This window comes from Oncorhynchus keta, chromosome 25 (genome assembly GCF_023373465.1).
Source record: "Oncorhynchus keta strain PuntledgeMale-10-30-2019 chromosome 25, Oket_V2, whole genome shotgun sequence".
NCBI lineage: Eukaryota > Metazoa > Chordata > Actinopteri > Salmoniformes > Salmonidae > Oncorhynchus > Oncorhynchus keta.
The window spans coordinates 16494110-16622143 of record NC_068445.1 but is presented as its reverse complement, the minus strand read 5'-3'; the positions used below and the strand labels follow the sequence as shown (position 1 = coordinate 16622143).

The window sequence follows — 128034 nt, the reverse complement described above, 5'->3', positions numbered from 1 at the left end:
ATACTCAGCCTTGTCTCAGGCTAGTAACTTGGTGGTCTGTTGATATCCCTCTAGTTGTGTGGGGGCTGTGCTTTGACAAAGTGTGTGGGGTTGTATCCTGCCTGGTTGGCTCTGTCCGGGGGTATCGCCAGACTGGTCCACACTGTCCCCCAACCCACCCATCTCAGTCTCCAGTATCTATGCTGCCGGGGGGCTAGGGTCAGTCTATTATATCTGGTGTAATTCTCCTGTCTTATCTGGTGTCCTGTGTGAATTTAAGTATGCTCCCTCTAATTCTCTCTCCCTCCCCTCCCGGAGGACCTGAGCCCTAGGATCATGCCTCCGGACTATCTGACCTGATGAGTCCTGGCTGTCCCCAGTCCACCTGGTCGTGCTGCTGCTCCAGTTTCAACTGGTCTGCCTGCAGCTAGGGAACCCTGACTTCTTCACCGGACGTGCTACCTTGTCCCAGACCTGCTGTTTTCTACTCTCTCTCTCTCTACTGCACCAGCTGTCTCGCACTGAATATTATATGACCCTGCTGGTCATCTATGAACTTTTCAACATCTTGAAGAACAATCTGGCCTTAAATGGCCATGTACTCTTATAATCTCCACCCGGCACAGCCAGAAGAGAACTGGCCACCCCTCAGAGCCTGGTTCCTCTTTAAGTGTCTTCCTAGGTTCCTGCCTTTCTAGCCACCGTGCTTCTACATCTGCATTGCTTGATGTTTGAGGTTTTAGGCTGGGTTTCTAATATATATATATTTTTTATGGGCAGCAGCGTAGTCTAGTGGTTAGAGCGTTGGACTAGTAACCGGAAGGTTGAGAGTTCAAACCCCCAACCTGACAAGGTACAAATCTGTCGTTCTACCCCTGAACAGGCAGTTAACCCACTGTTCCCAGGCCGTCATTGAAAATAAGAATATGTTCTTAACTGACTTGCCTGGTTAAATAAAGGTAAAATTAAAATATATGTTTTTTTAAATCTTCTGCACATCTACCATTCCAGTGTCTAATTGCTATACTGTAATTTCTTCGCCACCATGGCCTATTTATTGCCTTACCTCCCTTATCTTACCTCATTTGCACGCACTGTATATAGATTTTTCTTTTTTCTACTGTATTATTGACTGTATGTTTGTTTATTCCACGTGTAACTCTGTGTTGTTGCATGTGTCGAACTGCTGTGCTTTATCTTGGCCAGGTCACAGTTGTAAATGAGAACTTGTTCTCAACTAGCCTACCTGGTTAAATAAAGGTGAAATAAAAAAACATTTAAAAAATATTGCACTTTGTGACATCTGCTGGTGTAAAAATGGCTTCATAAGTACATTTGATTTATTGCTGTATAACTTACTATAGTGTTTTTGTTTTATTATCTTTGACATAGAATACTTTCTCCTTGAGGAAACCTACTGGAGAAATACTAAAAGAGCAAATTTTCCATAACCTGTAGGTAGGTTGGTAGGTAGGACTGGGGTCTAAATGGATAGATCAGAGCTTCTGCTCTTTTCCATAACCTGTAGGTATGTTGGTAGGTAGGACTGGGGTCTAAATGGATAGATCAGAGCTTCTGCTCTTTTCCATAACCTGTAGGTAGGTTGGTAGGTAGGACTGGGGTCTAAATGGATAGATCAGAGCTTCTGCTCTTTTCCATAACCTGTAGGTAGGTTGGTAGGTAGGACTGGGGTCTAAATGGATAGATCAGAGCTTCTGCTCTTTTCCATAACCTGTAGGTAGGTTGGTAGGTAGGACTGGGGTCTAAATGGATAGATCAGAGCTTCTGCTCTTTTCCATAACCTGTAGGTAGGTTGGTAGGTAGGACTGGGGTCTAAATGGATAGATCAGAGCTTCTGCTCTTTTCCATAACCTGTAGGTAGGTTGGTAGGTAGGACTGGGGTCTCAATGGATAGATCAGAGCTTCTGCTCTTTTCCATAACCTGTATCGCCAATTTATTTTTAGTATGTCAGAATAATAGTAGAGAGATTGATTTATTTCAGCTTCTATTTCTTTCATCACATTCCCAGTGGGTCAGAAGTTTACATACACTCAATTAGTATTACCTTTACATTTTTTAACTTGGGTCAAACTTTTCGGGTAGCCTTCCACAAGCTTCCCACAATAAGTTGGGTGAATTTTGGCCCATTCCTCCTGACAGAGCTGGTGTAACTGAGTCAGGTTTTTAGGCCTCCTTGCTTACACACACTTTTTCAGTTCACAAATGTTCTATAGGATTGAGGTCAGGGCTTTGTGATGGCCACTCCAAAACCTTGACTTTTTCCACAGCTTTGGAAGTCTGCTTGGGGTCATTGTCCATTTGGAAGACCCATTTGCAACCAAGCTTCAACTTCCTGACTGATGTCTTGAGATGTTGCTTCAATATATGCACATCATTTTCCATCCAAAGGATGCCATGTATTTTGTGAAATGGACCTGTCCCCGAGGCAGCAATGCACCCCCACAGCATGATGCTGCCACCCCCATGCTTCACGGTTGAGATGGTGTTCTTTGGCTTGCAAGACTCCCCCTTTTTCCTTCAAACATAACGATGGTCATTACGGCCAAACAGTTCTATTTTTGCTTCATCAGACCAGAGGACATTTCTCCCAAAAGTACAATCTGTGTCCTCATGTGGGGCGGCAGGGTAGCCTTGTGGTTAGAGTGTTGGACTAGTAACCAAAAGGTTCCAAGTTCAAATCCCCCAGCTGACAAATCTGTCATTCTGCCCCTGAACAGGCAGTTAACCCACTGTTCCTAGGCCGTCATTGAAAATAAGAATTTGTTCTTAACTGACATGCCTAGTTAAAAAAAAAAAAATGTGCAGTTGCAAACCGTAGTCTGGCTTTTTAATGGTGGTTTTGGAGCCGTGGCTTCTTCCTTGCTGAGCGGTCTTTCAGGTTATGTCAATATAGGACTTGTTTTACTGTGGATATAGATACTTTTGTACCTGTTTCCTACAGCATCTTCACAACGTCCTTTGCTGTTGTTCTGGGATTGATTTGCACTTTTCACACCAAAGTACATTCATCTCTAGGAGACAGAACGTGTCTCCTTCCTGAGCGGTATGATGGCTGCGTGGTCCCATGCTGTTTATACTTGCGTACTATTGTTTGTACAGATGAACAGGGTACCTTCAGGCGTTTGGAAATTGCTCCCAATGATGAGCCAGATTTTCGGGGGTCAACAATTTTTTTTCAGAGGTCTTGGCTGATTTCTTTTGCTTTTCACATGATGTCAAGCAAAGAGGCACTGAATTTGAAGGTAGGCCTTGAAATACATCCACAAATACACCTCCAATTGACTCAAATCATGTCAATTATCCTATCAGAAGCTTCTAAAGCCATGACATAACCTTCTGGAATTTTCCAAGCTGTTTAAAGGCACAGTCAACTTAGACTTTTGACCCACTGGAATTGTGATACATTGAATTATAAGTGAAATAGTCTGTCTGTAAACAATTGTTGGAGAAATTACTTGTGTCATGCACAAAGTAGATGTCCTAACCAACTTGCCAAAACTATAGTTTGTTTACAAGAAATTTGTGGAGTGGTTGAAAAAACGAGATTTAATGACTCCAAGTGTATGTAAACTTCCGACTTCAACTGTAGTGGCTGAATTTATTGTACAATCATAGTCCATTTAAAAAATATTTGTGTATATACAGTATGAATTTTTTTTAGCTGACAAATAAAATCAATCCAAACTATGCAGCGGCCAATTGTTGAATGGAAAGAGACATCTGTTACAAAACACCAAAGAGTTTAATGGCATTTGGAGCTTGTCAAGCCAAGCCTTCAAAACTGAGTACAAGGTAGGGAGGGATGTATTTTCTGTTTGTCGAGCTTGACATAGTCTATTTATTGTTGTGTTGGAAACGCAAACAGTACAAGGGGAGGGTCTTGTGAGAATATTTTTAACGTTGGGGCACCTTGAGTTGGACCAGCCCCTCCCCCCAGTACATTTCCATCTGTCCCTACGTGATGTAATGTTGCATGGCTTTCAGAGACTGGCCTGCAACAGCCTCCACTCCTCACCAATCTCACAAATTGCACTTGGATGTTTAAAAAATTGCAAAAAAGACTCTCATGTGGCTGTCTTCGCTGTTTAAAGATGGATTGATGTGATTTGTGGCTCTGATGATGTTGGGTACAGGGTTGATTGATTACCATGCTGGTTGATGATGGGTGAATTAGGTAGAGAGAGGGGGATATAAGCCAATGGACTAAATTGGTCAGGGCTGAGGATAATGTAAAATTATGCAGCATCGATCTACAGGGAATGCATTTACTTGATCACACTTTGGCTTCAGAACAGGATATTTGCCATTAGGAATTCTCAAAGTACTTGCTAGAGCAATGCCGTCATTTCTGTTCATATTAATTAGAATGAATAACAACAAAAATGTAGTAACTTATCAGATGCTGCATCAAACATGACTAGAATTTAGATTGGATTGAACACATCCCCGTAAACTCTCTCTGGTTCTTTTTCTCTATATGTACTACATGTGTCTCTCTCTGGTTCTTTTTCTCTATATGTACTACATGTGTCTCTCTCTGGTTCTTTTTCTCTATATGTACTACATGTGTCTCTCTCTGGTTCTTTTTCTCTATATGTACTACATGTGTCTCTCTCTGGTTCTTTTTCTCTATATGTACTACATGTGTCTCTCTCTGGTTCTTTTTCTCTATATGTACTACATGTGTCTCTCTCTGGTTCTTTTTCTCTATATGTACTACATGTGTCTCTCTCTGGTTCTTTTTCTCTATATGTACTACATGTGTCTCTCTCTGGTTCTTTTTCTCTATATGTACTACATGTGTCTCTCTCTGGTTCTTTTTCTCTATATGTACTACATGTGTCTCTCTCTGGTTCTTTTTCTCTATATGTACTACATGTGTCTCTCTCTGGTTCTTTTTCTCTATATGTACTACATGTGTCTCTCTCTGGTTCTTTTTCTCTATATGTACTACATGTGTCTCTCTCTGGTTCTTTTTCTCTATATGTACTACATGTGTCTCTCTCTGGTTCTTTTTCTCTATATGTACTACATGTGTCTCTCTCTGGTTCTTTTTCTCTATATGTACTACATGTGTCTCTCTCTGGTTCTTTTTCTCTATATGTACTACATGTGTCTCTCTCTGGTTCTTTTTCTCTATATGTACTACATGTGTCTCTCTCTGGTTCTTTTTCTCTATATGTACTACATGTGTCTCTCTCTGGTTCTTTTTCTCTATATGTACTACATGTGTCTCTCTCTTTAAATCACATTCTCTCCCTCTCTCTCACAGACACACAGACACACACACGCACGCACACACACACACACACACACACACACACACACACACACACACACACACACACACACACACACACACACACACACACACACACACACACACACACACACACACACACACACACACACACACACACACACACACACACACACACACACACACACACACACACTCTCTCCTCTCAACTTAGTGGAATAAGAGTTCAGAGCGCAAATCCTTATCAAAGTTTGTCTATGTTAGTGTACGCTTGTGTGTGTGTGTGTGTGTGTGTGTGTGTGTGTGTGTGTGTGTGTGTGTGTGTGTGTGTGTGTGTGTGTGTGTGTGTGTGTGTGTGTGTGTGTGTGTGTGTGTGTGTGTGTGTGTGTGTGTGTGTGTGTGTGCATGTTAATGACTCTGACTCTCATGAGAGCAGGTGTTTAACTGCCCCAGTCTTTCCCCCTGGTGTAACATAGCTCTCGGACAACAGATTGTTGTGGGCTGAACAGCATGTGACAGGAAAGAATGAGCATAGAGGGAGGGCACAGCACTGGAACAGTTCAACACAGGACTTAAATTACTTATTATCAATACTTTTAAAACTGAATCACTATACAGCAAATGGGTGATAGTATTATAGTGCATGAGTGTGTGTGTGTTGCTGTGTTGTTGCCTGCACTGTGTTTCTATGGCATGGAGACTCCTGTTCACAGCATCTGCCTGAACATCCTATCCTTTGTTAATTGTCCTAACAGGCCTAACAGATGAAAAGCAGCCAAAGTGAATTTGTCCACCAGCCAAGCCTCTGATAACACCATCTATCTTAGTACATTTTACAGGGGGGGCCCTAATGAAACTGCATGGTAGCAAACAAGCCACCTTGACAGATGTCGAAATTACAAGTAAACAACCTAACAGGGGAAGCAAACAAATTACCAAACTGGAGAAGCCGGGGAGGCTGCAGAAACATGGGCCTTGCCAACAGCCATACCCAAATAGCATGGCAGAGTGAGTCACGGTGTATCAATGTCAGAGAGGCAGTTAAGCACATATATTTGTCTTTTTAAGGTGGGACGTCACTGCGACGAGGAGGGAGCTCCTTGCCAGGGGGCTGCAGTCAATCACTGCCTCAATGGCTTACGTGATTGGAATTCTGCACACTCAGGCTTGCTCATATCTGTGTATTCAAACCCTCTCAATTAAATGTAACCTCTGGCAGTGATGATTTGTTTTCGAGATATTCCTTTTCCTGTGAGTTGCAAATTGGCATTATCAAGGGACCACTTTAATGCCCTAATTATAAGCTAGTCCCAGGAGTCTTTTTTTACCTACAATTAGGCTCTAATATACACAGAAGCAGCATCATTGTCTTGTAGGCTGTCTATCATCATCACTCTCACCTCAACCTTCTCCCTGTGGAGCTAATTCTCCTGCATGATGACAGTTGTCTCCTTTCCAGCCATGGTGACTCATTTTGTGCCCCCACACTGTGTGGTATCCATGTGGCCACATTATAAAACCAATTATCAACAGCCAAGTACAAGCTCAGGGCTCCTTTCCCTCTCCGTGACTTCTTTATCTCAGAGGCACAGACAGCTGCAGCAAAGGGGAGCATTGCATATTAAACCCAGGACCAGCTGTACACAGCATAGTATGACAGGGACAGGAATGCTGAAGCAAACAACATGGAACAATAAGCCTCTATAGATGGTGGATTACTAGTCACTGCCCTAGACACACTAATCCTGATCATGTTGATATCCAGTTGGCTTTCACAATCACAAAGTATGTGTACTTCAGTATCAGTCATCATGTGTGCCTATTCAAGTCTTTTCATAAAGGTCATTGGATCTGATTTGAGGACTGATCATAAGCTTTAGAGTGGCATTCCCTGCCACAATGCAGGGGGGAAGTGGGAAATGAAGTCGTTCCTCCTCCACAGCCACTAAAATATCAGACCTGATATTGATGTCTTAACTCCTCCTAACACGTTCTCCCCTTCATTCTAAGGTGTTCTCTTTAAATGATTTAAGTCTATTGTTCCCTCTCCCTGATGCTCCTGATTGAGGATAAGGAAGAGTAGGGGATGAGTAGAGGAAAGAGGGTGAAGGCAGGGTATGTAGAGGAGAAGGAGAGTTTAGGCTTCTTCTGAACGATACAAACTATTTCGCAACATGTAATGCTTGTTGTTGATTGATGTATTTTGAAGTATAATCTCATTGCACCTATGTATTCAGCTATGCCAGGAGAATTTAACAAGATAGGAGAAGGTACAATGAATAAGGGGCTAAAATACAAATAGTGTTTATCTTTGCCAATAAATTGCTTCCTTTGTGTTTTAAGGACTGCATGGACATCGATTGAGTTGTTTTTATCTCATCAAATGAGATTACTCTGAGCTTTACCCAGAATATGTGCCAAGCCTTATCCTCCCCAGACAAGTCACGAAGGACAGAAATTGGAAAGTTGTGGTAATTTGGAATAAGTTAATGTCCCAAATCTTAAAAGACATACCATATGGACCACTCCATTCTCCTCTATGGATAGTTTTTCACTTCACTGGCCTGGTTCTGCATCTATTCAGGATGGTTATATCTTACAGACCTGTAGTCTATTTGCCCTCTAAAAGTGTTTACCTCACACAACTTCATCAATATTTATTTATTAAATCATCAAAGATGGCAGTGAACAAAATTGCAAGAACCTTACTATTGTTCATGCATTTTATGTTCCATCGCTTTTTGTGTAAGAACAGTATTTCAACGTTCAACCGCATGGTTGTAAAAATCAACACCCATCATAAGCATACAGTATGCAATATGTTCACAAGACATGATGACCTCTGACAAAAAAAAGCTCTGCCTTGAAATGAGTTGCCAATATTTAGCTTTCTCTTCTTCTATTTCTACACACATCAAAATAAACACAAAAACAACACAAACATGCATGCACACACACACACACACACACACACACACACACACACACACACACACACACACACACACACACACACACACACACACACACACACACACACACACACACACACACACACACACACACACTGCCTCCAGCTACAGTATTTCAGCTGAGATGGTGGACACCATAATCCAAGAGGGTATGCTTAGTCTGCCAAAGGCATTATAGTTTGGCAGAGAGGGAGGGTCCATGGAGATTGTAGTCTCCCAAGTCCTGCTAGGAGAAGAGAAGGGGAAGAATGTAAGGGCTGCCACTTTCTGATAAACAACTTCACATGACTTTCTCCAACTGTTTTAAACTCACATTTCCAAGATGCAAAATACCACAGATTTAAGGGAGTATGTTGAAAAGTGGACGGTTTATTAATCACGTAAAATGGTTGGCTCAGTAATAAGTACATTTCTCTACTTTTCATTTACAAAAGGCATTTTGTTTCCTATTTCTAGCTATAATGTTCTGGTTGTCATTGACCACTGACAACTAATGTGGGACATCTGGCAACAACTGAATATGAAAGTGTCTCTATGTTATTGAATGCAGCTCATGTTGCTTAATTTTTAACGTAGAACTGTTTATGCTCCAACACAAACTAAATAATTCATATGTATCCATAGTCTTCTTGTTATTGTAATTGAGAATGTAGAAATCTATTTTATTCCAAACTAAATATTAAATATTTGAAACAGTATAAAACTGTCACTTGCTTTTCAGGGTGTCTAAAGGATTCTAAAATGAGGATGTTTATTTTCTTTAATCTCTTTTGTGTATTCTCAATCTATTCTGTTGTGCTGTATAATTACTTTCAACAACATACAGTGACAATGTACGACAAGATGAATAAAGGCAATTTTCATCAAGAGTAATTGCAGTTTTGTAAATCAATTTATCATTTTGTTGAGTCTCCATGCTTGGTCTAGTCCTCCATGCTTGGTCTAGTCCTCCATGCTTGGTCTAGTCCTCCACTGGATGGATTTTAGATTTGTACCATTATGGCAATCCCAACAAAACAAAATAAAAGTAACTGAAATGTTACATAATTACAAATTAAGAATCATCTGAATAGAACAATGTTGAGTAAGGTGCCCTACTATTTTATAAAATGTTACATCCATGTAAATAAAGGATATTACAGTGTAAATTCTATATTATATAGAGCTTGCTTTAAACTTTGAGTACAGTGGCTTGCGAAAGTATTTACCCCCCTTGGCATTTTTCCTATTTTGTTGCCTTACAACCTGGAAATAAAATAAATTTGGGGGGGGATTTGTATCATTTCATTTACACAACCACCAGCCTACCACTTTGAAGATGCAAAATATTTTTTCTTGTGAAACAAACAAGGAATAAGACAAAAAAAATACAAAACTTGAGCGTGCATGACTATTCAACCCCCCCAAAGTCAACAGTTTGTAGAGCCACCTTTTGCAGCAATTACAGCTGCCAGTCGCTTGGGTATGTCTCTATTAGCTTGGCACATCTAGCCACTGGGATTTTTGCCCATTCTTCAAGGCAAAATTGCTCCAGCTCCTTCAAGTTGGATGGGTTCCACTGGTGTACAGCAATCTTTACAGCAATCTGGTGTACAGCAATCTACCACAGATTCTCAATTGGATTGAGGTCTAGCTCATTCCAACACATTTAAACCACTCGAGTGTTGCTTTAGCAGTATGTTTAGGGTCATTGTCCTGCTGGAAGGTGAACCTCCGTCCGAGTCTCAAATCTCTGGAAGACTGAAACAGGTTTCCCTCAAGAATATCCCTGTATTTTGCCCCATCCATCATTCCAACAAATTCTGAGCAGTTTCAAAGTCCCTGTCGATGAAAAACATCCCCACAGCATGTGGTATTTCACTGTGGGGATGGAGTTCTCGGGGTGATGAGAGGTGTCGGATTTGCACCAGACATAGCATTTTCCTTGATGCCAAAAATCTACATCTGACCAGAGTACCTTCTTTCATATGTTTGGGGAGTCTCCCACATGCCTTCTGGCAAACACCAAACGTGTTTGCTTATTTTGTTCTTTAAGTAATGGCTTTTTTCTGGCCACTATTCTGTAAATCCCAGCTCTGTGGAGTGTACGGCTTAAAGTGGTCCTGTGGACAGATACTCCAATCTCTGCTGTGGAGCTTTGCAGCTCCTTCAGGGTTATCTTTGGTCTCTTTGTTGCCTCTCTGAATAATGTCCTCCTTGCCTGGTCTGTGAGTTTTGGTGGGCAGTCATCTCTTGGCAGGTTTATTGAGGTGCCATATTCTTTCCATTTTTAATAATGGATTTAATGGTACTCCGTGGGATGTTCAAAGTTTCTGATATTTTTTTATAACCCAACCCTGATCTGTACTTCTCCACAACTTTGTCCCTAACCTGTTTGCAGAGCTCCTTGGTCTTCATGGTGCTGCTTGCTTGGTGGTGCCCCTTGCTTAGTGGTGTTGCAGACTCTGGGGCCTTTCAGAACAGGTGTTTATATACTGAGATCATGTGACAGATCATGTGACACTTACATTGTACACAGGTGTATTTTAATGAACTAATTATGTAATTGGTTTCACCAGATCTTATTTAGGGGCTTCATAGCAAAGGGGGTGATACACATGCATGCACCACTTGCATTTTAAATTTATTTGAATTTTTTGAAGCAAGTCATTTTTTTTCATTTCACTTCACCAATTTGGACTATTTTGTTTACTGTATGTCCATTACATGAAATAAAAATAAAAATGTAATTAAATTACAGGTTGTAATGCAATAAAAAAGGGAAAACAATGATGAATACTTTTGCAAGGCACTGTATAACTCTGCTAAAGCCATATACAGTGCCCTCAGAAAGTATTCACACCTCTTGACTTTTCCAGATTGTGTTGTGTTACAGCCTGAATAAAAAATGGATTCAAATTGATTCAATTACGATTTTTTTGGTCACTGGCCTACACACAAATCATGTAAAAGTGGAATTATGTTTTTAGAGATTTTTACAAATGAATAACAAATGAAAAGTTGATTTGTCTTGAGTCAATAAGTATTCAATCCCTTTGTTATGGCAAGCCTAAATAAGTTCAGGAGTAAAGATTTGCTTAACAAATCACATAATTAGTTGCATGGACTCACTCTGTGTGCATTAACAATGTTTATCATGATTTATGAATGACTACCTCATTTCTGTACCCCACTCATTCAATTATCTGTAAGGTCCCTCAGTCGAGCAGTGAATTTCAAACACAGATTTTACTACGAAGACCAGGGAGGTTTTCCAATGCCTCGCAAAGAAGGGCACCTATTGGAAGATGGGTAAAAAAAAGCAGACAATGAATATCCATTTGAGCATGTGGGAGTTATTAATTACACTTTGGATGATGTATCAAAACATCCAGTCACTACAAAGATACAGATCCTTCCTAACTCAGTTGCCGGAGAGGAAGGAAACCACTCAGTGATTTCACCATGAGACCAATGGTGACTTTAAAACAGCTGTGATAGGAGAAAACTGAGGATGGATCAACAACATTGTAGATACTACACAATACTAATACTAACCTAATTGACAGAGTCAAAAGAAGGAAGCCTGTACAGAATAAAACATATTTCAGAACATGCATCCTTTTTGCAAAAAGGCTCTAAAGTAATACTGCAAAAAAATTGGAAAAGCAAATAATTGTCCTGAATTTCAAAGTCTTATTTTGGGCTGTGATGGAGAAAACATATTTTTTTAGGATTAAAACATCACCTAAATTGAGCTAAGCACAGGCAAAAACCTAGTTCAGCCTGCTTTCCACCAGACAGTGGGAGATGATTTCACCTTTCAGCAGGACAATAACCTAAAACACAAAGCCAAATCTACGCTGGAGTTGCTTACCAAGAAGACAGAGAATGTTCCTGAGGGGCCGAGTTACAGTTTAGACTTAAATCTGCTTATAAATCTATGGCAAGACCTGAAAATGGTTGTTTAGTAATGATCAACAATCAATTTGACAGCGCTTGAAAAATGTTGAAAAGAATAATGGGCAAATGTTGCACATTCCAGTTGTGGAACGTTCTTAGAGACTTACCAGAAAACCTGACCCGTCATTGCTGCCAAAGGTGATTCTGACATGTATTGATTCAGGAGGTTGAAAACGTATCTAATCAAGATACTGTATATTGTATATTTTATTTCACAAATGTTGTAATTTTTCTTCCACTATGACATTACAGAGTATTTTGTGTAGATCGGGGACAAAAATGATAATTCAATCCATTTTAATTCCACTTGATCACACAACAAAATATGGAAAAGTTCAGGGGGTGTGAATACTTTCTGAAAACATTGTATCTCAGTGATTTGCTTTCAGGTACAGTCAGGTGAAAAATGTGATGCACCCTTTATAAAGATGAGCAAAAAATAATAAAATAATGCAAAATAAATCATTCAAAAACTTAGCTATGTGTATGCAATTTTTTTAAAATTATATTCTTCTATTCTTATACAGTTGCTCAGAGAAAGAGATTGCATCATGAATTTCAGTCCATTCACAAGGCATTTTCATTCAAAAGTATAACAAAAGAGAGCAAGCCTTGGTGCTGCCGTCTAAATACAACAATACTAATTCCATTAAATTGAGCTGGGTCTTTAGTACCATGGCTGGCTGGCAGATACTCCTCACTTTAAAATGGATTTTTAAAACCGGAAAATGTACTCAATCTTATTGGGAGGGTGGAATCAAACATTTCACTGCATACATGGTACATAAAGAATTGATATCGACGTGCCTCTTTGAAAACTTAAATCGCGGGGGGGCTCCTGATTGGTGCAGTGGTCTAAAGGCACTGCATCTCAGTGCTAGAGGTGTCACTACAGACCCTGGTTCGATTTCAAGCTGTATTACAACCGGCCGTGATTGGGAGTTTCGTAGGGCGGCGCACAATTGGCCCAGCGTTGTCCGGGTTAGTGTTTGGCCGGGGTAGGCCATCATTGTAAACAAAAATGTGTTCTTAATTGACTTGCCAAGTTAAATAAAGGTTAAATAAATAAATACAAATCAGCCACTTCTTTTCTCTGACATTTCATAAAATAAAGCATAATGAATGGCCCATCAGAATTATTCTTTAACCTAAGCATATAATTTGCTATGACAACTTTACTTTCTACATGACCACACACATGATCAAATCATTACAGTCAGTGAGCACATTAAAAATGGGAAAATACCAAGGAAATTGCACGGAGTTGTCATAGTCCAACAGTCAAGATGAACTTTCTATGAATGTAGCCATCTTGACAATCTTGTCAACAAATGGTGTATTTTTTTTTATAACACTTTAATCTTTTGCTATTTTGTCATACTGTGTCATAGACGATGACATTGTCATTGTCATTACAGTAAGTGTAGACTTGATGGAAATGAACAAATTGTGAAATCATAATATAAAATGCTATACAGGTATGAATAAATCAAAAACTGGAACTATAGTTTTAACTATGCATGCTTTAACTATGCTTTGTGGAAAGTTTTTTGGGGGGAGAACAAAGAGTTACTTTGGGGGGGATTATAACTATTTAAATACAGATCCCAAAAAATGACAACTTCTTAAAACTATTTGAATTACAGATCCCAAAACATGACTAATTTTCAAAATTATTTGAATACAGGTCTCAGAAATAAATACTTTTGAAAACCATTTGAATACAGATCTCAGAAAGTAACTCATTTTTTAAACAATTTGAATACAGATTTGAGAAAGAAACTACTTTAAAAAATATATTTGAATACAGATCTCAGGAAGTGACTACTTTTCAAAAACTATTCGATTGGCTTCCTTCAACTAATGTTAAATGAATAGAACACAATATCCTATACTAATGCGTGCCAATATATCTGACAGTCATACTTGATCTACACAATACGTTTACATCTGAACATTCTGTAAATGTCCATTCTTCTGAATGTCCATTGCCTCAGATGTACAGTGCATAATCAAGTCAAACCAATTACCAATGATATTTTGTACAGATAAGTATAAATAATTTGTGATGCTCAACTACTGTACTGTATTTCTCTTTCAACATGCCACTGAACACGTTGAAAGCTGCAAATAATTTTATAATACCTTAAAATACTGGACAAAGTCATTTCAAACATTGCAAACAGCAAGTTGGTTGCTGAGCAAAAATTACTTTGAACCTCTTTGTCCATCTGAGGAGAAGTGTTCATGTTTCAAACACACACTGTACCATCTTTAAAGGGAAAGTTTACTCAGAATACAAACTAACGTGATTTTCTACCTACCTTGGCTATTGTTGATTCAAGAAGGCAGTTGGATATTGAGTTTCCTTCTGACACTTAATAGCCATATTTTGTTGCTGTTAGCATTCTCAGGAACACTTAACATTAAACTCTTCTTGTGACTGTGTAGTAAAACTGTAATTACTTTAGGAGCAACATTTTATTAGCATGTTTTCACATAATACTTTGGTAATTGCATTTTAATTGCATAGCAATGAGCTGAGAATTTTTGTAACTTCTGTACACGAGGAATAGTGACTTCCTTATACCACTTATGTAATAACTCCCTTATTGTGGAATTATAAAGCAATTTCCAAAGTCCTATGTACTGACAATGTTGCTATTGTAATAATCACAAAGTTACTACACATGTATAAGAACTGGATGTAAAGCTTTACCTTATGTCTCACTAATTACTCAAATATATTTGTTAATTCATTTGAAGCTGCAAAAGTGGTCTACTCTAATGTTGAGGTGATTCCATGTCCCTTGTGGATTTCATTATAGGCTATTTTCAAATCTGAGAGCCCTCCAAACCATGTGCTAATGATAGTATATTTTGACTAATTCAACTAACTGTTGAAGTTTTTGGTTCTGGCAGCCATCAAATATATATATTTTTGTTTTCAAATATTATTCGATTTTCTGAGAGGTTTTCTAAATACTTGCAAATATTAGTTGTTTTTCTGAGACCTGTATTTGAATATGAAAGAAACCAGTTGCTTAGAAACTGTATATAAAAGAAAGAAACTCTATATAAACTATATTCGACTACCTCGGGTATATGAAAAGTTGGTATTTTCAAATAAACTACAAAATACAACTATTTTCTGCCCAGGTCTGACACAGACTATGCATTATATTTACTGAATGGTGGGTGTATATTGATTTCATAATTTCATAATGAAATCAAATTGATCAAACAATACCTTGTGCTTTACAAAAATGACAAATATGGGGCTAATTTCACAAGAGGGATGGTTAGCTTACACTGATTTTTCAAGATTTGTACGTGGTAATTTACTTCATCCTTGTAACCCTGATCATGGTTGTACTAACAACACCTGTGTCATCCAATTAGGAATTACTTAAATTATACACTTTCAGATCTGGTGATAGAAACCCTGTCTCCACCCCTGAACATAAAAAAAAGTCACTACAATTTTTATTTTATTTAACTAGGCAAGTCAGTTAAGAACAAATGCTTATTTTCAATGACACCTTAGGAACAGTGGGTTAACTGCCTTGTTCAGGGGCAGAACGACAGATTTTTACCTTGTCAGCTCGGGGATTCAATCTTGCAACCTTTCGGTTACTAGTCCAACTCTCTAACCACTAGGCTACCTGCCGTCCCGAACAATACACAGTTCATAATGAGATGGGAGAGAAGGCGAGGCTGTAGGACTGAATCATGATGTCTGTCTTCAAATCAGGGAGGTAGTCTCAATGAAATGTGAGTCACTATGTCGGAAAAGAAGAAAGTGGGCAATCAGGGTGTCCTGTTCACTTGATATCCCATTAACACGTAAAAAAAAGAACAACTGTAACCAAAAACAATGCTTGGCCCAACTCAAAAAGAAACATCAAACAGCAAAAGCTGTGCTGGAGATGAAGATCCACTGGACCAGAACCAGGGCCTCTGTGCTGCACATACAGTGCGTCAGTGGAGAATGTTAATTTCCAACCTCTGGAGTGGTGAATGCCACAGAGGTGACCAGGAGACATGATGTTGCTCCATGCATTATGAAACCCCCATCAAACAGAGGTTAATCAAATAAATTAAAACCATTCCAAACTCCAGAGATCCTAAGGTGGTCCGACATTAGTTCCTAATATGAAACATTGGACACGTTGACTGATTTTCTGCCAAATTATTTCATGAGGACATTGGAATCTATGTAGTACAGTCTAAAATGAAGGACACAGTAGGTTTGGGCCTGTAATGGTGTTGGCATTCAGAGTCCTCTGGAATGGATATAGTGTTTAGGCAATGTTATATTAATTACAAGCAGTACTATGAATGCTAATTGTCATGTCATCTGCAGCGAGTGTTAAGAATATTGCAGTATGGGTAGGTCTGGAAGTAAAGATATATCGGCCAGAGTATACCACAACGTGCAATGGAATGTTAATCTTACTCAGTTATTGAGAAATACAATTGTTTCCCCTTTCTAAAAATACAATTCTCTAATACTAATTGCCTATCAAAATGCATTTGCCCCAAGTGTAAATTCAAAGCTCTATCTATAACATTTTGGATTCACAAGTTGGAGGCTGTGAATGAATGTTTTTGACACTTAAGACAATATATTCTGCCTTTTAACCGGGTATTGTCTAGGGTAATTAATTTGACATGTTCAATACCATACACAATCACTAATACAAAGAAGAAGAAGGAACGATCTATATAGGCATATTGCAGTACAGCCTGGGTCATTTAAGCACATACTGTAGTTTACTAAAATTGGAAATCATAGCTAGCATAGGTTAACTGTGCAGCAATTATTGTTTCCCCATCTATAGTAAAACACCTAACTCATGAACCTTGGATTGTTCTCTTCACTGCCTCCTTTCCCAGATACAGCAGCCATACAGTGCTATAACCATCTGGAGTTTTCAAGACAATGTAAACCATGTTTCATCTATCAGAATTTGAAAAAGGCAGATTAACATGCACATAATTACAACATTGCTCTTTTCTACACATACAAAAGGCACATTTGTATTCCAAACAGGAATTCATCATAAATGCAGCAGCTGAAAGCATAATAAATGGGTATATAAATCTTGCTGCCAGCAGTAACTCCTCGTGATGACTCATACTGAGAAAGTGAAACAAGTGATGGGGCACATAAATCCATTTGAAATCAAATGGACATCAACCATTCTCAATGTTTGTTTGCATTCACTTTACATCACATGATGGCCATGGACACATCACCCTCCTGCCATATTTCACTGTATGATGTTTCTGTATAGACATGCTGTTTAGTGTGAGTAAGCTGTGGTTAGATTGTTATAATGTTCTCTATTGGCCTCAAGAGCAGTGATCATTATGAATATTACACTGTACACACACCAAGCTGTCAAGTAGCTGCTTATACCAGCCTATACACAACAACACACATGAGGAGTCTCCAAGTCTGAGAAATGACATGTTTCTAGTTTAGGACCAGTAGAAGGATGATAATACACTGTGGATTATTATCCTCAATTGTAGACTGTGACTAAATTCCACCCCTTTTTGATTAGGTGGGATAGCTCACTGATGTAAATAGCTTTTGAACGCTGGCACCAAATTCCCCTAATCCTGTCTGGCTTAACACATGCCTCCTTGCCCACTTTAATTTATTTTCCTTTCCGTTGAGGGAGTTGACCGTATGGAGTTGACTGGGGAGGGAGGAGGAGAGGGGAAGACAGGCGGAGGTGGGTGGCATTGTTCTAATAGCAAAAGTGTCCTGACCCTTGAGACCATGTTTTCTGAGTGGCTGTTGCCCCTGTTCTTTCCCTTCCCTGTTACACAGCAGGAACACACGGCCCTCCCACACAAACACAAACAGACACAGCATGGAGAGAGCTAACTTAGGCATTTGCCAGTAGAGGGAGAGAAAAGAGGACAATCACAGAATACAGTGAATGGTAATGGAGGGGCATGTTGCCAAGTTACTCAGTCATACAGTTTCTTTCTATAGTGCAGATGACAGTATCTGTGATATGAATGGTTCAGTCAAATTGGTGTACTGGCATACAATGCATACTCTGCGTAAACATAAGTTGACAACCAGTATGTCCATTCACACTTCGTTTTTACGATTGACAGTATCTGATATTGTCATTGTCCCAACTCATATAGCTACGCAACATACAGCACCAGTCAAAAGTTTGGACAGACCTACTCATTCAAGGGTTTTTCTTTATTTTTTACTATTTTCTACATTGTGGAATAACAGTGAAGACATCAAAACTATGAAATAACACATTTGTAATCATGCAGTAACCAAAAAAAAGTTAAACAAATGTATTTTAGATTCATCATTTACCTTGATGACAGCTTTGCTCACTCTTGTTATTCTCTCAACCAGCTTCATGAGGAATGCTTTCCAAACAGTCTTATAGGAGTTCCCACATATGCTGAGCACTCGTTGGCTGCTTTTCCTTCACTTTGCGGTCCAACTCATCCCAAACCATCTTAATTGGGTTGAGGTCAGGTGATTGTGGAGGCTAGATCATCTAATGCATCTAATTACTCTCCTTCTTGGTCAAATAGCCCTTACACAGCCTGGAGGTGTGTTTTGGGTCATTGTCCTGTTGAAAAACAAAGTATAGTCCCACTGTAAGGGTTGCGGAACTGGTGGCAGTGAAGTCAGACGCAGGAGAGCAGAAATAGGTAATAGCCAGAGCAGTTTAATTTCAAAACCAACGGCAATAAAAAAAAGAACCTACATGGGTACAAAACCCGACGCGCACCAGTAACATAGTGCACAAGCACTTACAAACAAACAATTCCACACAAGGACATGGGGAGAACTAAGTCACTAACCCACTAAGTCACTAACCCACTAAGTGCAAACCAGATGGGATGGCGTATCGCTGCAGAATGCTGTGGTAGCCATGCTGGTTAAGTGTGCCTCGAATTCTAAATAAATCACAGACAGTGTCACCAGCAAAGCACCCCCACACCATCACACCTCCTCCTCCATGTTTCATGGTGGGAACATCTGTCACGTTCTGACCATAGTTCTTTTGTGTTTTCCTTGTTTTGGTGTTGGTCAGGACGTGAGCTGGGTGGGCATTCTATGTTGTGTGTCTAGTTTGTCTATTTCTATGTTTGGCCTGATATGGTTCTCAATCAGAGGCAGGTGTTAGTCATTATCTCTGATTGGGAACCATATTTAGGTAGCCTGTTTTGTGTTGGGATTTGTGGGTGGTTGTTTCCTGTCTTTGTGTTTTCTGCACCAGATAGGGGTGTTTCGGTTTTGCCACGTTTATTGTTTTGTAGTTTGTTCATGTTAAGTGTCTCTTATTAAAGAACCATGAACTTCAACCACGCTACGTTTTGGTCCTCCTCTCCTTCCCAGGAAGAAAGCCGTTACAACATCACATGCAGAGATCATCTGTTCACCTACTCTGTGTATCACAAAGACACTGCGGTTGGAACCAAACATCTCAAATTTGACTCATAAGACCAATGGACAGATTTCTACTGGTCTAATGTCCATTGCTCATGTTTCTTGGCCCAAGCAAGTCTCTTTGTCTTATTGGTGTGCTTTAGTAGTGGTTTCTTTGCAGCAATTTGACCATGAAGGCCTGATTCACGCAGTCTCCTCTGAACAGTTGATATTGAGATGTGTCTGTTACTTGAACTCGGTGAAGCATTTATTTGGGCTGCAATCTTAGGCTGGTAACTCTAATGAACTTTAATGAACTAATCATCTGCAGCAGAGGTAACTCTGGGTCTTCCTTTTCTGTGACGGTCCTCATGAGAGCCAGTTTCATCATAGAGCTTGAGGGTTTTTCCAACTGTACTGTACTTTTCCAACTGTAAATTTTCCGCATGACTGACATTCATGTCTTAAAGTAATGATGGACTGTCATTTCTCCATGCTTATTTGAGTTGTTCTTGCCATAATATGGACTTGGTCTTTTACCAAAAAGGGCTATCTTCTGTATACCACCCCTACCTTGTCACAACACAACTGATTGGCTCAAACGCATTAAGATGGAAATAAATTCCCTTTTAAGAAGGCACACATGTTAATTGAAATGCATTCCGGGTGACTACCTCATGAAACTGATTGAGAGAATGCCAAGAGTGTGCAAATCTCAAATAATCTCAAATACAAAGAATCTCAAATATAAAATATATTTTGATTTGTTTAACACTTTTTTTGGTTACTACATGATTCCATATGTGTTATTTCATAGTTTTGAGGTTTTCACTATTATTTTACAACATAGAAAATAGTCAAAATAAAGAAAACCCCTTGACTGGTACTGTACCTATGTACATATACAAGCAATGATGAATAGTTATGGCAATTTTTACAGTGAACATTTTATAACTCCATCCTTAATCCATATCTAATATTCCACAAAAAGCACACCTGCTTCCCTATGAGTTCTTACGCAGCTGAATCAAGAACATGCAATTAATAAACATAGCCATTTCCTGTACAACAATTGTATGGGTCTAAAAATCATAATGGGCAAGACATTTAATTCTACTGCTTCCACAGCTAGGAGTGATTTGGCCCACACTACTTTAAAAGAGTGCGGCCCCATTTTTAGACAATATCAAGCAGCCTCAGAGGAAGTATGAGTGTTCTCCTCATAAGTAGTAGTTTGGCCAAACATCACCTATTTTGACTATTTGTATAATATATGATATTAACTATTTTAGATATATAGCATCTATCCTTGAGAACAGGTGTGATCTGGGGAAATAAATATTCCCTCTGTTGCCCTCTGTTAAAAGCATAATAGTGATCAATTGAATGCAATTCAGTGATTCTGCATCTTGAAGCAAACATTTCAATGTCATTGAGATCATAAACGAACACATGCTTTAAAAGCCTGAGAGAAGCAGATATTCAGACTAGAGGTCGACCGATTAATCGGAATGGCCGATTAATTAGGGCCGATTTCAAGTTTTCATATCAATCCGAAATCGGTATTTTCGGGCATCGATTTGCTGATTTTTAAAATATATATTTTTTTACACCTTTATTTAATCTTTATTTAACTAGGCAAGTCCATTAAGAACACATTCTTATTTTCAATGACGGCCTAGGAACGGTGGGTTAACTGCCTTGTTCGGGGGCAGAACGACAGATCTTCACCTTGTCAGCTCGGGGGATCCAATCTTGCAACCTTACAGTTAACTAGTCCAACGCAATAACGACCTGCCTCTCTCTCATTGCACTCCACAAGGAGACTGCCTGTTACGTGAATGTAGTAAGCCAAGGTAAGTTGCAAGCTAGCATTAAACTTATCTTGTAGGCAGAAGCAGGCGTGTAAACATTCATTCAAACAGCACTTTCTTTCCGTTTTGCCAGCAGCTCTTCGTTGTGCGTCAAGCATTGCGCTGTTTATGACTTCAAGCCTACCAACTCCCGAGATGAGGCTGATGTAACCGAAGTGAAATGGCTAGCTCGTTATCGCTCGCTAATAGCGTTTCAAACGTCACTCGCTCTGAGCCTTCTAGTAGTTGTTCCCCTTGCTTTGCATGGGTAACACTGCTTTGATGGTGGCTGTTGTCGTTGTGTTGCTGGTTCGAGCCCAGGGAGGAGCGAGGAGAGGGACAGAAGCTATACCGTTACACTGGCAATACTAAAGTGCCTATAAGAACATCCAATAGTCAAAGGTTAATGAAATACAAATGGTATAGAGGGAAATAGTCCTATAATTCCTATAATAACTACATCCTAAAACTTCTTACCTGGGAATATTGAAGACTCATGTTAAAAGGAACCACCAGCTTTCATATGTTCTCATGTTCTGAGCAAGGAACTGAAACGTTAGCTTTCTTACATAGCACATATTGCACTTTTACTTTCTTCTCCAACACTTTGTTTTTGCACTATTTAAACCAAATTGAACATGTTTCATTATTTACTTGAGGTTAAATTGATTTTATTGATGTATTCTATTAAGTTAAAATAAGTGTTCATTCAGTATTGTTGTAATTGTCATTATTACAAACAAATAAATAAATAAATAGGCCGATTAATCGGCATCGGCTTTTTTGGTCCTCCAATAATCGGTATCGGTATTGGCGTTGAAAAATCATAATCGGTCGACCTCTAATTCAGACAGCTTTCGTGCTCTGGAACAATTAGCAACTAAGGATAAGGACAAGAAAATCTGTAATGTGAAATGTAAATACAATCTAAATGGAAATATACACTTCCATAGAGCCTAGATAGAACTCTACACTGTGAATCCTACATGGCTGCATTTGTCATAACCTTAGTGGGCTGGTACACCACGCACATCCATAAAACACAGGATAAAAACTTTTATGCATTTTTCATAAGATTTGAAATTGTCTTGTTACACCATGTTTTATGTCATGGTGAAGTGCCTCAATAGAAAGCCTACTAATGCTGTTGGCTTTTATGGTATATTGCATGCCAGTAAGAAGACTAAAAACAGGACAAAATAATGTAATCATGTTTATGACACCCATTATTTAGCAACTACCATTCACAAGTTTAATGACATAATTCAATTTCACATACAGTTACCATAATTCCATAAAACAAACAAGAGCTAAATATTGGAAAAGACTACACATAAAGTATATCAGTTACTTGTATACAAGTATGAACACGAAGCTCTCAATATTACTCAAGGATAAGAAAAGTGAAAAGTGGGGTAATTTGTAATCAACAGCAGATACAGATGTGCCATCTCAATTTTATCCCTCTTTTGTTGCTGACAATTTTCCTGCACTGCAGGAAATGCACATTTCTAGTGTATTCAAGGCTTAAAAAGGCTTCTAACATTTATTATTACTAGCTTACAACTTGATTTGCCCTAAGGAAAAATGTATCAACCCCTACAAAAATGGCCATTAACTATAATCCACAAATTTCCTGTTGCTGCAGGATTATTTTCCTGCTGAAAGAAAGTAGGTTTAGGTTTATATTCACAAACAGGATTAATTCATCCAATCAATTTGTTCTTAATGTGATAACGTTAATTTAAAACAACAATAATAAGAGTCAAACAGGGGATGTAAGTAGTCAGTCACCATGCACACGGTGATCTGTACAGTGCATCCCTGTGGAAAACATTTAGCTCTGACTCCCAAGCAGCTGTAAAGTGCGTTTTTAGGATGGATAACTTTAATTTAAAACAACAGTAAGAACAGAGTCAGAGGATGGAAGTTTAACTCAGTCTCCATTCACTAAAGAGGTTTACAGTGCATCCCTGTGGAAAACATTTACCTCTGACCCCCAGGCAGAGTGCGTTTTTAGGATGGACTTGACAGATCATACCTCACATTCTCTGGATCCTGAGATCGTGCAGGGGCAGGACCTTGTCTCATTTACCAATGCATCCATGGTCTCAGAGTTTGAATGGTAAGTCAAATAATACTCTTGCAACTGAGAGTTAAGGTTAAGCTCCTGCTTCCGGGCTTTTTTTCTGCGCTTGTGGTTGACTGAGTGCTGCTGAAGCTGCCTCATGCTATTGGGGTAGCGCCTCCACGAGACATAAATTACCAGCAGGATCAATGACACAGACAGAAATAGGGCTACACTGCCTGCAATTATTTTATGGAAGGCCATATGCTCAAACTCTAGTTCTGGGAAAAATGAGGAGGATTCTGGAGAGATGGAGGTCATGAGTATGGACTCTGTTGTTTCTTTGTCTGTCACAATGGGAGAGACAGGTTGTGGAGCGAGTCTTTGTACAGTTGATGCAGGTAGACCTTGGGTTATTGTGGTCGTGGCAGAGAGAGGTGTGGTGGGCTTTTTGGTGTCCACAACTAAGGCTGTGGTTTGCCTCATGATCATAGCTGTGGTTTGGTCTACAACTGATATGTCCACACAGATTGTGTAGTTCCTCACTATGTCGATTACTCTGTCTCCTTGAACTGACTTGGGGCTGCTGCATATCATGTTGATGTCCTTTGAGCCTCTGAAGTTCTTCAGCCAGGTCACCAGGGGGCAAATAGTAGGGCTGCAGTCCCAGGCGTTACCCACCAGGCTGATGGTATTAATGGAGACCCAGGCTGAAACCGTGTCCTGAGACACATTGCTCAGCTTGTTGGATTCAAGATTGAGTATCTGTAAGTTTGGCATACACTGGAATACAGCTGGGTCCAAGATCTGGATGTCATTTCCTGAGAGGTCTAATTTTTGCAGCGTATGCCAGATCCAAGGCAGGCCCTGATTGATGGCTCGTATGCGGTTCCATTGCAAGTAGAGGACCTGTAGATTGTTAAGGCGTGGAAAAATAAAAAAATGTATCCTTGAAAACTGATTATGCTCCAGGTGAAGCTCTTTCAACTTGAACAGCCCCAAGAAGGTGGTGCGGGTAAGGGTGCGTAGGTAATTGTAACCCAGGTCCAGGAACTCCAGGTTGCGACACTCCAGGAAAGTGCGTACAGGTATCCTGTTGAGACCATTGGATCGTAGGTGAAGGTTTTGGAGCTTACGCAGACCATAGAAATGACCTGGCTGCAGAGAATGTAGCTGGTTGTAGGACAAATCAAGATTGCGCAGGTTTGGTACATCATTGAAAGTCTTATTTTGTAGAAGTGTAATTTTGTTAGAGCTGAGAATCAGATCTTTGAGCCTACGCACACCCTGAAAGGCTAAGCTATCTATAGCGGTGATGGAATTATGGTCCAGGTAAAGCCAGATGAGCTGGTTGAGATGAGCAAATTGGTAAGGCAGCAGAGTCAGTAGGCTGTTGTAGCGCAGGGACAGACCCTGGCATCCAGTAGAGATGTTTTCTGGGATGTCTTGAAAGATGCCAGACTCGCAATAAACAATCTTCCCTTCACAGCGACAACTTGCTGGGCACATCCTCTCCCCCTTGCTGAGCAGCAGAAGAAAAGATGACAGGAGAAGACATAAAAGACACCTATCCCAAACTAGGGAACCTGTAGATGAGAAGAGATTTGAGTGCATGTGGCTACCAAAGCACTCCTCCATTTCAGTATGTGTGCCCTGTCACTGTGCAATGTCCATGACAGATTGATTGATATTTCAGGCAGATTTGTATTTTTTGTGGCATTCTGTGAAGTGAAAATCCAGTCAACTATGGGTGATGGGTCTTTCTAAGACATAAATGCACAGCAGCAGAGAGCAGACACGGAATAACTTTCATATTTCATACCACTTATGAGCTCAATAATGTATAATGCATATTCATAAATATATAAAAGGGCAGGTATATTACTGTGACCAATCTTTTGTTGGGTTTTAGAGCAGCCAAACAACCCCTCATTATAAACCCTATATAATACAATAATGGTTGTACACTACATAGGAAAAGCAAGCATCGAGGAGTTGTATGTAACAAAGCTTCAAAGCACCATAAACTTTCATGAAATAGAAATATGTATCTTTATGGGTTTCATTGGTGGTCACTTACCCATGGCTGCTTAGTGAAATATGAGCAATCCTTTCAGCACCATGGAACTGTCCAAATAATTCATTTAACTCCTTTCATTCGACACACGCCTGCTCTACCGTTAGAAAACTGAAAATATTACATGAATTGCCTAGTGAGTTTCAAGAGATGGTCTTAAATGTATACATCACTGCCAATAATACTTTAAATCAGAATTAAAGACTAACTAGAACGTAAGCAGTTCCAACAGTTCAATATATCCGCGGAAGATCATAATGTACTCATCCCTAAATAGTCTACTGGACTGGTAGCGACTTCACCCGTACGCGGCAAAAAAAAAAATGGAAATACTGGCTATGCGCAATAAACAATTCCGTTCAGGCGTGTCGGATTGCACAACCAAGTGCAAATGCAACACCTTGCGCCTTCTCGCTCTCTACATACACATGCATGCTTGCATCCTCGCGAAGAGAGGGAGAGAGACATAGCCATAATGGCATTTGAAATGTCTCTATTCCTTTGAAACTTTTTTTAAGTGTAATGTTTACTGTTCCTTTTTTATTTAAATTGTGTGATCTATTTCACTTTCTTTGGCAAGGTAAACATCTTTCCCATGTCAAAGCCCTTCGAATTGAGAGAATTTCACTGTATAATAATCGGTCACATTCGAGTTACTAAAATATATATTTTTAACTTGTGCATTTATCGAAAGATAAAAGTTCAACATACTGATTTATGAACGATCTATAATTATTTACAAAAGCTACCTTACTCATGACAATTTTTCATAAGAAAAAAAAGTAGCCTCCATAATCTGGTATCCCTAATCTGTTTAAAACATACAAAAATGTAATGACTAATTTCGCTGTTGTAGCCTATAGCAGGCCGACTGCCCACAGTATCTATAAATAGCGTCACAACAAAATAGGAAAACGTGTTGTAACATTTGGGCTACATACAACTATAAGTAAAAACAAAAGATGTAGTACTTTACATTGGCAAACTATACAAGGGACCCTTCAAACACACATCATGTGCAATTCAGGTCAGCAATAACAGTGAGAACAATCTCTCCTAATACATCAAATGTGTTTGGGAAATCAGATCAGTGCTGTTTAAACTAATGGCAGGATAAAAGGAAAAAAAAATCAGTATTTTGGCCTTTTGTGATTTATTATTAATGAGAAATGAGATTGGATTTTTTGTTTTTAAGTCCCTACCCAGGTAGCACATAACGTTCTGAGAACCATATGTTTCTTAGAGCTTGGTGAGAGCGTGGTTGCCCTATGTTATTTGCATACAACCTTTCCTTAACTTTCTGCGATAGTTGCTTGGCTTTAGAATATTCTCAGCACATTTAAGGAACTAGACAAAAAAAAGTCAAACATTGATTACATTTCATTTTAATGTTGGGAATGTTCTAGGAACGTTCTCCAACTGGTTCGACATTGGGAATGTTCTCAAAAGTTCAGAATGTAAAAAAAAAACATTCTGTGGGAATGTCAGGACTTCAGCATAACATTTCATACCGGTTTCCTCATGGTTCTATTTAAAGTTGTGTTCTCAAATTGATCTAAGAACATTAACAAAACTTTCCATAAAAACCACAAGAAACTTGAGTAATATTCAGAGAATGTTCTAAGAATGTTACTTAAAAACATACAATCGAGTCTCAGCATCAACAAAACTGTCCTTAATCTCGTTAAGTGTGCTCAGCTGTATTGGCCACACCTGATCATAATGAGCGCTTGGTTTCTATGAAATGGGGTCTGTTTGAATAGACTAAAAAGAACATGGCATGCTAGCTCCTTCCTGGTGGCACAGTGGACTAATTCCATGGATAGAAAACAAAAGATCATACAAACCTCTCACTGATGCCTTGTCACAATAAAAAAGAAAGAAAATTGTCTGTGTGATTAATGCCCAAGGAAATTAATTTCCATGCATTTTAACTGTGCTTGTAGTTCAAAAAAGTTAACCCCAAATAAGCTAGCAGTGTTAAAGTCAAGACCACTTGCTTAACATTAAGTGAAAGTCATTAAAATAATGTAGAATTTATTTTTTCAGAGAATCAACAAAACCTCCCAGGAAAACTTTCAAGGAACAAAAGTAAAATGTTCTCAGAACCTCCATGTGACCTAAAAATAAACCTTTTTATAACATGGATATGTTTTACTTCTGTTCTCAGAACATTTAAAAAACATTTTTACCAGTCAGGAAGCGTAATTCTTTGTTCCCACAACCAACATGAAAACAAAAACATACGGTTCCACAACTTCCAAGGAAACAAATGTGCTGGGGATTGACATCATGGGCCTATCATTTTGTAACAGGTCATTGTTCAGTGGGCCATGTGAACTCTGCTAGCAATGCGCAGCAGTGTTTAACTTCGAGCCAATGGATTGTTTCATCAAAAACAAAGATTAATTGACATGTCCCATATTTATTTGAGAAAAACAAACATTTCATACAAAAGTCTGCACCTGGAACCAAATATTGTTTGCATGCTGACCACTGGTTTTGCCTGTCACAAGAGAAGGAACAATATTACACTATATTGACTCAAGTCACTGTGTTAGACGCGCTTCTTGGCCTTTTCACCCTGGGGGGAAAAAATAAAAAGATGTACTGTTAAAAGTAATGACAACTTGCAGCTATGATGACGATAATGCTAGAGCAACAGACAACAGTTGTCCTCATGCCATTTGTTTGCATTTCAGTGATGTGAGTCTACTACACTACCTTTATGGTATTCCCCAACTCCATTAGTGTCTGTTGATAGCAGGGTTCCATGCTCTTCAGATTCCCAGGCTTGACTATCTGTTTGTGGATCCCAGGGCTGCCTGCATCCTTCACCATCTGAATAAATTTATTCTCCTATAGAATAGCAACGACCAACATCAACCAGATTTAGCATACAATAACTGTAGATCTATAACTAAAGCAGCAATTTTATAGCTATTAAAACTTGTCTGGCAGTTTAATCACAACTAAACAAAACTCACATTTATTTAAATAGAAACTTGCATTTTTTTTATGCAGAATCAATGAAATTGACAGAATACTGCTTTTCTGCAATGCTATCATTCCAGCCTTGGCCACACATTGACATATTTTCATTGCTCTTTGTGTCTTATGTTTGAAAAATCTCACCTGTATCCCCAACAGAAATGTGAAGGCCAGTCCAGATTTTCCCGCTCTTGCAGTTCTTCCAACCCTGTGCCAACAAAAAGTTGTTGCACAGAAAGGCAAAAGAACATTGCATACATTGAAGGGTCCCTTGTAGTACTTTACATTGACAAACAATGCATCTTTTGTTTTTACTTATAGTTGTATGTAGCCCAAATGTTGTTACAACACATTTCCCTATTTTGCTGTATGAACATTGCATACAAAATCTACAACAAATACAATTCAACCTATTCAGTTACAAGTGTAACAGTCAAATAAAACAAGCTAGCTTACCGGTGAATGTAAGTCCTGATGAACTGTGGTGCATCGTAGTTCACAACACATTTCACCCCGTTGATGTCAATGCCTCTGGCAGCAGCATCAGTGCTGATCAAACTTGAACAGAGAAAATGTATATATATATATTTGGCAAAGAATAGCAAAGAAAATAGGATATTCAATTATCCGCTAACAGACACTCATACTTACAGTTGGATCTTTCCCTGTTCAAATTCCTTGAGGGTTCTCTTCCTCTCATTGGGGGAGAGTCGTGAGGAGAACTCAGCTGCCTGCACTCCACCAAAAAGATGCACTAGCAGGTACAGTCTGTCAGAGAGAACAGAAAGCAAAATCAAATTGCTGTGGACATGTAATCTTCATCCAATAATGCAGTAAGGATAAAACCAGTGAAGATTCACCAACCTGTGAGCGGCTTCTCTGGAATTGGTGAAGCACAGAATGGGACTAAACTTCAGGCGCAATATGAAATGGAGGATGAGGAGGGGCTTCTTACTCAGAGTGCAGGGCACATAGTATTCCTAGAAAAGAGACCACAATGCCACAATGCTCTGGAATATAGGATAAATTATATTTAAAAAAATGGGGATGTTTTGTAACTTACTGTCAGGCCCTGTGGGAAGTTAAACCTCTCTTGAGACTCGGGGTTGGTTGTTGACCGACTGTGGACAGAGCTGAAGAGTCTGGGCTGATGCAGGCCTAGCTGCTGCAACTTCTCTGGATTCTGAGTCAGTGTGGCTGAGAACAGGAGCTTCTGCAGAGGCATCTGCAGCGGTGACAAGCTGTCACAAAGTAAAAACAGATGTACGACATCACTGAAATGCATATACCCTAGAATAATGTATGAAAGCACACAACCCATAGGTGCAGAACAGTTTGTATTCTCACAAACAAACCACATAGTTGCCAGTCCTGCATTTTCCAGTACTGTCTGAAAGAATGCTGAGAAGTGAGGTCTTACCTCGCTGCTGTGATAGGTGCAGGCTCTGTCCTCTTGAAGATTGAGACTGCTTCAGAAACTCTCCTGGGTCTGTAAACTGCCTTGGTCACCTGACTGAGCCAAGACTGGTGCATGCTGTCAATCATCCGGTCTGCCTCATCAATGATCTACAGAGAAAATGTTAATATTGACCATCATGAAATATGAATACTTTATTGAAATATTGTTAGTCATAACACCCATAAAAATACAAATGACATTGTACTAATATTAGTGACTCACAAGGAAGCGGAGGTGTTCCAAACTGAAACCATCATTCTTATTGATGTGATCAACTAGTCTCCCAGGGGTTGCGACAACAATGTCTGCCAAACTGTGGCTTATTCCACCTCTGCAAAACAAGCAAAATGTGTATTTCGTTCAGATCGATTTTCCATTTAAAATCATGGTGTTATTTACGCAGATATTACTATTTTGAATGAAAGGAAACTAAGCTTAAACAAATAAAATAATTAATTATCCACCAAGGAAGAAAGACCTTGATGTATCTACCTGTTTTCTGAGAGCGATGCTTGCTCGGCGGCAAATGACTTTTGACCAGCAAGCATGACCACTTTCAAGCTGTTGCCCTCCGCATATGAACTGAATACTTTGCAAACCTGTTTGAGAAAACATTTTAAAAATGTTCAAGCTCAGCTAACCAAAATAAATCACAAGTTATCTCCATCATGGAGATTGAAGGTGTGACCCAAGTTACCTGCTGTGCAAGCTCTTTGGTGGGCAACACTGCCAAAACCCGGACTTCACATACAACTCTCTCCATCAGTGCCTAATGACATATAAAAATGAAAATTATGATTTATCTAGTGAAAAAAAACATTATATATATAGTTAATGGTTTAATTCATACCTGAATAACAGGTATGACAAATGCCAGAGTCTTGCCACTCCCCGTTGGAGCAGACACACAAATGTCTCTGGGTTTGTAGCCCCCTCTTCCAATCAATAGACCATGAGAGACACTCTCTAAAATGGCTGGGATGACCTCTGCTTGTACTGCAAAAGGGAAACAATAGAAGTTGTACTTTCCCCTCCCACATTGCGACAGCAAAACAGATTTCAACTTCCAATCCTTTATGCCTGCTAACCTGGAAAGAGGTGATGAATTCCATTGCTCTCAAGTTTCCGTTGTAGTTTAGTACAAATTCCTGGGACGTCACCGATGGGGACTAGGTTGCTTGTAATGTCTCTCTGGATTACATCTGGTTCAGCAAGCCACTTGGGCAGGACTCTTTGTACCTAACATATTACATATATAAAATGTATCATGAACATACTGTAAAGACATTTCCCACTACAAGTTATATCAACGCGCTAGTGCACTTCACCAAACGACGGTACCTTTTGAATAATCTTTTTCTCAAATCCTCCTAGTATGGTGAAACCAGTCTGAGAGGGACTTGTTTCTGTGTCTTGTATTGACTGGTCAGTCTGAATTTTCTCCACCATTTCATCATCATTTTTTAGCAGCTCTGTTTTGTCAGCAGCAGCAGCCTCTTGCAGGTTTCTATTCTTATTGTGGACAGATGTCTGCTTCATCCCATCTAAGGAGAGAAACAAAGACAATAAGGAATACTAATATAAAATAAATTCTTATGAATGTTATACCATTTCAACTGTAAATGTATGATATAAAATAATAGATACACACCTTTGTCCTCTTCTGTCAGTTGCATCTTTTCCATATCCTTCTTCTTTCGTGCATTATCACACTCGGAAAGTTCTTCAGGGTCTGGTGGGGACACATCCTGGTTTACTTGCTCTTTCCTCTTCTTTGGGTGTTTTGTGTCATCGAGGTTGCCTCCCTTGAATTTTCTTTTCTTCTTCACCGAGGTGTCCCCGTCATTCTCAACTGTTGTTTTTGACTGGTATTCTTCTTGACATGACAAGCTCTGTTGCTCCTTGACTTTGGCCTTCCTCTGAAGCTTAGCCAACAACGCTTTGGCTCGAGATTCGTTGCTCGAGCCATCATCTCCTTCATCCCCAAGGTATCTGTGAAAAGCATAGTCGTCAATGTACTTGGTTTCAGGTCCCCAATAAACACACTTCATAATATAACTACATAGCTAGCTGACTATGTCAATCAAGAACTAAGGAAGCTAGCTAACGTTAGCGTACAACAAACAGTGAACATACCTATTAATAAGGAACAGAGCCATTGTTCAAATGTTGAAAGGGGCCAAAAAATGAGATGTGGGCAATAACTTCAATAATGCAACGTTATCTAGCAGCCATTCCACAACAATATATATTATAACTTTAACTATTTTTGCTGTTTCACACGTGTGTGTTTTCCCAGAGCTTTTTAGCGAAATGAGGTGTCTTCCTGTTTAAAGTCGCTTTAAAATGACGTTAGTAGCTTCAGAAGAAGAGTTGACCAAAAAAAAAGGGTTGACCACTTTCAAAAATTAAAAGGTAATGTTTTCTTTATATCTTGTGAGTAAGTAACGTTAATCTTTTTTAAATGTTATTTGTTCATAGCTTAATATTTTAACTAGTGTTATCAATATTTGTATATATATTTTAATACAGTGAGCGCGTTATGAAAAGCCCGCTATCCTCGGAACCCACACCCCTGTAATATGCAGCCTTCCGAATTATGACGCCGTCCAATGAAAACAAAGGATAAGACAGTGCGCACATTTTCAAACTCAACTTTTGAATCTAGCCAGAAAGCTAACGTTATTCATCGAGTGAAAGGTATTTAGTTAGCCTCCGGGGAAAGGGACTTATTTTTTAATATATACAATGGCAGAGGAATCTGCTGTCAAAGTCTGTGTACGGGTTCGACCTCTGATCGAAAGGTGAGGCTATTTTCTGAACTTTTTAAATATAGCTAGCTGGCTTACTAGCTAACGTTAGTAAAGAATAAGCTAGCAATTGTGAGTAACGTTAGGTATCGTAACATTCGCTAGCTGGTTAGCTCTGGCAGATGGCTATTTCATCTAACGTTAGCTAGTAAGCTAACAAAGCCAACGTTGGAAAATGTTGTGGTTTATGTCGGCTACATTGTATAAAACTGATACATTTGAGAACTTAGCTTGCTAGTTAACGTTGGCTAGCTTTTTCTGCGGATATCTGTCCAACGTTCGTTACATTCGTCGTAGGGAGGAAACTGCTGCAGAAAGCGCTGAGCCAGTCAAGTTTTATTGGAAAACGGATAAGAAGACAATTCATCAGATCGACGATGGAAATCTTACCAAGAACTTCAGCTTTGGTGAGTTTTCAAAAAGGCGAGGATGAATGCTGTCTGTCATACTGTGTCTGAACGTGTAGGCAATCACTTATGTGTCTGATTTGTTTCCCTGACAGACCGTGTATTTAGTGCTGAAGAAACAACTCGGCAGCTGTACCAGGAACTTGCAAAGCCTCTCGTTGTCTCCGCTGTTGAAGGTTATAATGGTAAAGGAGGGATACATTATCTTCTCAGATTACAGTATTTTGACCTTAACTCTATTTATTTTCCCAGGTAAGTTGACTGGGAACACATTCTCATTTACAGCAACGACATGGGGAATAGTTACAGGGGAGAGGAGGAGGATGAATGAGCCAATTGTAAGCTGGGGGTGATTAGGTCACCGTGATGGTATATGAGGGACAGCTTGGGATATTAGCCAGGATACCGGGGTTAACACCCCTACTCTTACAATAAGTGCCATGGACTCTTTAGTGAACAGAGTCAGGACACCTGTTTAACACAGGGCAGTGTCCCCAATCACTGCCCTGGGGCATTAGGATATATTTATTTTGACTTGAGGAAAGAGTACCTCTACTGGCCCTCCAACACCACATCCAGCAGCGTCTAGTCTCCCATCTAGGGACCGACCCTGCTTAGCTTCAGAAGCAAGCCAGCAGTGGTATGCTGCTGGCTATATGAACACTATTTAGTAACACTATAGTTGTATTTGAAATCTCTATTGGGTTAACTTGTTTGTTGACATGTATAGTAAGTGGCATACATTATTTTCTCAGGAACAATATTTGCTTATGGACAAACTTCATCTGGAAAGACTTTCACTATGATGGGGAGTTCTCTTACTCCAGGAGTTATACCCCTTGCCATGGAGGATGTCTTCCAGACGATAAAAAATGTGAGTAGTAGTAGATTGTTTATTTTATATAATATGCACGTGTTTAGTGTTAAGTGGTTTGCTTTTATTTTTACTTTAGTGTCCAAAAAAGGAGTTCCTCCTGAGGGTGTCATACTTGGAGATCTACAATGAAACAGTGACAGATTTGCTCTGTGACAATTGGAAAAGGAAACCTCTAGAGATCCGAGAGGGAAACAATGTAAGTTTGATGGATATATTGTAAGACAATATAACTTTTAGACGATAATAAAGATATGACTGGGGTGTATTCATTACACTGATTCTTGTGAAAGATGTTTCTCAAAGTGAACGAAACGGGGATGGACCTACATATCCCATTCATAGACGCTAACTACCTTTTAGCGCCTATTGACGTCAGTATCTTCTGGACGAGGGAGTTTTGTTAAGAGTCCCAACGCTCTTTCTGAATGTCAAAATGCATCACTTGCGGTACAGTTTTGAAAACATGAGGAACATATCTTTCATATCAGCAAAAAAAGTTAAATTACTACACACCATTTTTTATGGTTAGTATTCCCACATGGCCATATCTCCATGTTACAGCACTTGTTTACAGAAGACTGACAGAAGGCATAGGAGGTCACCTGTGCTAATTGGCAATCTAGCGTGCCCTGAACACCTGTGTAAGTGTAACAGAGGAGGAAGTATACTTCGTCAACTGGAGGCACACAGCATATGGATCTGTGCAAAACTGATTCAGTAGGTGCATATTTTTACTTGAAAGATTGTTCCTTGCTGATATGAAAGATAAGGGGAATATCAGCATATGTTTCAAAACCGTTTCTAGCGACAATTATTGACGTTTCCAAACATTAAAACACAGCTTCATAATTGTAGTTAATCCCCAGATAAGAGTTTTTGAGACCTAGAACCAATCTTAATTTGTCCAATAGAAACTCTTGTTTTAGTTGCAAAACGGAACGTTTTGCAACTTTTGAACTAATGTTTACAACCCTGGTATTTTGAATTGTGGAATAAATGGTGAAATGCCTCGTGTCTTTGCAGAAAAATGTCTATGTAGCTGACCTAACTGAGGAACTGGTGACATCTCCCGAGCAAGCCCTTGCGTGGATTAGAAAAGGAGAAAGTAAAATACTCTTCCTTATTTCATCATGCTAGACTAAGTATAGTCTATGTATGTATTGCTTGAAGAACATACTGACACTATTCTATTTGATGTTAAATGTATCCGCTAGAGAATCGCCATTATGGAAAGACAAAAATGAACCAGCGAAGCAGTCGTTCGCACACAATTTTCCGCATGGTGAGACATTTTGTTATACATCACAATAAACAATGCATTTCTGGTATCTGCTGGCGATGATGCTGATGCTTTTTCTTAGATCTTGGAGAGTCGTGACAGTGGTGACTCTGCATCTGGTGAAAATTCAGACTGCGCCATTATTGTGTCCCATTTGGTAAGATGCCACAGTCAAGTGTGTTTTGTGAACTCCGATATGGGTCTTCCATTTTGTATTTTTTCTTACCAGTCTTCATTTTCATGTAGAATTTGGTTGACCTGGCTGGGACTGAGCGAGCAAGTCAAACAGGTGCTGAAGGTAAGTGGTTTGATACCTGTGCTAATGTAACAAGTGTGAAATATCGGAATCTGAACAGACTTCATTTGGTGGTCAATTTCAGTTGCTTTTGGTATTTTTTTACATCTGATATTGTAGGTACACGTTTCAAAGAAGGATGTAATATAAATCGCAGCCTGTTCACCCTCGGTCAGGTGATCAAGAAACTGTCTGATGAAACCCAGAAGTAGGTGTTAGTAATTTATACTTTTTTTTTTAGCTTAACTTATGCCATGTGTTTAATGTTCACTAATGTCATTTTATCCATACATTCAGGGGTTTCACAAACTACAGGGACAGTAAACTCACCCGCATTCTCCAAAATTCCTTGGGTGGAAATGCAAAAACTGTCATCATCTGCACCATCACCCCAGTTACTCTGGAAGAAACACTTAGCACACTCCAAGTGGGTGACTTTTTTTTGGTCAACTTCCATCATAAATCCTTATTTTTAAATGTTTTAATATAAGACAAATGTTACATTATCTAATCAACTGCCCATCTCTACAATATAGTTTGCTAGTGCAGCAAAGAACATGAAGAATGACCCGCATGTCACAGAGGTTTCTGATGACGGAGCCCTTCTGAGAAGATACAGAAATGAAATTGTAGAACTCAAGCGCAGACTTCTTGAGGCAAGTCTACCTGTACCGGCTATTGGGGTTCTTTAGAAATGTTGCCGGCTCTCCTTCAAGTATTTGTAAATTCAACTTTTTTATTTTTGTACACTGCCTTAAGGTCTCATCAGTCACTCAAACAACTGCGACAGAGAAGGAGACTCTGTCCCAGATTTTGCAAGAGAAGGATCAGCTCCAAAGAGAACAAGAGGACCGGTATAAGAATTTAGCCAAACTTCTAGTCACTTCGGAAAACTTTGTTACCATCAAAAAGGTAGACTTTTAGTGCCTTGCAGATAAGTATATTATGCTTTATTCCTTTATTTGAGTACTTTTTTTTAAATGTTTAATCATGTTTGTTTGTAAAGATGCCGAAACGCAGGGTTACGTGGGGTGGAAAACTGCCATCACCAGCCTTCCACCACGCTGGAGAGTCGGATCTGAGCTTTGCTGAGCCTTTTCTCAAAAAGAGAAAAGCTGATATGTCTGTCTTGACAGAGCAGAATGAAGGTAAGTACGCATAGGAAAAATATACTTAATACCAATCTCAGTGATCGCTTTTACTCTGCTATATACAGTATGCTATATTTTACCATACGCAGTGCTTGACTCAATGGAGCAGGGGCTCAATGGAGCGGAGTACCGGCACCTAAAATGTTCTACTGCTCCTCTTATAGAATTTTAGATCAAAAGTATTGTGTAGCCGTCCTCCCGAGTGGGGCAGCGTTCTAAGGAAATGTATCGCCAGGTTCCTTCACGGGCTGTGCTACCGGCCATAGCTGGGAGTTCCATAGAACGGTGCACAATTGGCCCAGTGTCGTCTGGGTTAGGGGTGGGTGGGTGGGTTTTTACTTGGCTCATCACGCCCTAGTGACTCCTTGTGGCGGGCCGGGTGCCTGCAAGCTGACCCAGCTCGCCAGTTGAATAGTGTTTCCTCCGACACATTGGTGTGGCTGGCGGGTGTTAAGGAGCGCGGGTGACGTTTCGGAGGACGCATGACTCCACCTTTGCCTCTCCCGAGCCTGTTGGGGACTTGCAGTGCTCAGACAAGATCAAAATTGGGGAGGAAGGGGAGGTAAAATACACAATAAATTGTATATTGTGGCGCTCCTGCACCTTTTTATTATTTGTTTTTCACCTTTATTTAACTAGGCAAGTCAGTTAAGAACACATTCTTATTTTCAATGACTGCCTAGGAACAGTGGGTTAACTGCCTGTTCAGGGGCAGAACGACAGATTTGTATCTTGTCAGCGCGGGGATTTGAACTTGCAACCTTTCGGTTACTAGTCCAACGCTCTAACCACTAGGCTACCCTGCCACTCCACATGAGTACACAGATTGTACTTTTGGGAGAAATGTCCTCTGGTCTGATGAAGCAAAAAGTAGTACCGGAACCTATTTCAGTCTAAGTCGAGCACTGGCCGTACTGGTACATGAATCCCGATCAATTGCTTGTTTTTTTGATTGTGTATTCACAGATGGCGAGGAATTCGATTCTACCTTTGACATGGAGATGAACCAGAGCAATCTGACCATGCGTGGTTTTGCAGAAAGGTGAACATGGAATATTGCCATTTTATCTTAACACATTCCTTACGGCTTATTGTCCTTCATACTCATGTTCCTACATTCTCTTCTTTTCTAGTGAATTTTTATCTCCAAACCAACTGAACAAATTGTCTGAGAAGGTGTCCTGTCTGGAGCTCCAGTTGGAAAATGAGACTCAGCAGAAGCAGGAGGCCATGGAGGAAGTGGAGACATTTCAGAGGCGGGTTGTGGAACTGGAGAAGCAGCTAGAAGAAAAGTCACTAATGCCTGCTGATGCACAGTTGGACAATGAGACTCAGCAGAACCAGGAAGCCATGGAGAAGGTGGCTACTTTCGAGATGAGGGTTGCTGAACTGGAGAAGCAGCTAGAAAATTCTCAAATGCCTGCTGATGCACAGGACCAGGTTGGTGATCACCAATTCCTTCTCACTGTTTTATTGTACAGAATGTTGAATCCTTTAATCTAAATGAAAAACATGTATAACTGTATATTTTCTTTACAGATGAAAAAGGGATTTGAAGAGACCATTCAACTCTGTGAGACGTTGGTGTCTGAGAAGGTATATAGCTATTTATATATATATATATATTCTCATTCCTGAATACTCTCACCTCACCATGCTGTCTGTTGACAGGAAATGGTTGCTACTGAGCGTGATTGTCTCAAGCAGGAGCTCAACATCCTAATGGAACAGACTGAAAAGTTGAAAAAAGAAAAGGCTGTACTTCTTCAGGAGATGGAGGAGAAGAAAGAGCTGGATGAATTCAAATCTTTGGAAGAAGAGAGCAAAAAAGAATATGAGGTTATAGACTGCTGCGTAGATTGCCTAGATATGTCAAAAGTTCTATAACCAACTTATTTCAATGTAGTAATTGGAATGTACTATGTATGGTATAAGCCAATTGCAAGCCCATAAATATCGTATCTTAGGGACTTATTAGAAGTCATTAAGATGACTAGCACTTCTGAAATGCTCCCTTGCTGGTTTGTAGCTTTGCACTCATTGGCTTTTATTAACCCTACAGAAAGAACTACTGAATGACATTTCCTCCTTAAAGAAGGCCATGGAGGCCTCGGGACGCAAATCTCAAGAGCTTGAGGTAAAACTATGAAATGTTTAGGCAGAAGCAAAAAGCTGCATCTAACGAGATGTCTTGTGGGTCTGTTTTTTCAATGAGTGCTGGGTTGCATGGCTGTTTGATTTGCCAAATCTGATCCATCCCTAGGCTAATCTGGTGTCAATGTCCGAGGAGCTGAAAAGGAAAGGCGACTGGGCAGAGGAACTACAAAGATCGGTACATTCATTTTTGCTAATTGATTTGTTCTTGACGTGTTCACAATGGTTGATGTTGCAGCACCACCCTGGTGTAACATAGCCATCATACTTTTCTCTTAAGAGTGACGTTGACTTGGTCCAACAAGTGAAGCAGCTGCGACGCTCTCTGGATGATGCTGAGGGGTTGAGTCGTGACACTAAGAAGGAGTGGGCCCACCTGCGCAGTGAAAATATATCACTCAAAGAGAGGGCTGTAAGTTTCCCCTACTTCTGTGCCAATATGTCAGTTTGCAGCTTGTATTTAAATGTAAACTGCACTCCATAGATGGACCATTATCATGTTGTATTACCCCTAACGTTTTGCTCTGGCCTTGCTTTCAGGTCACACTAACTGCTGGCTATGAGAGGATGGAAGCTCAGGTGAATGTCCTTCGACATCAGTTGGAGGCAGAAAAATCGAGCTTCAAAAAGATGCAGGTTGACCTTCAGAGGGAGTTACAGGGAGCCTTTGAGGAGAACACCAAGCTTACTACTCTTCTGGATGGGAAAGTTCCCAAAAGTTTGTACTCTTGGTTGTCTTTTATAGTATTTCCTCTTCTCCAGCCTTTCATTTATTTGCCATGTAGTTAATGAATGACCTACCTAACATGGTGTGTCCTCTTTTTGCTTAGATCTTATAGGCCGCATTGAACTTGAGAAAACAGTTGCTGACCTGAAGAAAGAGCTGGAGAAGTCTCATGAAGATGAACGAACCCTACAAGCTAAGATCAAGGATTTGAGTGCACTGCAGGATCTTCCAGATAAAGTCAACAGTTTTATGAAGCAGGTAAACCTGTTTGACACGATGTAGAACAGTTTCCCAAATGTTTATTTGGCCGCTCAAGTATTGTAATTTTATATATATGTGTATGTGTGTGTGTTGTACATAGAATATGGTAAAAACACCAGCAAATCATGTTCAACTGATTTTTAATTTTTGAATTCAGTTCCAATGTATTCCCACACATAGTAGAGAGATGTATGTAATCAATGCTTTAAATGATTGTTTTGGGCTTCTTGCGGTCAATTTGTAGTCTACAAATTATGTTCTCGCCCCCTAACCATCCGCCCAAGAGAGAAATTGTTTTATGATCCCTGACGTAGAACAGAGACTTGTTTTTTTTAAGAAGTGCTATCTTTTAATTAATGTCTTCTGGCTGTTCAGGTATGTGATCTCACGGAGGACCTCTGTGCAGTCCAAAAAGAGAGAGACATGCTGGTATCTGCTAAGGCCTGCAGTGAGGGGGAAGCTCATCAATTCAGAGAACATGTCCAGAGCTCCCAGGAGCAGCTAGTCAAACTTCAAGGTGATCTGAGCAAAGCAGAGTTGAGGGAAAACGACCTAACCCAGCAGTGCATCGACATCACTGAGCAACTGGAGACTCTCCGTAAGGACCTGGCCCGCTCCTCTCTGGAGAACAGTCAGCTTCTGACTACTGTGGAAGAGTCCAGCCTGAGAGTAAATTGGTCTTTGGTCCTTGTTAAATCACATGATCTTGAATGTGTTTGTTTAATCTTCTATAAGGCTGTCCTCCAACAATGTATTTTTTTATTTAGCTGAAGGAGAATGAACAGTATCGTGCATCAATTGAAGATCAATTGTGTGGAATGCAACAAGTCATGAAAGAGTTGGAGGAGAAGCTTGCTGGCAGTGAATCATCCAAGGAAAAATATGACAATTTATCCCAGGAACACCAAGATCAGGTGCAGTGCCTCTCAAAACAACACATTTCAGCTGTCTCCTTACAGTAGGTATTTACAATTTATTTGGTTCATTTGTACTTCAGATAAGGCAGCTGAGTGAGGAGGTGATACAGGTCCAGGCAGAACTAAAACTGCAACAGCATCTGAACTCAGAACAGCAGTCATGCGCCCAACAAGATGATCAACATCAGCTACAAGTCAGTGTCTTTTATACAAGTTATGGCCTGGGATCATTTTTAAATGGAAGATTTAAGTTATCTTTCTCATTTGCACAGATACAGGAACTACGAGCTGCATTGGAGACCATGACAGAGGAAAGGAGCCAGTTGAACAGTGATTTGCAGCAAAATATAGAAATGGTGAGGCCATGTCTGTGTTTTTGTTCATCCAACCACTGCACTTTGATGGTGTAGCTAACTGTAAAGAAAAACATGGAAGTGCCAGTTATATTAATGTGATATTACTCTTTCCTCTATAGGCTGCAGAGACTCAGGGACTTCTCCATTCCATCCAAGAGGAGCTCAGACAACAGAAACAAGTGAACTCTGACCTTGAGAGCCAAAGTTTACAGAAGGAGTCTCTTCTAGAACAGCAGGTTATTTTATTTGACTTTCATTTTAGTATTATGTTTCTTCAGTCATTTTGTAATAAAACAATTAGATCTTAACTTTTTTTTCTCAAAGATGAGGCAGCTGAGTGATGCTCTTGAGTCTGGGCAAGCTGATAGAGAGCGTCTCCTGTTTGAGAAGACAGACAGCTCTCAGAATCATGCAGAGGAGTTGGAGAAGCTGCGCTCTACTGTGACCTCATTGACTGAAGAGAGAGACCAGTTCCAGGAGATACTGGAGGGAATCCGGGAGGAGAGGAACCAGCTCAAGAGAGACCTGGAGGAGAATGTGGACATGGTGGGTGATTGATCGATTTAAATACACTATTTCGAAAATGCACACACTAATTGCAATTGGAAGCTTTTTGTATTACAAGTTTACGTTTTATATGTTTTTGCAAATTGAAAATCAGGAGGAACTACGGGTGCCACTTGAAAAGATATACCATCAAGAGAAAAATATGAAACCTACGGAGACTGCAAATCTAGAGGAGCTGCAAAGTCAGGTAAAAATGTGCTTTTACTTGCACAACAGAATTCATTGTCACATCAATCAAAGTGTAGATTGTAATATGAATGCTAACCTACTCTTCAGATGAAGCAGCTGAATGAGGAGCTTGAGTCTGTGCGAACTGAGAGAGAGAGTCTCCTGTTTGAGAAGACCAATAGCCTTCCGAATAATGCAGAGGAGTTGAAGAAGCTGCTCTCTACTGTGACCTCACTGACTGGAGAGAGAGACCAGCTCCAGGAGATACTGGAGGGAATCCGAGAGGAGAGGAACCAGCTCAAGAGAGACCTGGAGGACAATGTAGAGATGGTGAGTCTGAGTTACTTTTATATCTATTGAAATCCATATTTTCTGCTTTTATCCTATTTTGTGTATCCATGTGATTTGACAGAATACATGTATTTGTTTGACAGCAACATCTGAACTCTGCACACCAGCCCCATAGAGAACATCAGGAGACTGACCTACGTTTGCAGGTAAGTCATTGTTTATACACTGAGTGCACAAAACATTAAGAACACCTCTTTTTATGACATTGACTAACCAGGTGAAAGCTATGACCCCTTATTGATATCACTTGTTAAGTCCACTTCAATTTGTGTAGATAAAGGGGAGGAGACTGGTTAAAGAAGGATTTTTAAGCCTTGAGACAAAGATTGTGTATGTGTGCCATTGAGGGTGAATGGCATGACAAATTATTTAAGAACTACAACGCTGCAGGTTTTTTCAAGCACAGTTTTCCGTGTCAAGAATGGTCCACCACCTAAAGGACATCCAGCCAACTTGACACATCTGTGGGAAGCATTGGAGTCAACATGGGCTAGCATCCCTATGGAATGCTTTTGATACTTTGTAGAGTCCATGCCCCAACGAATTGAGGCTGCTCTGAGGGCCCAAAGCGCAGTGGGTGATTAACTCAATATTAGGAAGATGTTCTTAATGTTTTGTACACTGTATATTCAGGTGATGCCGAACACCATGGTTCACCTGTATTTGTTTATTAATTATTGCTTTACATTGTTGCCGATAGATGCAACTAGAGGCAGTGAAGGAGTTAGAGGAGCGACTGGAAGCTGTTAAAGAGGAGCGGAGCCAGCTGAAGACTGACCTTCAGGACAATGTAGACATGGTGAGGAAGTATTATACACTGCGTTATTCATAAGAGACGTGATGTTGAAATGTGCTTGTTGCACAAAGATTTTAATCAGTAATCTGCTCTTACTTTACTTTTTTTTAAATGTGTGCATGTAAATGCAATTCATTTTTTAACCATTGTTTTAGATGATTGAGAATCAAGAGGAACTAAGGGAGGCTCAAGAGAAGATCAAATCGCTACAGGGGAAAATCCAACTACTTCAGACTCAGAATGCAGATGTTGAGACAAGATTGAACAACATAAATGTTCCAGAGAATACGTCCTGTCTAGGAGAGCTGCAAAACCAGGTGAGGTTCTTAGTCAGTTGTCGCCACGATGTACTACCTAAATGCAACCAATGTGTAGGTTGAATATATTTTTTATCTCCAAAACCAATCACAAAGATAAGGCAGCTGAATGAGGAGCTAACGTCTGTGCGAGCTGAGAGCGAGCATCTCCTGTCTGAGACGACGGACGGCTCTCAGAATCATGCAGGGGAGTTGGAGCAGCTGCTCTCTACTGTGACCTCACTGACTGAAGAGAGAGACCAGCTCCAGGAGATACTGGAGGGAGTCAGAGAGGAGAGGAACCAGCTCAAGAGAGACCTGGAGGACAAAGTGGAGATGGTGAGTCGTAACTGTTTTACCCTTAGGAAAGCCATTTTTGGGGTGTAGATTGGCGCATCAAGCCGTGAGTGGGGATGTAAAACGAATATGCGTTCCCCCTAGATCATACAAGTACATACAGAACCTAAACATCAGCAACATCTGAACTCAGAGCAACAGACTGAGAGGGAACATCAAGTAGCTCAACTTCAGCAACAAGTTAGTCTGTCTATGATTTTATATGGTGATGTTAGAATATTGTTGAAACACTGGATAAGTTTCATTTGTATTTAAATGTTGAACTTTTGTACAGCTACAGCAGCTAGGAGAGGAACTGGAAACCATGACACAGGAGCGGTGTCAGTTGAAGGGTGACCTGCAGGAAAATCTGGAGATGGTGAGGCCATAGCCAAACGTTTTCCAGTTAACCAATCCTCTGACTTTGAAGTGTGCTCCAAGTCTAACACGTTAGCTTTATTCTAGGCTGCAGAGACTCGGGGACTTCTCCATTCCATCCAAGAGGAGCTCAGACAACAGAGACAAGTGAACTCTGACCTTGAGAGCCAAAGTTTACAGAAGGAGTCTCTTCTAGAACGGCAGGTTAATATCCTTTTTCCTTTTTGACATGTAGCCTCTTCAGATCGCATGCATATTGATGAAACATTTCACCTGTTTCCCCCACTGATAAAGGCTAAGCAGCTGAATGAGGAGCTTGAGTCTGTGCGAGCTGAGAGAGAGCTTCTCCTGTCTGAGAAGACAGACAGCTCTCAGAATCATGCAGAGGGGTTGGAGAAGCTGCGCTCTACTGTGACCTCACTGACTGGAGAGCGAGACCAGCTCCAGGAGATACTGGCGGGAATCCTGGAGGAGAGGAACCAGCTCAAGAGAGACCTGGAGGAGAATGTGAAGATGGTGAATGATGGATTACACAGAATGTTTAGACAATGCTCACACTAATTGCAATCGGAAGCTTTTTATATTACAAGTTCATGTTTTATATATATTTTTTTCAGATTGAAATCCAGGAGGAACTACGGGGGGCACTTGAAAATATGAAACCTACGGAGACTGCAAATCTAGAGGAGCTGCAAAGTCAGGTAAAATGTGCTTTTACTTGCACAATAGAATTAATTGTCACGTCAATCGAAGTGTAGATTCTAATATGAATGCTAACCTATTCTTCAGATGAAGCAGCTGAATGAGGAGCTTGAGTCTGTGCGAGCAGAGAGAGAGCATCTCCTGTCTGAGAAGACAGACAGCTCTCAGAATCATGCAGAGGAGTTGGAGAAGCTGCTCTCTACTGTGACCTCACTGACTGGAGAGAGAGACCAGCTCCAGGAGATACTGGAGGGAGTCAGAGAGGAGAGGAACCAGCTCAAGAGAGACCTGAAGGACAATGTGGAGATGGTAAGTCTTGACTTAAATTCTACAATCACAATTGTTGATTTTATTACTTATTTGACCCATGACTATGTTATATTCAAACCAGTCCATCAAAGTCCAGGAGGAGTTGAAACGGCAGCAACATCTGAACTCAGAGCAACAGACTGAGAGGGAACATCAAGAAGCTCAACTTAAGCAACAAGTTAGTCTCTGTCTGATTTTATATGGTGATGTTAGAATATTGTTGAAGCACTGGATAAGTTTCATTTGTGCTTAACTTTTGTACAGCTACAGCAGCTAGGAGAGGAACTGGAAACCATGACACAGGAGCGGTGTCAGTTGAAGGGTGACCTGCAGGAAAATCTGGAGATGGTGAGGCCATAGCCAAACGTTTTCCAGTTAACCAATCCTCTGACTTTGAAGTGTGCTCCAAGTCTAACACGTTAGCTTTATTCTAGGCTGCAGAGACTCGGGGACTTCTCCATTCCATCCAAGAGGAGCTCAGACAACAGAGACAAGTGAACTCTGACCTTGAGAGCCAAAGTTTACAGAAGGAGTCTCTTCTAGAACGGCAGGTTAATAGCCTTTTTCCTTTTTGACATGTAGCCTCTTCAGATCACATGCATATTGATGAAACATTTCACCTGTTTCCCCCCTGATAAAGGCTAAGCAGCTGAATGAGGAGCTTGAGTCTGTGCGAGCTGAGAGAGAGCGTCTCCTGTTTGAGAAGACAGACAGCTCTCAGAATCATGCAGAGGGGTTGGAGAAGCTGCGCTCTACTGTGACCTCACTGACTGGAGAGAGAGACCAGCTCCAGGAGATACTGGAGGGAATCCGAGAGGAGAGGAACCAGCTCAAGAGGGACCTGGAGGACAAAGTGGAGCTGGTGAGTAACTTAAATTCTCAAATTATTCTCAAGAAATAAACATGATTTATTTGACCCATGAATGTGATTTCTTTGAACCAGTCCTTCAAAGGAACAAAACAGCCCAAGTCAGTAAAAGCCTCTACTCATCCAGGTGATGGTGTCTCATAGTTGCTTGTTTACTGTTTTGTCACATTTTGTTCAGATGCAGCAGCTAGAGGAAGAAGGCACACACATGAGAGATGAGAGGGCCCAGATTCAGGGAGACCTGCAGGAAAATATGGAGATGGTGAGTCAGAATTATTTATAGGCCTGTATTAGGTTTAAAATGTGTATTTTTATAGGAATAATTTTAAAAAGCGTAATCTCGCCCCAGGTCATACAAGTCCAGAGGACATTAGAACAGCAGCAACGTCTGAACTCACAACAGCAGGCTGAGCGCCAACAACACGAGGACAAACTTAAACAACAAGTGAGTCGTAGTTAAACTAAATAAACTCGGCAAAAACAGAAACGACCCTGTCTTTCAAAGATGGCTCCTTCCATCTTTCATGAACTATCTGAAGAACAACCTTGAGTACAGTATAGACATGGTGAGAGTCTGTATGACTGTTCTGATCTCGGAAAGTAGATTCATAACGTGAGTGAGCCAGCAACCAAGCTTGAATGAGGGTTTGGTACATGTGGTTTTGGCTAAAATAGTTTTAAATGTTTACTTTGCATTTCCCTCAGATGAAGCAGCTGGAGGAGGAATGTAAAGGTTTCAAAGAAGGACAGTTTCACTTCAAAGTCGAAGCAGACACCTCACACAAGGTTTGTTTTTCATTGTATTGCATAACAAGTAATTCCTTCTGCTCTGTCTGAAATTGCTGTGGCATTTTTTTAAATTAATCCCCTCCACCCCCCCCCACATTCCAGATGCTGAGTGATGCGAACGCAACCATCTCCATATTGACAGAGCAGATCAATAACCTGGAGCAGAGCACCAGCTGTTGTACCACCAGGGCAGGAGAGGGACTGTGTTCCAGACTGGAAGGTTCAATGCAGAAGTTCCAGGTGGGCTAGAACCTGATTTTATAGTGAACAAAAAATATGAACGCAATAATTTCAAAGATTTCACTGAGTTGCAGTTCACATAAGGGAATCAGTCAGTTTAAATAAATTAAACTCTAATCTATGGATTTCACATGACTGGGAATACAGATATGCATCTGTTGGTCACAACTTTTAAAAATAAAAAGTAGGGGCGTGGATCAGAAAACCAGTCAGTGTCTGGTGTGACCACTATTTGCCTCAAGCAGCGCGACACATCTCCTTCACAAAGAGTTGATAAGGCTTTTGATTGTGGCCTGTGGAATGTTGTCCCACTCCTCTTCAATGGCTGTGTGACGTTGCTGGATATTGACTGGAACACACTGTTGTACACTTCGATCTAGAACATCCCAAACATGCTCAATGGATGACATGTCTGGTGATTATGCAGGCCATGAAAAAAAACTGGGACATTTTCAGGTTCCAGGAATTGTGTACAGATCCTTGCGACATGGGGCCATGCGTTATCATGCTGAAACATGAGGTGATGACGGCGGATGAATGGCACGACAATGGGCCTCAGGATCTCATCATGGTATCTCTGTGCATTCAAAATGCCATTGACATAATTCAATTGTGTTTGTTATCTGTAGCTTATGCTTGCCCATACCATCAACCCACCACCATGGGGCACTCTGTCTGTTCACAACTTTGACATCAACTGCTTTCCCACACGACACCATACACATGGTCTGCGGTTGTAAGGCCGGCTGGACATATTGGCAATTTCTCAGAAAAGACGGAGGCAGCTCATGGTAGAGAAATTAACATTCAAATTCTCTGGCAACTACTCTGGTGGACATTACTGTAGTCAGCATGCCAATTGCACACTCCCTCATCAAATCAAAATGTATTTCTATAGCCCTTTGTACATCAGCTGATATCTCAAAGTGCTGTACAGAAACTCAGCCTAAAACCCCAAACAGCAGGCAATGCAGGTGTAGAAGCACGGTGGCTAGGAAAAACTCCCTAGAAAGGCCAAAACCTAGGAAGAAACTTAGAGAGGAACCAGGCTATGTGGGGTGGCCAGTCCTCTTCTGGCTGTGCCGGGTGGAGATTATAACAGAACATGGCCAAGATGTTCAAATGTTCTTAAATGACCAGCATGGTCGTATAATAATATTATTATTATTAAGGCAGAACAGTTGAAACTGGAGTATCAGCACGGCCAGGTGGACTGGGGACAGCAAGGAGTCATCATGTCAGGTAGTCCTGGGGCATGGTCCTAGGGCTCAGGTCCTCCGAGAGAGAGGAGAGAATTAGAGAACGCACACTTAGATTCACACAGGACACCGAATAGGACAGGAGAAGTACTCCAGATATAACAAACTGACCCAAGCCCCCCGACACAAACTACTGCAGCATAAATACTGGAGGCTGAGACAGGAGGGGTCAGGAGACACTGTGGCCCCATCTGAGGACACCCCCGGACAGGGCCAAACAGGAAGGATATAACCCCACCCACTTTGCCAAAGCACAGCCCCCACACCACTAGAGGGACATCTTCAACCACCAACTTACCATCCTGAGACAAGGCCGAGTATAGCCCACAAAGATCTCCGCCATGGCACAACCCAAGGGGGGGCGCCAACCCAGACAGGATGACCACATCAGTGAATCAACCCACTCAGGGGACGCACCCCTTCCAGGGACGGCATGAGAGAGCCCCAGTAAGCCAGTGACTCAGCCCCTGTAATAGGGTTAGAGGCAGAGAATCCCAGTGGAAAGAGGGGAACCAGCCAGGCAGAGACAGCAAGGGCGGTTCGTTGCTCCAGAGCCTTTCCGTTCACCTTCCCACTCCTGGGCCAGACGACACTCAATCATATGACCCACTGAAGAGATGAATCTTCAGTAAAGACTTAAAGGTTGATACCGAGTTTGCGTCTCTGACATGGGTAGGCAGACCGTTCCATAAAAATGGAGCTCTATAGGAGAAATCCCTGCCTCCAGCTGTTTGCTTAGAAATTCTAGGGACAATTAGGAGGCCTGCGTCTTGTGACTGTAGCGTACGTGTAGCTATGTACGGCAGGACCAAATCAGAGAGATGGGTAGGAGCAAGCCCATGTAATGCTTTGTAGGTTAGCAGTAAAACCTTGAAATCAGCCCTTGCTTTGACAGGAAGCCAGTGTAGAGAGGCTAGCACTGGAGTAATATGATCAAATTGTTTGGTTCTTGTCAGGATTCTAGCAGCCGTATTTAGCACCAACTGAAGTTCATTTAGTGCTTTATCCGGGTAGCCGGAAAGTAGAGCATTGCAGTAGTCTAACCTAGAAGTGACAAAAGCATGGATTAATTTTTCTGCATCATTTTTGGACATAAAGTTTCTGATTTTTGCAATGTTACGTAGATGGAAAAACGCTGTCCTTGAAATGGTCTTGAAAAGAGAGATCAGGGTCCAGAGTAACGCCGAGGTCCTTCACAGTTTTATTTGAGACGACTGTACAACCATTAAGATTAATTGTCAGATTCAACAGATCTCTTTTGTTTCTTGGGACCTAGAACAAGCATCTCTGTTTTGTCAGAGTTTTTAAAAGTAGAAAGTTTGCAGCCATCCACTTCTTTATGTCTGAAACACATGCTTCTAGCAAGGGCAATTTTGGGGCTTCACCATGTTTCATTGAAATGTACAGATGTGTGTCATCCGCATAGCAGTGAAAGTTAACATTATGTTTTCAAATAACATCCCCAAGAGGTAAAATATATAGTGAAAACAATAGTGGTCCTAAAACGGAACCTTGAGGAACACCGAAATGTACAGTTGATTTGTCAGAGGACAATCCATTCACAGAGACAAACTGATATCTTTCCGACAGATAAGATCTAAACCAGGCCAGAACTTGTCCGTGTAGACCAATTCGAGTTTCCAATCTCTCCAAAAGAATGTGGTGATCGATGGTATCAAAAGCAGCAGTAAGGTCTCGGAGCATGAGGACAGATGCAGAACCTCGGTCCGATGCCATTAAAATGTCATTTACCACCTTCACAAGTGCCGTCTCAGTGCTATGATGGGGTCTAAAACCAGACTGAAGCATTTCGTATACATTGTTTGTCTTCAGGAAGGCAGTAAGTTGCTGCGCAACAACCTTTTCTAAAATTTTTGCGAGGAATGGAAGATTCGATATAGGCCAATAGATTTTTATATTTTCTGGGTCAAGGTTTGGCTTTTTCAAGCGGCTTTATTACTGCCACTTTTAGTGAGATTGGTACACATCTGGTGGATAGAGAGCCGTTTATTATGTTCAACATAGGAGGGCCAAGCACAGGAAGCAGCTCTTTCAGTAGTTTAGTTGGAATAGGGTCCAGTATGCAGCTTGAAGGTTTAGAGGCCATGATTTATTTTCATCATTGTGTCGAGATATAGTACTAAAACACTTGAGCGTCTCTCTTGATCCTAGGTCCTGGGAGAGTTGTGCAGACTCAGGACAACTGAGCTTTGAAGGAAAACTACAGATTTAAAGAGGAGTCCTTAATTTGCTTTCTAATAATCATAATCTTTTCCTCAAAGAAGTTCATGAATTTATCACTGCTAAAGTGAAAGTCATCCTCTCTTGGGGAATGCTGCTTTTTAGTTAGCTTTGCGACAGTATCAAAAAGGAATTTCGGATTGTTCTTATTTTCCTCAATTAAGTTAGAAAAATAGGATGATCGAGCAGCAGTAAGGGCTCTTCGGTACGGTACTGTCTTTCCAAGCTAGTCGGAAGACTTCCAGTTTGGTGTGGCGCCATTTCCGTTCCAATTTTCTGGAAGCTTGCTTCAGAGCTCGGGTATTTTCTGTGTACCAGGGAGCTAGTTTCTTATGAGAATTTTTTTATTTTTAACTTTTAGGGGTGCAACTGCATCTAGGGTATTGCGCAAGGTTAAATTGAGTTCCTCAGTTAGGTGGTTAACTTATTTTTGTCCTCTGGCGTCCTTGGGTAGACATGGAATCTGGAAGGACATCAAGGAATCTTTGTGTTGTCTGAATTTATAGCACGGCTTTTGATGTTCCTTGGTTGGGGTCTGAGCAGATTATTTTGTTGCAATTGCAAACGTAATAAAATAGTACCTTGCCTTTGAAGTAAGGGATCTAACATTAAGTAGCCCTATTTTGAGATGAGGTATCATGATCTCTTTCAATAATGACAGGAATGGAGGTGGTCTTTATCCTAGTGAGATTACTAAGGTGAACACCGCCATGTTTAGTTTTGCCCAACCTGGGTCGAGGTACAGACACGGTCTCAATGGTGACGGCTGAGCTGACTACACTGACTCTGCTAGTGGCAGACTCCACTATGCTGGCAGGCTGGCTAACAGCCTGCTGCCTGGCCTGCACCCTATTTCATTGTGGAGCTAGAGGAGTTAGAGCCCTGTCTGTTGGTAGATAAGATGAGAGCACCCCTCCAGCTAGGATGGAGTCCGTCACTCCTCAGCAGGTCAGGCTTGGTCCTGTTTGTGGGCGAGTCCCAGAAAGAGGGCCAATTATCTACAAATTCTATCTTTTGGGAGGGGCAGGAAACAGTTTTCAACCAGCGATTGAGTTGTGAGACTCTGCTGTAGAGCTCATCACTCCCCCTAACTGGGAGGGGGCCAGAGACAATTACCCGATGCCGACACATCTTTCTAGCTGATTTTCACGCAGAAGCTATGTTGCGCTTGGTGATCTCTGACTGTTTCATCCTAACATCGTGGTGCCGACGTGGATAACAATATCTCTATACTCTGTACACTCGCCAGTTTTAGCTTTAACCAGCACCATCTTCAGATTAGCCTTAACGTCGGTAGCCCTGCCCCCTGGTAAACAGTGTATGATCGCTGGATGATTCGTTTTAAGTCTAATACTGCGGGTAATGGAGTCGCCAATGACTAGAGTTTTCAATTTGTCAGAGCTAATGGTGGGAAGCTTAATCTGTGGCGTTGTGTGACAACTGCACATTTTAGTGGCCTTTTGTTGTCCCCAGCACTAGGTGCACCTGTGTATTGATCATGCTGTTTCATTAGCTTCTTGATATGCCACACCTATCAGATGGTTGGATTATCTTGGCAAAGGAGAAATGCTCATTAGCAGTGACGTAAACAAATTTGTGCATGAAATATTACGTTTTTTGTGCATCTAGAACATGGAACCAACCCTTTGGATTTTTATATTTTTGTTCAGTGAATATTTCAAATTCTTAATTTCATGGCAGCATAATAAAAGCAGTTATTCTATCCCATTGCAGGTGTCACTGGTGAGGCTCCAGCTTGTTATCAATGGTGCTTCTAAGCCTGGACATGGGCCCTTGGTTGATGTCACACAAGTTGAAGAAGTCATGATACTGAAACTGTTGCCCCTTCTTCCAAAGCCCACACAAAAGATCTATAGCAATATCAATAGATCTACTGTCCAGATCACTAACACAGTGTGGGATACAAAGGTACGAATAATCACATCTTTGTCATAGTTGCTATTTAAAGTGTAAATGCAATAGTTAACCATTTTTGCTAAATTGAGTGAAATCATTTTAGGTGCTGCTGAAGCTGTGTGCCAAGGATTACAAAACCCACATTGAAGCCCTGGTTCAGAATGACTTGGCTGTATTTGAGGAGAGGAGACTCCAGGACCTGCTCCTCTGTAGAGCCCAGGCACCCAGTCACTCAGTCAAGGTGGTTGAGAATGACCTCCTTGGCATCTGGGACGAGAGACTGTCAGAGCTGTTGGACAGGAGAGAAGGTTACCTCCAGGTGGGTGGGCCTCACATTACTGCATAGTTGGGTTTTGTCTGTAAAATGAAACAGAAAATATATCTTTATACTGTATGTTGTGAAACTAATCATCTTGTATCATGTTCTAAGAAAATGAACAGTGTTTTGAAGAAGCTTGAGGAGAGCCTGGCCGCTCACCCAGCAGCAGTGTCAGAGGAGCTGAGGGCGCGAGAGAGGAGCAACGAGGAGCTGAATGCTCTATGCATGGTCCACTCACCGGACTCGGCAGCAGTGGAGAATTTCCTGGAGCGAGAGCTGGCCCGGCGCTCTGCTTTGGCACAGGCCAACACACTGGCTCTCCGGGTAGTTAACCCCATCAATAATCTCCAGTCTTAGTTACCACATACAGAATGACAATTGTATCGCTGAGGTTGATCATGGTTTGTCTGAATGGTTTTTCCTCTTGCCTTGCAGGGATTGCGAGATGAGCGCTGTGGTTTACTCAAAGAGCTAGGTGTGATCCGAGCACAGGCTGACAGTCAGCTGAAAGAAGAGAGGAGTAAGACCTCTACTCTACTGCAAATACTGGAGCGTGCCTCCGTCAAGACTGAAGCTGACCTGCTGAGGGACAACCAGCAACTTACCCTGAAACGTCAGCAGTTGGATGGAGAAATCAAGGTACCATTTTAACTAGTTTTCAATCTCATGGAAGATTTCCATTTTTCTAAGTGAACCTATGATTAGTTTACAACAGGTATGTTTTGTGTTTGCAGGAACTGCAGATGAGAGTTGATCAGCTGGAAGAGGACCAGATCAAAGCTGCTAATAGTGTCTCAAACCACAAACAAGCCACCCAGCTACTACAAACTGAGCTTCAGGATGCTTGTGCACAAGTCAAGGACAGGGAGGGCTCCATTCAAGTCCTAAAAGAGAAACTCAGAGAGACGGAAGTAAGGTTTGGCGCAAGGTGGAATTTCAACCCTGAGCTTTTATTTGTATTTTATGTGGGATGTGTTCAATACTGTATAAAGATGTTTTAATTTTGGGGTATAGGTTCTGGCTAAGAGAAGAGCATCACCTAGTGCTCTTCCGCATGAAGAGCTGAAGGCTAAAGTTTTGAAAATGGAGTTGGAGATGACTGCATCATCCTCTAAACACCAAGAAGAGTAGGGTCTAATTTATTTAATCATACCCTCCTATGTCATAGAAATGTGTATTCTTTCTTTGTCTGATTTGTACCACTGCTGAATTTGAGTATCTCTCCCGGAGTCATTGGAAAAATTGCATGTTTGGGACGTTCTGCATTTGTTCCCCTCAGGTTACTGAGGATGACGACGGTCCTGAACCACAAGGAGGACGCTCTGAGGACGCTGAAGGAGACTCTGAGAAGATCACAACAGGAGGGAGAACAGTCATGTAAATCTATTCATAGAATTTGAGATGACTCCAAAACAGCAAGTTAATATTTAGTTGAGCCCTAATTTGAGATGTTTAATTCTATTGCAGTCAATGAGGGACAGGATCTGCATGCCAGACTGATAACCGCCAGAGGACGCATGGTCCAAAGCAACATTCTCCTTGAAAAGAACAAACTTGAGGAGGAACTGAAAAGGCTACAGAGCAAAATTTCAGAATTGGAGAGGTGAAGATGGATCTGTAAGATTACTGTAATGCTTTGATGTTTCTTGTGAGCTCATATCACTGACCTCTGCTGTTTTGTCTCTGTTTTAACAGCCTTGTGTTCACTCAGCAAGGAGAGATCACAAAGTGGAAGGCTCGAGCAATTAAGCTGAAGGAGAAGAGGGACGTAGTAGACAAGCCTCTGTCTCCATGTACTCCTACAAAACACCGCCTTCCCATGAATTCTGAGCAGTTCCTCAACTCTCCCAAGAGGTTCCTCAACTCTCCCAAGAAGTTAATTGACTCTCCCAAGAAGTTCCTCGACTCTCCTAAGAGCAAGTTCTTCGATGTCTGTTCAGGCTCTGAATCCATGTCGATCAACTGTCCCAAGCAGTTTTTTGATAACTCCAACCTTGGAACCATTCAAGGTAACTACAGTTAAATTTACTTGACTTTACCTTATAATTTCAGTTTGTATCCAGTCACCCAACAGCAGCTGGCCTTAATGAAATGACATGTTTTACCAGAGGTTGCAGGTATTCCCATATCAGAAAGTGAGTCTGCTGGAAGTGCAGAAAAGGGTAATTGGTGTAATCTGTGTGTTTGGGATAAGTGTTATTGCTAATTGGAGCACAAACACCTCATCTGGCTGTTAATGTCACTTGTCACATACTGGTGTAATGGAGTGCGGTATAAGGTTTGGAAACAAAATTGTGATAACACTTCATCACTGTTACTAACGTTAACGTTATCTTTGGTATTTTAACCTATACCAGGTTTGCTTTGGTTCTGCATTGTTTTTTATTTAGTATTGTTTTAGCTGATTTGGTCTTATCTTTTCAGATGCAAGCGCAAGCGTGGATAAAAAGGACGAATTTTGGCCTCTGTCACCAAAGCAATCTGATGTATGCAAACAACAGTAAATGTTTTACCTAATTGTACTAATCATTGTCTATTTTTCAACTTGGAAATATTTTCAATGTTTTCAATTGTATTTGTCAGTCAATTTTAGCTTTGATCCATTTGATTACATGTTTTATTGTTTAAAATAAAGAGCTGTTTCTTGAATAAGACTCCACTCAACCAGCTTTCTTTTTTGTAATGACTTGCAATTTCAAATGTTCTGACATAACAGCAGATGGCATGCTCGCACTATTTTGATTAAGATTGTCCATGTTTTGACAATGGAGGATTTGAAACGTTCTCTATGGAAGGTGGTCTTGATGTTCAGTTTCTCCTATTTTAATTATTTTCAGACTATTTTGAACTAAAGATTGTCCGTTCATGACTCATCATTGGAAGCGCTTTCTAAATCCACACAGTTTGAAAATTAAACTGATATCCCTTTTGACAATTCCAGAGATGGAGGATCACTAGGGCAATTACTGGAGTAGTTCAGGATTTTCCCACTGTTAGATGGTTCTTCACCCTGAAAGTAGTCTATATGGCCAGGGGAAACTAATCCATGGTTCGGTTTTCTTTAAACAGCCACGACAACTTCTGCTGACTTTAGCCACCACGAGAACAATCAACGGAAGTGATAGTTTTTAAATTGTATTTACATGCACTTAGGTTACAGCTAACCGAATATTGAGTTGATTTTAAGTGATTTGCTTAGTGTCTATAGAAAGTCTGCACATCTAACTTAAAAAATACAAAAATGTTCTGTTAAATCTATAAGGGGATTAATTTTTTTCCCCCCTACAGATCTACATAACCTACCTACATTTTCAAAGTGAAGGAAAGTTAGTGTTCCAAATTAGCAAAATAAATACTGAAATATCATAATTGGAATAGAGATTATTCTTGGTGAACGCACCTTCTGCAGCCATTTCAGCTGTGAGTCATTTGCATTAAGATTCTACCAACTTTGCACAACTCTTAGGGCAACAGCAATTGTTTTTCTCAGTTTCTCAGTTTCTCAGGCTTCAATATAGTTGGAGATTGTTGGACAGTAATATTTAAACCGTAGCCAAATTTGTGTTTTAGGGGTCAACTTTTACTTTACTACATTCCTGAAGAAAATATGTGTTTTTTTACTCTGACAACCAGAAGTACTTGTTACATTTTGAATGCTTTGCAGGACAGGAAAATAGCCCAAATCACGCACTTATCAAGAGAACCTCCCTAATGCCTCTGATCTGGCGGACTCAGTAAACATATGCTTCGTTTGTAAATGTCGACGTGCGCCCCTGGCTACCCATTTTAAAAACGAGAATGGTGGCATTTGCTTATTAAATGGAATTTTAACTGACATTTAAAAAAAAAAAAAAAATGTACCTTTTGAATAGGCAAGTCAATTAGGATCAAATTCTTATTTACAATGACTGCCTACCAAGAGACACTTAAGTACTATTTAAAACAATCCTTTTAGACTTTAAATCAAGTAATATTTTACTGGCTGAGTTTGTCATTTTCTATGAAGTTCTCTTTACATTTACTGAACTATGACAATTGGGTACTTTTTCCACCACTGGTTGGTGGCACTTTATTGAGGGGCTCGTGGTGAAGGCTGGAGTGGAATGACATGGTTTCCATCTGTTTGATGCCATTCCATTTGCTCAATTCCAGCCATTATGAGCCGTCCTCCCTTCAGCGGCCTTGTGTGCTAGGAACACTCAACACCTCTTGGACATCATTCTGTCTCATGCATTTTCTTTTTTGTAATTGTCCTGCAGAAAAATAAAGCCCTATCCCAGTGTTAGGTTTTCAGAAGTTAAGCTGTTCCATTTTTGTATTTTCAAGTATTGTGGACGCATGTTATGGGTATGCTTGTCATCGGCAGGGACAGGTTTGTCAGGATGAAAATAAATATGAAAGGAGCAAATCCAAGAAAGTTATAGGAAGACCCGAGTCACTGAAAATGTGGTAGATCTGTAGGGAACATCTAGATAATTTAATCCCGTTTTTAGATGTTTTAAGGCAGCAAAATGAAACGTTCAATGGGTGTAGATTTCTATAGACACTGCACATGCCCCTATCACTTCCATTGATGGTTAGTTTGGTTTTAAAGAATCTAATCCATGGTTGTTATTTTTGCACAGACTGTACTTTCAGGGCAAGGAACCATCTAATAAGTTCAAGCATCCTGAACTACTCCTTAAGCTACATGCCAGAATGAAACTCTGAATTAGACTAAACTATTTGTGCAGGTAAACAGGGGTCTGAATTGGTCTACTTAGACTTGGGTCTCAGCTGCCCCAAGGCCACATTCTTTTGGTCACTTCCTCTGCATAGCTTCACATTTAAATGAAGGTTAACTTGGAGAGATTGTTTTTCTCCAAGTGCTGCACACTGGTACACAAAGTCCGTAATAACATTCTTCCCGTTGCTCTCTTGGTTGTGAGGACCGAAGAGTATGACCCTTCAGAAAGAGGGCCAGTACCAAGGTAAATAACTTGTAGAGAGGGCTGTAACACATCAAAGGTAATTTGATCACACTGTCCCAGACGGAAGGGAAGTAAAGATGACAGATTTAGAGATACTGTAATGCATGGCTTAATTTGTACTCAGAGACAGGTTCCCGTGTCTGAGCCCCTTCATACTTATCATCTAGTACAGGTCTATAACCTAATGACTGACTGGCTTTGAATGAGCCATGAGACTGCGAGCCTGCTGACATTTGAGCAGAAGTGACAGTTTTCTACAGTTTGTTTCTCATGTTATGCAGTACAAGAAGAAGATGGAACACAATTAGTGAGAACAAGGACAGACCTTGGTATGAACATGGAAGAGAATAAGGGAGACCTTTAAGGTAATTACAAGCCTGAACCAGACATTCCCTGAGCACAAGTCCGAGTAGCCCTCATTGTAATTATAGTAAGCCAGTGTCAGTTTTATCCACTCTCCTGCAGCCCACCACTACTTTTTCCAATGTTTCTTTTTTTACCTAATTGTATTCTTATTTATATATTTACATAATGTGTTACAGTGGGATTCATTATCCAGGAAAGGTCTTTCCCTTGTTCAATTATTCAGGCTCAGTCACAGACAGTCATTAAAGTTTCATGGGAGACAATTTGGAGGCAGTGCTGGTCGCATAGTGAGGTGAGCATGCATGCACGGTCGCTTTGGTAAACAAAAATCCCTTGTTGTCTTTAGAAATGTTTGTTGTGAACTTGTGACTGAGGAGTAAGTTACATGTGGAATAAAAGTACATTCATCATTACATTTGGGGACTATTGACCCAGCAACTAGCAGGTGGTATTGTATGTTGATCAAAGTCGCTCTGGATAAGAGCGTCTGCTAAATGACTTAAATGTAAATGTAAATGTAAAATGTATTTGATTAGGCATGTCACTTTGGGAGTTATCTTATCTCAGTGGTCCTTTTGGGTACTTCAGATTATCACAGGTGTCTGTAACTATCTTGGGCTCTCTGTGTGGCCTTATCACATGTAAAATGTCTGAAATAATTAAATAAGGTGATTAAAAAAATAAACAGAATGGCTAAGTTGTAAAACATAATAAATATAAACCACCCATTTAGTGTGTACCATTGATGTTTGTGAGGGTTTCAGCATGAAATATCCTTTATATTATTTTTGGCACTCTTATTTAACTATGCCAATATGCATTTATTGTAAATATGTTGGCATAAAACTGGTGGCAGTTGTGAAAAAGTCATTAGTTGGAAGAGTTGCAGAGTTCATTGAAAATAATGCCAATGTGGATTTAGATGCATTTTTCATTAACAAGGCTATTTTCTGTTGAACCATGTGGGTTATCTACTATAAACCTGTGGATAATATTGACTCAGATACATACAAAAATTATACTATATATGAATACATTATATTTTTTAAAGTTATTCAGGTATAAATTACCAGTTACAATAGATTGCCATAGATTTTCTGTAAATTACAAAAATGACTGAAGATTACCAGTAGTTTTGCAACCCTACTCTTGAGACAATATGTAATAATGATGCACACAAATAGATAACCCAAAAATGTGTTTTCTTATAATTATTGTCATATATAGAAATGTACATTCCAGTGCCTAAAGAATAACACACAAGTTTCTCCTCCCCATACACACTTAGAAATAACACTTGTTTTGGGAAATACACAAATATAACTTTGATCATTCTGCATGCCTTGCATCCTCTTAACAGCCAAATCACATGCTCGCAGAAATAGCCTTGAGTGGAAAATGGGTCATGTAAGATTTTTTCTGCAACATAAATGGGAACGCGTAGGCTACACTAGGGAGGTAATTGAAACTTTGTGTGTATTTGGCTTTACATGGGATAATAAATACACAACAGCAGCTTATTGTAATACTTTGCTGAAAAAGATTAGAGCAGAAAATATCTGAATCTCTGAAATAAGAATCCCAGACAATTTATTTTCAGATAAATATATTTTTACAAAAGAAACCACTGCTCTAAATTGCTGAGTGAAATTGTTACAGGGATGTGAAAGGAAGAAAGAATGACTTGGCATTCTATCTCCTCATCACAGTGAAATGTTGTTGAATTACAACAACAATTTTCAGGCATGACAGGCAGGCCAGTTATCTCTCAGATTCATTGTTAAAGATTTTGAAAATATTTTGTGGGAGGAACATCATACTATACTGTTTCTACTCTCTAGTCTTCTGTCTATTCTGTCTGAATACTGTTGTTCATATTCACTCTTACAATATGTCTTGATAATGTTCCTTTAAGGCATGTTTTCATATCAGAGGAAAAATATTGTAAAGATTTTACATTTGCTCTATTCTTAGCGCCAACTCATACACTGGTAGCATGACTAATTGCAATGTTTTAATTTCTAATTGTCCGGGTATAAATCTTCCATTTGCTCTGGGCTCCAATCCCAGAATGAGATGTGATTACATGAGCTGAATTAGACTTTTTAAAACCCTGGCTTCCAAAAGAAACAAAATTAACTAAAATGTGTTGGTTATTTGTCTCCAATATGTATATTGTGTAAATAAGTATTATGATGTTCAAAATGTGGTTGAATACTACAAGTGTACAATTTGGATTTGGACATTATATTGTGATGGAACTCCATTCCTCTCCATCCCTCACCAATTCATGGTAATTCCTCCAATGTGTCATCTATCCTGGGTCATCAGTTCCCCTGTATATGGTTTTGATCCCCTGCATGCATCAACCAATGGTTGTGTGCCATGTCATCGACTGTGCCGTCGGGCACCAAACTGCTATAACATATTATGTGGTTAGCTGATAAGTGAAATACCCATCCAGGCGTTGTAAGATCTGGAATGCGTCAGCAACGTCTAAGCAGAGGAACACAACCTATATTTTCTGCATTCAAGTTTTGTCCTCCCGAGTGGCGCAGTGGTCTAAGGCACTGCATCACAGTGCTTGAGGCATCACTACAGACCCGGATTCGATCCCAGTCTGTGTCGCAGCCGGCCGCGACCAGGAGACCTATGAGGCTGCACACAATTGGCCCAGCTTCATCTGGGTTAGGGGAGGGTTTGGCCAGCCGGGATGTCCTTGTCCCATCGCACTCTAGCGACTCCTTGTGGCGGGCCGGGCGCATGCACACTGACTTCGGTCGCCAGTTGTACAGTGTTTCCGCCGACACATTAGTGCGGCTGGTTTCCGGGTTAAGCGAGCAGTTTGTCAAGAAGCAGTGCGTCTTGGCAGGGTCGTGTTTTGGAGGACGCATGGCTCTCAAGCTTTGCCTCTGCCGAGTCCGTAAGGGAGTTACAGCAATGGGACAAGACTGTAACTACCAATTGGATATCACGAAAAAGGGGTAAAAAGTAAGTACAGTACATCACAATCTTATGCACAACGGCACAGTCGATAATGTGGCATGCAACCATTGGTTGATGCATACAAAGTCTAAGTAGAGGAACAGGACCAATGTTATCCTTCGATTGGGCTGTGTTGCCTCATGGCTGAATTGGCTTGATTGGTGTCACATGTTTTTGTTGTTGTTGGGTTGACCAACTTTTCATTTCGTTTTGTCATTTTTCTTTTTCAGGGGGGTTACAGGTACAGAAACAATCAAATAAATGCATACAAAGATAACCCCTGACCTATTTTTTATAAAACATTTGGCTGACCTGAGCCCTTGGACCATGCCCCAGGACTACCTGACATGATGACTCCTTGCTGTCCCCAGTCCACCTGGCCATGCTGCTGCTCCAGTTTCAACTGTTCTGCCTTACTATTATTTGACCATGCTAGTCATTTATGAACATTTGAACATCTTGGCCATGTTCTGTTATAATCTCCACCCGGCAGAGCCAGAAGAGGACTGGCCACCCCACATATGCTCTCTCTAATTCTCTCTTTTTTTCTCTCTCTCGGAGGACCTGAGCCCAAGGACCGTGCCCCAGGACGACCTGACATGATGACTCCTTGCTGTCCCCAGTCCACCTGACTGTGCTGCTGCTCCAGTTTCAACTGTTCTGCCTTATTATTATTCGACCATGCTGGTCATTTATGAACATTTGAACATCTTGGCCATGTTCTGTTATAATCTCCACCCGGCACAGCCAGAAGAGGACTGGCCACCCCACATAGCCTGGTTCCTCTCTAGGTTTCTTCCTAGGTTTTGGCCTTTCTAGAGAGTTTTTCCTAGCCACCGTGCTTCTACACCTGCATTGCTTGCTGTTTGGGGGTTTAGGCTGGGTTTCTGTACAGCACTTTGAGATATCAGCTGATGTATGAAGGGCTATATAAATAAATTTGATTTGATTTTGATTTGGCATCTCATAGACTCCGGGGGGTTATCAACAGCATTGTAATTGGTCATTATGCATGTCCAAAATGGCATAGATATCTGTCCCAATAACCAGATGGAATTTAGTTAATTCTAACAATATTCTCTTCAGACAATCAAAAAACCTGGAATCATATGAATTTGGACCATACACATTAATGAAGGGATTAAGTGGATACACTTAAGGGAAGTGATTTGGCCTTCTTGGTCTTAGCCTTTACCCAACATTATTATGATTACGCCTTTAGTTTTGTTTGGGGTTGATGAAACAGCGCCCAGTTTGTACAAATGGTTCTCTGTTTTATGTGAGTTATTTTGGAGCAGGTGTGTTTCTTGGAGCATTGCTATATCAATATGGTTTCTTGCTGGGATATTAAGACAGCTGGAACTTTTAATAGGATAATTTAGGCCTTTAAAATTCCAAGAGAGAATAGCTACCATTGCCATTGTTTTTGAAAAAAAGAAGGTAGTATTAATAATGTAATTGTTATCTTTAGTGTTAATAAGCCCATGGATGTGAAATAAAAGCAAGAGTCACAGGGATACCCACCCATTGGTCGTTCCCCACCCAGAGCTGACTTGTGTGTGTAAATTATGTACAGTGGCTTCAGAACGTATTCACACCCCTTGACTTAATCCACATTTTGTGGTGTTACAGCCTGAATTCTAAATAGATTAAATGTTGATGTTTTTCTCACTGGCATACACACAATACCCAATAATGCTGAAAAGGAATTATGTTTTTCAAAATGTTTAAAAATTAATAAAAATGTCAAAGCTGAAATGTCTTGAGTCAATAAGTGTTCAACCCCTTTGTATGGCAAGCCTAATTAAGTTCAGGAGTAAAAATGTCCTGAACAAGTCACAAAGTAAGTTGCATGGACTCAATAATAGTGTTAAACATGATACTTCCTGTTTGAGTTTTTGCTTGTAAGCAGGAATCAGAAGGATAGAGTTATGGTCAGATTTGTCAAATTGAGGGCGAGGGCGAGGGGGAGCTTTGTATGTGTCTCTGTGTGTGGAGTAAAGTTGATCTAGAGTTTAATTATCTCTAGTTGCACTGGTGACATGCTGGTAAAAAAAATAGGTAAAACAGATTTTAGTTTTCCTGCATTATAGTCACCAGCCACTAGGGGAGTCAACTCTGGGTAAGCATTTTCTTGTTTGCTTATGGCCCTATACAGCTCGTTGAGTGCGGGCTTAGTGCCAGCATTGGTTTGTGGTGGTAAATAGACAGCTATGAAAAATATAGATGAAAACTCTCTAGGTAAATAGTATGATCTACAGTTTATCATGAGGACAATTTTGCTAGCACAGACTGGAATATGTTTTGGGGTTACTCCGATGGCATTGAGGAGTACACCACATCAGTCACTGGCTTCATTAATAAGTGCATCGATGATGTCGTCCCCATTGTGACCATATGTACATACTCCAAGCAGAAGCCATGGATTACAAGCAACATTCGCGCTGTGCTAAAGGGTAGAGCTGCAGCTTTCAAGGAGCGGGACTCTAACCTGGACGCTTATAAGAAATCCCGCTATGCCCTCAGACGAACCATCAAACAGGCAAAGCGTCAATACAGGACTAAGATTGAATCGTACTACACCGGCTCCGATGCTCATCGGAGATGGCAGGTCTTGCAAACTATTACGGACTACGAAGGGAAGCACAGCCACGAGCTGCTCATTGACACGAGCCTACCAGACGAACTAAATGACTTCTCTGCTCGCTTCAAGGCAAGCAGCACTGAAGCATGCACAAGAGCATCATGCCGATGTGAGTAAGACCTTTAAACAAGTCAACATTCACAAGGCCTCAGGGCCAGATGGATTACCAGGACGTGTATTCCGTGCATGTGTTAACCAACTGGCAAGTGTCTTCACTGACATTTTCAACCTGTCCCTGAGTCTGTAATACCAACATGTTTCAAGCAGACCACAATAGTCCCTGTGCCCAACAACACTAAGGTAACCTGCCTAAATGACTACCGACCCGTAGCACTCACGTCTGTAGCCATGAAGTGCTTTGAAAGGCTGGTCATGGCTCACGTCAACACCATTATCCCAGAAACCCTAGACCCACTCCAATTTGCATACCGCCCTAACAGATCCACAGATGACACAATCTCTATTGCACTCCCTCTGCAACTGGATCCTGGATTTCCTGACGGGCACCACCCAGGTGGTAAGGGTAGGTAACAACACATCTGCCACACTGATCCTCAACAAGGGGGCCCCTCAGGAGTGCATGCTCAGTCCCCTCCTGTACTCCCTGTTCACCCATGACTGCTTGGCCAAGCACGACTCCAACACCATCATTAAGTTTGCCATTGACACAACAGTGGTAGGCCTGATCGCCAACAACGATGAGACAGCCTATAGGGAGGAGGTCAGAGACCTGGCAGTGTGGGGCCAGGATAGCAACCTCTCCCTCAATGTGATCAAGACAAAGGAGATGTTTGCGGACTACAGGAAAAGGAGGACCGAGCACACTGACATTCTCATTGACGGGGCTGTAGTGGAGCAGGTTGAGAGCTTCAAGTTTCTTGGTGTCCACATCACCAACAAACTATCATGGTCCAAACACACCAAGACAGTCATGAAGAGGGCACAAAAATGACTATTCCCCCTCAAGAGACTGAAAAGATTTGGCATGGGTCCTCAGATCCTCAAAAAAGTTCTACATCTGCTCCATATAGAGCATCCAGACTGGTCGCATCACTGCCTGGTATGGCAACTGCTCTGCCTCTGACCGCAAGGCACTACAAAGGATAGTGCGTATGGCCCAGTACATCACTATGGCTAAGCTTCCTGTCATCCAGGACCTCTATACCAGGTGGTGTCAGAGGAAGGCCTAAAAAATCGCCAAATACTCCAGCCACCCTAGCCATAGACTGTTCTCTCTACTACCGCACGGCAAGCGGTAACAGGGAGGTCCAAAAGGCTTCTTAACAGCTTCTACCCCTAAGCCATAAGACTCCTGAACAGCTGATCAAATAATGGCTACACAGACTATTTGCATTGTCCCCTCCACCCCCATTTTTACGCTGCTGCTACTCTCTGTTTTTTATTCATGCATAGTCACTTTACCTCTACCTACATGTTCATACTACCTCAATTACCTCGATTAACCCCTACCCCCGCACACTGACTCTTATTTGTTTTTACACTTTTTTTCATCTTCTTAAAACGGCATTGTTGCTTAAGGGCTTGTAAGTAAGCATTTCACTGTAGGTCTACACCTATTATAATCGTTGATAGGATAGTCTTGAATGGCACTCATCCAGTTTATTCTCCAGTGATTGCCCGTTCACCAGAATGGAGGGTAGAGGCTGTTAATCCACTCTCCGATGTAGTCTCGACAGTTATCCCTCACGCTGGCCTCTATAGCGCCGTCTCCTTCTTTCTTCGAGTGTCAGGGATTTGGGCCTGGTCCGGGAAAATCAATATGTCTTTCACCTCTGACTCATTGAAGTAGAAGTCCTCCTCCAAATTGAGGTAGCTGTTCTGATGTGCAGAAGCTCTTTTGAGTTATGTACAAATAAAGTTACAATCAGTGCAAAAAAACAAAAACAAATTGCACAACTGGTAAAAATGGCAGCTTTTCCCTCCAGCGGCATTCTACTAAACTAATTTTCCCATGGGGTCGGAGAGATAAAATTGCAGTTTAATTCAATTCTAAAGATTTTCCCATTGGGTGTAGTTGAAATTCTACACACTTTGCCATAATTTATGTAATGTTAAAATTACATCTGCGTGAGAGTGGCTAACAAAATCAATGGGGGTCCCCTTGCGGTTGGGGCCTTGGGTTCAGATGTGCCAGTTTAGAAATAGGCCTACCTCTCATTTTCAGTGCTCGTTGGCACTGCGCGCAGTTTGACTTGGCTACAGATAGTGCCTGGGGTTGTTCGGAATACAAAATTACTTGTACATCAATGATTGTCAAGATAATGACATGCTTAGGTTTACACTGAAGGAGAGGAGGACCCAGTTGTCTCAAAATATGAGAGGTATTTTCGGAAGGTAAAAATAAAGGAATTTGAGCAACAAAGGAAATCGTGAACTGGCAATTCGTAACGTTTCAATCAATTTCTGACGATGCATGCTACATTTGGATTGGTTTGGTGTCCCCAACGCACTCTGCCGATGTTAAACATTTGAAACCCGGACGGATGCGCAAGCCTGTCGGTGAATCGTTAAGCCTACATCCCTAAGAAGTAGCGTATAGTTAATTGTGCAAAAACATACACAAATGTTAAATTAATTTCGTTTGTGTAGGCCTATCCATCCATTCGATGGCAACACTACTGAGGCACGCGATATGACCGGGAGAGGGCATCCTGAATATCATTGTCTTGCAGTCTGAGCGCACGAGCATTTGCCAGCACTCGAATAGTCATTTTCTCTCATCAGGACCAGTTGCGACTAGACGAGATAGCGAGAAAGGCGAAACACGGCAAAAACCAGTAATCCGCTTGGTTGAATCTCACGCATACACTGGCGCTTGCTGACTGGAATACAAGCTTACACTGGGAATATCCGCGTATTGTGTTGCTTGTTCTAGATTCAAACCGCAGATAAAAGATATAAACTTATTTTTAAAGTGTATTTTTTCATGTTAGACTATATGCGGTCAATGGGTTTTTCCGTCGTCATCTGTTGAATAGACTACAGTGCTTTTTCTTTGCTTATATACTTTGAGTCGTGGTATGCAACTGAAATAAGGAGATATAAGGCTACTCCATACTTACAAGACTTTGAAGCAAAGCAGTAGCTCTGCAGTGCAGTCCGTTTGGCCAAGGAGCAAAGTAGCTGCATTGGCTTCGTTGAGTGGGCTAGTTCAGCTGTGTTGGTTAGGCTATTTGTCCAACCAAGTGAGGACTGCGCGCGACATGCGGGCTTTGGAATCAAGCATCCGAGGGCTCTAACCTATGAAAAGGAGCCGACACCACGAAAACATGATGGGTATGTTGAACATCATACAAATGTGTTCCATTTGCCCAACTACATTGCTCTCATGGAAGGCAAGGCAACTGCTCAAAGACAAACGAATCACGACATTGATTACATTAGGCTATTGTAAAAACCCATGTGTTATGTATTTCCTATGCTATTGGAATATAATTCAAAGTCCTATAATTCCAGAACAAAATACAGAAAAATCCCTAGAGGCATAATATGCCATGCAGACCCTCATGAAGGGAACACTATTATCAATCTGCCGTATGCTAATGCGAATGTGCCGCCGTTGTAGGCTAGGATAGTGGCCTTTATGAAATTAGCCTACCAGGCAGACAGCATTTCTCCATCTGAAACGTCTTGCTATTAAGTTATAGCTTTCATAACTTTAAGGGTTTTCTCGAGTTTGTAACCGCAATTTCATTTTCTTAGGAGGGCAAGCTATGGTCAGTAGTCATAATACAGCTTTGATATAAATAAATAGTCTTCACTTTGATCAACAGGTTTCCTATGTTTTTGGTCTCATCAGTGTTCAATCTGCCTTCATGGGATGCCGTTTTGACACTGTTCTCATTAGCAAAATGCAATGCATTACATAGAGACCGAAATTAATAAAGAAGTCAAAGGAATCAGGGGCTGATTTGAATAGCTTTGATTCTGTTTAATTACTAACCAGAAACGTTGCCTCCTCTTTAGTCTTCTTCTGTCTCAGTTTGTTATTTGCATTTATACACAACTGAGCTGTCCTATTGTCCCATGATATAGTATTACATAAAACGTCCAATTACTTAAATGAAAGTATTATGGTATGTGAGACTGAAGGTCACCACTTTTACAACATGTTTTATGTCCCAATAAATGTGTGGCTTGAGGCTTGGCTAATAGATTCTTTGAAATTACAGATTCCCATCAATTATCTTTGAATTTACAGATATTCCTGCTTGGCCATTGTCTTAATCATAATAGTTTATTGAAAATAATTATAGAGCATGATTCCTTTATAGTTGCTATCCCTCTTGAACTACTCACCTTTCATTTTACCTCACATTACTCTCAATATCACCCACAGGAATTCAATGTTGATGGATGTCATTTCTAATTAATGTAAAAAAAGCACACTCGTAGCTGATCTCTTGCAGCATGCAGCTCTTGCATTTAGGTTAGATGTTTTTACCATACAATACCACAATCACTCTCCACTATTTCCCTAAACAACCCATAGGTATGGTACTTTAATTCAGATCAGTGTTTCTCAACCTCTGACCGTGGACAGGCACCTCAGTGTGTGTCAAAACATCTGGGATGACACTGATTTATCTTATGTGCTAGTTTGAATGTTAGTGATTCTCCAAGCAGGAAGGACCACAGCTTGCTGGTCCCCTAAAAAAGTTGAGAAGGCTGGTTTAAGCAAATATTGCTGAACATATATTGTAGATAATATTTCCCCTCCCAATTCATTCACAGTGTCAAAATGTTTATTCTCAGCATGCTCTCATTTTGAATTACATTATGCTTACTGACATAAATGTATGCACTTTTTGAGTGTCCCTATCTCCACCCCCCACCCACCCCCCACCCCCATTTCTGCAGGATCCCTGATGCGAGATAGATGGCTCATGATCCCATTGTTGATGCAGGGCTGGCTGCTAGCGTCTCCAATCAGTGTTCGTGAGCGCCCCTGTCCTCAAAGCTGTAGATGTGATGGGAAAATAGTATACTGTGAATCCAATGCCTTTCGGGACGTGCCAAACAATGTGTCTGTGGGATGCCAGGGCCTCTCTTTGCGCTACAACAGCTTAGTGAATCTCAGCGCCAGTCAGTTCTCAGGCCTCAGTCAGCTTGTTTGGCTTTATCTCGACCACAACTACATTAACTCAGTGGACAGCCAAGCCTTTCATGGGGTACGGAGGCTGAAAGAGTTGATCCTCAGCTCTAACAAGATCACACAGCTACAAAACAACACTTTCCATACTGTCCCTAACTTACGCAATCTTGACCTCTCTTACAACAAGCTGCAAGCCCTCCAGCCCAGTCAATTTCTGGGCTTGCGGAAGTTGCTTAGTCTCCACTTGCGGTCCAATTCTCTGAAAACTGTCCCAATGCGGGTTTTTCAGGATTTGCGGAATTTGGAGTTTCTCGATCTTGGCTATAATCGATTGCGAAGCCTCACTCGAAATGCCTTTGCTGGGCTTCTTAAGCTGATCGAACTTCATTTGGAACACAACCAGTTCTCCAAGATCAACTTCTCTCACTTTCCCCGCCTCACCAACCTGCGGGCACTCTATTTGCAATGGAACCGAATTAAGTCAATAAGTCAGGGTCTAACCTGGACATGGACGTCCTTACAAAAGCTGGACCTTTCTGGAAACGAACTGCAAATAGTGGATTCCAGTACGTATCAATGTCTCCCCAACCTACAGACCCTGAACTTGGACTCCAACAAGCTTAGCAACATGTCCCAGGAGACAGTGGATGCCTGGATCTCCCTGACCACCATCAGCCTAGCTGGTAATGTGTGGTACTGTAGCCCCAGCATCTGCCCCTTAGTGGCCTGGCTGAGAAACTTCAAGGGGAACAAGGAGACCACTATGATTTGTGCTGGGCCTAAGGAGGCCCAAGGAGAAAAAGTGATCGATGCAGTAGAAACATTTAGTATCTGTAAGGTCACTCCCACCACCCCTTTTGTCTCAACCACAGCCTCCCTCAACACCCCATCTCAGTCTGAGCTCCTGCCCCTTCCCACTTTGTCCAGGGTTGATGAGGAGTTGACCCGCAGTGGTACGGCCATCCCCTCCCCTTCTGGGGCTTCCGCTACCACCCCAGAGCAGAATTTTGAGTTTGTATCCTTCCATAAGATTATTGCTGGCTGTGTGGCACTTTTCCTGTCGGTGACTATAATTCTCCTGGTTATTTATGTGTCCTGGAAGCGCTATCCCAGCAGCATTAAGCAACTCCAGCAGCGCTCCATGGTCAAAATGCAGCAGAAAAAGGTGCAGGAAACAGAACGCACCCTCAGCTTGCCTCTGCAAGAGTATTATGTGGACTACAAACCTGCAAACTCTGAAACTATGGAGGTGCTCGTTAATGGGACTGGACCCTACACATACACAATCTCAGGATCCAGAGAATGTGAGGTATGATGCGTCACCCTCCTAAAATCCATTTCCACTGCGAGGCACGAGAGGTAAATTTCTCAGTGATTTTGGGGATAAAAAAATGTTCGATTTTTTTAATCCTCTTTCTGTGTCTGTTTGTTGGATAGGAAATATGAGTCAGTGCACGGTGACTTGAGTCTGCATGCCAGGGTGGTTCAGATAAACCCAGGTCATTTAAAGTACAGTTTACCTCTCTGTTAAAAAAATAAGCATCATGAATTGATTGAGAGTTAGAGAGTGAAGCTCAAGTTCAAGTTTTCTTGCACTCCCATTTGGATTCTTGTCTTACAGTGCACTATAGGCAAAATAAAATGACTTCATCAAAAAAGTGAGACGTGCCAGATCAAGTCACTATGCAGTGATTATTTTCCTATCATGTGTGTATTTGCTACCTTGACAACGGCTTTGTTTGTGGTAAATACTTGATTCACTTGATTGGTGACTCCATTGTTTGTTTTTATACATTGCATTCAAAGAATGTTGGTATTCTCCCACTGTGCTTTTCTAATTTGTATGTGATAGTGTGAACTGAATGTCACTATTGTCTTATTTGGACTCTCTCTCTCTTACTTTCTTGATAGTGATAAATCGATTAATGGACTTAAAATGTAATGATAAATAGACAGAGGCTATATCTTTAACACCTCTCGGGTGTAATGGCTGGGGCATTACATGAAAATAAAACTCCGTTTAAGGTATTGCATTATCAAGTACATAAGATCCTCAGTGCAAAACAGTCTGTTTCTTTTAAGATAAGTTCTATCTACATTGCCATCTCAAACCTGGCCCTGTCTCTCTCCCTTGGTCTCTCGCTATGCCTCTGTCACTAGATGTTTCTGGTTCTAGACAAAGAGGAGCAAAGCCAGGCCGTAAGCCATCACAGAGGCTCTTGATGTTGTAAGATGGCAGTCAGGCTGTTTTCTTACAGTAAGATGGACCTTGATTTTATTACAGTAAATTGGAAGTCTTCATTGGAGATCTGAGACTAAGCAAGAGGCCGTCAGTGTGCGTTGTATCCAATGTGTAGTGAGCTACACTGAGTGATTTAGAACTGAATCATAGAGGAATGTATACTGTAGAGGTAGAGGGGGAGGGGAGGGAAGGTTAGTGAGGAGATGTAAAGTGGAAAGAAGGTTCATGGACTTCAAATGTATTCCCAATACTACTTCTACCCTTCAACATATTACCACTATTGTAGCCAAACATCTGTATTTCCTATGATGTCTCTCAAAGCCTCATTTGATAAAAGAGTCATCAGATTTATTGTCATCAGTTCATTGATTTATTAAATTGCACCACCAGATTATTTTTTTTCTGACATAGGGAGCCCCAGCAAATCACTTACTGTGAAGCCTTACAAATTGAGCATAGCAATAATGTAAACTATGTGATATTATGTCCCTCTGGCCCCCTGAATTACAAGGCATCTAATCAGATTAACCCAGTCTATTTTCCTCATGTGCCTTTACAGCGACAGTATTACAGTATACCGTGCAATAATACTTATCAAAACTAAAGCCATGGCATACATATTTGGACTACTGAAGATGGAAATGCATGCTGCAAAGTTGCTTTTCTTTTTACATAACCATTTGTCGGGACCACAGCTACACTCTTAGAAAAAAAGGTGATATATCTAGAACCTAAAAGGGTTCTTCGGCTGACCCCATAGGATAACCTTTTGAAGAACCCAACTAGATCCATTTTGGGTTCCACGTAGAACCCTTTCCACAGAGGGTTCTACATGGAACCCAAAATGATTCTACCTGGAACCAAAAACGGTTCTCCTGTGGGGACAGCTGAAGAACCCCTTTTTCTAAGAGTGTAGACGCTAAGGGATTGAGAGAGGAAGTCGGACAGAAGACTAAATCATTTGCCCATTCTTAATTAGGCACTTTTACCATTGCCCTTTATTTCTCTGATGCCATGTATCAGTCTTTTCCTGTCCTGCTGCTTGTTGGCTTTTAACATACTGGTAGATTGTTATCAACAGGGCATGCGTTGCCCAGGGATTGCCACTTGAGTCTGCACCTTTCCCTCTGACTCCCTCTGATACTCAGGGCTATATATTGTTCCTACATCAGGTCCTCATGACCTGCTACTCATGGCTCTATTGTCCCTTAACCACTCTGACATCAATGCAAATACAATAAAAATCACATCAAACACTTATCATCTAAACAGTATTGTGATTTTAAAACGCACCTGACTGTGATGAAGTTCAACTGCATGTTGAAACTGAGTGTAAAACATGGTTGCTGTGGATGTTATTTCAAAGCCTAACACAACGAAATGGACAGCGCATTCTAAGGTGATGATTAATTCAAAACACTCATTGGCATATTAGATCTTATGCATAGGCTTATGAGACCATGCTTGAAAACCCCACTGAATAAAATAATTGTGCTGTTATACAATACATAGACTACCACATATTAAGCATAGCAAAAAAACATAAAATAAAACTAATTTCAGTTGTCTTTGGTACATAGAAAACCCCATAGCCTATACTCCAAAATGTAACACATTTGAGCAATCAGCTTTGAGTGTGGACTGTAATATTATTCATATTGGATTTAATATATATTTTTAAAATCTTTATTTAACTAGGCAAGTCAGTTAAGAACAAATTCTTATTTGCAATGACAGCCTACTGGGGAACAGTGGGTTAACTGCCTCGTTCAGGGGCAGAATGACAGATTTTTACCTTGTCAGCTCAGGGATTCGATCCAACAGCCTTTCAGTTACTGGCCCAACGCTCTAACCACTAGGCTATCTGCCGCTACCTCAATGGGCTGGTTAGCTTATGCTCCACTCCAAAATATACACTGCTCAAAAAAATAAAGGGAACACTAAAATAACACATCCTAGATCTGAATGAATGAAATATTCTTATTAAATACTTTTTGCTTTACATAGTTGAATGTGCTGACAACAAAATCACACAAAAATGATCAATGGAAATCAAATTTATCAACCCATGGAGGTCTGGATTTGGAGTCACACTGAAAATTAAAGTGGAAAACCACACTACAGTCTGATCCAACTTTGATGTAATGTCCTTAAAACAAGTCAAAATGAGGCTCAGTAGTGTGTGTTGCCTCCACCTGCCTGTATGACCTCCCTACAACGCCTGGGCATGCTCCTGATGAGGTGGCAGATGGTTTCCTGAGGGATCTCCTCCCAGACCTGGACTAAAGCATCTGCCAACTCCTGGACAGTCTGTGGTGCAACGTGGCGTTGGTGGATGGAGCGAGACATGATGTCCCAGATGTGCTCAATTGGATTCAGGTCTGGGGAACGGGCGGGCCAGTCCATAGCATCAATGCCTTCCTCTTGCAGGAACTGCTGACACACTCCAGCCACATGAGGTCTAGCATTGTCTTGCATTAGGAGGAACCCAGGGCCAACCGCACCAGCATATGGTCTCACAAGGGGTCTGAGGATCTCATCTCGGTACCTAATGGCAGTCAGGCTACCTCTGGCGAGCACATGGAGGGCTGTGCGGCCCCCCAAAGAAATGCCAACCCACACCATGACTGACCCACCGCCAAACCGGTCATGCTGGAGGATGTTGCAGGCAGCAGAACGTTCTCCACGGCGTCTCCAGACTCTGTCATGTCTGTCACATGTGCTCAGTGTGAACCTGCTTTCATCTGTGAAGAGCACAGGGCGCCAGTGGCGAATTTGCCAATCTTGGTGTTCTCTGGCAAATGCCAAGCGCCCTGCACGGTGTTGGGCTGTAAGCACAACCCCCACCTGTGGACATCGGGCCCTCATACCACCCTCATAGAGTCTGTTTCTGACCGTTTGAGCAGTCACATACACATTTGTGGCCTGCTGGAGGTCATCTTGCAGGGCTCTGGCAGTGCTCCTCCTGCTCCTCCTTGCACAAAGGCGGAGGTAGCGGTCCTGCTGCTGGGTTGTTGCCCTCCTACGGCCTCCTTCACGTCTCCTGATGTACTGGCCTGTCTCCTGGTAGCGCCTCCATGCTCTGGACACTACGCTGACAGACAGAATGTTTCTTGCCACAGCTCGCATTGATGTCTCATCCTGGATGAGCTGCACTACCTGAGCCACTTGTGTGAGTTGTAGACTCCGTCTCATGCTACCACTAGAGTGAAAGCACCGCCAGCATTCAAAAGTGACCAAAACATCAGTCAGGAAGCATAGGAACTGAGAAGTGGTCTGTGGTCACTACCTGCAGAACCACTCCTTTATTAGGGGTGTCTTGCTAATTGCCTATAATTTCCACCTGTTGTCTATTCCATTTGCACAACAGCATGTGAAATGTATTGTCAATCAGTGTTGCTTCCTAAGTTTGATTTCACAGAAGTGTGATTGGCTTGGAGTTACATTGTGTTGTTTATGTGTTCCCTTGATTTTTTTGAGCAGTGTATTTCCACGAGTCTGGGAGAGAACATATAGCCCTAGATGATGCTGTTGGTTCATGGATTGTGTTGGCCGGCTCACAGTTAGCCTACAATTATAGAAAATGTGTATTTGATTTTGATAGCCTAGTAATAGGGAATTTTTATATTTTCATAATTGATTAGCTACACAGAATATTTCACCATCCATCCCCTCTGTCTCCTTCCATCCTTACTCGAGCGCTCAGACGGGCTCTCTACAGTTATATGTTTCATTGCGAAAAACATGTTGCTATCGATGTTCCTGGAACAGATTTCACTTGGTTTCCCAAATTAAGCACTGGTTAGCTGCAAGCACAGGGTTGGAGAGCCCATGACATGCAGAGTTTGGGTTGAATATCATCTGATGCGCAGTGAGAGCATCCTCCTCAAACAGTGGTTGATGCATGGACTGAACTAAGTGTTCTTATATTTATTTTTCAGCTGCTCGTATTAAGCACAGCTCCACTTTAAAAACAAAGTAGCCTACAGGGCATCATTGAAAAACAGACCGGCGGGAAAGCTTGTAACCTCCATTCGCTATTCGAGTGCATACGGATGACATGTCTTTTTTACCCTGTCCCTGTTTGATAACGGGCCATTCTAAATTTAAACTCATTTGACATGTTAGTAAAGACAGATTAAATTGGGAAAATATGATCACGTAATGAGAGAACAGCTGTGCAGTCTGAGGCAATGATCAGAGCTCAAGTTTGTTTTGCGACATTCTCAAATCATCAATAGCCTATAGTCGCACCATGCAGCCCATATATGGTTTGATTTCTAAGACATTCTAAGGTTTGTATCATTCACAACTAAAGTTGCTAAAATAACTCTAAATCTAGCATATATAGGACCTGTTTCAAATGATCACTTTACGCTCAACATAGCCACTTCATATGCACACTCACTCCGGAATGGAAATGATTATTATTATTATTTTTTATTCAGCTAAGTTCAATTATATTATTTTCACTATAAAATCATATAATATAAAATACTGGCACCACTTTATAAGCATATCTTGTCTGATAAATGAACAAGCCTACAACCTATGGCATGGAGCATAGCCACATAACATACAGTAGGCCAATTCATCTTCTCTTCTGAATTATTTTCTTCTTCATATCACAATGTGTCTTTAGACCTGACTAAAATAAATTATAGATTTATTGTGATGTAAACTGATTTCTTAGACTTTTCTAAATGTAGATGTTCCAAAGGCACACATCAGCGGCTTGTAGGCTATGCAGCTTCTAGGCTATGCAGCTTCTAGGCTATGCAGCTTCTAGGCTATGCAGCTTCTAGGCTATGCAGCTTCTAGGCCTATGCATGGAGGTGTGGAGATGCTAAACTTGTTTATGTTCATTAGCGGTCATATACCTTGAGATCGGCAGTCTTTTGAATGACAATAACCGGCTGACAAAATGTCATGACTGCCACAGCCCTAGTCTAGAGTTTTACCTGGTTAGATTACCAGAGAATTCTATTTGCCCCACCACTCTGGGACCTCTGGTGCCACCTCTGGAATGTTAAAAGTAATGTCATCCATTATTAAGTGCACAGGTGCAGAATAGCTTCTAGTCTGGAGGACGTCCTCACTATCTAGCTTTCATATGAGAATGTGGTATGGGAACACTAAATGGAGGACTTAGTTAGGGGCTCTGCTGGCTAGAATAACGAATAGATGAAAAGAGCAGAGGGTTTTCCTCATCTCTGTTATCCCTTGTCCTCTCTCCTCAAGGGGCAGCCAGAGCGGCTGGAAATGTAATAGGATATCTTATATGCCAAACATTACTATGCAGAGTGAGTATAAACACAGGAGAAATGTCCTATTAATATGAGACAATTAAGATTTTAATGACATGTTGGGCACATTCCATTTCCAGGTGGAAACATTTCAAGTCCCAATAGCCCTACTTTCTTGTCTCCACATTCTACTTTTGCCCTCCCCCTGACTTTGTAATGTAAACGCTGGCAGTTCATGTTTTCAAGATGCTATCTCAAGGATTGGGGAGTCATTCAGTACGGAGGGAGATTTCATGACAGAGAAAACACCAGAATTTCTCTGTCCTCTTTGGCACCGCTGGTCTTTTTCTGTCTCAAGTATCACTTTGAAATCAAGGAAAGTGTTTCTGTATTGTAGACGTTGATTCGATTTAAAGAAATGTGGTTAGAGTATGGCTGAATCAGACACAGGTAGACAGCATCCTCCGAATATTCCTCAACAGTACTCAATTACTAGTGCATGATACCATTATTCAGATGAATATTTTAATCTGAATGGAGATGTCATGACCCAGTCCTAGATACTGATCACTTTTCTTGAAAGGAAATCTATTTGACTGATAATGATGGACCCATTGTTAATTTAACCAGGCAAGTCAGTTAAGAACAAATTCTAATTTACAATGACAGCCTACCTGGGAACAGTGGGGTTAACTGCCTTGTTCAGGGGCAGAATGACAGATTTGTACCTTGTCAACTCGAGGATTCAATCCAGCAACCTTTTGCAACCGCTCTAACCACTAGGCTACCTGCCGTTTACAGGTGCGTGTCGTTGTCTAGCATTTTTACCTCATTTAACCTCACAGTCACAGCTTCTTACAGCTTATAGTACATCAATATACATCAATTTTGGCAATGGAAAATGTTATATTCCCAACTCTTTTTGTAAGGAAGAATCAGAATCAGATCCAGAACTTTAATTATGGGTACCAGTAAACCTGTTGTCACTCATTTTCATTATAATTTACTTTGATAAGGTTTTGTACATCAGTGGTCCTGACATCTTCAGCTTTTTGTGGAGCTCAGGGACCTCATGTGACTTTATTGCTCTTCTGCGCTCCATCCATGTCGTTGTCATGTGCTCCATTTAGTTTTGTTGTGACATTACATTTTGTAATGACACAAGGGCTGACCAATTCTGATCGTTTTTTCCACTAATTGGTCTTTTGACCAGTCACATCAGATCTTTTCACATCAGATATTATTCAGAGCTGATTGGTCAGAAGACATATTAGTGAATAAAAGATCAGAACTGGACTGCCTGTCCTCCAGCCACTGTGAGAATGGATGGAGGTGGATAGGGAGGAAAGGGAGAGAGATCAATATTGCATCTTCTGTAAAACATTCTCCGCACAAATAAATCAGCGGGTGAGATTATCCTTGGAGCAGAGAACAGATGCATTTAATCAATTGGAGATCAGAATTTTGTATCGATCTCTCTCCGTATGCTTGTTGGACATTATTGAACTGGCCTGTTTCTGGCAATTCTTCTGGATCTCAGTCAATCCCTATCTCTTTCTGGGGGATTGAAGACCAGCATCCAGGAAGTATGGAGGGCATGGTTAGCAAGAGACTGGTAGACTATCCAGTGAGAGTTAACATAAGAGTTAAGGAAGAAGTTAAGTTGTTAAAATAAATACATTTGCACCCAAATAAACAGACATAATGAAATACAGTGCGACCATCTGTGTACTAATGATCAAGAATGAGATGAGTGAGAGACAAGCTGGTTTGTGTATGTGTGCGTGCATGTGTGCATTAGTGCGTGTGTGAAATTGAGTCATCTTGACATTAAGTCTGGTTTCATTCACAGTTGAAGGTCAATTCTTGAACATAAATTGTTTTGATATTCGTAAAAACTATTTGATTGAAATGTATTGTTGCAGATTGGCAGAGTGTGCCACCACAGAGACGTAATGGGGCCCTGTGAGAGCCAAGGCTAAAAGGCTAATTGGTCGTTCTCCAATGATTGATGTCAAGGTTGTCTGGACATGCCAAATTAGTAGTGCCCACGGCGAGAGGTTGGGTAATGGCTCATGAGACAGGGTGTAGCCTTGAAGCTTACACAGAATTGCTTTGGGAGAAGCGAGACACAAGATGTCACTCAAAATGTTGTCAGATACCATGAGGCTGATTCATGGAGGGACTTTTGACTTTTTGGGTATGCTGCCCCCGTAGGTTCAATTGATTTCATCACACTCAGACAGGTGCTCATGGCAACCTCATTCTCTGTTCTTTTGATCAAAAGAAACTGAAGTGGGAGAGGTGAGGTTGTCTACAGTTGAATTAAACCATCTAAACTTAAGTTGATAAAGCGCAAGTTCTCACAGAATGTTGTAGGCCTGTTCTGTTATTACATAATTATGAGTATGCATTACTGAATACACATCAGCTAGCACCCATTATATACCCAATACAGAATTCTGAGCTACTAAATCTGAAGCCTACAGTACATAGTATGAAGGAAAGATTGGGAGCTAAATATTGGAGTTAGTGTCATGATTTAATGGCTGGCCTAGACACTGGCACCTAATGAAACCAGCTGACTGAGTTGAGACTAGCCTTAAAATTGACCACCTGCCTGGGTACGACTGTAACTTCCTCAGGAGAGACTGAGTTATAGCTACCTCCCTCTCTCTCTCTCTCTCCCTCTCTCTCTCTCTCTCTCTCTCTCTCTCTCTCTCTCTCTCTCTCTCTCTCTCTCTCTCTCTCTCTCTCTCTCTCTCTCTCTCTCTCTCTCTTTTTAACCTTCCTCCCTCTCTCTTTAACCTTCCTCCTTCTCTTGCTCCTGCTCTCCTTGTGAATCAGCAGACAGGACCCAGAGTGCAGATCTACAAACGGGGGCTGGTAGCTGGCTCTGGGGAGATGTTAAGTTCATGGCTTACACCGTGGCTCATTAATACTATGTGTGAGACAAGCAGCGTGTTCAAATTGGCTGAAAGCTGAACAAACATTGTGCTTTTTGTTATTCGATTGTGTTTCAGAGAGCCTGACATAAAAGGGTAAGAAAGGTGTCCTGATGCTAAATTAGTTTTTTCTTGTTTTTGTACTTGCAGTTCAAAATGTGCACTTGCACTGATATTTGATACTTGGACCCCCATGTCACTGTTGCTCTCAAACAAGACTGCAAGGAATACAAACCAGCAATGTGTTGTTTAGGAATCTTTTAGTTGTTTGGGCTCAATTTCATTCGCTTGAATTTACTTGTATTGCATTGGCTAGTTATTTTGATGACATTGTACATTTGTCCTCAACGGGGTCTGATTCTTCACAGAGGTTGTCTCATCACTGTCTCAGCCACAATGAGGAAAAAGTTCACCAGGCTGGCAGAGATGTTCCGTGGGCAAGAAGTTCAATTACTTCATTTGTCATGCAGCAATAAATGACAAATTAAGTGTCTGGCACCGGCTACTGCTTGGGGATGGCTGCATCAGAATACTAATGTGTGTGTGTGTGGGGTGGGGGGGTGGGGGTTCGCTTGGGGTGGGGGGTCGCTTAGCTATGATGAAATGGATCTTCAGTCCTTATCACATGTTCAATTGTAGTGTTCTCTTCAATAGACCCATTCAAATCCTTTCTGCCTCGCTAGAGTATGTACACAACACTAACAACCAGTAACTATGCCAGTCAGGGATAGGTCTTCCTAACCTTTTTGAAATGTCAGTATAATGTTGTGATATTTCTCTGTCTATATAGACTAGGATAATGATGGGGGCTTCTGTGTGTGTGGGTGTGATAGAGAAAATGTTGATTTGAGGAGAGGAGATTAATGGTCAATCCCTAATCTGCTTGTGTTATTTATTTCTGAAAGCCCTGTTGGATAATCAAACTGTGGCAAAAATGGATCCATTCAACCTTGTAATCAATTACATTTAGTGCCCCCAATCCTGCATGGCTGAAAGAACAGCTGTAGAGCCGTGTTTCATCCAAACGCCAGTCAGCAGCCTGAGCCTCACAAGTACTGACACACCATAATACACAGGTCCTGAATCAGCATGTTCAAAGGGATCTCTTTGAAGATGATTTCCAGGTTCTAGCTATAAAGCTCGATCTGTTCCCTTCTCTTCTCTATTACTCTCCTCCCTTTGTCATCTGATTTACTGGTGGCTTTTACTTTTACTATGTTATGTCTATGAGACCAGGCTAAGGAGAAAGGCCCACATCTTCACATCAGATTTGTATAATGGCAGGCCTGTGGGGATAGATTCAGTTATATGAGAGATCAGCAGTGCACCAACACTGAGCTGTGTGATGATCTATCTACCTGTTGACAACCTGCTGGCTGTGCCTTCATCTAGCATAGTATTCATGCCAGAATACTGATTTGTCAGATGTTTGAAGCAACACTGAAACCACAGTTCTTCAAACAGACAAAAATGTCAAAACCTTGTTCTGTTTCTGAGAACAGTGTTATTACTGGTTTGTAGCAAGTTATCTGGGTGTTGTCCTTATACTGCTTAAAGTGAGCTTCCACAGTATCCTGGCTGGAAAAGTAATTTCAACAGCCGTCACTGCTGATGTAGCCTGTTGTCAGTGGGAGCCTCCTTATATCAGTGTCAGACCATTCTTCTATGGTAACATTTTATCAGGCCAACAGCTGGCTGCCTCATCTCCTGTCTGCTCACATTTTCAGCCACATCAATATTGAAAGAGTGTGCTCAAGTCCAGGGCCTGTCTCATAGCACTTACACAGTTGTTTGGCCTCCTGCTCTTGCTCCAAGAAACAAGCACAAATAAGTTGCCTCAGGATCAACCAAATCTGATCTGACTGAGAGGTTCATTTTCACACGTGGTCTCTGCTGGAAAATATATTCTATGTGAAATAACAGAGAAAGAGATGATGACAGAATGAATGAAACCCTACAATGTGAACCAGTAGCATGTTTTACATAGCAATTTATTGCAGTTTTCTCCTAAATAACTATCATCCTTTCTCAATCTTTTAGGTGAAGCTCAGTTCATCTGTGTCCAGAACCTGAGGATAATTTAAGAGAATGTTAGAAGCCCATCTAACCCTCATCCCCTGTCACACATACAATTTTCTACAGCCTCAGAGTAAGATTTATAGTCCTGTACTGTTATCACCATGGAAACTGAAGCGTGGTGAAAGGCCTGGTAGTGTGGAGGAGCTGACAATACATCACAACAAGATGAAAGAGGGATTTCTTCAACACACAAACTTTTCTCCCAACTCTCTGTTGAAATAAAATATTGTATTCTTCGTTCTTTACAGTTATGTTGCTTACAGTTTCTTGTTGTTCTTTTAATATATATACAGTTTTTAAATATAAATTTAAACAACAAAGCAAAATGAAAAAGCAAATAAACAGAAACAACACAACCACCCTACCTGATACATACCCCCCCATCAACACATAAAAGACATAGTCGCTTCGCATTTCAATACACATACACTGTGTACAAAACATTAAGTACAAATCTAAATTCTATTTGTCACATACACATGTTAAGCTGATGATATTGAGGGTGTTACGAATACAGGTGAAAGCTATGCTCCCTTATTGATGTCACTTGTTATATCCACTTCAATCAGTGTAGATGAAGGGGAGGAGACAGGTTAAAGAAGAAGCCTTGAGACTATTGAGACAGGAATTGTGTATTTGTGCCATTCAGGTTTTAAAAAACCATCATGGTTTTAAAACTCACCTCACTGTGATGATCAATTTGAAGAAAGAAGTTCAACAGCAGATTGAAACTGAGTGTAAAACATGGTCTTTGTTGATGTTGTTTAAAAGCCAAACACAACAAAATGGACAGCGCTTTCTAAGGTGATGGTTCATTCAAAACACCCAAACGCATTGTCACGACTCAGGATAAGACCCAGATGCAGACACAGGAGGCGGCTAGTACGATTCGCAGATCATTTATTAAAACATCGGAGGCAGGCAAATGGCAGATCGAGGGCGGGCAGAGGTTTGTAAACCAGTTCAGAGTCAGGCAGGCAGGATCAGGACAAGCAGAAAGGTCAGAACCAGGAAGACTAGAAAAACTTGAGAACAAGAAAAAACGGGAAACGCTGGTATGACCTGACAATACAAGAGGAACTGGTAACAGACAAACAGAAAATACAGATATACAGTGGGAATTTTTTACTGCCGATTTTGCAGGTTTTCCTACTTACAAAGCATGTAGAGGTCTGTAATTTCTATCATAGGTACACTTCAACTGTGAGAGACAGAATCTAAAACAAAAATCCATAAAATCACATTGTATGATTTTTAAGTAATTCATTTGCATTTTATTGCATGACATAAGTATTTGATCACCTACCAACCAGTAAGAATTCCAGCTCTCACAGACCTGTTAGTTTTTCTTTAAGAATCCCTCCTGTTCTCCACTCATTACCTGTATTAACTGCACCTGTTTGAACTCGTTACCTGTATAAAAGACACCTGTCCACACACTCAATAAAACAGACTCCAACCTCTACACAATGGCCAAGACCAGAGAGCTGTGTAAGGACATCAGGGATAAAATCGTAGACCTGCACAAGGCTGGGATGGGCAACAGGACAATAGGCAAGCAGCTTGGTGAGAAGGCAAAAACTGTTCGAAAATGGAAGAACTTCAAGATGACGGTCAATCACCCTCGGTCTGGGGCTCCATGCAAGATCTCACCTCGTGGGGCATCAATGATCATGAGGAAGGTGAGGGATCAGCTCAGAACTACACGGCAGGACCTGGTCAATGACCTGAAGAGAGCTGGGACCACAGTCTCAAAGAAAACGATTCGTAACACACTACACTGTCATGGATTAAAATCCTGCAGCGCACGCAAGGTCCGCCTGCTCAAGCCAGCCCATGTCCAGGCCATCTGAAGTTTGCCAATGACCATCTGGATGATCCAGAGGAGGAATGGGAGAAGGTCATGTGGTCTGGTGAGACAAAAATAGAGCTTTTTGGTCTAAACCCCATTCACCGTGTTTGGAGGAAGAAGATGGATGAGTACAACCCCAAGAACACCATCCCAACCGTGAAGCATGGAGGTGGAAACATAATTCTTTGGGGATGCTTTTCTGCAAAGGGGACAGGACGACTGCACCGTATTGAGGGGAGGATGGATGGGGCCATTTATCGCGAGATCTTGGCCAACAACCTCCTTCCCTCAGTAAGAGCATTGAAGATGGGTCATGGCTGGGTCTTCCAGCATGACAATGACCCGAAACACACAGACAGGGCAACTAAGGAGTGGCTCCGTAAGAAGCATCTCAAGGCCCTGGAGTGGCCTAGCCATTCTCCAGACCTGAACCCAATAGAAAATCTTTGGAGGGAGCTGAAAGTCCGTATTGCCCAGCGACAGCCCCAAAACCTGAAGGATCTGGAGAAGGTCTGTATGGAGGAGTGGGCCAAAATCCCTGCTGCAGTATGTGCAAACCTGGTCAAGAACTACAGGAAACGTATGATCTCTGTAATTGCAAACACAGGTTTCTGTACCAAATATTAAGTTCTGCTTTTCTGATGTGTCAAATACTGCAAATTAAATTACAAAATGCAAATTAATTACTTAAAAATCATACAATGTGGTTTTCTGAATTTTTGTTTTAGATTCTGTCTCTCACAATTGAAGTGTACCTATGATACCAAATTATAGACCTCTACATGCTTTGTAAGTAGGAAAACCTGCAAAATCGGCAGTGTATCAAATACTTGTTCTCCCCACTGTAAATACACAGGGGATAATGGGGGAAAATGGGAGACACCTGGTGGGGGTGGAGACAAGCACAAGACAGGTGAAACAGATTAGCGTATGAAAACGCATGTTTTGTTTGTTTGGTTTCCCAAATGAAGCACTGGGTAGCTGAAGGAACAGGGTTGGAGAGCCCATGACATGCAGAGTTTAGGATGAATATCACCTGTCGCGCAGCAGGAGCATACTTCTCAAACAGTGGTTGATGTGTGGAGTGAAATAACTATTCTTATCTTTATTTTCTCAGCCACTCATATTAAGTAAGCACAGCTTGGCTATAAAAATGAAGTAGCCTAGCCTAGGCATCATTGAAAATAGGACCTGTAGAAAAGCTTGCGGATTCCATTTGCTAATCGAGTGCATATGGACTGACATGTCTTTTTTATCTTTCCCCTGTTCCTGCACATTTAATAATGTGCCATTATAAATCTAAACAAATTATACATATTGGTGAAGACAAGATTAAATTGAGAATAGTCTGATGGGTAAAAATATGATCACTTAAGAGAACAGCTGTGCAACCTGAGGCAAGGAATAGAGTACAAGCTTTTTTCTCGACTTTCTCAAATCATCAATAGCCTATTAGTCGCATCATGCAGCCCATATACTGTATGTTTTGATTTCTAAGAAATTCTAAGGTGTAATGGGATCCTGTGTGTAGCTGGTGTAGAGAGTCAGGCACAGGACCGCAGAAATGAGCGGCGGGTGAACTCTGTGTAATGGTCCAACGCCGCGTTTCCCTCACTCCCTACGGCGTTGGCCCACTCCAGGGCTTTGCCTGAGAGGCGGGAGACGAGGGCGGACACGCTCTCACGTCCCGAAGGAGCCGGGTGGACGGTCGCCAGGTAGAGCTCCAGCTGTAGTAGGAACCCCTGGCATCCGGCAGCCGTCCCATCATACTCCCTCGGGAGCGCGAACCGAATCCCACTGGGACCGGGTGAAGGAGAGGTGGACAGTGGGGTCGGTGGTAGTGGGGCTGGTGGAGGCGCTGGAAATCCTCCTCTTCTCTCCCAACGATCCATTGTCTGCAGCACGCGATCCATGGTGGTGCCCAGACGTTGCAACATGGTCGCGTGCTGCTGGACGTGCTCCTCTACTGCCACAGGGAGGGTGTCTGCTCCTGCTGACTCCATTGGGTTGGTGAGTGATTCTGGAATGGGGTCCTGTGTGTAGCTGGAGAGTCAGGCGCAGGACAGCAGAAATGAGTAATCAACGTACTTTACTAAAAATACAAGGCAAATATACGAGCCCACAATAACAGACTGATCTACAAAGAACAATCACTCACAAACAAACATGGGGAACAGAGGGTTAAATAATAAACAGGTAATTAGGTGAGTGAAACCAGGTGTGTAAGACTAAGACAAAACAAATGGAAAATGAAAAGTGGATCGGCGGTGGCTAGAAGGCCGGTGATCAAAGGGTATGGATACTTTCTGAAGGCACTGTAACTGCTTTGGGAGATTCATTTTAGATTACAGAATATCCACTGATCCATGGAAATGGCCCAAACTGATCCATAAAAGTGATCCTTTGAAACAAGTCCTATGCACTAAATGTAGAGTTATTTGGCAACTTAAGTTGTGAATGATGCAAACCTTATGTCACGACTTCCGCCGAAGTCGGTCCCTCTCCTTGTTCGGACAGAACAAGGATCACTTTTATGTTTAGCATAGCCACTTGTAATGTGCATACAATGATATCACATGTTGTTCTCCACCAATTTCTATTCCCCGAATTGAGCCATGAGTTCTAATTATTTATGCTACAGGTTCCGTAGTTAGAGAAAATAAATAACTGGACAGAGGGCATCCCTGTCTTGTCCTTGTTGATAACTTCAATGCATCAGAGATTTGTCCATTTGTTCTTATATCGTGCCTTCAAAAAGTATTAACACCCCTTAACTTTTTCCACATTTTGTTGTGTTACAGCCTGCATTTAAAATGTATTTCATTGAGATTTTGTGTCCCTGGCCTACACATAATACCCCATAATGTCAAAGTGGAATTATGTTTTTGCAAATTAATTACAAAATGAAGTCAATAAGAGTCAATAAGTATTCAACCCCTTTGTAAAAGCAAGCCTAAATAAGTTCAGGAGTAAAAATGTGCTTAACAAGTCATATAAGTTGCATGGACAATAGTAGTGTTTAACATGATCTTTGAATGACTACCTCATCTCTGTATCCCACACATACAATTATCTGTAATGTCCCTCAGTCGAGGAGTGAATTTCAAACACAGATTCAACAACAGAGATCAGAGAGGTTTTCCAATGCTTAGTAAAGAAGGGCACCGATTGGTAGGTCGGTAAAAATAAAATAAAGCAGACAATGTGTATCCCTTTGATCATGGTGAAGTTATTAATTACAGTTTGGATGGTGTATCAATGCACCCAGTCACTACAAAGATGCAGGCGTCCTTCCTAACTAAGTTGCCAGAGAGGAAGGAAACCGCTCAGGGATTTCACCTTGAGGCCAATGGTGACAGAGTTTTAATGGCTGTGATAGGAGAAAACTATGGCTGGATCAACAACATTGTAGTGACCTAATTGTGAAAAGGAGGAATATAAATATTCCAAAACATGCATTCTGTTTGCAATAAGGCACTAAAGTAAAACTGCAAAAACGGTGGCAAAGAAATGAACTTTATGTCTTGAATACAAAGTTTTTGGGGCTTATCCAACACAACACATCACTGAGTACCACACTTCATATTTTCAAGTATGGTGGTGGCCTTATGTTATGGGTATAGTTCTCATCGGCAAGGGCTAGGGAATGTTTTGGGATAAAAATACATGGAATAGAGCTAAGCACAGGCAAAATCCTAAAGGAACACCTGGTTCAGTCTGCTTTCCAACAAACACTGGGAGACAAATTCACCTTTCAGCAGGAAAATAACCTAAAACACAAGGCCAAATATAGACTGGAGTTTCTTACCAATATTACATGGAATGTTCCTGAGTGGCCTTAGTTACAGTCTTGACTTAAATTGGCTTGATAATCTATGTCAAGACTTGAAAATGTCTGTCTAGCAATGATCAACAACCAACTTAACAGAGCCTGAAGAATTTGAAAAACAAATAGTGTGCAAAACTCTTAGAGACTTGCTCAGAAAGACTCACAGCTGTAATCACTGTCAAAGGTCATTCTAACATGTATTTACCCAGGGGTGTGATTACTTATGTAAATTCAATATTTCTGCATTTAATTTGGAACACATTTGCTAAGATTTCTAAAAACATGTTTACACTTTGTCATTATGGGGTATTGTATGTATAAAAATCTATTTGAATCCATTTTAAATTCATGCTTTAACACAACAAAATGTGGAATAAATCAAAGGGTATGGATACTTTCTGAAGGTACTGTAACTGCTTTGGGAGATTCATTTTAGATTACAGAATATCCACTGATCCATGGAAATGGCCCAAACTGATCCATGGAAATGTCCCAAACTGATCCATGGAAATGGCCCAAACTGATCCATGTAAATGGCCCAAACTGATCCATGGAAATGGCCCAAACCAGCCGTTCTTCTAAATGTATCTCTACTGCAGGGCAGGTGAATTTTTTTTTTAAAAATGCAGCAACAAATGATTTTATTTTTTATTTTTTCTATTCTCTCAACATAGTGGTAGGATGGCTAGAGAATGTACTCTACAAGAGAGTTATTGACTAGAGTCATTGTACCTTGAGCAGGCTTGAATCCACCGAAATTGAAAAAGCAATGTGTTTGTGCCCTCTTGAAAAAGCCAGTTTTATTTGATCTGTTAAACACGTTTGCAGTGATTATAAATACTTTGCAGATGTAGGATTCTAATTTTATTACCCTGTTGTTGCCCATATGTCTGCACATATGTGACATAGTACGCAATTGTTGGGGACCACTTTTGGCTCGTGAGTGCTACTTTTAGATCTACTGGCTAAAAAGTATACAAGAGTACCGGAGAATCTCTTTAAACTGTTCATTCCATTGTTTTGTTTGTGCATGCCTTATGCTAGATTCATCAGAGCATTGGAGTTTAGCTTTCTTACCCCTTTGCTCTGTAAATAATATGTGATGAGCCTGAGCCTGTCACACTGTGAGAGTACTGGTATTGTAGCTATATGTTTAGTGATGGTGACTCACCCAGAGAGTCATTCCTTATCCTCTGCAGCTGAAATGGCTTATTTTCTAAAGAAGGCATGTGTGGGCACCACTGTTTTCAAAATCATTTCTAGCTCTCAATGGCTTGTAGTTAATCTTATCTGTTCACCTTTCTCTCTTTTCAATCAACAGCCTTTCTTGTCTCAGAGGACAGTGATGTTCATGTGGATTTCCTCAAGATATTCTGACCCATGTGTTTAGACACTGACAAGTTCATGACCTTGCCTACTGACCAACCATAGAGCCTTTCTAAGGTTTATCCAAAGGGTGATTATTGACAGTGCATCTGACGAGCTGCAGATCCAGGTTATATCTGTATACCGTATTAGAGAAGCTTCTATCATAGGAGAGATATTCCCTCATTTATTTGAACAAGTAGAAATCATAGTCAACCACAACCAGTGCTCTTTCAGCCAGAACAGAGGGGATTGCATTAATATTATTCCTTAGAAGTTAATGTTTCTACTGGTTATTTACTTATCATTTTGCACTTACTAAAGTATCTCTGATTTGCAACATTAGCTTGATATCCCATCTAGAGACAGCCAGCCTGATAAACCATAGAAATACATTAGGAAATGAAATGGTCTGTTCCTGGCACACTAATGTGCATTCAGCTGGTTTTTCTCCATGCATACACTACAGACCTTCACCCCTTGTTTCCTCCGAAAGTATTGAAACCTACTCTCTTTCTTAGTGAGAGAGGGAGAAGGAGTACAATTTCTGGAGAATGGAAAACTAAGCTATTCCCTAACCATGTACTATTGTAACATTAGTTTCTCTGGATTTTTAAAATATTTTTTTAAAAATGCACAGCCCAAAAGAAGTACCTTTATTTGAGCATTTGAATGGTTATTTGTAAAAACCAAATAGTCGACCAAATTATATTTGAAAGTATGTATTTTCTTTCAAATACTTATTTCAAATACTATTTTCAGATACCTGGGTCAGTGTATTTGTGTATTTTCAAATCTTAAGTTGATTTCCAAGTACATTCCAACATTCAACTACTTGTTTTTTAAAAATAAAGGTTATCTGAATACTTGTTTTGAAATATATTGAAAAGTAATTGAAATACCTGAAATAGTATTTGAAATGAGGTCTGTATCAAATAATGTAAAACAGGTTATCTATTCAGGATATTCATAATATTGATAACATTAATATTCATGTCAAAGGATTTTACTTATGTCGTTCAACATTTTGTAATATCATATTAACACTTAACTCAGGAATGGTTGGCTCACGCTGTTACAGCAATAAGCCGAGAATAGATTAACAGCATGTTCTTGCATAATTTCTGAATGGCACACTGTGATTTCTCACACTGTTAGTGCTCAATTTCAGACAGTGAGAGGGTAGGGCAAGCACAGCATGCAGGGCTTTCTGCCCTATGTTTGGACATGAAAAATAATTAGAGGGGAAATATAATTATTTTTGTCATAGCTTGTTGGAATTGCAAATGGCTGGTAAATGTGTATGAACCCTTCTATGGGCATTCACTTTCCATTACTGAGTATATGTTTTGCTGTTATCATTGTCCACATGGTGCGTCATGTTTGTTCTGAAATATTACATTTACATAAGTATTCAGACCCCTTTCTCAGTACTATGTTGTAGCACATTTGGTAGCAATTACATGTACGGTCTCGAGACCTCTTGGGTATGACGCTACAAGCTTAGCACACATGTATTTGGAAGTTTTGGGCCACTCATGGACATTGAGAGACTTGTCCCCGAAGCCACTCCGGCGTTGTCTTGGCTGTGTTCTTAGGGTGGTTGTCCTGTTGGAAGGTGAACCTTTGCCCCAGTCTGAGGTCCTGAGCGCTCTGGAGCAGGTTTTTATCAAGGATCTCTCCGTTCATCTTTCCCTTGATCCTGACTAGTCTCCCAGTCCCTGCTGCTGAAAAACATCCTCACAGCATGATGCTGCCACCACCATGCTTCACCGTAGGGCTAGTGCCAGGTTTCCTCCAGACGTGACGATTGGCATTCAGGCCAAAGAGTTCAATCTTGTTTTCATCAGACCAGAGAATCTGGTTTCTCATGGTCTGAGAGTCTTTAGGTACCTTTTGTCAAACTCCAAGTGGGCTGTCATGTGCCTTTTACTGAGGAGTGGTTTCCGTCTGGACACTCTTTTTAAAAAATGTTTTATTTTTATTTATTTCACCTTTATTTAACCAGGTAGGCTAGTTGAGAACAAGTTCTCATTTGCAACTGCGACCTGGCCAAGATAAAGCATAGCAGTGTGAGCAGACAACACAGAGTTACACATGGAGTAAACAATTAACAAGTCAATAACACAATAGGAAGAAAAAAAGTGGAGTCTATATACATTGTGTGCAAAAGGCATGAGGTAGGCGAATAATTACAATTTTGCAGATTAACACTGGAGTGATAAATGATCAGATGGTCATGTACAGGTAGAGATATTGGTGTGCAAAAGAGCAGAAAAGTAAATAAATAAAAACAGTATGGGGATGAGGTAGGTAAAAATGGGTGGGCTATTTGCCGATAGACTATGTACAGCTGCAGCGATCGGTTAGCTGCTCAGATAGCAGATGTTTGAAGTTGGTGAGGGAGATAAAAGTCTCAAACTTCAGCGATTTTTGCAATTCGTTCCAGTCACAGGCAGCAGAGAACTGGAACGAAAGGCGGCCAAATGAGGTGTTGGCTTTAGGGATGATCAGTGAGATACACCTGCTGGAGCGCGTGCAACGGATGGGTATTGCCATCGTGACCAGTGAACTGAGATAAGGCGGAGCTTTACCTAGCATGGACTTGTAGATGACCTGGAGCCAGTGGGTCTGGCGACGAATATGTAGCGAGGGCCAGCCGACTAGAGCATACAAGTCGCAGTGGTGGGTGGTATAAGGTGCTTTAGTGACAAAACGGATGGCACTGTGATAAACTGCATCCAGTTTGCTGAGTAGAGTGTTGGAAGCAATTTTGTAGATGACATCGCCGAAGTCGAGGATCGGTAGGATAGTCAGTTTTACTAGGGTAAGCTTGGCGGCGTGAGTGAAGGAGGCTTTGTTGCGGAATAGAAAGCCGACTCTTGATTTGATTTTCGATTGGAGATGTTTGATATGAGTCTGGAAGGAGAGTTTACAGTCTAGCCAGACACCTAGGTACTTATAGATGTCCACATATTCAAGGTTGGAACCATCCAGGGTGGTGATGCTGGTCAGGCGTGCGGGTGCAGGCAGCGAACGGTTGAAAAGCATGCATTTGGTTTTACTAGCGTTTATGAGCAGTTGGAGGCCACGGAAGGAGTGTTGTATGGCATTGAAGCTCGTTTGGAGGTTAGATAGCACAGTGTCCAAGGACGGGCCGGAAGTATATAGAATGGTGTCGTCTGCGTAGAGGTAGATCAGGGAATAGCCCGCAGCAAGAGCAACATCATTGATATATACAGAAAAAAGAGTCGGCCCGAGGATTGAACCCTGTGGCACCCCTATAGAGACTTCCAGAGGACCGGAGAGCATGCCCTCCGATTTGACACACTGAACTCTGTCTGCAAAGTAATTGGTGAACCAGGCAAGGCAGTCATCCGAAAAACCGAGGCTACTGAGTCTGCCGATAAGAATATGGTGATTGACCGAGTCGAAAGCCTTGGCAAGGTCGTTGAAGACGGCTGCACAGTACTGTCTTTTATCGATGGCGGTTATGATATCGTTTAGTACCTTGAGCGTGGCTGAGGTGCACCCGTGACCGGCTCGGAAACCAGATTGCACAGCGGAGAAGGTACGGTGGGATTCGAGATGGTCAGTGACCTGTTTGTTGACTTGGCTTTCGAAGACCTTAGATAGGCAGGGCAGGATGGATATAGGTCTGTAACAGTTTGGGTCCAGGGTGTCTCCCCTTTTGAAGAGGGGATGACCGCGGCAGCTTTCCAGTCCTTGGGGATCTCAGACGATATGAAAGAGAGGTTGAGCAGGCTGGTAATAGGGGTTGCGGCAATGGCGGCGGATAGTTTCAGAAATAGAGGGTCCAGATTGTCAAGCCCAGCTGATTTGTACGGGTCCAGGTTTTGCAGCTCTTTCAGAACATATGCTATCTGGATTTGGGTAAAGGAGAACCTGGAGAGGCTTGGGCGAGTAGCTGCGGGGGGCGGAGCTGTTGGCCGAGGTTGGAGTAGCCAGGCGGAAGGCATGGCCAGCCGTTGAGAAATGCTTGTTGAAGTTTTCGATAATCATGGATTTATCGGTGGTGACTCTACCATAAAGGCCTGATTGGTGGAGTGCTGCAGAGATGGTTGTCCTTCTGGAAGGTTCTCCCATCTTCACAGAGGAACTCTGGAGCTCTGTCAGAGTGACCATTGGGTTCTTGGTCACCTCCCTGACCAAGGCCCTTCTCCCCCGATTTCTCAGTTTGGCCGGGCTACCAGCACAAGGAAGAGTCTTGATGGTTCCAAACTTCTTCAATTTAAGAATGATGGGGGCCACTGTGTTCTTGGGGACTTTAAATGCTGTCTCAGAGCTCTACAGACAATTCCTTCGACCTCATGGCTTGTTTTTTGCTCTGACATGCACTGTCAACTGTGGGACATTATAGATAGGTGTGTGCCTTTCCAAATCATGTCCAATCAAATGAATTTACCACAGGTGGACTCCAATGAAGTTGTAGAAACATCTCAAGGATGATCAATGGAAACAGGATGCACCTAAATTTCGAGTTTCACAGCAAAGGGTCTGTATACTTATGTAAATAAGGTATTTCTGTTTTACATTTTGTAATAAATTAGCAAACGTTTCTAAAAAGCTGTTTTCACGTTGCCATTATGGGGTATTGTGTGTAAATTGATGAGGGGGAAGAAAAAAAAACATACATTTTAGAACATGGCTGTAATTAAACAAAATGTGGAAAAAGTCAAGGGGTCTGAATACTTTCAGAATGCAATGCATATTGATGACAGACATCAGAAAAGCACACACAATGAAGCAAAGTCATCTGTTCTATAAGCATCGTTGGTCAGCTGGAAATACGGTGAACAGCATTAGAGAGAGTTCATTCGCACAGAACACCCTTTTGAATGATTTCACTGGGACCCTTTTAACTATAACAATGATAGCTGCCATGACCTGCTTAATGAAATATTTATCAGTGTTTTGAAGATTGAGACTATTTTCATGACTATTTGATACAAAGACACCAGATGTCTTGAGAGTGTGTCTTTGTGAGGGTGTTTGTGCATACGTCTGCTCAGTGACTTGCCTGGCTTCAGACATCAGAAAGTACCCATAATGAACCAGAGTAGCATCGACGGTCAGCTCCAGATCATCTGAGCAATGCGTTGACAACAGTGATGAGCTGAAAATAGGATGAGCAGCGTTAGGGGATGATAAATCCCTACATCTGAAGGATTATGTACGTAAAACACTTCTCAAATAAAAATGTAATTACATAGTGAATTTCAAAAAAAAAAAAAAAAAAGGATTTTTCTTGAATCTTTAGAGCTTGCAGTATTACGATGGAGAAGTTGCTGAACTGATGTGGCTTTGCTTCAAATTTTTTTATGGCAAGGCAGTTTAACAACTGGGTAGATGTCAGACAAAAGCAACTACAGTATTTAGTTATGCATGTTTATGTAAAATGGAATGTTTATTAGTAGTTTTGAAATACTAAATTGATTAACATTAAAGGCTAAATGCTTACTTACTTGTGTGTGTCTTAGACTTGAACATACATCATGCATTGATGTCAATGCATGCATGCCATTTGTGCAAATTGTTTTGTTTCTGTTCATAGGATTAAGCCCTAAATGATTATTATCAAACTATTATCTGAATTGTTAGCTGAAACAGGATATCCTGTGATAGTTAGTGAAGTTACAACTTCTGTGGTCTTCCCTGTCCGACGCTGAGTCAAACTTTATCATCTTCTTTCTAATTAGACTACCTTCACTTCATTATGCAGTCAATCTATGGAAGCACAGGCCCTTGGGACATTAATTAGCATGCCATTCAGGGCCCATGTAATGACCAGAGATGATGATAGCAGCCTGTCTATGCTCTATGTTTGGATCACATAGACCACTGAGTGAATTATCCAGCTGACGTGGAGAAGGCCCAGCCTGAGGATGTTGTTAATATGCCAACGTGGGCTCATGCTACCCACGGCAGTCTGAGATTGAGGCTGGGCCGTGCTGGCACACTGCAGCTGTCTGTATCCTAATGGGAAATCATTCTTTTTCAGCCTGACCCCAATTCAGAACAGTGCAAAGGGGGAAAAACTTGAGTGAATGCTTTGATAAGCAATCCAAACCTAATAGCTTGGAAAATTGATTTAATTGCGGTGCACATTGACCTAAGTGTTTATAGCCTGTTCTCTTTGGTATCCTCAGCACTCGTCTTCTTACTTACGTTTGTCCGTCTTTCCAAAAAGGGACTAAGGGAGAGAGTGACAGAGAAGGGGCCTTCTTCAGGTTTTTGTACAAGTCCATTGATGAAGCTACAGAACTAGGATTTTATATTATATAATGATGATTAACTCCTAATCTTCCTCTTTCAGCTTTTCTGCAAGATGTTTGAATGTTGGTGAACAAATCTTGCGATATCCTACCTACAGTATGTGATTTGCAGTGCTTGGATTTAGTTATTTGATATGGTTTGTTATGGTCATATAAATCAAATCAAATCAAATCCAATTTTATTTGTCACATACACATGGTTAGCAGATGTTAATGCGAGTGTAGCGAAATGCTTGTGCTTCTAGTTCCGACAACGCAGTAATAACCAACAAGTAATCTAACTAACAATTCCAAAACTACTGTCTTATACACAGTGTAAGGGGATAAAGAATATGTACATAAGGATATATGAATGAGTGATGGTACAGAGCAGCATAGGCAAGATACAGTAGATGGTGTCGAGTACAGTATATACATATGAGATGGGTATGTAAACAAAGTGGCATAGTTAAAGTGGCTAGTGATACATGTATTACATAAGGATGCAGTCGATGATATAGAGTACAGTATATACGTATGCATATGAGATTAATAATGTAGGGTAAGTAACATTATATAAGGTAGCATTGTTTAAAGTGGCTAGTGATATATTTACATAATTTCCCATAAATTTCCATTATTAAAGTGGCTGGAGTTGAGTCAGTGTCAGTGTGTTGGCAGCAGCCACTCAATGTTAGTGGTGGCTGTTTAACAGTCTGATGGCCTTGAGATAGAAGCTGTTTTTCAGTCTCTCGGTCCCAGCTTTGATGCACCTGTACTGACCTCGCCTTCTGGATGATAGCGGGGTGAACAGGCAGTGGCTCGGGTGATTGTTGTCCTTGATGATCTTTATGGCCTTCCTGTAACATCGGGTGGTGTAGGTGTCCTGGAGGGCAGGTAGTTTGCCCCCAGTGATGCGTTGTGCAGACCTCACTACCCTCTGGAGAGCCTTACGGTTGTGGGTGGAGCAGTTGCCGTACCAGGCGGTGGGTGATACAGCCCGCCAGGATGCTCTCGATTGTGCATCTGTAGAAGTTTGTGAGTGCTTTTGGTGACAAGCCAAATTTCTTCAGCCTCCTGAGGTTGAAGAGGCGCTGCTGCACCTTCTTCACGATGCTGTCTGTGTGAGTGGACCAATTCAGTTTGTCTGTGATGTGTATGCCGAGGAACTTAAAACTTGCTACCCTCTCCACTACTGTTCCATCGATGTGGATAGGGAGGTGTTCCCTCTGCTGTTTCCTGAAGTCCACAATCATCTCCTTAGTTTTGTTGACGTTGAGTGTGAGGTTATTTTCCTGACACCACACTCCGAGGGCCCTCACCTCCTCCCTGTAGGACGTCTCGTCGTTGTTGGTAATCAAGCCTACCACTGTTGTGTCGTCCGCAAACTTGATGATTGAGTTGGAGGCGTGCGTGGCCACGCAGTCGTGGGTGAACAGGGAGTACAGGAGAGGGCTCAGAACGCACCCTCGTGGGGCCCCAGTGTTGAGGATCAGCGGGGAGGAGATGTTGTTGCCTACCCTCACCACCTGGGGGTGGCCCGTCAGGAAGTCCAGTACCCAGTTGCACAGGGCGGGGTAGAGACCCAGGGTCTCGAGCTTGATGACGAGCTTGGAGGGTACTATGGTGTTGAATGCCGAGCTGTAGTCGATGAACAGCATTCTCACATAGGTATTCCTCTATAGGACATATCTTGACGAATGTACTAGTCAGTGTACTAGCGGACCAGAGTAGCCTAGTGGTCAGTGTAAGGAGATATATTTGGGGTACCCCACTCAAATAAAATTTAAAAATTATTTGAATTTAAATGCCTTAAATTGATATAGAGTAAAGGAGAGGCTCAGGCTTAGAAATAGCTATTAATAGAGAGAAGTGTTTTACAGGGTGTTCATCTATCTAGGGCTATTTATGTTTTTGCTGTGTTATAATGTGAATCAGAGAAGACTTCTTCAGCCACATTCTGTTGAGGGAAGACATCAAGGAGGCCTAAAGCAAACTCCTCTGTCTGCGCTGTTTAACCTTTAATGCATGGTGTTGGCTGCTGCCCAGGCTATGCTAGCCCTATGAGTCACGCCTTTAAAAGATCCCACCATAACAGCTAGCTCCTTCCCAATATACCTGATTAAACCTGGACGCACACGCTCACCGGCGAGCCAAAAAGCCTTTTATTTTTCAAATATTCATCACTCAGACCTGGATTTAATCCTATTTTCAGAAAGGGGTTCAGGGAAGGAGATCTTCAAACTGACTACCACAATGGAGGATGTTTTCATAAGACTACATCAAATCGCTCAATCCATTACGAAGTAAAAGAAAAAAGTCTGTCTGGTCAGTGTTGTCTTGATTGTTTCTCGAATAGATCCTAGAGCTGAGGTCCCAGTGTTTTTGTGTTTGAGGACAGGAGTCAAGTGGTACAACTTAAATCCCATTTAGCTAAATGTCATTGTCATTTTTTTCTGCATTAGTGCATAGTGCGAGCACATTATGGTTGTAAACAGAGTTTGACACAGAACACATCTAGGATTTCTGATCAGTTAGATTAATCGCAAAAAGTTTAAGGCCTTGTTGCCAAAGTATGTTGACTTGTGCCCCCCCACCTCCCACACACACACTTTGGTGCTCTTCCCTGATAGTTGCCTCTCAACTGTTACAGTGTGGAGTACAGTATCTATTATGCTCACAAAGCAACATGAACATTGACCAGATGCATTGAAATGTAGGTCTAATTAACACTTAAACGTTCACAGTACTATTGGGAAATCCAAGTTGCTGACCTGCCAGAATAGAATCGTGGCAAATTCACCTACTGGGATTTACACAATTTGAAAATGACTGGAGACCAGGCCTGTTTTAAAAGAGCTGTTTTAAGCTATGACCCCTTCCTGTCTTGTCCTGTTAACAGAGAAAGGGGGCAATTTGCTCAACACTATAGGGCCATAAGCTAATTTAAAGTCTTTCACACAGACATTTTGCTCTTCCCATTACACTAATTAGGAAACTTTTTCCTAAAACGAGTCATTCTGCTGACAATTTGTTGTGAATCCTTCATAGATACAGCCACTGAATATATTAACATTCTGGGCATGGTTGTGAATATTAAGTTCCCCAAAGATCAAGCTAGGTTCAGGAGCTTGAAGACTGAAAAAGCTTGCAAACTGATTCAGGCGGTTATCAAATGAGCAACAATGTCTCCACAACAACATTGTAAAGTGTATGTTCATATATTAGGTATTTTACTTCTCGTTCAAGAAGGTATGGCTTAATCCACAGAAACTAATTCTGGGAACAGAGATCTCAAGCCCTCACCATAGTGCATCAATTTAGAGAGGAAATCGTATTGCAATCAAGATTATATTCTATTTACATTCAATAAACATCCAGATGTGTAAAGAAATAGTTTCAAGAGCTTAGCTGGGGAAGTGATAATCAATGCTATACAAATGTAATTCATTCAGTTTTTGGGGCCATTGCGAGGTTGACCAGCTCAAGAAGTTAAGAAAAATCTCAAATATAAAGCAGTGCAGGCTACAAAAGTCTCTTCAAATGATTAGCACATTTAGTTTTGTTTCTGTTATGTTGTGTGTGTGTGTGTGTGTGTGTGTGTGTGTGTGTGTGTGTGTGTGTGTGTGTGTGTGTGTGTGTGTGTGTGTGTGTGTGTGTGTGTGTGTGTGTACTACTAACAGAATCAATTAAATATTGTGATATTAGTTTCAATATTTAATGCCACATTTATAGGGTTTGATCGGATTTAATTAAACATAATTCACAGAACTGTAGTACATAAAAGTGAGACAGGCCTTTGAATCAGCAAAGTGCTTGCAATTTAACAAGAGCCCCCTGCTTAATGGAGTCAAGACTCCATTTAAAAGAGTAAAAGCAAGTATGTATGCACTCTTGCTTAAGGCTTTAATCTTGCACACTGTATACTGCAGATTGGTTTAGCTGAGTGGGTGCCCTACTACTATTGATGGTCCTGCATGCTTCTGTTAGTGTATTTTGCACTGTGGTACATACAGTACATTTGTCATTTTAGTGTTTAGACTGAGATAAATCAGTTATGACCTTGCACAAATGAGCTCAGTGATATTCATGTGTTTTGTGCAGTAGAGCACAATTATTGCATGCAATAATCAGATTTTTTTTAGGTTTACCAGAAAATCTGATATTAATTTCAATTGTCAATGACTAACAGATCAAGGAAACACTGTGTTGGCGGTGTTAACTACATTAAAACTGACACAACCTGCACACTGTTCCTCTCACAGACAGTCTCATTGGATGTTGACATAAAACCACACCTGTCCCTCAAATACACCGTTAACATTGTTTCAGTGAATCTGCCTTGTGGTTTTCCCTTTATCTGTGACTGTTTGAATTGGGACCTTATACTACATTTTGGGACTGTTCTCATTATGAGATTTTTAATGCAATTTATCTGTACACAAGCCTATTGCACTTTGCACCCTAACATAAAAAGTTGAACATAAAAAAAGATAAAACGATTTTTTATACCTCTCTATCTTACTCTCTCTTTCCATCCCCCTATCCTTTCCCTTTGTTCTCTCAGGTACCACAGCAGTTGAGTGCCCTGACGTTGTACAGGTATGAACAGCCCATAGTGGACTAGTGCCAGGCCCGTGGGGCGCTGAACCTCAACATGGGCTTTGAGCCCCCCTCCCAGCCACAGGGCTGTCTGAGGCCACTGGGTTGCAGGACAGGTCATACTGCTGGTCTCTCCTCTGCGCCCACCGCTTCACTCACGCGCACGGACCCCCAGTCCCCCCAACAGTGACCTGTGCAGACGGGGAGACCAGACAAGCACTCCCCTCTCCATCTGGGCTACTGAGCATGGTGTTGCTACAGTACTGTATACTGCTGCAGATCGTGAGGGAGAACAGCTGCAAATCTGTACTGAGGGATAACATTCTGACTGAAGAACCTGTTATTCATAGAGAGAATTAATTTATACCTTCACTAATAAAAATGTAAATATTAATTAATGGAAATTAGAGAGCACTGTTACAAGATAGCAGAGCATATTTTACCCTTTGATATCCACAATTACTGAAAATAGTCCAATACACTATCACATTCCTTCTGCTACTGAAATGGTGTCCAGCATCATGAGGAGAAATGGAAATAATTACATGATTCATTACTCTCATTGAACTTATTGACTCAGTTGCTCACAGTTTTGGAATCTTCCCTGTGTTAAGTAAGTAATTAAATAGAAAAATGCAATAAATATAACTGGGGAAACAGTAGGGTGAGCAATGGAATAGCAGAACAAATTAAAAACTAACAGAGCTGAAAGGTTTTGTGCTGCTTTTTCAAATAACACTGCCAGTCAGAGATCTTATGCGTTTTCAAGTCCCCGTAGAGATTTCATCTCAATAAGTGAGCCACTCAAATTAAATTATTCACAAGGAGAAGAGAAAACTTGGTAAGTAATGGGCACACCGTTTTCATGTCAAGTGTACAGCTGACATTTCTTTGCCAGAAGTATGTATTTTAATGGAGATTTTTATTATGTTAGTGATTTTTATGTTCATTATAATACAATTTTGTTTTATTTATTTAGTACAAGATGAGAAGTAGAACATTGATGAGTAAAAGGTAAAAGGAACATTGTTTTCATGTCAAGTGTAGGCTACAGCTGACATATTTTTTCAGAAATGCATTGTTTGTACAGTATTGTGTTGATATTGTTTATATTCATCATGATCATCCATCGCATTTTCATGATTAATGACAATTTATTTTATTTTTATGTTTTTAAAACATGCCAATCCTCATTCTGATTGTAAGATCCTCTCTGTCTCTCACATATCATGTGTACTTACTGAAATGGAAAACTTTTAATATGACCTCAGATCATGGCATTCACCAAGAGATCAGCGGCGAACTCAGTCACACTCTTTGAAAACAAAAGTGCTATCTAGAACCTAAAAGGGTTCTTCGGCTGGCCCCATAGGAGAACCCTTTGAAGAACCCTTTCCACAGAGGGTTCTACATGGAACCACAAAGGGTTCTCCTGTGGGTACAGCCGAAGAACCCTTTTGGAACTATTTTTTTCTAAGAGTGCAGAGTGGAGATGGAGAACTTTGTACAGGATGGTTTTGACTGAGACTCAGTACTGTTTAACAGCTTGAGTCAGACTTTCCATAGCTGTGGCACAGTAGATCAACCTTCTTTGATGTCTACTTCCCCCACGTCTACTGTGACTGTTACAGTAACCATCTTTGATGTATCCCCTCTTCCCCCATGTCTACTGTGACTGTTACAGTAACCATCTTTGATGTATCCCCTCTTCTCCCATGTCTACTGTGACTGTTACAGTAACCATCTTTGATGTATTGCCTCTTCCCCCATGTCTACTGTGACTGTTACAGTAACCATCTTTGATGTATCCCCTCTTCTCCCATGTCTACTGTGACTGTTACAGTAACCATCTTTGATGTATTGCCTCTTCCCCCATGTCTACTGTGACTGTTACAGTAACCACCTTTGATGTATTGCCTCTTCCCCCATGTCTACTGTGACTGTTACAGTAACCATATTTGATGTATCGCCTCTTCCCCCATGTCTACTGTGACTGTTACAGTAACCATCTTTGATGTATTGCCTCTTCCCCCATGTCTACTGTGACTGTTACAGTAACCATCTTTGATGTATCCCCTCTTCTCCCATGTCTACTGTGACTGTTACAGTAACCATCTTTGATGTATTGCCTCTTCCCCCATGTCTACTGTGACTGTTACAGTAACCATCTTTGATGTATTGCCTCTTCTCCCATGTCTACTGTGACTGTTACAGTAACCACCTTTGATGTATTGCCTCTTCCCCCATGTCTACTGTGACTGTTACAGTAACCACCTTTGATGTATTGCCTCTTCCCCCATGTCTACTGTGACTGTTACAGTAACCATATTTGATGTATCGCCTCTTCCCCCATGTCTACTGTGACTGTTACAGTAACCATATTTGATGTATTGCCTCTTCCCCCATGTCTACTGTGACTGTTACAGTAACCATCTTTGATGTATTGCCTCTTCTCCCATGTCTACTGTGACTGTTACAGTAACCATATTTGATGTATTGCCTCTTCTCCCATGTCTACTGTGACTGTTACAGTAACCACCTTTGATGTATTGCCTCTTCCCCCATGTCTACTGTGACTGTTACAGTAACCATATTTGATGTATCGCCTCTTCCCCCATGTCTACTGTGACTGTTACAGTAACCATCTTTGATGTATTGCCTCTTCCCCCATGTCTACTGTGACTGTTACAGTAACCATCTTTGATGTATTGCCTCTTCCCCCATGTCTACTGTGACTGTTACAGTAACCATCTTTGATGTATTGCCTCTTCCCCCATGTCTACTGTGACTGTTACAGTAACCATATTTGATGTATTGCCTCTTCCCCCATGTCTACTGTGACTGTTACAGTAACCATCTTTGATGTATTGCCTCTTCCCCCATGTCTACTGTGACTGTTACAGTAACCATATTTGATGTATTGCCTCTTCCCCCATGTCTACTGTGACTGTTACAGTAACCATATTTGATGTATCGCCTCTTCCCCATGTCTACTGACTGTTACAGTAACCATATTTGATGTATCGCCCTTCCCCCATGTCTACTGTGACTGTTACAGTAACCATCTTTGATGTATCGCCTCTTCCCCCATGTCTACTGTGACTGTTACAGTAACCATCCTCTTCCCCCATGTCTACTGTGACTGTTACAGTAACCATCTTTGATGTATTGCCTCTTCCCCCATGTCTACTGTGACTGTTACAGTAACCATCTTTGATGTATTGCCTCTTCCCCCATGTCTACTGTGACTGTTACAGTAACCATATTTGATGTATTGCCTCTTCCCCCATGTCTACTGTGACTGTTACAGTAACCATCTTTGATGTATTGCCTCTTCCCCCATGTCTACTGTGACTGTTACAGTAACCATCTTTGATGTATCCCCTCTTCCCCCATGTCTACTGTGACTGTTACAGTAACCATCTTTGATGTATCCCCTCTTCTCCCATGTCTACTGTGACTGTTACAGTAACCATCTTTGATGTATTGCCTCTTCTCCCATGTCTACTGTGACTGTTACAGTATTCTTCAAGCAGCCTCTTTTGGATGTGGTTCATACTCATACACCACTTCAAGGACACATATGTAAATAACAATTCCCAATGAACTTGTTCAGTAGTATGAATAGGTGTCAAAAACAAAGTGTCTCTGCTTTTTCATGGACACAGTCATTTCCCTACGAAGAGGAGCAGCCTTATCTGAAGGTCAGATGAACTTGAACATGACCTGATCTGGGTGTAGAGACTGGCTATGAGAGTGTGTCTGACATTATGTGAAGTCGGGCTACTTGCAATATTGGCTTGCTGTTTGAACAAGGTGTTATCCAGATTTCCATGAATTAAACCATGTAAAATATCAGCTTTAACTGTCATCATAGGATAAAATTATATTTCAATTGATTTTCCGATCAATTGTTTTTTATGCTCATTAAAGAAGAGATGACTGTGAACATTAAAATTGCTTTTTCATTTGTTTACTGGGATATTGTTTGTCTTTTAATACCATGAAATTATACTGCTTATCATTTGTCTGGGAATGTGGTTTTCTGGGATAATGTAGACCACCTGTAATACGGTGCTGAATGAGAACTTTGTTGTTTTTCATTTTCTGCATCAAAGCACCACATATCTGACGAATTGATGATTGTAACAAAGTAAAGTCATTATTAGCTGATGTAACACCATAACATCGGTGCGGCAGGTAGACTAGTGGTTAGAGCGTTGGGTCAGTAACCGCAAGGCTGCTAGATTGAATCCCTGAGCTGACAAGGTAAAAATCTGTCGTTCTGCCCCTTATTAACAAGGCAGTTAACCCACTGTTCCTAGGCTGTCATTGTAAATCAGAATTTGTTCTTAACTGACTTGCCCAGTTAAATAAAGATTAAATCAAATAAAAAATCAATATATACTTAGAGTAATCATCACATATTTAAACAGTGTTGTTTGCTTTTGTAAATTGTGAGCTGCCTGCAGAGTGAAGAAGTGTGTACATGACACACCTTTCCAAATCCAATTCAAACTCAAAGACTGAAAAGCACAGTGTATTGCAAATGATTTATTGACTTTATGAAGCAATCAAATACAATGATTGAGCTCATACCGTTGGCATGCTCACAGTAGCCTACATAGAACCAGAAGCATTTATTTCACAATTATTCTTTACCCTCTGAGTTATTCCCATCCCAGGGACATATTCATTGACAGTGCAATAACAGCTATCATCAAGACAGAAGAATCTGATTCTCTCAGTCTTAAAGTCGACTGAAAGACTCTCTCCAAGGCTGCCAACATCCTGGCTTGTCTTTGTTCTCGGCAAGAATAACAGTCTTTGTCCTTCTGAGACTTGATCGTTTCCAATTTCCTCCCTTTTCTGACTGTGGACCTCATTTTTAGAAGTGCAAAGTTTGCTGCATTAGCAAGAAGAGTTGGTTGGCTTATTTTTCAACCTGCTTTTTTATTTATCTGAACAACATATTGACGCTTATGTCAATACATTGCATTCAATGGGAAAAGAAAAGTGTCACAGGGTTGACGCTTATGTCAATACATTTGCAGTCAATGGGAAAATATGAAAGCCAACTAATTGACGCTTATGACAATATATTTCAAGTCAATTGGAAATTATGGTGATAAAGTTCCAATGGGTAAATTGGTGAAATACTTACACAGACAAACAGACAGACAGGCATGCAGATAGACATGTCTCTCTCTCTCTGTTCTCTAATCCCCCCTCTCACTCTCTCCATCCCTCCCTTCTCTCTCCCACCTCGTATCTTTCTCTCTCTCTGTTGACCCCCCCTCTCCCTCTCCCACCTTCACCCCTCTCACTCTCTCACATCTCTACACCACCCTCACCATCCCCTACTCTCCCTCCTCGCCCGTCCATTGTCTCTCTATCCTTATTTCCCTCCCTCCAAACACAGAGATAGACGGGCAGGTGGACATACAGGCAGGCAGGCAGACAAACCGACAGACGGGCAGGCAGGCAGGCAGGCAGGCAGGCAGGCAGGCAGGCAGGCAGGCAGGCAGGCAGGCAGACAGACAGACAGACAGACAGACAGACAGACAGACAGACAGACAGACAGACAGACAGACAGACAGACAGGAAGGCTAGTTTTAGGTAATTTTTGTTTTATTTTTGAGACCTACCGTAGCTCTCTTTTTACAAATGCGCCCTGTATACACAACATAAATATACACTACACATTATACCCAAACTATATATATACAGTCACACATTAAAATACAAAAACATAGTCATGAGAAGCACAAATACAACATCACAAATCACCCAGAAAAAAAAAAAAATTCCTCCACAAATAAGTCCCCAATCATTACTCTAAATTGCCCAAACGGCATCAGAAAATCATGATGAAATGTATTTTGAATTGTGTTCCAGCAATACAGCATTAAAGCTCAAAGTAGATTTCAAGTCAATCAAAAATAATAATAATCCAATATCCTCTTCAAAATTCAGTATAACAATAATCTTATTATCTATACCTGCAAGACCATTGTGTCCAATAGAGGTCAAAAATGTTTTTGGGTTGATTGCCTTCAAATTTCATATGCCAGGTCATGACAGTCTCTTGGTCACAAATATGTAACATTTGGGAACATTCAACCTTTTGGAAACCGCACCTATGACCCCTACTAAAGTCACTTCCTGTAATCACAGGATCCTAGCTCCATGCATTGCGAAAGTATTCGGCCCCCTTGAACTTTGCGACCTTTTGCCACATTTCAGGCTTCAAACATAATGATATAAAACTGTATTTTTTTGTGAAGAATCAACAACAAGTGGGACACAATCATGAAGTGGAACGACATTTATTGGATATTTCAAACTTTTTTAACAAATCAAAAACTGAAAAATTGGGCGTGCAAAATTATTCAGCCCCTTTACTTTCAGTGCAGCAAACTCTCTCCAGAAGTTCAGTGAGGATCTCTGAATGATCCAATGTTGACCTAAATGACTAATGATGATAAATACAATCCACCTGTGTGTAATCAAGTCTCCGTATAAATGCACCTGCACTGTGATAGTCTCAGAGGTCCGTTAAAAGCGCAGAGAGCATCATGAAGAACAAGGAACGCACCAGGCAGGTCCGAGATACTGTTGTGAAGAAGTTTAAAGCCGGATTTGGATACAAAAAGATTTCCCAAGCTTTAAACATCCCAAGGAGCACTGTGCAAGCGATAATATTGAAATGGAAGGAGTATCAGACCACTGCAAATCTACCAAGACCTGGCCGTCCCTCTAAACTTTCAGCTCATACAAGGAGAAGACTGATCAGAGATGCAGCCAAGAGGCCCATGATCACTCTGGAGAGTGATCAGCTGAGGTGGGAGACTCTGTCCATAGGTCAACAATCAGTCGTATATTGCACAAATCTGGCCTTTATGGAAGAGTGGCAAGAAGAAAGCCATTTCTTAAAGATATCCATAAAAAGTGTTGTTTAAAGTTTGCCACAAGCCACCTGGGAGACACACCAAACATGTGGAAGAAGGTGCTCTGGTCAGATGAAACCAAAATCGAACTTTTTGGCAACAATGCAAAATGTTATGTTTGGCGTAAAAGCAACACCCTGAACACACCATCCCCACTGTCAAACATGGTGTGGTGGCAGCATCATGGTTTGGGCCTGCTTTTCTTCAGCAGGGACAGGGAAGATGGTTAAAATTGATGGGAAGATGGATGGAGCCAAATACAGGACCATTCTGGAAGAAAACCTGATGGAGTCTGCAAAAGACCTGAGACTGGGACGGAGATTTGTCTTCCAACAAGACAATGATCCAAAACATAAAGCAAAATCTACAATGGAATGGTTCAAAAATAAACATATCCAGGTGTTAGAATGGCCAAGTCAAAGTCCAGACCTGAATCCAATCGAGAATCTGTTGAAAGAACTGAAAACTGCTGTTCACAAATGCTCTCCATCTAACCTCACTGAGCTCGAGCTGTTTTGCAAGGAGGAATGGGAAAAAAAATTTGTCTCTCGATGTACAAAACTGATAGAGACATACCCCAAGCGACTTACAGCTGTAATCGCAGCAAAAGGTGGCGCTACAAAGTATTATCTTAAGGGGGCTGAATAATTTTGCACGCCCAATTCTTCAGTTTTTGATTTGTTAAAAAAGTTTGAAATATCCAATAAATGTCATTCCACTTCATGATTGTGTCCCACTTGTTGTTGATTCTTCACAAAAAAATACAGTTTTATATCTTTATGTTTGAAGCCTGAAATGTGGCAAAAGGTCAAAAAGTTCAAGGGGGCCGAATACTTTCGCAAGGCACTGTACGTTCTTAAAGACTTGAAACTCAGGGTGTTTTTGACAGTGTTTTTATGTAACTGCAGGGAGAATATAAAGGACCAGGTTGAGGATGAATTAAGCCACTTCCAGTTGCCATGATGGTCATTACGGTTTGTGTAGAAGAGTGGTTAGCTAGCTCAATCACAGTCCACGGAGGCATCATGGCTATATGCGGGCTGTAGGTAATGCTTTTCTATGGAAGAAAATCCTTGTTATCTGTGGGGTCAAGTTTTAACTATGAAGAGTTCATTTGTAGGCTTGTGTTCATCGGGAGTGTCTGTTGAATGATCCCATATTTTGAATTTAGTTTCTAGCCTCAACCGTTCTGCCGATGTCACTCAAAAGCACATTAACTCTTGGTCAGGCTACAAGTGAGGCCTACCTTTCCACCATGTTGTGGGGGAGGGGCGAATTAATACATTTTAATTGGATTAAGGTTAGGGTTACAGTGCATTCGGAAAGTATTCAGACCCCTTCACCTTTTACACATTTTGTTACGTTACTGCCTTATTCTAAAATTTATTAAATAGTTAGTTTCCCTCATCAATTTACACACAATACCCCATAATGACAAAGCTAAAACAGGTTTTTAGACATTTTCGAAACTGAAATATCACATTTACATAAATATTCAGACCATTTACTCTGTACTTTGTTGAAGCACCTTTGGCAGCGATTACAGCCTCAAGTCTTCTTGGGTATGACGCTACAAGTTTGGCACACCTGTATTTGGGGAGTTATTCCCATTGTTTACTGCAGATCCTCAACCTCTGTCAGGTTGGATGAGGAGCGTCGCTGCACAGCTAATTTCAGGTCCTTCCAGAGATGTTCGATCGGGTTCAAGTCCTGGCTCTGGCTGGGCCACTCAAGGACATTCAGAGACTTGTCCTGAAGCCACTCCTGCGTTGTCTTGGCTTTGTGCTTAGAGTCATTGTCCTGTTGGAAGGTGAACCTTCGCCCCAGTCTGAGGTCCTGCGCGCTCTGGAGCATGTTTTCATCAAGGATCTCTCTATACTTTGCTCTGTTCATCTCTCCCTCGATCTTGACTCTGTCCCTGCCACTGAAATACATCCCCACAGCAGGATGCTGCCACCACCATGCTGATGAGCGGTGCCTGGTTTCCTCCAGCCGTGACGCTTGGCATTCAGGCAAAGAGTTCCATCTTTGTTTCATCAGACCAGAGAATCTTGTTTCTCATTGTCTGAGAGTCGTTTAAGTGCCTTTTGGCAAACTCCAAGCACTGTTAACTGTGGGAACTTATATAGACAGGTGTGTGCCTTTCAAAATCATGTCCAATCAATTGAATTTACCACAGATGAACTCCAATCAAGTTGTAGAAACATCTCAAGGATGATCAATGGAAACAGTATTTACCTGAGCTCAATTATGAGTCTCATAGCAAATTGTATGGAATATTTATGTAAATAAGGTATTTCTGTTTTTTATTTCAAAGACATTTACATAAAATGCTAAAAACCTGTTTCACTTTGTCATTCTGGTAGTGTGTGTAAATTGATGAAAAAAATAAATATTGAACAAATTTGAGAATAAATCTGTAACATAACAAAACGTGGAAAAAGTGAAGGGGTATGAATACTTTCAGAATGCACTGTATTCCGAGGGTTGAGGCCCTAACCATAGCTTCTTGTCCACTCCCAGCTCAACCCTAACCCTAACTCTAGATTAATGTCCACATCCCAGCTCAACCCTAAACCTAGCCTCAAACCTAACCCAATCCCTTGGTGTGATTTTTCATTATTTGCTACATTATTTACTTATTCAATTATTTATCTATTCATTTTTTTATCCAGCTTGCATGCTTTATTATTATTTTTCCTCTTCTTCTTGTTTACCCTCAGCACTTAATCAACCCTGGTCTTCCTCTCATTGAACTGTCGCAGGTAACATTGAGCTCTCGGCCTCCATTGATCCCTCAGGCAAACAACCGCCCCCTGTTTCCCCACCCCCTCCAGGCCAGACTGACTTGACATATATATATGCAGACAGAGCAGGATGTCGTGTCTGGAACGGTTATGCTTTAAAGAGTGACAATTTGAGAAGGATCTCATCTGCTGAATTTGAAGTGTTGAAAGTTAGGATTCTAAACCGTAGTACCTCTTCTTTTCTATAATATCTATATAGATGTTCGTTTAGATTAGGGTCTGCATTTTGCCTGGATATTTCTAAATGGAATGACACTTTTACATTGCCCATTGCATGATTGCGTATGATGAATGATCTTTTACCCCATGACACAACGTCTGTTTGGCTTGCTATAGTGTTTTTCCTTGTAACTTGTTCTTAAATGGCATCTGAAAGCAAAAGTAGTCTATTCTTTATTACATTATTAGGTTGAACTATAGCCTAACATGGGGTTCAGTCCCATGTTGTGCTTGACTCTAATTTACATGGATTTGTTTGCTTCTTATGTTGTAGACTGCTGTCTACCTGATGTTGTGTGATTGATATTATTTTGTTTTCTGTTCAACTATTCTAAAGAACAAGGTGTAGCCTAGGCCTAATTATTTCTCCATGTTTCTGACTTGTCTGTTCGTTGCACATTGCCTTGCCAATATGTGCACTCAATGAGATGGCTGCCATTTTACAGGCTTCTAACCAATTATGCTATTGTGTGTGTTTTTTTGCGTTATTTGTAACTTATTTTGTACATAATGTTTCTGCGACCGTCTCTTATGACCGAAAAGAGCTTCTGGATATCAAGACAGCGATTACTGACCTACTGGACAAAGGTTTTTTCTTTAACGAGTCGGATGCAAAGGGTTTCCTTCAGACATCCAACAAGGCCCAAATCCCTGTCATTCACATGAAGAAGAGACAGAGATATTGGGGACGTAGGTTGGGGTGACAACGGCAAGTGAGTAATCCCCCTCTACCATCAGTCCTATTAGCCAACGTGCAATCATTGGATAACAAAATGGATGAGCTCCGATCAAGACTATCCTACCAATGGGACATTAGAAACTGCTGTACTCCCTGTTCACCCATGACTGCATAGCCAAGCATGACTCCAACAGCATCATTTAGTTTGCCGTTGACACAACAATGGTAGGCCTGATCACCGACAACGATCAGACAGCCTATAGGAAGGAGGTCAGAGACCTGGCAGTGTGGTGCCAAGATAACAACCTCTCCCTCGACGTGATGAAGACAAAGGAGATGGTTTGAGAGAAAAAGGAGGACCGAGCACTCCCCCATTCTAATTGACGGGGCTGTAGTGGAGCATGTTGAGAGCTTCAAGTTCCCTGGTGTCCACATCATCAACAAACTATCATGGTCCAAACACACCAAGACAGTCATGAAGAGGGCACGACAATGCCTATTCCCCCTCAGGAGACTGAAAATATTTGGCATGGGACCTCAGATTCTCAAAAAGTTCTACAGCTGCACCATCAAGAGCATCCTGACGGGTTGCTTCACCACCTGGTATGGAAACTGCTCGGCCTCCGACCCCAAAGCACTACAGAGGGTAATGCGTATGGCCCAGTACATCACTGGGGCCAAGCTTTCTGCCATTCAGTACCTCTATACCAGGTGGTGTCAGAAGAAGGCCCAAAGAATTGCAGAAGACTCCATCCACCTTAGTCATAGACTGTTCTCTGCTACCGCAAGGAAAGCGATACCGGAGTGCCAAGTCAAGGTCCAAAGGCTTCTTAACTGCTTTTACCCCCAAGCCATAAGACTCCTGAACAGCTAATCAAAAGGATATCCAGACCCCTCTTTTACGCTGCTGCTACTCTCTGTTTATAATCTATGCATAGTCAACTCTACCTACATGTACATATTACCTCAATTACCTCAACTAACCTGTGCCCCACACATTGACTCTGTACCAGTACCCCCTGTATATAGCCTTGCTTGTTATTTTACTTTATTCAAGCTCTGTCAAGTTGGTTGTTGATCATTGCTAAACAGCCATTTTCAAGTATTGCCATAGATTTTCAAGACTATTTAAGTCAAAATTGTAACTAGGCCACTCAGGAACATTCAATGTCATCGTGGTAAGCAACCCCAGCGTAGATTGGACCTTGTGTTTTCGATTATTGTCCTGTTCAAAGGTGAATTAGTCTCCCAGTGTCTTTTGGAAAGAAGACTAAAAGGTTTTCTCTTGGATTGTGCCTGTGCTTAGCTGTATTACATTTATTTTTATCCTAACAAAAACTCCCTAGTCATTGCCAATGAAAAGCATACTCCTAACATGATGCAGCCACCACCATACTTGGAAATATGAAGAGTGGTACTCAGTGATGTGTTATTGTTGGATTTAGCAATACTTAATACTGTACAGAGTGTACAGACTTCCTTCTTTTCATTCTGTCATTTAGGCTAGTATTGTGGAGTAACTACAATGTTGTTGAGCCATCCATTGTAGATCCATCAGTTTTCTCATATCACAACCAATGTAATTAAATGTAACTAAATGCAATCGAAAATGTAATCTACATAATCCCAAAAAGTAAGTATTTATCATGAGAGGGCCATAAACAATAACTAGTAATGCTGCATACTCAAAGAAAGGTTAAAATCTCACCTTTCTGCTAAGAATAGTTACACATTTCTGAGGTGTAGTCATTTTTTGGAACACAGGTACACAGTATGAATATGATACAAATATAAAAATATGAAATATTTGATATGTATTTCCTATTCAACAAAACTCTATGAATAAGGCTTGAAATGACTTATGTGCTTTCTTAATATAGCATAATCAAATTATAAAATGAATCATACAGACGAAGAACCATATTTGTGACAATTTTTCAATTTTAAGATAATCAGTTATTTTTATATTATTAATTGTGTGTACCACATTAGGTGTTTTATGGTTGACAAATAATTCACCATACCCATATCTTCCAACAACAATTGATCTTTATTTGTTATTTAAACAAATTTTAATTTTTTATTGCCGTTATAATTTTTAGAATGTGGAAGAACAGTATATCTCCAGTGATGATTTCAGTTTGTGGAAGAACAGTATGACTCCAGTGATGATTTCAGTTTGTGGAAGAACAGTATATCTCCAGTGATGATTTCAGTTTGTGGAAGAACAGTATATCTCCAGTGATGATTTCAGTTTGTGGAAGAACAGTATATCTCCAGTGATGATTTCAGTTTGTGGAAGAACAGTATATCTCCAGTGATGATTTCAGTTTGTGGAAGAACAGTATATCTCCAGTGATGATTTCAGTTTGTGGAAGAACAGTATATCTCCAGTGATGATTTCAGTTTGTGGAAGAACAGTATGTCTCCAGTGATGATTTCAGTTTGTGGAAGAACAGTATATCTCCAGTGATGATTTCAGTTTGTGGAAGAACAGTATATCTCCAGTGATGATTTCAGTTTGTGGAAGAACAGTATATCTCCAGTGATGATTTCAGTTTGTGGAAGAACAGTATGTCTCCAGTGATGATTTCAGTTTGTGGAAGAACAGTATGTCTCCAGTGATGATTTCAGTTTGTGGAAGAACAGTATATCTCCAGTGATGATTTCAGTTTGTGGAAGAACAGTATGACTCCAGTGATGATTTCAGTTTGTGGAAGAACAGTATGACTCCAGTGATGATTTCAGTTTGTGGAAGAACAGTATGACTCCAGTGATGATTTCAGTTTGTGGAAGAACAGTATGACTCCAGTGATGATTTCAGTTTGTGGAAGAACAGTATATCTCCAGTGATGATTTCAGTTTGTGGAAGAACAGTATATCTCCAGTGATGATTTCAGTTTGTGGAAGAACAGTATATCTCCAGTGATGATTTCAGTTTGTGGAAGAACAGTATATCTCCAGTGATGATTTCAGTTTGTGGAAGAACAGTATATCTCCAGTGATGATTTCAGTTTGTGGAAGAACAGTATGTCTCCAGTGATGATTTCAGTTTGTGGAAGAACAGTATGTCTCCAGTGATGATTTCAGTTTGTGGAAGAACAGTATATCTCCAGTGATGATTTCAGTTTGTGGAAGAACAGTATGACTCCAGTGATGATTTCAGTTTGTGGAAGAACAGTATGACTCCAGTGATGATTTCAGTTTGTGGAAGAACAGTATATCTCCAGTGATGATTTCAGTTTGTGGAAGAACAGTATGACTCCAGTGATGATTTCAGTTTGTGGAAGAACAGTATATCTCCAGTGATGATTTCAGTTTGTGGAAGAACAGTATGACTCCAGTGATGATTTCAGTTTGTGGAAGAACAGTATGACTCCAGTGATGATTTCAGTTTGTGGAAGAACAGTATATCTCCAGTGATGATTTCAGTTTGTGGAAGAACAGTATATCTCCAGTGATGATTTCAGTTTGTGGAAGAACAGTATATCTCCAGTGATGATTTCAGTTTGTGGAAGAACAGTATATCTCCAGTGATGATTTCAGTTTGTGGAAGAACAGTATATCTCCAGTGATGATTTCAGTTTGTGGAAGAACAGTATGACTCCAGTGATGATTTCAGTTTGTGGAAGAACAGTATATCTCCAGTGATGATTTCAGTTTGTGGAAGAACAGTATATCTCCAGTGATGATTTCAGTTTGTGGAAGAACAGTATATCTCCAGTGATGATTTCAGTTTGTGGAAGAACAGTATGACTCCAGTGATGATTTCAGTTTGTGGAAGAACAGTATATCTCCAGTGATGATTTCAGTTTGTGGAAGAACAGTATAACTCCAGTGATGATTTCAGTTTGTGGAAGAACAGTATATCTCCAGTGATGATTTCAGTTTGTGGAAGAACAGTATATCTCCAGTAATGATTTCAGTTTGTGGAAGAACAGTATATCTCCAGTGATGATTTCAGTTTGTGGAAGAACAGTATGACTCCAGTGATGATTTCAGTTTGTGGAAGAACAGTATATCTCCAGTGATGATTTCAGTTTGTGGAAGAACAGTATATCTCCAGTGATGATTTCAGTTTGTGGAAGAACAGTATATCTCCAGTGATGATTTCAGTTTGTGGAAGAACAGTATATCTCCAGTGATGATTTCAGTTTGTGGAAGAACAGTATATCTCCAGTGATGATTTCAGTTTGTGGAAGAACAGTATGACTCCAGTGATGATTTCAGTTTGTGGAAGAACAGTATATCTCCAGTGATGATTTCAGTTTGTGGAAGAACAGTATGTGACATTTTGCATGACTGTTGTAAGATGTCCTTTTTTAACACCTAATATGTTTTAAGTACTTTCAAGTACAGATGCCCTTCATGTAAATAACTTAAATGCAATATGTAGTTAATTCATTTGTATGGAGGTTCATTTAAAGGTGGTCTATCAACTTCAGCACTGATGACTTTTCTTAAAAGTTGAGTCATGAAATCTTAGTCTCATTTAAAATGAAGCCCTCAATGTGAACATACCATAGAAAAACTACAAAAATAGAATACAATTAAATGAATTCAATCAAAACAAGCACAACTTGTACATATCCAATATGTGTCACGGAATTCTTCCTGGGAAGGAGAGGTGGACCAAAACACAGCGTGGTTATTTTTATACATCTTTAATAAAGATGATAACTTGGATAATGTATAATACAAAATAAGAAAATGTGGCAAAACCGAAAAAGCCCTATCTGGTGCAACAAACACAAAGACAGGAACAATCACCCACAAACCCCAACACCAAACAGGCTACCTAAATATGGTTCCCAATCAGAGACAATGACTAACACCTGCCTCTGATTGAGAACCATATCAGGCCAAACACAGAAACAGACAAACTAGACACACAACATAGAATGCCCACTCAGATCACACCCTGACCAAACAAAACATAGAAACATACAAAGCAAACTATGGTCAGGGTGTGACAGTATCATCTTTGAAACATCATCAGGTGTATGAAGGACTGACACCTTGCGCGATGGTGGCAAAATATCGATCACAAGGAAGAAAAGAATGACCAGAGTCCATGAACTTCTGCACAACTTGGGTAAAGTAACCCATAGAGACCAGCATCGACATCAGATTGAGCATCCGCCAGTTGTTATTCTGCCCACAGCATCTGTCACTGAAGATGATCAATTTGCGCACCTCTGGTTTGGTGAGTGGCGTGAATTTTGTCTTCACCCACTTCAATATGCAGCTTGCCACCTCAATGGACCCTCGGTGTGCAATCCCTGCAGGATACAGTGTAACGTTACATATAACTAGCTTGCTACTGTAGCCATGTCGAATCATCCGGTGGATGGAGAAAAAGTAGCAAGCTATGTTTCTTCTATAATCTAGCAATAACATTTGTAACGATAATGTATAAATTAGTAGCCAACGAACTTTAGCTAATATGTTTTCTCTATAGTTACAAATTAGACAACCCAGAACATACATGTTAGTTACTGTACTCTATAGCTAGCTACCTTGATTGTTTGATATACGGTTCTTTGACATACCTCTTTTGGACAGCTTTTCCCAGTTTGTCTTGACCTTTACTATTTGTATAGGGTTGTCCCGCATCCCGTAAGATCTTCCTTTGCCTGTCTTTCCATTCTTTTAGTTTTGTTTTACGTTTCTTTCCCACATTTCGGCGATTTTCATCAGCAACTGAAAAGTTGTGCGCTTATCCGTCCATTCTGAGTGGTGCACATAAACGGTTATTCCACCAGAGCCTATCTTTAAATGTAAAAGTATTGTTAATTAGCGCGTGGAGAGCTTGTGAAACCGGTTCACTATAGAAAAAGGGTGTCCAATAATGATTTTTCATGTATATCTCTCTTATTTTTTTTATGTCACATATATGGTTCTTCGTCTGTAGGATTCAAAATACTAACTATAAGATGTATCCTTTATAACTTTAAAATATAGAAAATGTGCATATTTTCTAATGGTCTCTCTTGATCAAAACATCTGCCCTCATCGTTGTGAGACAAACAGAAAGTGTTTTTGTTCAAAATCTATGAATTATGGATTGCAGGCATGTGCTTTGTCAGTGGCTGAGAGTAGGGTTTAGCCAGGAGTTCATGGACAGTCAGAAGAACAAATGAAATCCCAGCTTCAATTGGTTTCAGATTTCACATCTTATGTCACACAGGCTCAGAAAATATATTACTGTGTCTGTGGGAATCAGGGCTATCGCTCAATGCAAGCAGGTGTCCACAGATCAATTCACAATGTCAGTTGGAACCAGTACCCATGCCCTTCTTTGCTAGGCATTGAAAAACCTCCCTGTTCTTTGTGGTTGAATCTGTGTTTGAGGGACCTTACAGATAATTGTATGTGTGGGGTATAAAGATGGGGTAGTCATTCAAAAATCACTATTATTGAGTTAAACATTTATTTAGGTTTGCCATAACAAAGGGGTTGAATACTTATTGACTCAAGACATTTCAGCTTTTCTTTTTTTATTAATTTCAAAACATTTCTACAAACTAAATTCCACTTTGACATTATGGGGTATTATGTGCAGATCAGTGACACACATTTTTTATTCAGGCTATAACACAACAAAATGTGGAAAAAGTAAAGGAGTGTGGAAACTTTCTGAAAGCACTGTAACCTTGAGCCTCATATTTTAACATTGACATAAGAGTCAATTGGTTGACGCTCATCTTTTCCCATTGAATGCAATGTATTAAAATAAGCATCAGCCCTGTGACACTGATCTTTTCCCATTGACATAAAGGTCATTAATGCAACACTCATTTTCCCCATTGAATACAACGTAATGACGTAAGCATCAATAGATTGACACTCATCTTTTCCCATTGACTGCAATGTATTGACATAAGCGTCAGTGCTGTGTCATTCATCCCATTGACTGCAATGTATTGACATAAGCGTCAGTGCTGTGTCATTCATCCCATTGACTGAAATGTATTGACATAAGCGTCAGTGCTGTGTCATTCATCCCATTGACTGCAATGTATTGACATAAGCGTCAGTGCTGTGTCATTCATCCCATTGACTGAAATGTATTGACATAAGCGTCAGTGCTGTGTCATTCATCCCATTGACTGAAATGTATTGACATAAGCGTCAGTGCTGTGTCATTCATCCCATTGACTGAAATGTATTGACATAAGCGTCAGTGCTGTGTCATTCATCCCATTGACTGAAATGTATTGACATAAGCGTCAGTGCTGTGTCATTCATCCCATTGACTGAAATGTATTGACATAAGCGTCAGTGCTGTGTCATTCATCCCATTGACTGCAATGTATTGAAATCAGTGTCAATGGGTGGACGCCTAACTATTTACATCATTTTCTTCTCCTTCAGGGAAATTGTCCAATTGTGTGAGAGGCATCTATGAGAAGCCTGACTTCACTCCAGACGGTGAAGAAAATTCCTTGAACCTCACCTCATACCTGGACTATTGACTTAATAAAGGAAAATGTTTTCAAGTTTCTACATTTAAGTGCTGCACTAAACCGAGAGTGATCTCCAATGCAGGTGATCCAAAGCATACTATTAAGGATGCAATCATCACAGACACATTTTGTTCAGGCTTGCACAGATTATCAGATTTGTACAATGCCTGTGCAAATGTTTAACATCTCAGGAATCATGTGAACATGAATTTGCATAGAATCTGGAACGCAAACAGTATCTAATATAGATGAACACCAGTGGGGGTCAGTGCTGTTTAAGATGAGGGAGGGCAATTCATTTTTCATGAGCATGGCCTTATTGTCACGCCCTGATCTGTTTCACCTGTCCTTGTGCTTGTCTCTGAGCCTGCCGTCCTGTACCTTGGCCTCTACTCTGGATTATCAACCCCTGCCTGCCTTGACCTGTCATTTGCCTGCCTTGACCTGTCATTTGCCTGCCCCTGTTTTTACAATAAACATTGTTGCTTCTCACAGTCTGCACTTGGGTCTTACCTTGATACCTGATACTTATTTATATTACAGTATATTGGATGACTCTCATTCATATTCCCTTCACCCAGGTTTAGGCTTCTACATGATACTCAAATTGTCCCTATATCATGAGGTTGCTACAACCTAGCCTATGAATGAAAGTTTACAACGTAGGTACACACAGGTCGAGAGACAAATTTGAGGCGACAGACAGTGACACATGGACAGACAATGACATTCAATACTGCCTTGCACACTCTTGCCTGTATCCAGCTGATATACGGTGTAATCATTAGTCCAACAGTTGCAAAATAGAGTTTCTATTGGACAAATACAGGTATGTTTATCCCCATTTGCTTCCGTTTAAGATTTTTTAAAACAGAATCGGTCGGAATGAATACACCCCTGATCACGTGTTTTAGCTTTCATAGCAGCCACATTGTATTCCTTCTATGCGCTCTCCTCCTCTCACCTTGTCCCTTCGCTTATGGACTTCAATGCACAACGCATGAGCTGTATATGACCAGGCGAAAAATCTTTCCAAGCCAAGCCTCGACACACAGCCTACATCGTTGTCAACATTTTAGCTAAAGTAACGCTATAGTCAGCATAGCTAATAGAATTAACGCGTTAGTAAACCCGCTACAATCATGCAGTAACGTTACAGTGTAAAGTTAGTTAGCAGTTACACCGGCGGCCCCCGGTGGCAATAAATTAGTAATACCAATCTCTCTATATTTCTCTCTTGCTTCTCCTAATTTGTTAAAAACTGTTCAACTATCTTTCTCTTTGAGTCAACTACTCACCACATTTTATACACTGAAGTGCTAGCTAGCTGTAGCTTATGCTTTCAGTGCTAGCATAATGATCTGATCCTTTGATTGGGTGGACAACATGTCAGTTCATGCTGCAAGAGCTCTGATAGGCTGGAAGACATCCTCTGGAAGTTGTCATAATTACTGTGTAAGTTTATGGTAGTGGGTGAGAACCATGAGACTCCTAGGTTTGGTATTGAAGTCAATGTACCCAAAGGAGGACGGAAGCTAGCTGTCCTCCGGCTACACCATGGTGCTACCCTACAGAGAGCTGTTGAGGCCTCTGTAGAGCTTCTTTGAAAAATATTGTGTTTTAATCAATTGTTTGGTGACGTAATTATATTTAGTATTGTTTTATCTAAAAATGATATTTATTTTAATGTTTTACAATTAACATTTTTATGAAATTCACTGAAGAGAAATCTCGTCCTCCCCTTCCTCCTCTGTGGAGCCTCCACTGGCCAACACTCTGTTGATGTTTGCTGTTCAGCAACTTCAAATACTACATTTATGTTCTCAAAATAGGAAGTACATTTAGTTGCCTGCATTACCACACACATTCCCATACGACACACATTCCCATTTGACTTTTAAAAATTATTTATTTTGTTTGTGTTTGGTATCAATCAAATTACATAACTAAATGAACATCATCTTAGAAATAAAGAGACTAGATGACATAGTAGTAGTAGATCAAATAGTGATTGAGTACAGTGGGAGAGTTTAGTTTCTCTCTGCCCTCTTCTTTGTCCCTGTGTACTGGGCCTTGTCATCTTCGAGTTGTTTTCAGGCTACAGGCAGGCCCGGCAGGGCAGCTGTGAAAGCTCCTGATTTCCTTTGGGATTTTGGGGACTTCTATACTCACTTTCAGATTGCCTTTGCAATTCCAGACAGAACAAACCCAGTATGATGTTGTTCCTGCACCCAGTTGATTTTTAATCCTCTCTCCTCTAAGCAGATGGTGTCCTTTCTCTAAAGCAGTCCTCTGCCTTGATCTTGGCCTTGGTTTGAAGGGTCAAGGGTAGGCTACATCATCCCATGGTTTTATTTATTTAATCTTATTCTCTATAAAAGCTAAGAAGAAGGTGATTCCTCTTATTATTCACTGAACCAGTGTTAAAGAACCATACATGATGTTAACTCAAGGAAACGCAAAATGCACAATAAGAAGATGTGTAACACAATGCAAGAGTAGATAAGATCAGATTCCATTTTTTATCGCCTGTCCCTTGTTTCCCCCCAAACCTTTCCATTTTCACACAGTGAAAATATAATGTGTAGCGTGTCACTTACTCATCTGGGATGATGAAGCATAATATTTGTCTATTTGTTGACTGTTTGTATAGAACGATTCAAACTCTAAGTTAGATTGCGTGCTCAGCAAGACGGGAGGTTCTAAATGAGGATTTTTCCTGGACCATCAGAAAATAGCAGCAGCTCATTGCAAGCCCACAACAGAGCTCTTATTCTGAATTACAGCTTCACTTTCTCAGTGTTGCCTCACCACACACTCATGGGCTGTTTGGACGATAAAACCAGGGAATATAAACATGACATGTTGCCAGGTCGTACAACTGCCACAAGAAAGACACACTATTTCATCATTTGAGAATCCCCATTGCACTGTAAATGAACAGTAACATGATCCATGTGGAACTAGTAAAGCTGACTGATTAAATGCATGTTTCACAAGTTGTGTATAATACCTAGAATATGTAGGGTATGTCTAAGCGCAGATTCCATCTCATGGCCCTTGGTGAAGGCAGAGGAAACATGGAGCAGCAGTCTTCCTAAAAAGAGTACATACTGTACATCCATGTATCATCCTAAACCTAAAGATACACTCAGAAAAGTGAGAATCATCACTTGGCTATTACTTCAGTTCTATGAAGTCTAATCACAGCATCAGCACTTACATACATGTTTCACAGTTTCTTATTGGTAAAATGTCCTTGGCGCAATGCATCTAAAACATTACTCCAGCTGAGCTTTGGCCTGCTACCCCTATGAGTTCTCATGAAAAGGGATTTCACAGCAAGTAGTCAAAGCACATGCACAACTGCCCTGCGCTGCATAACCTACTCTAATCTACTACATGTAAATCAAAATCAGTGACTGGGCTCAATGTGGATTTAGGCATGGTCATGTCCCCACAGTAAGCACTCTAAAGACTTGAAGCAAAAAAAAGCATCTCATCTTTATTTAATCTCTTATAATGATAAATGATTGCCCTGTGGACGTCTGAATTTATGGGATGAAATGTTAATCTCTAAATCCGATTTTAGCCTTTATGGGCTGAGTGAGGACTGTTCCATGTGATCAACACTAGGCATGAAAGAAAACGAAAGTCAACACCAATGATGCTTGATTAAAAGATAGCAGTGATTGTAGGAATAGAGCAACATTTTCCATAATGCATGGCTCTCAATGTAACATCCCCCTATAAACAATCAGATTTAATATCAGGCTGTGGACACAGCTGTCTCTGCTTCTATTTTTACTCTCAAAGCTGACACGTGAAAAGGCAGCTTAAAGCATACTTAATGCTGCCATTTAAATGCTTTCTGAATCCATCTTGATCAATGCCAGGTTTAGTGCTGGAAGTACACATCAAATATAGTTAACAGTTATTTTACAAAGCATGCTCTGTGTTGTTGCTTTAGTGCTCATGTGAACAGAAACACGTTCTCATCAAGACGATTAATAGACTCAGAAATTGTTGTACAATATCAAAAATCAAATTATTTTTTCAGAAGACAATTCTCCCGAATTGAACTTGATCCAATGTTGCAGTGTGCTGAACCTGGGAAATTAAACTCTAAATAACACTGGAGCACTTGTTGGACAGGTGTTGATTGGTTTTATCAAACAGGAAGTCGGAGGAGTATCCACCTGTCATTAATGGTTTAGAGCATTGATCCTTTCCATGCTGCATTCAGCTTATTCTCAGACCTCACATGTATGGCTATTGTCTTATTCAGTCAAGATTGTGAGCCTGGATACTACCATAGATATTTTACATTTTATGTTGGTGGTGTATGCATGCATTTAAGAAAGAAGAGTATTTTAAAAATCAGATACATTTGGGTTGTGTCACAGAGAGATGTGGCATATGTACGGCAAAAGAGGTTGCTAGGCAATACAGTACATTCACTGCCAAGAAAAAGATTAAAACAGTGAATTATTGTATGAGATGTAAAGGGAAAAGCCTGAGCGAGCAAGAGCGAGAGAGAGAGAGAGCGAGAGAGCGAGAGAGAGAGAGAGAGAGATTACTAAGGATGGTCAGAAAGAGGAAGGACAGCCGAGGCAACTGTTTAGAGAAAAACAACGTATAGTGTATACATGGAGCATGCGCTTGCAATGCCAGCGGTTGTGTGTTCGACTCCCACGGGGTACCAACACAGGACAAGAAAAAGTAGGAAATGAATGCGCTCACTACTGTAAGTCACTCTGGATAAGAGTGTCTGATAAAATGTAAATGTAGAGAGTGGGAAGGGGGAGTTAGCAGAGCTATGAAAGGAATGGGATGCCAGAGTGAGCTGGAAAACAGAAGCAGTGGGTGATACAAATGAGATGTTCCATATACCCCAATTATAATTTCCCCTTTACACACAATAGCTTGCAGGAGGAAAAGACTGGTGTAGCCCACCAATGCTTAGTCATAACAGGGCACAGTAGATAAAGTATACATATTCTAATAGTTTCTGTTCATAGGATTGTAAATAGATTACATCAAAATAAGCTTCTCTCAGCACTTGATATCTCTTTATCCCAATGACTTCTCCATCCACAATGTATGGGGGAAAGGGATGGGGCTTTAATATAAATTTCTCTTTGTTTATCTAACAACATAGTCTCTGGCTTTCTCTAAACCAGGTCCATTTCCCATCTGCCATACAAATACAAATGAGCTTATATGGAAATGTCATATTAGGAGATGTTCATCTATATCCTAGATAATGTAAAGTTTTAGAGAATGTAATTGTAATACAATGGTGTCAATGGCCTGAAATGAGGTAGGGAGGGAAAATTCAGGCTAGAGTGCCTGTAATACTAGTCCCCTGGCACAAATACCCTGGTAAGCTGTTTGAAAGTATACTTTTACTAATAATAAAGGTCTTCGGTGCTTCACCCTGTCCAAGTCTTAGCAAGATGGCACAGATGTCATTTAGCTGTCTCTCTTTCAGGCTAATACCCAGGTGTGGCTCTGTGCCCTGTAGAGTCAAGTGGATTTATGGATGGAGAGACTGTAGCTGTCATGTCCCTGCAGCTGCACCATCACTGCTCTGCCACTCTGCCAAGGCACAGTTTGTTTTCCAAGGATTGCTCTTGCATCATAATGAGCTGCATGCAAGAAATAATGTTACAACCTCACCCCCAGGTACTTTTTGGATATGGGCCCCATCAACTGAACATAAGCGCTGTGGATGTAGAAACAAAACAAATAACTCCTTCTTTTACAGGATTCTTGGAGCCTGTGAATTTGCATACTGCACTGTAAATCAAAAATCACAAAGAAAGCCATTAAGATAAGATCTATATGGTTACATCGTTAACATATATTTATTTAACACATCTCATTTATATTTATGCTGCACCTCTTCTTTACCTGTGGCAATGAAGGCGATTTCCAGAGCCTGAAATAAAAGTGTGCTCAGCCAGAAAATGCCCCATCAATTTGAGCTTGCTACATTGATTTACATTTCCCTGACAGAGAGCAATTTATGACTTGTGGAAATCCAGGATTTTTGGCCTTCTTTTTCCTGGCTCTGAATCTATCATGGGTATTCTAATCAAAGTCACAATAAAGGGAAACTACGTCTCCATTGATCATCTTTTGCCAGCTCGCATGGATTATTTTAATCTGAATTAATGAACAGAAATAGATTGCTAATGCTGGTCACAAATCCTACAGGAAGACAACAGACACACACATCTTACCCTCACCTCAGCCAATGAATACCAATAGAAAACCAGACTCCTCATGAATCAAAACAGGTATTTATTTGAATAGTTTTATGGTGTTGTCATGCATGGGTTTTTATGGTTCAGCAATACTGTACACCTGCTACTAAGCATAGCTCGTTTCTCACTCAAATGTGTGCAAACTAGGATCTCTAAAGACTTAAAATTGCTTCACTGAGGGCTCTCCCAATTATAATTCTAGACGTACCTGTCTGATTTTGTCTGGGTTTGTACATTATGTTAGCGTATATAGACCTACATCACTTTAATTGAATACCAGACTAAATCAATATGGCCGGTCTGTTAGCTTCTCAGTTTGAGAAGAATGAATCAGTGGGTAATGAGGCAGAGGGCTAAAAGGTAAGCTTCTCCATTTTAATGTACAAAGATACATCGTGTTCAAAACACACAGTATATTGTTAGAGAGTTGCCAGCCATGATTCATTTACTATATTCAATTCCCATTGGCAACAACAAAATACGCTGCTTTCCTCAAGACTTCCTTCAATCGCTATTGATTTCTTGTTCTTGAATACCAATGCTATCCTAAGACACTTTATATATTTCCATCAAATATCTGTGCTTCCCAAAATAAACTTTTACCCTACAGCATTCACAACCTGGTTATTTTGACTCCAATCTCTATTGCATGGGAAGTATACAAGAGATTTGAATATACCCAGTAAAACACAACTCAGGATAAGACCCAAATCCAGACACTAGAGGCAGACAGTTCGAATCTCGAATGTTTATTACAAAATGGGGCAGGCAATCGGCAGGTCAAGGCCAGGCAGAGGTCAGTAACCCAAGGCAGCGTGGTCTTTAGAAGAGCGGACCGGGCTCTCCTCCAGGTAAAGCGACAGAGGCGGACAAACATCTGGGCCGAGGGTATGCTGAATTCTTCCTCTTGCTCAAGGAAGGGCAAGGGCTGATATCCCATGGGACACTCGAAAGGCGAGAGACCAGTGGCCGAGCAGGGAAGAGTGTTGCGGGCGTATTCCAACCACACAAGTTGCTGGCTCCTGGTGGTGGGATTGGCAGAGACGAGACAACGAAGAGCTGTTTCCAGGTCCTTATTGGCTTGCTCCGAAGACAGGATGGCCGACGACCCAATGAAGGTGCAGAACGCATTCCAGAACCGGGATGAGAACTGAGGACCACGATCTTAGACCATGTCCACCGGAAGTCCATGGATCCGGAAGACATGCTGCACCATAAGCCTCCTTGGCTGAGGGTAACTTGGGAAGGGGAATGAAATGGGCGGCTTTGGAAAACCTATCCACCACCATAAGGATAGTGATGATGTCATCTGATGGAGGGAGACCAGTGACGAAGTCCAGGGATATATGGGACCAGGGGTGGTGAGGAACAGGGAGTGGTAGAAAGAGGCCAGCCAGAGCTTGCCACTGAGTCTTATTCTGAGCACACACAAAGGCCAGGGTCTGCAAGAGCCAGGATGGCTGGCAAGTCTGGAGGAAGGAGTCAATTCCAGGACCAGGGAATGGGCAGAGTCCAGGATAAACATCCTAGGAAGGAGATGGTGGAGCAACGGAATTCGCATTTCTTAGTTTTAACAAAAAGCTGGTTCTCCACAAGACACTGGAGGGCCTGTCGGATGTGGAGGACATTCTCTTGAGCTGAGCGGGAAAAGACGAGGATGTCATCAAGGTAGACAAACACGAACCAGTTCAACATGTCACGGAGAACATCGTTAACCAGGGCCTGGAACACAGCAGGAGCGTAGGTCTGTCTGAATGGCATCACCAGGTATTCGTAGTGCCGCTAGCCATGTTAAAGGCTGCCTTCCACTCGTCTCCTTCCCGTATCCGCATCATGGTAGGCGTTCTGAAGGTCCAACTTCGAGAAGATCGTAGCCCCCTGGAGAGGCTTGAAAGTCGAAGCGATGAATGGTTGCGGGTAATGTTTTTTAACTGTGATGCCATAAGGCCCTGGTAGTCGTTACCCGGGCGCTGGGTTTTGTCCTTCTTTTCCACAAAGAAGAACCCTGCGCTGGCGGGGGAGGCAGATGGATGGATACACCCTGCAGCTAGGGAGTCCTTAATGTACCTTTCCATCGCCTTAGACTAGACATGCAGATTTGAGCCTCTGATTCTCACTCATTCTTTTTACATTAATGCATGAACAATGTATTTAATTTAATTATGTCGATATGATTAGTGATATTCATTCATTTGCCTTTTACAGATAGTCCCAACAAGAGAACTCACACGTAAATGGTATTTAATCAATTATTTAATATATTGCTGTTAAGTCTAGTCTATGAAAGCTGTTGGCTGCCGACATACAAAGACAGATCTTGAAGCTTTTATTGTTATTGTAGAAACACGATAAGGTGGATGAGGCTCCTGCTATGAAGTAGTTGCTCGATAATGTAAGCTGGTGTTTCATCTGTCTTTTGGAAACTTCAGATGTGGCAACATGTTATTTATGTTTGAAGCTCAGTGTGCTGCAATGCACTGATTTATTAAATTGTTTGCCTCACGGCAACCCCCCACACACACATTATAAAGGAATTGGAGGTTGTCGACCGGAGCATAGCAGCCAGTAAGCGATAAATTACATCAGTGGTGATAACAAAGTTTCAAACACACATACACAAATGTGAAATGCAGCTCTTTTGTATGTTTCTACCTTACTTTGCCTTCTCTGTCAGATGTGATGTAGGCCAAAGAGATGTCAGTGAAGAATTGCTGCAGTACATTACCCACACAGTCATGCCCTAACAAGCCCTAGAGCAGGGTTTCCCAAATCCAGTCCTCGAGAACCCCAATCAGCACACATTATTGTTGTAGCCGCAGACAAACTCACCTGATTCAACTCATTGAGGGCTTGATGATTAGTTTACAAGTTTAATCAGGTGTGCTTGTCCGGGTCTGGTGCCCTAGAGGGATGGTGTCAGGTGGAAGGTTATGGAACAGGAGGATGGTGTCAGGTGGAAGGTTAAGGAACAGGAGGATGGTGTCAGGTGGAAGGTTAAGGAACAGGAGGATGGTGTCAGGTGGAAGGTTAAGGAACAGGAGGATGTGTCAGGTAGAAGGTTAAGGAACATGAGGATGGTGTCAGGTGGAAGGTTAAAGAACATGAGGATGGTGTCAGGTGGAAGGTTAAGGAACAGGAGGATGGTGTCAGGTGGGAGGTTAAGGAACACGAGGATGGTGTCAGGTGGAAGGTTAAGGAACATGAGGATGGTGTCAGGTGGAAGGTTAAGGAACAGGAGGATGTGTCAGGTAGAAGGTTAAGGAACAGGAGGATGGTGTCAGGTGGAAGGTTAAGGAACATGAGGATGGTGTCAGGTGGAAGGTTAAGGAACAGGAGGATGGTGTCAGGTGGAAGGTTAAGGAACAGGAGGATGTGTCAGGTAGAAGGTTAAGGAACATGAGGATGGTGTCAGGTGGAAGGTTAAAGAACATGAGGATGGTGTCAGGTGGAAGGTTAAGGAACAGGAGGATGGTGTCAGGTGGAAGGTTAAGGAACAGGAGGATGGTGTCAGGTGGAAGGTTAAGGAACAGGAGGATGGTGTCAGGTGGAAGGTTAAGGAACATGAGGATGGTGTCAGGTGGAAGGTTAAGGAACAGGAGGATGGTGTCAGGTGGAAGGTTAAGGAACAGGAGGATGGTGTCAGGTGGAAGGTTAAGGAACAGGAGGATGGTGTCAGGTGGAAGGTTAAGGAACAGGAGGATGGTGTCAGGTGGAAGGTTAAGGAACAGGAGGATGGTGTCAGGTGGAAGGTTAAGGAACAGGAGGATGGTGTCAGGTGGAAGGTTAAGGAACAGGAGGATGGTGTCAGGTGGAAGGTTAAGGAACAGGTGGATAGTGTTTTGTTCTGATCTGGCTCTGTAGTGCACCACCTTTCAGGAGTGCGATTCATTTGACACATTAATGGAAAACTGAACCTCAGTGAAGAGTAAGAAAATGTTTACACCAGATTTCTGCTGGAGGAGCAAGTCCATATAAAATGCTATTATAATTTCTTGTCTTGTTTATATATTTGCGCATCTCTCTGTCTGGTTTTAATACAGTGACAGAGGCGTTACTCTCGTCCTAAAATGAGTTCCCTTGCAAAAGTAGTCTTGTAGGTTGGTGGTTATTGACTTGGAGTGTGTTTGCTTGTCCATATGTTGGTTGTGGTGAACTTTGGTTATGTGAACTTTGGTAGATGATATAGCAAATAGAATTCAGGTTGGTGTAAAGCCTTCCACTTTACAACCATGGCATGTTGATATGAGACAATATTTATTGTCTTTCTTGCCTCCATACAGAGGCTTTCAGAATGTGTCTA

The 128034-nt window shown here is 41.0% G+C and overlaps 4 protein-coding genes across 7 annotated transcripts; 2 read left to right on the top strand and 2 right to left on the bottom strand.

The window, feature by feature from the left end:
• Nucleotides 1-22712: 22712 nt before the first annotated feature.
• Nucleotides 22713-26125, bottom strand: LOC118357925 (leucine-rich repeat transmembrane neuronal protein 4-like). Its single transcript, XM_035735230.2, has 2 exons — nucleotides 25606-26125; nucleotides 22713-25111 (listed from the first exon to the last, which is right to left on the bottom strand). Exons 1-2 carry the CDS (start codon nucleotides 25607-25609, stop codon nucleotides 23493-23495), a joined length of 1623 nt encoding a protein of 540 aa, XP_035591123.1. The 5' UTR covers nucleotides 25610-26125; the 3' UTR covers nucleotides 22713-23492.
• A 1886-nt stretch (nucleotides 26126-28011) lies between these two features.
• On the bottom strand, nucleotides 28012-32390 carry ddx51 (DEAD (Asp-Glu-Ala-Asp) box polypeptide 51). The gene is made up of 16 exons (XM_035735946.2): nucleotides 32189-32390; nucleotides 31704-32044; nucleotides 31394-31596; nucleotides 31141-31291; nucleotides 30903-31048; nucleotides 30750-30821; nucleotides 30545-30651; nucleotides 30275-30383; nucleotides 30014-30159; nucleotides 29657-29834; nucleotides 29458-29573; nucleotides 29245-29361; nucleotides 29050-29151; nucleotides 28738-28801; nucleotides 28327-28461; nucleotides 28012-28186 (listed from the first exon to the last, which is right to left on the bottom strand). The coding sequence occupies exons 1-16, from the start codon at nucleotides 32209-32211 to the stop codon at nucleotides 28160-28162; spliced, it is 2037 nt and encodes a 678-aa protein (XP_035591839.1). The 5' UTR covers nucleotides 32212-32390; the 3' UTR covers nucleotides 28012-28159.
• Nucleotides 32391-32696: 306 nt separating this feature from the next.
• On the top strand, nucleotides 32697-55476 carry cenpe (centromere protein E). 3 transcript variants are annotated; one of them, XM_052478764.1, is made up of 60 exons: nucleotides 32697-32856; nucleotides 33160-33269; nucleotides 33365-33454; nucleotides 34025-34143; nucleotides 34223-34342; nucleotides 35170-35251; nucleotides 35361-35428; nucleotides 35508-35582; nucleotides 35672-35723; nucleotides 35841-35928; nucleotides 36018-36147; nucleotides 36257-36376; nucleotides 36480-36632; nucleotides 36727-36868; nucleotides 37838-37913; nucleotides 38005-38311; nucleotides 38411-38467; nucleotides 38543-38710; nucleotides 38934-39008; nucleotides 39135-39203; nucleotides 39306-39437; nucleotides 39566-39743; nucleotides 39856-40010; nucleotides 40389-40682; nucleotides 40781-40927; nucleotides 41011-41124; nucleotides 41203-41286; nucleotides 41406-41522; nucleotides 41611-41832; nucleotides 41936-42040; nucleotides 42130-42351; nucleotides 42456-42518; nucleotides 43073-43171; nucleotides 43324-43485; nucleotides 43582-43803; nucleotides 43906-44001; nucleotides 44096-44179; nucleotides 44266-44382; nucleotides 44473-44694; nucleotides 44796-44879; nucleotides 44968-45189; nucleotides 45272-45367; nucleotides 45454-45537; nucleotides 45624-45740; nucleotides 45830-46051; nucleotides 46236-46319; nucleotides 46407-46502; nucleotides 46763-46843; nucleotides 46949-47086; nucleotides 52321-52515; nucleotides 52607-52822; nucleotides 52934-53146; nucleotides 53258-53461; nucleotides 53557-53733; nucleotides 53837-53949; nucleotides 54102-54199; nucleotides 54290-54425; nucleotides 54518-54831; nucleotides 54931-54957; nucleotides 55247-55476. In XM_052478764.1, the coding sequence occupies exons 1-60, from the start codon at nucleotides 32801-32803 to the stop codon at nucleotides 55324-55326; spliced, it is 7989 nt and encodes a 2662-aa protein (XP_052334724.1). In that variant the 5' UTR covers nucleotides 32697-32800; the 3' UTR covers nucleotides 55327-55476. The 3 variants fall into 3 exon arrangements, with proteins under 3 accessions (XP_052334724.1, XP_052334723.1, XP_052334726.1); XM_052478763.1 differs by having other exon boundaries at nucleotides 54931-54984; XM_052478766.1 differs by lacking the exon at nucleotides 54931-54957.
• An 11080-nt stretch (nucleotides 55477-66556) lies between these two features.
• LOC118357924 (leucine-rich repeat transmembrane neuronal protein 4-like) lies at nucleotides 66557-101552 on the top strand. 2 transcript variants are annotated; one of them, XM_035735228.2, is made up of 3 exons: nucleotides 66557-67084; nucleotides 68669-70262; nucleotides 99304-101552. In XM_035735228.2, the coding sequence occupies exons 1-2, from the start codon at nucleotides 67051-67053 to the stop codon at nucleotides 70216-70218; spliced, it is 1584 nt and encodes a 527-aa protein (XP_035591121.1). In that variant the 5' UTR covers nucleotides 66557-67050; the 3' UTR covers nucleotides 70219-70262; nucleotides 99304-101552. The 2 variants fall into 2 exon arrangements, with proteins under 2 accessions (XP_035591121.1, XP_035591122.1); XM_035735229.2 differs by lacking the exon at nucleotides 99304-101552 and adding an exon at nucleotides 81377-81476.
• The last annotated feature ends 26482 nt before the right edge of the window (nucleotides 101553-128034 follow it).

What these genes read in the sequence shown, in the direction of transcription:
- ddx51 (XM_035735946.2), bottom strand. Translation starts at nt 32,211, where the DNA reads ATGGCTCTGTTCCTTATTAATAG. An exon ending in GAACAGGGAAAGATCCAACT is followed by an intron (nt 29,152 to 29,244) that starts GTAAGTATGAGT and finishes TCTCTGTTCAAG; the next exon opens with TTTGATCAGCACTGATGCTG. An exon ending in ATCAGGACTTACATTCACCG is followed by an intron (nt 28,802 to 29,049) that starts GTAAGCTAGCTT and finishes TTGTTGGCACAG; the next exon opens with GGTTGGAAGAACTGCAAGAG.
- LOC118357924 (XM_035735228.2), top strand. Translation starts at nt 67,051, where the DNA reads ATGAAAAGGAGCCGACACCACGAAAACATGATGG. An exon ending in ACACCACGAAAACATGATGG is followed by an intron (nt 67,085 to 68,668) that starts GTATGTTGAACA and finishes CCATTTCTGCAG; the next exon opens with GATCCCTGATGCGAGATAGA.
- cenpe (XM_052478763.1), top strand. Translation starts at nt 32,801, where the DNA reads ATGGCAGAGGAATCTGCTGTCAAAGTCTGTGTACGGGTTCGACCTCTG. An exon ending in TGCAGGAAAATCTGGAGATG is followed by an intron (nt 44,180 to 44,265) that starts GTGAGGCCATAG and finishes GCTTTATTCTAG; the next exon opens with GCTGCAGAGACTCGGGGACT. An exon ending in AGTCTCTTCTAGAACGGCAG is followed by an intron (nt 44,383 to 44,472) that starts GTTAATATCCTT and finishes CCACTGATAAAG; the next exon opens with GCTAAGCAGCTGAATGAGGA.